This window comes from Rhodamnia argentea, chromosome 8 (assembly GCF_020921035.1).
Source record: "Rhodamnia argentea isolate NSW1041297 chromosome 8, ASM2092103v1, whole genome shotgun sequence".
Lineage (NCBI taxonomy): Eukaryota > Viridiplantae > Streptophyta > Magnoliopsida > Myrtales > Myrtaceae > Rhodamnia > Rhodamnia argentea.
The window spans coordinates 28,469,657-28,609,352 of record NC_063157.1 but is presented as its reverse complement, the minus strand read 5'-3'; the positions used below and the strand labels follow the sequence as shown (position 1 = coordinate 28,609,352).

The window sequence follows — 139,696 nt, the reverse complement described above, 5'->3', positions numbered from 1 at the left end:
AATAGGCCATCTTCAAATTTCGAAATAGCTTTGCACGAGCTTGGGCTTCGGTGATAATAGCGCTCGCTTCCCAACTAACTTGATTTGTACCTTTGCTGATCATCCACACCAGATTAGTTCGGTCACTTTCTAGCTCAAACTTCCGTTCCTTTTGTGTCTTGAAAAATCTTACGATTTCAAGCACTGCTAATGCCTCCGCTTGAATCGCCGAGGAAACTCTCACGGATCGAGCAAAACTGTCAATCAACCGCCCTTGGCTATCTCGACACACGCATGCTATGGCTCCCTGCCCTGTTTCTTCTACAAAAGATCCATCAACGTTAACTTGAAAACATATATTATCAAGCATACAAATTGCAACACTTTACAGTATAGTTATAATTCAAGTTATAGTTATACCGAATGGGCTCTTAGTCATTCCATGAGAAGGTAGGCAATCGAACTCCCCACCTTTGGCTTTTGGGAAGTGGGTGGCCGCTGGGGCATATATGAAAACACTTCAAATGTGTTGCGCACAACACATGGAACACATGGTGATTTGTACAACATAAATACAATAGAACCAGATAAAAAAACTAGTAATACCTCAAAATCGAGGCATTTCCCCATGGCTACTACTGAGGGAAAAAACTAGTGGCTCATTGTTGCCACATTAATAAGGGAATATTGTCCAAAAAGTCTTAAACTTATTGTATGACGATTAATTTAATTTCAAAACTTTCAGTTATGCCATTTTTTGTACATGTACGTCAATCGTCCTATATTACACAACCAACACTTTTTGAGTTTTTTTTTTATTTATTTTATATTGGTTTCTTCATTCTTTTCTTTTCTTACATTTCTTTTTTCTTATTTTGATATAGGGCCTATGGCCTCTACTGTGCCTCGTAGGATAGTTAGCATTCGCGTGGGTGATTTTCGATCAAAATTGACAAATCGTTAAAAGATTTATGACTAAATTGGCACAATTAAAAAATTTAAGATTGAATCGGCTGCCGTATAAAAAGTGTAGAATATTTTAGACTATTAGCCTTGTCCACAAATGAAGAAAACAAAACCTTGAGAAAATATTGGGTGGCCTAGCCACGCCACATCACTGTGAGCCTCGACCAATTAGGAGCGGACACGTGTCTCCACATCAGCCGATTGAAGCCCACCTGTTTTTTTGCAAAAAATACTTTTTTCTTTTTTTTTTCATTTAAAAAAAATCCTCTTATGTAGACCTGCCACATTAATTACCTAGATTGAGACATGCTTTTTCTCTTTCCCCTTTTTCTGCTTCGGAAGATAGAAGGTGTGACCTCTCGCTCCTTCTCAAGAAAGAAATGCGACTCTCTTCTCTCCCTCTCTCGCTTTTGAAATTTTGAGTCTTTGGCTTTGCTCTTTGCTCTAATACTCGTTTGGTCTTTTGCTCTGGCACTCCCTCCATCGCTCGCTCTTGCGTGATGCTCTTTACTCCTCTAATGCTTGTTTGGTCTCTACTCGAGTGCTCGCTCCGTCGCTTGCTCAATCTCTACATCGGCGCTTGCTCGTCGCTCGTTGGGTCTCGAGTGGGATGACGTCACTTCCACGAAGCGGATTCTCTTCGAAATTGATGGCCAACGACCGATCCATGGGGCGAGCGTGAAAGGAAGTGTTGCTCCTTTGGAGTCGATGGATGAAGTGAACGAATCAGCCAAGATTGCATTGTTCGCGGCAGCAAAGAAAGGGAAGACAAATCGTGAAGGAACTGCTCAAGCATTCGGCTAAAAAGAGGTGCTCCTTACTCCTCCGATGCTCGTTTGGTCTCTGCTCCGGTCTTCGCCGACTCTCTGCTCCACCCCTCGCTCGCTCCGTCACTCCCGGTATGGCGACCTCCCGGTCCCACTACCTACTTGCTATTCGTACTTTGTTTTAATCTTATATTATATATAATAGAGGGCGCATGTGGTAGACTATACAAAAACAAGCGAGGCCATTGTACAAGTGCATGAAACAAACGGCAGGCACGATTCCTAAAGGGTTTGGTCTCATTAGGTTCAATATAGCACCCGATATCAATTATACACAAAATCATACAACTAATTTGGGGAGTTTGTTACTTTCATTTATATAATAAACTGTTTCATACATTTTCCCTTTTTCAAAAAAGAACAATAAACAACTTGGGAGGTGATCCACCACCATCATCCATTGATTACCACTACGGCCCGCACGCCCATCTATAGGCGCTATTTCTTGCCGCTCCGTCGCTTACTCTTTGCTCCGACCCTCCCTCCTATGCTCTGGTTTGGCCCTCGCTCCCGCACTCTACTTAGGCCCTCGTTATCGCTCTCTACGCCGGCGTTCCTCGGCTCTCTACTTCGACCCTCGCTTGCTCGGTCGCTCGAGCACTGTAAGCACGGTTTGATTCATGCTCTAAGGAAAGAAAGGTATATGCTATAATTACTTTGTTTGTTGCCTGCTAGGTGTTGTCTTGCGTAAACTAAGAGATTTACTTGCTTAATAGATTCAAATGTCTTGGATGTAATAGTAGCCTATTGCACATCAGCTATACGCGGATTATACAAGATTCCGTTGATGCAAATGTATAGATATCTCCATATAACTCTCATTGTTGCCTTTTTTAAGAATGCTAGTTCTCAATTGGGTGTCATTGTGAACATAGTTAAGATTGCCACCTGAACTGCAAATGGATGCGTAATTAAGATTGTTCTCTTAGACTCTGTCTTCTAAGGAAAATGTCCATTATTTGGTGTTATCTTTGTTAGCAAGTACTTGATTTTTGGTTTCTGCTGCCCGTTTGTGTTGAATGAACTTCATTATTTACGGGAATTCTTTGCTCAATTGAGTATTACTCAAATGGGTTTCTTTCATGTTCATAAATGTTATTCTTTGTTGTACAGACTTTTCGATAACAAAGGCTTGTGTGGTGTACCTACTTCGCTCCGTCTCATGGAGTCTCTCCCCGATTCGTATGCAAAAATTTTAAATAACAAAGGTTTGCTCGCAATCAATCATTTAATTCGCATGCCTAAGGTTATCCGATGGCTAAAACAGAGGTAAACTTGAAATCATACTATGTGAAAGATATTTGTATTCTCAAGATGTGGATGAGATGTTATAGCTAAGCCCCGAGAGAAGGGATGTGTTTAGGTGCGAAGCCACTTCATTTGCTTGTAAAAGCACCACGTTAAATGTTTTTTGTTCTTTGCTTACAGTATGAAACCGGCCATATAGCACATGTAACCCGTGATTTGAAAAAAGATTTTGAGTTTACAATAGGAATGATTTTTGCAAGTGAGCTTGAAACATATCATAAATATGTGGCTTGTGCTATAGGCAAGGGATTTAGAGTGAGGAAGGCTAAGATTAGACAAAATAGGCAATGGAGAAATAACTTGACGAACTTTTGCGTGTAATTGTGAGGGGTATTCTAACAACTCATCCGGTCAAGAAAGAAAATATGAAGAACCTGAAGTTAGATGTGGTGGTTGTGCTTTTATCATATTTAAGGTTGACAATGGTATTTATGAAGTCATAGAATATGTCTTTAAGCATAATCATGACTTCATTCCAAAACGTCAACAGCATTTGATAAGATGCGAAAGAATAATTTCCGATAGTTGCAAGAATGTGTTATTTGGTATGGCTAAAGCAGGCAATGGGAGGAGGGGGGGACTACGTCATTTAAGTACTTGTCAAATACCGCAGAAGGAACCCAAAACTTTGGTTTCATTTTGCGGGATTCTCAAAATTATTTGCAAGGTGAAAGATTAAATCATATAATTGGGGGAGATTGTCAAAGTCTTCTAAATCATTTTTATCACATACGAAGGCAAAGTCTAATGTTCTCCTATGCACAACAAATAGATCAAGATGATAGATTGACAAATCTATTTTGGAAAGATAGTTTGTCTAAATTTAATTATGACTGTTTTGATGATGTAATGATTTTTGATACCATATATCGTATTAATAAGTATGACATGATTTGTATGCCTTTTGTTAGAGTTAATCATCATTGGAAGAATATATTGTCGCGCCACGATCCCCGGGTACGCAGCAACCCTACTAAAAGTCTCGGGTCATTAATGGAGACGTCACATGCACGTCGTCGACCCATTCATTTTATCTTTTGATTAAACGCATGCGGAACGTGCTACTTCCTCGGACAATAATAAAAGCAACAAGGACAATCATCATGTAACCAACAACAACAATAGCAAAAGGTCATTTTATTTACATATTATTAACCCTAGGAGGTATATATGCACAAGCCCTACCTCGGGGCCACATCCCACAACCATAAAAAAAAATACCGGATCGGGGTTAGGGTTAACACTACTCCATACTACTCAAAAAGGAACTAATGTCCACGTCCACCTCAGAACGAGCTCTATATCGCTAGGGTCTTAAAAATGGTTAACAACAATATGTGAGATATAAAATCTCTGTGAGTCAATACCCTAAGTCCGAGTAGGGTGTTGATTAGCTTAGGGTAGCATAAACATGCAGAACAAAGTCGATAATAGATCAATGGCGTGCGATTCTCACAATGCTCTAGCTATCACATGAACATGCACAACTCAACAGTTAACCATCAATCACATGCAAGCTTATTCCACATTGATTCACACATTATACAGCACTCAACATGGCATTGAACCACGCAAAAATCAAGACACAATTAAAACACTCATCACAAACTTTCATGCATAATGCATCACACTTATTCCGGTTATTAACGGCCACTTATCCCCAGCACACTAGACGGTTGGTACTCTTCCAGCAGGATTGGGCATCATTCCATTTCTTCAAGAACGGCAACTAATAAGCCATGTGGTTTCAAGTACTCTCGGCATGCACTAACAACAGGCATTTTTGTAGGGAGCGTCGGCTCGCACCTTGCCGCGATCGGCATATGATAAGCTGTGAGGTTCCACGTACCCTCGGCACGAACATACCAGGCCGATACCACGGTTAAATTTAATTAATCCACAATTAATACTAATTAATCTATTCATAAACGTAATTAACATCCTAATCAGAAATTATGGGTTAACTCACAAACTAACTACGGTTGGCGACGATGACGGCAACAATGGTGGTTGCAGCGATGAGGTTCGAGGGACGGCGGCGGGCGAAGCTCGCGGCTTGAGGGACGTGCGCGGTTACAAGTCCGGTTGAGGGTTCTCGATGGCTCATGGAACTCGGGTCAACGGCGGCGGGTGGCGGTACATCGTGGCTGCTTGGCGGGGGTTGCGGGGTGGCTGTGGTTGCGGGTCGGAGGGGTTGGTAACGGGGCTCGTGGGTTTCGACTAGCTGGGCTCTCGAGCTAGAGGACTGGTAGAGTTTGGCCGAGCGGCCACGGATAAACGGCAACAGGGGGTTGCGTGGTGACGGCTACAACGATGACGAAGGATGGCGGTGCGACGCAGTTGAGAGGGAGAGGGAAAGAGGAGGCCGCGGGGTTTACAGGCTAAGCTCGGCGGAACAACGAGATGTAGCGTAGTGGTGATGGCGGGGCGGGCGTACGGCGGCCGGTAGAGGCTCGGGCGATCGGCGGCAAAAAAGGCTGTAAAGGGACGGCGTGGTGGCGAAGGTAGTGGCGGGTGCGGATGGCGTCGCTGGGTGAGGGGGAAGGAGATGGGAGAGTCGACCAAATAGGGGGTAGAGAGAGAAGAGAGGAGAGAGAGGGTAGATAGAGAGTGGGATGAGTGATAGAGATGGTGAGTTGATTAGGAGGCCCATAAGGGTCAAGTCGCCATCAAAACTTTTATCTTTTATGGATAATATTTGTTGGTAGTTTGGTAATTTGATAAATGGGGACAGGTTAATCTTTTGGCGCAACGGATCGAGAGTGTTTTAGTATTTACACAACTAGGGTTCGGTTAGAACTAAGCTCGGGCGTGAAGGGTTCTCGGTACGACGACGTGATGGCTTGATTATTGGGCTTGATTTTCTCCGATTGACGTCTTAGAATAACCCAATTATTGTCCCTTAAATCCTCAAAAATCCCATATTATTTGCCAGGCTAGAATTTGTGATTAAAAATTCATAGAATCCAGTTATCTTATAGACGTCGAAATTTCGAGACATCACATAAATTGTTTGGCTATGCATTTTTGTTGGATGAGATTGCAAGTTCATTTACTTGGTTATTTGAGGTGTTATTGAAGCGTATGGGAAATAAGGGTCCAAAAACCATTTTCACCGATAAAGACCAAGCTATGACAAAGGCCATTCAAATGTTGTTCCTAGATACTCAACATCGTTTATGCACTTGGCATATTTAGGAAAAATGCCAATGAAAACATTCCAGATCTTTACCACATATTTGAGTTTAAGGATAAATATTTCTCAGCACTTATGCATAAATGCAGGTCGGAGGATGAATTTGAATCTACTTGAAGGAAAATGGGAGAGGAGTGGGGCTTGGAGAATAACGGTTCGCCTCAGAGGCTTTACGGTTTGAGACATAAATAGAGTTCGGCTTTTGGTCGTGATATTTTTTCTTGTGGTATAAAATCAAGTCAAAGAAGTGAGAGTACTACCAATGTCTTCCCGCGAATGTTGACTAAGACGTTGACCTTGTAGAATTTGTCCACAACTATGAAGAACAATTGAAGCATATTAGAGAAATTGAAAGTCAAGATGATTATAGTTCTCGTGGGAAGCCGAAATTGCATGTTTCGCATAATGGGATTTGATGCATGCTGCCTCGGTGTATGCTCGAGCCATTTTTAAAAAGTTTAATGAAGAATTTTTGCAAAGTGCCTCCAAATGGATATCTAGTACTACTTTCCATGGGTTGATGTATGAATATCGTAACGCTCCGCTTCCCTTACAAGCACGTACATCCATAACACGCCGTAAGTACTATCCCAGGATACTCTTCATGTACGGCAAATGAAATGAAACTTGCGGGCGAAAAGCGAAAGAAAATAAACCCAACTCTAGTCCATCGTTTCAATACATCCACTTAATGAGATGCGGGGAAACTAAAAGACTTTATCCATAAAAAAATACAAATAAATAAATAAATACAGGTCCGTACAAACGATACAAAAAAAAAACTAACAATATACACAACCGAGGTCAAGGAGACAAGACGGCAAACCAAAAATGAAACCACCAAGCCCTAACCTAACACCGTCTCCAACAAAAAGTAGCATCAAAGTCAACTAACAACGGAGACTCTAAAAAGTACTAGTGTCCTCGGCTTGACTTGCGTCCTCGTCAAGATCATACTCAGAGAAAGACTCAAACCGCACTTTGATTGAATCCTCGTCTATCTCGAAATCCTCCGAATCTGAAATCTCTATTACTTCTATATTCTCATCTCCCACTGGTTCTTTTTCGGGTATATTCCTTGAACCTACAGTGGACGCTTCAACTTCTATCTCATCCCCGGTAGGGTGGCATCAAGAAGGTACAACCCCTTTCGGCATATCTTGGGGCTTTAACTATTCAGATACGACCCCGTTTACTCTACGGAACCATGCCTCGAACCTATGAGGCTTATAAGATGATTCAGGCTCATTTACCCACACTACGGTCGTCCTTCTAACATATACTACATCTCTTCCTTCAGGAAACTTCTCAATATACCTAGTCATTTCTTGGGGTTCACCCGATCGAACGGGCAACATCTTCAATTTCTAGGATCTAAAAAAGAAAGGTCCCACGACGGGGTGAGATTTACATCTCGGTAAGGCAAGTCCTATCCCTAGGTTAGATCGACAGTTCATTCAGGTAAAAGCAACATAAGCTCAATGTGCACGATAACGTGATGCATACAACAACCATACAAAGTACATGTGTAACGATAGGTATCAATTACTCAATCATAGCAATATATCTCATCACTTTACTTAAGACAGGTGCACATAACGAAATCAAGCCACGCCTTCCTTTCTTTCCACCTTCATTCGATTCAAGCCGGCGTGTGAAACGCCTCGGGTTAGGTCCGCGTACTTACGCATCGGACCGTTTCATCGATAAAACCCACGTAAAACACCTCGGGTTTTCAAAATCATCTCGGACATGTGTCGATACATCATAATTTCCGTCCCGCGTCACTTACGCATCAAGACATTGGCCATTTCCACCCCGCGTCTTTACGCATCGGGGTACCACAATTTCTTAAGCATGCCAGCAATTCATCATAATCATGACTTCAAGTTCAAATATAGCTCATACATAGAGCTAACAATAAAAGGCATGCGAAAACATAAATTTTCAACAAATAAGAGGCAATCAATACATATCAAGGCTATTCAATGAGTCTTTAAGCAATTGGCACAACACGAGATCATATATCAAACAACATCACCGTAACTCACCAAAATTTGTATAATCCTCATCATATTCACCCAATTGAGCCCAAAAAAAGGAGCGGAAGCAAGAACTTGATCCGAAACAAGTATGCTATCCCACACAGGCTCTCTGGCCACTCAAGGGACTGCCTGTTAGTTTCCGGATCTCGCTCTTGGAACTAATCCTTTAAGACATCTAGATTTCTGATCCACATGATCCACTATCCATTACTACCATAGGTTTATCCCGATCATAATATTGGATAGATCTAGTGCTCACTTGCGAAGTTAATCAACAAGTGAAGAGAGGCCCCGCCGGATTCTACGCACACTTTAACCCAATATCGGATCTAATAAACTTTCTGATAGCATAGAATCGTGGCAAGTGGAGAGCATACTTAACCAACCATTGTGATAGAGAAATAGAGACATTTTAGCGTAGAAGAATCCGCTCGAAGAGAAGAGAGGAAATGTTTAGAAACTCATGAAGCAAACTCTTACTTGGATTTCACAAAGGAAGCCAAGTCTGGCCCTTACAAGAAACAAACATGCCTTTTATAGGCGAGCAAACAAAGGAACCTCTATAACCGAGGTCCAACAAGCTGGTACAATAATTTACAACAAACTTTGACTTCTGGGGGAGTCATTATTGCCGACAACGCACAACCTCTGCTGCCTTTCTTGACTTTTATAAAGAGGAGCAGGTGGAGCTAGAAAACACACGCCTTCTTGGACTTATTACAACGATGTCGACGGATTGGAGCGAGGTGGACTTATCGACTTACTTTTGGGTCGGGATGATAATTGGTGTCATCCGAATCGGAGCTGTCAGGTGCGTCATATCTGTCGGAGGGGCCGTCCTTTTGACTTTTGTAAGCTTGCAATAATTGTTCTTGTTCATAGTCCGAGATTATCTGGTCTAGGTGTGGATCATGAGGAATGCCTGACGTGTCTCTGGATGATGAAGGGACATCAGGCATGACAGATTGTGGGTATGTGTATGAATCTTGTGACAGTTGTCTACCCCATGGATCAAAGGATTGGGTATCTGTATCCATGGAGGAGCTTGGTTGATTGTTGTTGTACTCCTGAAGGGCTTCGAATACATGAGGGTGAGTCCGGAGAGTATCCTAAGAGTAGCTTGCTTTGTTGTAAGGCCATATCTCGGGTGGTATAACCTTATTTTCTTGACGGAGGATTCGCTGAAGTTCTCTGTATTCATGAGGAATATCGAATACGGTTATGGAGTACGTCTTGTGAATCTTCAAGACTTGATCTTGGAGCTCGGGCTTAAAGGTGGTAGTGCTTGTTTCTACAGCATTGGATCTTTTATCTCCTGCGGGTCCAGTGAATGACCAAGGATGGCGAAAGAGGATAACCGTGTGTCTACATAGTTTTGGTCGACCAACTTGTCTTTGGAGTATAAATAAGTGTTTCCATGCTTGAAGGGGTTGAAACTAGGTGAGAATATGAGGGAAGAATTTCTGAGGATAGTTTCGATAATTTCCAAAAAGGGAGTCAGACAAAACCTTAATGATTTCGTCTAAGGGGAATTCTATAGCAACTTGGTAAAGATGAAACATAAACCAAAACATCCATTTTAGATCAAAAGGGAATGGGATGGAGGAAGACCATCCGAGTAGATGAATGAACGGATAATCACAATTGAGACCTAGTTTGAGGAACAATCCACCATAGTCTTTGAAGATGACATAATGATAATTCCAAAATAATCAGTGGAAATGATCAGAGAGGGAATTTTGCTTGAAATATGGAGAAATGTCAGGTGGATACTGGTGTGATGGCCACTGATGTTCACGCATATTCCGGGTTTTGAAGGATCCCGAAAACTCTTTTCGAATGAACATGTTTACGGATTCGAAAGGTTCTTTTGGCCGTGAAAGGAAATCAGCCAAAATATTTTTCTTTTCAGAAATGTGTTTTGAATCGAAATAGTATTTGGAGAACCATTACGCCCAACGCAAAAGGCGAGGGTGAGGAACTTGTTTTTGCTTGAATTTGAGCATTTGAGGGAAAGATGACATATCCATTTCGACTAAAAAATGATGGCCAATGAGATGAAATTCAAATTTTTTGATGCCATTTTTTACCGCAAGAATTTCTTTGAATGTGGAATGATAATGCATTTACGTAGTTGAAAACTTTCCACTTTTGTATGCACAAATTCTTCGCTTACCTTTATCTTCTTCAAGGAGGATGGCTACTCAATATTTGTCACCGGCATCTGTTTGGAGGATTCCGGTTCTAGTGGAAGGAATTTGAAGAGGAGGCGGATTCTACAGTGTATCTTTCAAAATCTTGATGGAGGTGGTTTGTTTTTGTGACCAAGAAGGAGGGTTCTTTTTCAACATTTTTTGCAGAGGAGAGAGGATGCGGGAAATTTTTGGGATGAAATCTACGAGGTAATTCACAATTCCAAAAAAGGATTGGATCTTGTGGATTGAGAGGTTTTCATCCGGAAATTTCTGGAAATCTTCTGCAACATGTGGTCCTGGGCAATAGGTGCCATTTTTCAAACGCATGCCGAGAAATTCAATTTCTCGCTGAGCTATGACCATTTTCTTTTGGGAAAGCATGATGCCATGAGTGTGCACAATTTCAGAAAATTGTTGAAGAAGCTTTGTATGGGAGATTTCATCATGGGAAAATAGGAGGATATCGTCAATGTAGATCCGGGCATTGGCAAGGATAGATTGGAAAATTTTGCAAATAGCCTTTTGAAATAAGGATGGAGCAGTTTTGAATCCAAAAGGAAGGACTTTCCATTGGAAATGCTGGTTAGGAATGCAAAAACCAGTTTTGAATCTAAATGAAGTATGAATTCCTATTTGCCAGAAACACGCCTTAAGATCGAATTTGGAATAGATCTTGGCACAGGCAAGACCGGAGAACAAAGAGTTCTTGTGGGGCAATGGGAATTTGTCATCTTGGATAAACAGATTAAGAGGCTGGTAATTTATGACTAAACGCAGCTTTTCACGATTTTGTTATGCTCTTTTATTGACATAGAAGGCTTCACATGCCCAAGGGGAGTCTGAGGGTTCAATGAGTCCTTGAGAAAGGAGCTGAGCACATTCTGCTTGTGCTAAAGCAAGGTAGTCCGGATTCATGCCTGAATGACTTGCTTTGGTAAGATTGATTTCTCCATTTTTCCGAAAAGGAATGTTGACAAAAAAGTCGGGATTTTGCTAAAGAGGGTTGGAGCAAGTCCGAACAAATTGCTTGGTGAGATTCGAACAATGAGAGAGAAGGGATTGATAAATGGGATCAAGGATCTCTGGTTGGATAACAAAGAGTCTTTGTATTTCGACAAACTCTTGGAACTTCTTTTGGAATTTTAACCCCTTAGGGTTAATCCTGAGCTCTGGAAATTTGGAAAGAATATCCCAACCGATAATGAGATCCTTGTCATGAGATGAACATCCGAGAATTTGGATGGTGATTTCACAGCCCGGAAGGATGTAGATGGTGAGGGGTTTACTACGCACCGTGGTAGTAAAAGTTTCTCCTGAGGCCGACCGGAAGTACCTGGTGTATAGTGTCCAAGATTCTTCGGGGAGGATCTTGGTATCTAAAAGGGATCTTCTTGAACCAATGTCAATGAGGGCTATGACCTGGATGGATTTAGTGTTTCTAGGAAGTTGGATTCGAACTGGGAAGTAAGGGGGATGGAATGTAGGTGAATGGATTACGAAAGAGTCGGCCGGAGGAAAGAAGGAGAGTATATCTCTTGGGAAAGAGTCCGAATCAGAGGAGTAAGTTTCAATGGCACACAGAGTGTCTGGAGACGGTTCTTCTTCGGTGGAGAAGATGTATTCAACGTCTTCATCACCGAGAGAAATCCCCGTGTTACGAGAGATCTTCCGGATCATGTAACCGCCTTGCTTCTTTACTTGAGGACATTTCTTTGCAAAATGACCCTTTTTGTTACATATGTAACATCCGTCTGACTTAGGTCTTTTGCGATGTTTTACAGAATGACTACGAGATTTCTTTACGAGAAATTTCCATTTGCTTCTACGAGGCTTCGCAAATAAGAACTTCTTGAAATAGACTTTCTTCTTATGACCCGAGCAAGGCGGATCATTGCAATCTCCGGTGCACTTGATCTTCCATTCTGGCCTTTCACGGTTCTTGTCAAACTTGCGGTTTTTTTCATGAATTGTTCAAACTGTCTTTTTCTTACGTATTTTTCTTCAATGGCAATATGAACAGCCTGTTGGATTTCTCCGAGTGTAGATTCAAGGAGAGGCCTTTGAAGATGTTTATCAACTTCATCTGCAATCTCTTTAGGAATGGAGGCTAAAAAGATTGGTTTGAGATTGATATTGCTCCAAGATGATAAAAAAGTCGGATCATCTCTTTGAAATGCTTATCAAGATCTTTTCGGGAAGTGGAGCAGCATTTTCTTTCGAAGAACTCTTTTCTCTTGAGCTCTTTTTCATCGGTGGGTTGACCAACAAAGTACGGGTGGATGACTCGCATGGCACGGTGGAAGTTCATTAGGAGGAAAGCAATTTGATCTTGCTCTGAAATGGATGTCCACCAATCTTTCAGGGTTTCGATGAACTTGCTGGTGAATTCTAGGAGAACTTCATAAGTGCTCTGTTCAGCTAGATTTACGGCAACAAGCCATGTATGGAACTCTTGAATTTTCGTAGGCCAACGATGATAAGGAACATCATCAAAAGTGAAGTATATGCTTGATGAGGAATGGGTTGGATGAGATGATGATCTAGGATTTGGAGGGGGCTTGAGATCTGCAAATTCCATTTCTTCTTCTTCTTTTGGGCTAGCTGCGGCCATCATAATGGCTGGAATATGTTCTGAATCGCTCTTGGATTACGAAGAAAGAGGTGTCTCCGATGGAGGTGCGGATGATGTTGAGGAAGAATCATCTTGTTCAATGGTTTGAACTGTTGAGATGGATGGGATTTGTTTCCTCAGAAAACTCTCAATGGGATTGGAGACCATTGATGAAGGTAATTTCTGCGAAGTAGAGTGTGGGGGAGAGTCGGGGGGTTACGGTGGTGCGGAAGGAGGGACAGGAAAAATGGGAACTGCTGATGTTGGTGCTGTCTACGAGGATTTGGTTCTTTCAGCATCGGCTTCAGCCTTCTTTATTGCTTTGAGACGAGCTCGAAGGGCGAGTACATTTATACCCGAATCCGAGGGTACTGTCTCAAGAACTTCTTGGAAAGGGGATGAAAAAGTTTGGCTAAAGGCTTGTGACGAACGGGTGGTAGGATGTATGTAGGAAGGAAATGAAGGAGCGGGGGGAGTGAATGAGGAGAAAGGTGGTCGATACTCAATTTGAGCTTTACGATTTTCAAGAATAAGGATCTGTCTTTTCAGCTTCTCTATTTGAAGAGTCCGGTCTTCCGGATAATGGTGATGGATTTGTTGGTTTTCCATCATATAGAATCTCTTATGAAAATCTGCAAGCATCTTGCGGATGTGTGTGGAAGCTTGATCAACTTGGTCAACTTGGGTTGAAACTTTCTCGAGAGCCACATTACGGGCCAAGGCATTTTACGTCTGCCGATTAAGGACAATTTCGGACAGAGCCGGGCCTTTCTTTCTTCCATGTGGGTCAATTTCACTTGGTGCGGGTATTTTAGGAGCATGGTAATACCTTTGTTGAGGATCAGAGAATTTTTTGAGTGGAGGAAAATTTAAAGTGGACGAATGGGATTCATCTCCGGGTTGGAGTGGAGGAAAATCTTCGAGCTGAAACATACGGATGATTGGAAGTGGTTCGGGAACAGGAACATATGTGTATGGTTTTGGGAGGTCAATGGAGCAAGTTGGATTTTTCTTGATCCATTTACGGATGGGTTTATAGAAAGGATTGGTAATGGGTTTTTGAGGCGGTGTTGGTGGAGAGTTTGGTGGATCTGGCTTACAAAAGGATGGATAAGGAAATTGAGGTACTGGAGGAGTACCATACCGAACAAGGTATTGCCGGTTTCCGCCATCTTCTCCAAGAGGACCTATGGTGGGATCACCGTCAAGGTATCGCTGATACAAGGGATCTCTTTTCTTCTTCTTGGAAGAGGGTCAGTCGTCTTCTTCAGCAAGTATAAGAACTTTATTACCTTAAGCTTAATTAGCAAAACACTTCTTTCCTAGCCCTTAAACACCTCGGCTCCCACAATTTCAGAACAGGGCAGCAAGCGGCCTAGAGAAAATCAATCAATTCATCAATATTCCTTCGCCTAAACACTAAATCATCGATCATACACTTCCTCAACATATCACTCCACACCCTAACATGCCTTAAGGATCAAATTAAATCTCAATTCCATCACAAACAGCCCCCTCTAACTCGGTAAGAACATAACCGAAACAGGGTACCCCCCTTACTGTTTCAATCCAGCTCAAACAATCCACAACTCAACCTAATCCTTCAATTTATTCATCAATATCCTTGTTAACACCAATTTCTATGTATTAAGGGGTCTCACCGAAAATTTTGGCTCAAGGCGACACCGGTTGGTCTTCGTTTGGCGCTAATTTCTTCTGATCCGCCATTAGACAGTTTTTGCTCCTTTGAACACAACAGTGGTTCAAGGTCAAGATATTATTCATTTTCGCCCAAAAATTTACAGCAACATCATATACATGTTTACTAAACATCACCAAAATTTGAACTCAAAATTCGTCCGTTTGGTGGTCCAATAAAATACCAATAGTAGCCTACTTCCGATTGAGTTAGTTTCCGGCGACTCGCGGAAGATTGGCCGCCCTGAATTCCACAGTGGCTCAAACAGTGCATTTCCACTTGGAAAAGTTCGACAACAGGCTTATCTTCGCAGTGGTAGGTGGCTCACTGGTTGTTTGTCGGCGGTTGAAAAGTTGGACGGCCGGGAAGTTGGCGATCGAACCGGGTCGGGGTAGAGTGTTTTCGTGCATGAGGGAGTGAAGGAAGGAGAAAATGGAGGTGATGGTGGTGCTGTTCTGTTCTTGAACGTAAGTATCCAGAAGGAAGAAAGAGAAGATGGCTCATTCTCATCCCAAATTCTCTTAGGTGTCAAGTTCATTAATTGAGCACATTGGATTAATGACATTTGGCATTGTACACATAATATCACACTTTCTTTTCAATTTTGCCCCTCTAATTTCAGCTGATATAAAGGGAATAATCAAATGACAAGAATGCCCTTGTCCGATTAATAAAAATAGGGTCGAAGCTCCAGGGGCAAAATCGTCTTTTCACATCCTCCGTCCGAAAATCCAAAAAAAAAATTTCGCTGATTTTCATTCCCGACTAGGCGTCGTCCATTCCAAACTCATTTTTTTTACAAATCTTCATTTCCATTTTTTTTTTTCCATTTATGAGATCCCATTTCGTGATCGATTTCTCGTCGTCCGTAATTTCAATTTATCTCGAACTAACAGGCGGCTTTTGCGGACATTACGCGTATTGACTCTGTGATTCTCATCATACTTAGGAAAATTCAAATCATGGCTATCTTTGTTGTCATGAAATCGCAAGGGTCTATTACTAGCCCCAACGGCTGCGATCGTCATAAATCGATTTAGGAAAATTTGCAAATCAAACGTTGGTTATGCGGCATCACCCGCGTCCCAATCGTATAACACTAGCAATGAATCCCTTAATCATTCTCAGATCAGCCTCGGCTTTAAATATTCACTCAACGACCCTTATGGTCAAAATGCCATTTTCGAATTGAATTTCCTAGGTCCACGTATCTCGTCACGAGTTAGCCTTTCCCCTTCGATTAGTTAACTCGCGATTGATCAGATCCGAGCGAGATATAACTGAAATACTTCAATGGATATCTTACGATCAAAGATCTCGAAATGACAGGAAAATCGGATCATCACAAATACACTCTCAAGTGTAAAAGGATTAAAGATTAACATGTAGTTTCATTTAACACTTTTGACTTTTCGGTTTCTTGTGAATGCAAATTATTTGAATCAAAAGGGTGATTGTGTCACCATGCTTTGCACGTATTGAATGTGAACGTATCGGTTTCGACCATTCCATCTCCCTATATTTTGAAGAGATGGACTAAGGGTGCGAAGCAAGGGTACGTGAATGATGGATCTCATGAAATGTCACAAGGTCCATCTACATCTAATTGATTTTCCACATTAATGCAAAATGCTTTTGAAGTGATGAGTTTGGGAGCCCAAGATATAAATATTATGAGAACAACGAATAAGAACTTGGATGCAACAATGGCTGAAATTTCATCATACAACTCAACTGTGGTTGTGATAGATGATTATAATCGTGAGGCTTCTCTGTGTGAGATGTTGGTATTGGACTCCCTTCGAAGGAAAGGAAATGGAGCAAGTTATGGAAGGCTTAAAAGGTCAAGTAAGAAAAAGAAGAAAAATTCTAAGAAAGGAATACCCCCAATGCTAATTGAAAGATGAGGTGAGTTGAATGAGATAGAGTTCTACTTAATATGTTTATGCCATTTTTATACTTATGCTAAATGATCCCAATTAAAGTATTTCTTGTTTTGTATTGTAAAGCTTGGTTGTCCAAGCAACGGTGATGAGACTCATTACCAGATTATTAAAGAAATTCAAATCAAAATCCAAATGCTTCTTGTTCTAGCAATATTGGTGATCCCATAGTAAATCTAAATTACCATAATCAGGTATGTCTCTCTAAGTTTAACATTTCAACTTACATTCTACTAATTTGGTCAAATTTTTTTTATGTAGATGCAGCAACCATCATACTTCATGCCACCATATACTATGAATGGATTTTTCCTATTCAATAGTCGGGTATTTTGAAGTCCGGGTTACTATTGTAATGTTTAGCTAAAATTTGTTGAAAATTCTAATGTTATTATTAATGGCTTCTCATTTATACATATTGGAGTAGAAAAATAGATGCCATGGAAGAATTTTGTAACATTCTACTAATGAGATCGTTTTTTATATAGATGCAATCTCTATACATCATGCCGCTAGGCGTTACGAATGGATTTTCCCTATTCAATAGTCACGTACCTACTATGAAAATCATTTTAAATTCCAGTGTTGTTTCATTTTTAGTAAACTATTCTAATGCTTATTGATAATGGTTTTTTGTCGATAAACGTTGGAGTACTAAAATAGATCCTATGGAAATGTTTTGACTCAAGTACAAGTTGCCTCACTTTTGTTAATGTGGGACTATATGATATATATCTATGTTGGTGGATTGTTTAGTAAACTGTGTTCTTTCTCAATATATTATTTATCCTTCATATAGGGGACATCAAGTTTTGTTGAACATCCTAGGATGGATGAATTGAGCGGTCTCGAAGGCATAAATAATCCAAGGTGAAAGCGGCATTGAGCATGGTGGATATCTTTCTACGGTTCACTTCCATAGTTAAGAGTTGCGGGACTTGTAGGACGCAGTTTTGAAAGCGGATGCCAGAGGAATTTGTAGATGAAATTTTTTACCAACATCTATAGCCAAGGTGAAATTTGTACTAGAATGCGAGGAATATGGCCACTATCCGTAGCTCTCATGGTTCAATGCGGGCGTGAAGGTGGTCACCGGGATTAGTTTAGCGTTTGTCTTAGGGTTGGATTAGGAGTCGGATTGCTTGTTTGATTACATAATTTTGTAGAAACAAGTTAACCAATGTTGTAGAGATCCTCTCAATGTATCGATCCTCAAATTGGCACTATGAAAATTTTATGTTATTCTCTCGTGTATCAACAATAATCGTTACGGAATAATTTATTTCTATGACCCTATCTTGTATACTGTTTTCACTAGGTTCACAAGTACTTTTCCTTTTTCGGCCGGACATTACCCTTCCGATCACAATTAGAATGTCTTTTGCATGCGGTTCTAGAGTCGAGCCTAATGATCAAAACTACATAATCACCTAGAGAAAATTTGAAACTCTAGTGGCCCAATATTGACCATGCGTAGTCCGAACACTGCCTCATCAAAGTAAACTTGCGTGTGGCATTCCACTCGGGTTCATCAACATAAAAATTGACCAAGTCTAATGCGTCCGAACTAAGCTCTAAAGATTTGACCTTCTTCATTATCATTCTACAATCAAGCTTCCCAAACGGCACAGAAGACGAAAGAGTTCTAACAAGCACAAAAAGCGAAGACCGTGCTGCTATCTTCCGCCTCCCGACGAATTATGGTACGACCATACGTTGTCTATGCCTTTGGAATCGTTCATGTCATTCATCCCAAGATGCTGAAAAGAATTTGATGACCATGTTGCTATCTTTCGCCTCCTAGCAGCATAATGTATGGTGGTCACATTTATGTAAGGAAAAAAAAAAACAATCTCATTAGTAGAATGAAACAAAATGCTTCCATGGGATCTATTTCGCTACTCAAACATGTATAAACAAGAAACCACTAACAACAACATTAGAATTTGTAACAAATTTCAGCAAAACGTTAGAATAGTAACCCGGACTTCATCGAATAACCATACACGTGCGAATTAATTGATTGATCGTGAGCAAACCTTTGTTAGTCGTAGTTTTTAAGGCGAATTAGGGAGACTCCATGAGATGGAGCGATGCAGCACCAGCGATCGAGCACGGCCCAATCAACAATTAGCCTTCTTAAAAGGAAAAGGTTAAGATGAGAGTTGAGTCAAGATATCTATACATATGCATTGACAGATTCTTGCATAATCCACTCGGAGCAGATCCAAAATGGGTGGCTGCCAATACATGAATTAAGCCAATACATTCGAATATATTGAGCCAAGTAAACCCCTCGGTTTACACAAGATAACACACCACACAGGCAACAAACAAAGTAACCATATTACAAGTACTTAAAATAAGCAACGAAAGTCAAACCACCGCTAACAACTACAATAGACTTGGATTACACTATTATGTAGAGCCAAAACTTCAGCATTCACTACAAAAGACTTGTAATTGATATAATGCTTTCTTTGAAACATTAAGCTTCTGCTCTATTTTTGCAACATAATGCTTTCTGTTAATCAATCAAGCAACACGAACCTACAGAAATTAGCGTAACCACACCGCAAGTGATAACTCATTGCTAAGTTCATGAATCAGGCCACACTGGGTTCACCAATCGAATTACTTCCACCGAAACACTTGAACAAAGCCAAAAACAAAAGAAAAACCAAACAAGTCCCTCGGTAAATTACCGGTGCTTTGTTCCCAAGCCGGTCACTCCGAACTTCTCCATGTACTACGAATGTATGCCGATCCGGTAGTCATTTTGACAATATTTGCGGGACTAGAATTTTTCCGGATCTATCTTATTCTCACCAACACCGGACACTCCCGAGAAAAATGGCCTACCCAACAGCGAAGTTTGTGCACTTACCCACCAAAAATAGCAAAAAGAAAGGAAAAAAGTACAAAAATAAGGAATCCATGCATAAAATCTAGCAAAACGACACCTAGAGTGTCGGTATTTGTGTACAATACTCACTTTAGTGCTAATATTTTTTTTGGATTACTTAAGTGCCAAGTCGAAGAAAAAATAATCACTTGAGTGCCAATTACGGTCAAAAAGTACACATGGCATTTTTTGTTAATTTTTTAATATTATATGAAATTTTTTTTAAAAAAGCCGGTCCACATGGCGTCCACGTGGTAGTTTTAAAAAAAAAATCAATTCACGTGGACACCACAAGTAATATCTTTCTACAAAATAAGCTAAAATATTTTTAAAAAATTAAATTAAAATTTAAAAAAATTAGCTAAATAAATAAATTGATTTTTTGCTTTGCCGAGGGCTTCCAAGCCCTCGCCGCCACCGAGCCCGGCCATCGCTAGTCGAAGTCGGTCTTATGCGGCCATGACGAGGCCGGACCTCGCAGAGTTGGATGAGGTTGAGCCTCGCCCGGATCTAAGATGGCGAGGCCCCGCGAGCCATCCCCCTCCCTTGCCGAGGATTGCCGGCGATGGTGGGCGATAGCGACAAGGGCCCTAGCTATTGCAACATAGATTTTTTAAAAAGTTTTTTAGCTTTATTTTTTAGTTTTTAAATTTTGATTTTTTTTATTGCTAACTTGGAAGCTCCAGCGAGCCACGTAGATGTCATGTCATATTTCGACGAATTTCACAGAAGTTGGCATTAAAATAACTATTTTTTTAAAAAAGTGGCACTTAAGTTATCCAAAAAAAAAAAAATATTGTCACTAAAGTGAGCGCCGTACATAAATATTGACACTCATAGTGTCCTTTTGCCAATAAAATCTCCATTCATTGTTTCATGGTCCATCATATCCATCTCCAAGTCAAGATATCATAACAAAACTATAAACATGAAAGAATCGACGCACCGTTTCACCGAGCAAGGGCGGGAGTCGAGCGCAGGAACGAGGGCACGTGCGGAATGCGAGCGAGCGCGAGAGCAGAGACCCCTCAAGCGACGGAACGGATAGCGAGCCGAGCGCCAGAAGCGGACGGGAACGAGGGATCTAAAATTTTGAACTCACACGAGACAAACAGGGAGGAGGAGCCAAAGGAAGAGAGAGAAAAAGCAGGTCTAAAACTCTAGCGTAATTTTTTTTTTTTTTTGGTCATAACTCTAGCGTAATTGAACGTCTATTAAAGTAGGAAACTCTTTTAAAAAAAGAAAAAAAAAAATTTATGTGCGGAAAGCCAGTGAGCTCCACTCTGCTGACCGGAGCGAGGTGTCCGTTTCTGATTGGCCAGGGCGCACGATAACGTGTTGGCCCTGGCCCACCCAATATTTTTTCCTAAACCTTCCACCATCTTTCACGGTTTTTTTTTTTTTTTACCTGTGGGCCTTAACGACCTAACCAGCTGCCCTACACGCTCTGCTACAACGACTAAGCTTGAAAAGAGGAGTAACAGATCGCGAGCTAGTCCACGCCCTTCCCAGTGAGACTGATCTGTGGACTTCAGCAAGTTAATCAAGAGCAGTCAAACTCCAAGACAAGCTATTCGTGTGCGTACGTGGAGAGAGAAACTTCGGTGTTTCCACCATAGCTTAGTCCGGTTCCTTTGATCGGGTCCTCTTTGTTACCTATTTAGCATCGACGATCGACATTGGCGACTTTTTTTCTTGTTTAGCACCGATAATCTTCAAAGGCCTTTGTGTCGTGTTTGATAATCTCCAATATAAGACCGACACGTGATTAATGTTATAGACACGTCGGCGACACTCGAGTCCAGCATCCTAACATGCCTTTTTGACACACACGTGGTCAATTATCATTTTCAATAAATTAAGGATCAAAATATAAATTTATTAAAAATATATATACTAAAGTCATATACGTAGTCACTTCAAAATTAATATACCCAATGAGTTCCAAAAAAATCTAATCATGAATCCCAAACATAAAAAAAAGAAGAAACTCACCGCTGATATTTTTATGTATAAATAATAATTTATCATCTATATATAAAATACATATTCAATACACGTCGGAATTCTCTATTTTTTGAAAAATCACATGTTAACGTGTTGTGTGGTGTCGGTGCTGCATAGCTTTCTCTTCTTCTTCTTCTTCTTCTTCTTCTTTTTCTGGGTGTGTTCTAAATCGGCTCAAGCCATAAACGGCCCTGGTCGAACCGGGATTCGCTCCGAGCCAATCACCTCTTGATTTGGGCCATTCCGACTTTTCGGGTCGAGGATAATCCTTGCGGTGGTCCACTATAATCGGGTCATGTGACCCGATTTGTTTGCAGCCCAAACCCGCGCCTGCCAATTGAACGTTCTCTTTTCAGGGCTTCGGCTAAAACCCAGAACCCTAGTCTCCTCCCGTTCAACTTCTTCTGCGATTCGCTTGCCACCGGCAAAAACGAAACCGCGCGGAAGATTGATTGGGAGTCTTTTGAAGTGCTTGCTCTATCTCGAACCTATGTGCTGAATTCGCCTCAGCTGCTTCTGACTATCGTATCAACTCGTTAAAGGTGCAATCAAGCGCTTTTTGGGTGGATCAGTTGCTAATTGGGTTGCTGTTTATCTGTACGCGCGAAGCAGAAGAAGTGCGAAGCAAGAACGATGGAGGTGAAGCAAGAAGCTGGCGCTCCGGAAAAGATTAAGCCTCCTACTAAACTGGTTGGTGTTGTGAAGTTTTGTGTTGCTTTTGGAGCTCCGTGATTCATTCACGTGTTCATAACATTACCCAGAATGTTCAATGATGTAATAAACCCAGGCAGTATAAACATTGTGATCATTGGCAATGCAATGGTGTTTAAATGTTTCGTCCCCTTTTCTTGGATACGTGTGGTGTTTATATCATGACCAGTGAGACTTAACTTACCCACCACTATTTCTTCAATGGCTATATCTTTGATGTATCTGACATTAACCTAATCTGGAGCTCATATCTCTGTTACGTTCCGGTGCAGGAGGACTCTGGTGAATTGGAAATCCGAATTAAGAAATATCTGAGAGGTGATGGTGCAAATTTGGAGGTATGCTAGGTTGTGATTAGAGTAAGTTTCATACCAAGCTGTCTGTTTTCTGTGTCTTGAAGAATTTCCTTTATCACAGGCTTTGCAAGACAAAAAATTGAGGGGCCAACTTACTGTTAGAGAAAAGTTATATGGAAAATCTGCAGAAGCAGCTGCCAAGGCAGAGAAGGTAAATGTTCTTGTATATGAAGACAATTCCGAGTTTTCTCAAAGAGAGAAAGAAGAAAAAGAAAATGAAAAATCCCAATAGGTTGTCTTCAACATTTAGTCAAATGGTTCAGCCCGAGCTTCAAGTATGGCTTGAAAACCAGCCTTAGTTTCATCTTTGTGCTATTCCTTCTATGTAGTGCACATATTTTCCAATTGAGTTATCGACACTTTGTTGCAGCTTTTGTAAGCTGTAGAGTGAGTACCTCACAGTGCGACATTTTCATAGCTGTATGACCTCAAAGATGCTTCTAGGAAACATATGAACTACAACACATCATTGCACAACAACAGTGGAGCATTTCCACAATACATAATGTTATACCTAACAGCCTCTGAGTCTCGGATGGAAGTATATCCTATGTAGTTGTTAACAAGGTCTATCTGCTGCTCCAAGTTGTTGACCTTTGCAGTAAAACTGAGAGTAGTCGACTTTTTTCCCCTTGATGAGAGATAATCGTAGTGCAATGTTTGTTTCTTGTGAGAAGGTACATGGTCATTTGGTGTAACAAAATTGCCATGCTGAAATTGTTTGTGATGTAGTTGTGTTGTGATGAACTAGTTGGCTGGAGCAAATTCCTGGAAATAGCTTTAAGCTGCTGCTTTTGCATGTCATTGGAGGTTTGAGATATTTCCCAAAGATGTTGTAAAAGCTAAAACACCTTATTTTGTATTTGTAGCTGCTATATTGAAGCTTTATAAAACACCATCTTGGTGTGGATCGATGTGATTGACTTACTGGCTTTATCTGATCTGCAAAGTTTTTACTGAAATGACTCTTTCACTGTACTTATTGGGTTTCAGTGGATTATTTTGATTTTCCATGTGTCCTTTGAGCATTTCAGTAAATGGTTCTTTTTTTTAGTGGCTTATGCCTAGTGAGGGAGGCTTTCTGGAGGCTGAAGGTATAGAAAAAACTTGGAGAATCAGGCAAGAATCAATTGCTCGTGAAGTTGATATATCTAGCTCAAGAAATCAGTATGACATCGTCTTACCAGGTTGGTTTTAGTTGGCTGATGCTGGACATAAATACTGGGAGAGATTGTTGCCTAGAAAGCACATTCTAAAGGGAACCCTCTGTAACCCTTAGAAGAATGCACACAGCATTCCTTGATTGCCTGTGAACATAATCTAATGGCACCTTCTTTCTGATCTTGAATGTTCAGTATTCATCCACATGGAATAGTTTAGTGTATTGAATTTAAGCTGGCACAATTATTTCCAAAGATGAAGATCTCCCTCTCCCTCTCTCTTTCTCTCACATACACATACAAATTTGACCTTTTACACTAACAACCGTCTCTTGTATTCACTCTTTTGATCATCTGATCTGTGAGGTATAGTTATCCGTTATTTTCCAATTATTTGATGGTGTTTCTATGCCTCAATCCTTGGTTGGGAATATTCCACTGCAAGGAGTTTTAACTGAGTCATTTCCTTTTCCCTTTTATGTTTTGAAGTCATGTTAAGGAATTATTCTTTAATTTTTCACTTCAAGTAATAAATTGATTCGCAGATCTTGGTCCTTACACTCTGGATTTCACCTCTAGCGGTCGGTATATGGCAGCAGCTGGACGCAAGGGCCACTTAGCTGTCGTTGACATGAAGAACTTGAGTCTGATTAAAGAAATTCAGGTATAAGGTGATTTATAAAGACAATAATTTGGGTGGCATAGAAGGATTTCATTCGAGGTTATGAGAGATGTCATCCCTCCATAACATGTCAGTAAGGATAATAATGAGATTAGTTGGCTGAAGTAAGCTTGAAAGGCATCTTGAATGTTTCTGGGTTTCATTTAGATTGTTTAAATAACAGCACTATCATCTCTACTCGGTTTCAGATTGAAAATATATAAATCACGACTACATTAGGGAATAATAAGCGAGAGTTGAGCTTGTAGCAGCAAATGTAGAAGCAAACGTTTATTGTTGAGAGGACATAATTTATATTATATTTTGCTGTAGGAAATATTCCCTATCCATTACATGTTTTGGGTGGATAATTGGAGTAGACAATAAAAATGAAAGCTAATACTGAAATTTCCAAAAGGATCTATAGTAGGGAAACTTTAGAAACCCTTGTGAATTGGAAATGCTTGATGATGCGGAGAAGGTAGTTAGCATTCCCACCTTGTATAATGGACGCTTGGACCCATTTGATTTTTGTGCTTTTTGGACTGAATGTCTTGAATATGAAGAGCACTTAAACGATACTGAGAAGTGTGGAGGGCGCCACTTGAGTTTTGAACACATCATCAATGCTAAAGTCTTGCAACCAAACTGAGTAGTAATGGACTCTATTTATTCAACATTTATGTATATTTAGCTTTTGAAATTGGGAGAATTGTTATATAAATTATCCTGGATCTTGAGGGTGAAGCACTGCTTAGAGGATTGCTAAATAAGTAGCTGAAGTCGGGCTACATTGAAATATCTTTGAAGTGTGAACAATACCGAGGGATTTGGATGTATCTTGTTTGTTGGCATTGATGTGTAATCCCCTGTAGATGGACAACTAAACTGATTTGGTGGTTCTTGCTACGCAAGAATTGATAGGGACACTTTTAAGTTTAGTTGTCACAACATGTAGTTTGGAGTGTTGTGGGACTGACTTGTATAACCATATCTTCTTTTTCAGGTTAGAGAAACAGTACGTGATGTCGTCTTCTTGCATAACGAGCTGTTCTTTGCTGCAGCGCAGAAGAAGTATTTCTCACTCTCTATCTATAATTTAGAGAAGCATATCTCTTTTGACTAAGCTTCAATCATCATCTAAACACTTTGTATACTAACTTGCTTGCTGGACTTGATGCCAATTGTCTTCGTGTGGATGGTTGTGGTGGTTTCTGCTTATTGTTTAAGTAATTTGATGCTTGTTCTGAAACTACTTTAGAAAAATGTCTAGGCACCTGTTACACTCTTACTCTTTTGAAATCTGACCTCATGAACTTCTTGCTTTTATGGAATTATTTCACATACTATTTAAGACCGGATCTTATCCCATCCATTCATTAACTGTTAGGTTCTCTTCAATCTGCTGATCGCCGTACTTTGGGTCCAAAACGCTACATGTTCCCTATGCTTAAGAGAAAGTTGGTAGTTGAGCCCTCATTTGGACTTCTGTGAAGTGACTCCTTTTATCTTAATGAAGGATATGTCTAACAGCTGATTGATGAAGTGGGATACGAATGCTCCCACCCAAAAAAAAAACAGTCAGGTGGTTGAATTACAAATTACCTAATTACAATAAATAAGGACATTTTTGAATCTTTTCTTTATTATTCAAGTGAACTTTAAATGTTTTGTTGTATATACGTCTTGAATTGATACTGCAATTTATACTAAATGTATGGACATCTGAACTGGTAAGTAGACAATAGTGGTGAATGCGGGGTTAATTCTTTTCTTGGAGTAAGATGATCTGCTTTCAAGACTCACAATCACATTGTAAAAGAGGCAGAGGATATGCTGATGATGATTCATGGATGATTTATAGTTGTCAATTCACCAGAATTACTGTGGTAAATTTCCAGAATGATCAAAGTAATGTGTTGTCTCTTGTCCATTAAAATAAAGAAATAATCTGTTTAGTTGGTTTCAGTCAGGAACTTTTTGCAAATTTTGCAGCTTTTGGAAGAGTGACACATCTTGATGGTTGATCCTCATATGTATCTTCCTTGAACTTGGCAGGTACCCTTATATCTACAACAGGGACGGTATCGAATTGCACTGTCTAAAGGTTTGTATTTTGATAGATGTATCCCTTGTCATGTTGTGGATGACTTTCCGCTATCCTTTTGTATTGTTATTTGGGAGGCTAGGAATTCATAGAATTGGTTCTTGCATGACACTACACGAAAAATATTTTGTGAGCATCCAGGTGGCACTTTCATTTTCTGGCTGCCAAGTATCTCTATCACAATAGCTTTCCTTTCAGTACATGAGATCATCGAGTATATCTCCAAGCTTCCACTTGTACATGATATTGCCTTTTTGTCCAGTTCTTTTTCCTGTAAATATTCACATTGTTGTCATATAAAACTGGTGAACTTAAAAGCAAGAATTTAGAGTTCAAACTTCGTGTAACTAACATTGCATGGCGTGATTACAACCAAATACGTAAAGCAACTGAAAGCAGATCAGACTGCTTACCACTTTTCTTTTTCTCTCTACTTCTCTTATGGCCCAGGAGTGGCTCTGGATATCATATTTCGGTGTAGGCGTAGCTCTGGCTCTAGTATTCTGGTATTGGCGGCATATCGCTATGATAGGGTCACATATATCACTTTTGCTTGTTAACAACAAGTGAGGCCCTGTCTACTTTTGGTAAACTTACACATATGCACACTTAGAAAAATATCACACAAAAATAAAATGATAATAGAAATCCTACTCATGAAATTCACTGCCATTTAAAGTCCTCTTTAGGGGCAACTAATAATTATGACGGAATCCCTGAGAGTACATCCATAAGGAAAATGTTAAGAAATGCTCTAAATCACTGGTTTGGAAGATGCTAATTGGTAAGTATGTCAATTTCACTTTGAAAATGAGAGGAGATTTTCTTCTGGTTTGTTCCATCTTCTTGTGATACATGGAAACAGTATATGCATTTCCAATGCACATTTCGGTTCTTCAATTATAATGTTCTGAGGACGCTCATAAGCAGGTTCATTTCTAGAAAATTTCACCTGAAAAGGTAGCTTAGATTTGTTATGTTGCCCAGTGGTTGACTCCTCTGTATTACTTAGTAGCTTGACTGTTGGCAAGTTTCCTCTTGTTTTTACAGGCAAGCGTCTGCAATTTTATATTCCAGTACATGTCTCCTTTTGTTGTGTGCCAACAAAGTTGAAATATCTACTTTCACATGAAAAATTTTCTTTCGTAACTTTGGACTTTTGACTTTCTCAGGATGATCTTAGTAGCGCAGACATTTTTGGATCTTGGAATAAAACTCTGGTTTTTCATTTTTCATGGTCTTAGATTATACAAATGATAACCTACTTTTATATGCTTAGATGCAAAGAGCAATGGATATATCTTCATGGAAAACTGTGAAGGTGCAAATAACCATGGGGTTTCTTGGAGGGCTTCACATCTTTGTTTTTGTTGCAAACTGATAGAAATTATCTGAAGACTACTGTGAATCAGTTACATTCTAACTTTTCCATCTTTCAGGAACATGGAGCAGTGCTTAAGCTTCAATTTCTTAAAAACCATTTCCTCTTGGCATCCATAAATAAATTTGGCCAGCTTCATTATCAGGATGTTACGACAGGCGGAATGGTTGGCAACTTCCGGACTGGTTTAGGTCGTACAGATGTAATGCAGGTGAATCCCTTCAATGGGGTTGTTGCTTTAGGCCATTCAGGTGGGACAGTAACCATGTGGAAGCCCACCTCTTCAGCTCCTCTTGTCAAGATGCTGTGCCATCGTGGCCCTGTAGCAGCATTGGCATTCCATCCTAACGGCCATATTATGGCAACTTCTGGCAAGGAAAGGAAAATCAAAATATGGGATTTGAGAAAGTTCGAGGTTCTTCAAACTTTGCCTGGCCATGCGAACACCCTGGATTTCAGTCACAAGGGTCTGCTTGCTGCTGCAACTGGATCATTTGTGCAGATCTCAGGAAATTTCTCGGAATCTCAGAGCTACAGCAGATACATGACTCATTCCATGGCGAAAGGTTACCAGATAAAGAAACTCTTGTTCCGTCCATATGAAGATGTCTTGGGCATAGCCCACTCTATGGGGTGGTCTTCTATTCTAATTCCAGGATCAGGAGAACCTAACTTCGATTCTTGGGTTGCAAATCCATTTGAAACATCTAAGCAGAGGAGAGAAAAGGAAGTGCGCTCTCTTCTTGACAAACTTCCTCCGGAGACCATCATGTTGGATCCATCAAAGATTGGCACCATGAAGCCGCCAAGTAGAAAACAGAAGCCTACGAAGCAGGAGAGAGAATCGGAGATGGAAGCTGCTGTTGCAGCCGTCAAGGATATGCCGATTAAGAAGAAAACAAAGGGTCGGAGCAAACCAAGTAAGAGTGCGAAGAAGAAGCAAGATATCATTGTGAGAACCAAGAGGCCTTTCTTGGAACAACAGATGAAAGAAGAGGAAGCATTGTCTAGAAAGAAGCAAAAAGCGAGCGAGGAAGCTGAACTACCAAAGTCCTTGCAGAGATTTGCTCGGAAAAAGGCGACATGATCAACTTTCCTCCAATTTTAAGGTATATGTCTGGTGATGGTGTAGCTCAAATTTTGTTTTCTTTACCATTACAGGGGTTTCTGGAGCAATAGTCCGGTCTTTCTTTGTTTTTCAGAGTCTGCCCTGTTAAGGCCTCACTCTGGTTGGTGCCACAAGGCTCATTGACTCGATCTAATTTGTTGTAGAGTATAATTATTTGCTGTGTCCAGCTGTGATAAGGGATGGTTCAGCAAAATCCCTTGCTGTGTACTCCTTCAAATGGGTGAAAATGTTCGTATATGCATCACCGGCAAGTGTCATTGCTCGTACTTGCATCGTATCTGTGCAGGTGATGACCTCTGGTACTTGTTATGAGTCCTGTAGTTCATTGTTGGGCGGTCGGCGATCCTCTAATATGGCAGATTAGCTTGGATAGCAATGGTTTCTCGATCCTTGAGACTACCCACTGTATGATGGTTCAGCCAAAGAGAACTCCATTATGTCATGAGATAATGACACAAATGGTTGTGCAATGTTGTCCGTACACTTTTATTTATTTCATGTGCTCTCTTAACTTTATCTCAATATGCAATGTAGTCCCTAAATTTTTAATTTGTTTAATGTGATCTTGAACTTCTAGTACATATTCAATTTAGTCTTTGAACTATATGAAAAATTCAATGTTATATTTTCTTTAATTTAAGTTAAGGGCAACATCAAATATGTACCAAAAGTTTATGGATCACATTAAACAATTTAAAAGTTTAAAGACGACGTTCAAGAATGATATTGCATATTGGGTTAAAGTTTAGGGAGTATTTTGAACATATTAAAAGTTCGAAAATCACATTTCATATTGAATCAAAGTTTAAGGACTATTTGTATTTTTTTTTTTTTTTTTTTGTCATTCAATGGTCATGCCCAGAGAGCCTCTGATTCATGGATCTGACTAATACTGCATCCAAAGGTCTAATCAATTTATGCTCACTCAGGTGGTCCCCTCTCCAATTTCTTGGAAGAAATATTATCGTTCCTAAATACTATGAATGTGTAATGCGATTGAATCATATTGTGGACCACTACCTTATTTTATGGACCGACCAACCAGTTTGAGCCCACGGCACGGGCTGACTGGTCAAAAGACGGGGCCTATTTCTACTTGGAACAGATCAACATTGCAAGCATTATTGCGTTATCCAGCTCAAACATACCAAATTAGACGGAACCGTACGAGTATGATTTCTTTACTCGTGTGATTGTGTATCTCACATTGGCGAGTCTCTACTACAAGAAGGTATGCAAAAGTGTCATCAGTTGACAAGGTGTGTGACGAGACCCTTTTTGAAGCTGCCTAAATAGCGGGCAAATTATTGTTTCGAACGGCGTTATGTTATTATTGTTTCGACGGATGTCCGGCTGATGATGTGAACGCTTTGTCCATGTAAATTGTTTTCTTCCTCTGCTCAGCTTTGCCCTTTTTTTGGCGATGTTTAGTAACTACTTGTTGATTTGTGCTTGTGATTTTCCTCCTTAAATATGATTATGAAAAAAAATATTTGAAAAATTACAAAATATTGTGAATGGATGTCAAAATCCATATGTATTAGAAGGCTACGCGCATTTAGAGTTAAGTTAAAAGCAAGTTGTGATCATTGGAAGATTTGCTGCAAATTGTAAGAAGTCATATACGTACAAGCTTCTACTCAGGTCAGGTTCCAATAGTCGGGTTTTATTTTAATTGTGTGAAAGGATTCCTAAGATTAATTAGAGAATTCTGTTACACAAGTCAACTGCAACACTCGTTTTTCTTTCTTTTTTTCCGTCAAATCCCAAATCGCTCGTCGAACACGGAAGTGAAAAATGTTAATTATCTTCAATGCACTGTCGCCTTCCTCCTTTGTGTTATGTGCAATCAGTGAATAGGACATCGATAATTTCCTTCTAAGGTAAAGTTGATGAGTATCCCGAAAATACTTGTTAATAAGATCTTATGCGTAAATATAACGAAATCAAGCTGTCTTTAAACTGACACGAGGAGCGTTTGAGGATTGGAAATGGCTTGCCTAACACCTTTCATATCCCAATCAACTTACTAAGTTGCAAGCTAGTCTGGATGATCAAGTGAAAACCGCTGATTTTTTTGCTTTCTTTCTAAGAAAAAAAGCAATGTTGGAAAAAGGTGGCAAGTTCAGGTCACATTTCAAAACCGACGAACTAAAAATTTGAAGTGTTATGGTAGAGTCGTACCATCAAGCTGAAAAGGTGCGTACTGCTGTGCCTTTTCAGCCTATGAATTAGAATTTTGCATCCCTTTTCTTCATCAGGAAGTAATGTTGACTAATTGATATGATTCTTCACCTTACAAGATTTAAATCGACATAAGATGCTGAGAACCTAGCCGAAGATTATGTCGTAAATGCCATTTGTTGAGCATCGGATATATCTTGGATCTCCTAATCGTCCATATCTCAATTATTGGGCTGATACTATCGCGAAATTCCAAATAGCACCATCCTTTCTAAAGTAGTGCTAGCACGGGGCAAGTCGCAATCGGAGCATGCAACGTCGTGTTGGATGAATTGGATTAGGCACACAGCAGTGAAGAGGGGCAAATTGATTCCTTTATTAAATTCGAAATTGTTTCATATGGGGTGTAGAGTGTGGACTGGTGCTATAGAAAGTTGTACATTTTGTGCATAATTACAATCTTCTAGAGATGCTTTTACATACATACTCGAGCACTTACCATGCTACTATATCACTCCTTTCCTAGATTACAAGTATTCACACCCTCTACGGAAATTTTGCAATGAAATATCATTCAAATTTTGCGCAAACGAATTCAAGAGATTCTAATGCATCATTGTGGGAGTTATTCGTGAGCTTTTTGTATATCGCCGACTGCTTTGATGTGTGTTTAACGAGTACAAGCTTCAATTAGTCGTTATTCTTTGGTTTGCCCTTCTTTGACCAACAGAACGTACTTCTATGGAGCATTGCTTTTGCAGTTTGCCCGACATCGTTTTTGTTCATCCAATCAGCAAAAATGGTTATAGGTTTTTTCTGTTGAGAGAAACTATATAGTAGTTTTGAAGTTGACAAAACTGCTATGATATGTTGAAAAGACTTTGTCAAGTTCTTTGAGGACATTAGAATGTATCTTCATTTTCTGCGAACCCTGTATCTATCGAGTCTCATTCACTCAAATGGGCTATTATGATAGAAGCAGATTAATTGGATAGATGCTGTCTCTCTCATCTAGCTTGTTAAGGGCAGGATATGTTTTGATCCTTCACGCGTTCCTCGAAGTTTTTGTAATCTTAATCTTGAATGTCTTATGTTAAGATATCTCTCTCTAACAGCTCATAATCTGGATAGTATTACTTTCCTAAGTTACATTAATTATCCAGCAATCTTAAAGATCATCGTGACTTTTCATACAAGAAATATTGATTGATTGGCATTCAACCTGAAGATAATTTCCTTTCTTAGAAACTCAATTTGTGTATTCAATGATTTGATTGTATGGACAAGCAAATCCTCTCAAATATCTGATCTTTCAACCTCAACGGTTACGTGATCTTTATCATCAATCTACCAACGACTAGTTTGGAGATTGATCCTCGAGGTGATTCTATACAATGGGAAGCTTGGATGACAGGAGTATATAAGGAGCACAAAGCACAGAGCGCAATGCAAAGAGAGACATGAAGAGTTCATACATCCATATTTTGACATACACGTATTCTGAAGTATCTTCTTTGAGCATATCATTGAGATGTTATGAGAGGTGTTATACAGAGTTCAAAAGTGTGTAGAGTGATAAAACTTTGGATAGAAGCAACACTCATTTCTGTTGAAGTGCTTGAGCATTAGCCATCACATTTTTCCGTAATCTCTCATTTGATTATTTAGTGAAATCCAGTCAGTATATTATTAGTGTGTGAGAGTGGACTTAGGCTTAGCAAAATCCAAGCCAGTAAGGGTCATCGGTGACCCTCGCTAGCAAAGAAAAATAAAATAAAAATAAAATAATAAAATAAAAAGCAACATCGAAATTGAAAATTTGATAAAAGTTCAAGTATGACGATTTGCTGGAAATGACACTCAAATTATCAATTTTACTCCGATGTTAAAAAAAATTATGGCATCAAGCGACGGTGTAGGAAAGCGAAGACATTCTTGCTATTCTTATCCCGTCTCTCATTCTACAGTCCTCATGTCTAGAGTCATTGCATCGGAGGAGATAAATCTTGCGGGACCTTAAACTAGCACAGCTCTATTTCAAAGCTGTTCGGGCATAGGCGAGTCGTGACCAAAGCAAACAATCTTACGCTAGCGACGTGCTCGATGGGGTTACCCTATGCTGGAATCAAAGCTATGGAGTAAGAATGTTGGTTACCAGACATTGTTGAATCGCTTTTATGATAGATATTATCGTTCAGGGATGGAGCAGCCTAAGCCCCTTTTCTAAAATAGTATATAGTCTTCTGAATGATCCAAGATGGCTCGTGCTTGATGTGAAAACAAACCCTGAGAGCTTCACAAGACAATCTTAGCTTATGCATCCGAAGAAGAAGAAGAGGTCATTAGAGCCGGCCGAAAAAAAGAGCCAACCCCAATTGACCCAAAAAAAGAAGGAAAAGGTTTCTGTCTTTTTTAGCTTTGTCCTCCCTATGCAAATTTGTCAGGGAGTGGTAACATAGCCTACCATTGGACGAGCTCTTCACTCCCCAGTTCAATCAACAGATGGGCGACTGATAGTGATAGTGGAAATTGACTGCCGTCATTATAAAAAGTGCATTCTTTCAACACAAGTGTATGCATAGGCAAGTTGGGCATCATTTGGGCCAATTTTGCTTGGCTGAAAAGGAAAAAATACTCGCTCTCAGGGCGTTAACTAAATCACGAGATAATTAGGATTTCGCATTTCGACGCCATCAAAAGTCGCGTGGATTCATTGGCCAAGTACTCTTGTCCAAATTTTCCCTTCTCAACTCAGATAGTATATTTGTGATTGGATAGAAAAGATGCATTCAATCCGATTAACAATTCGATTCATTAAAAAAAAAAAATTTGAAATTCACTATTGCTATTTCTCGAAAATTGTTTTGCCCTTGTTGTAATGTACTAAGAGACATGTCTTGCATAACTAAATTTGAGCATTATTGGAGGTGGTTGAAAGTATACAAAGTCCAGTCTAGTGACAAGAAAGGGATCAAATTTTCTAAATAACTGTATTTGGTAATAAATAGGGTAATTGTATGAAAGGAGGATGACATGAGGTTGGAATAAAGATTCGAGCACCTTTGTTTTTCGATTGGTGGAAAAGTAACAATGTCGGAGAACAAAAGAAAGCAATGACAAGATGTTACATATGTCCTTAAAATGGAGTATGAAGAAGACAACACGAAGAGCAAACAGGAAAAATTTCTGTGGGAAAGTCGTATAGAATCGCGCCTCTTTCACCTATCCAAATCATACTTTTGAATGTGGAATCCCATCATATTAATAGATACAAGGAATGATTATGAAAAAGCCATCCCTAACTTTGCTTTATGTAACAAATACCCTCTTCGAATTTTGACATTTGTATTTTTTTCCTGCGTCTCCTCAACTTAAAAGGGCCTATTTATCCTCATGCACACCAACAACCTACACTTAAGAGTGAAATCCAATATCATGATTCATGAATTTGGTAATTTGGAAAAGAAAATGGCAACTTGTTAAATTATGCGAGGGTGAGAGAGGCAATTCGAAATTGTGAGAATGCTAATTGTGAGATGAGGAGGGTATTTCATGTGAAAAGCAAAGTTGATGATAGCATTTGTAATTTCCCCTAAAAGTAACGTCCAACTAGATAGGAATGTCCGTTCCTTCGACCAAATACAATTTAAGTGTCCTTAAATAGTGACCACCAGGCATAATAACCTATGGTAAAGACTTTAACTATACCTTGCGTAAGGGCACAAGTTCGAGTCGCGTCATCAGTAAAAACTTTTAGGGGAAATTACAATAGCTATTAAAAGATACAAGCAAAGATGGAAAACAAACTTGTGTATAATTGTAACAGAGAAAAGGGAAAGTGTGATTTGATTTATACACGATGACAAAGGTTACTTAAGTTTAGAATTTATGTAGATATATTGGATAACGTGATATTTTTGTTCGTATTTTTAATTACTATCCGAACCCAAAAAGAAAAAAAATTCAAAAAATTGAAAAATTTATAAAAAATTATTTACGTCGGCGTGAACTATGCCATATAGGACGGCCAAGGTTCACGTTAGCGATTTCCAACCAAAAAATATTTATGATTGAATTGGTAAAATTAAAAGGTTTAGAACTGAATTAGACTTCTTTTGATAATTTTCCCCACATTCGAGCTCTCAACCATGGCTAGAAACGCTAGATCTCCAAGCTAGCGGCCACATTATTCTAGCTTGGAGCTCAGAGTCATGGCCCCTCTCTCTCTCCCTCTCTCTTCTCCTCTATTATAGGAAGCGAGTTCAACCATTGACGGTGAAACTAAAATGCAGGATGCAGTTTAGACATCCTCACATTTTCACATGCTTCTGGCCTCTAATCAATAAAATTAAACTTCCTATCATGTTAATTGAGTTCATAAGTCGCTACAAATTAAGTTCAAGCAAAAAAGAGTGACGCCATATTAACAAACCAAGCGAATTAAATCGATATCTCCTGCGTGGATGTATTGCACGAACACAAAACTTTCTTATACGAGTCCGGTGAACATTTCCCACCACGACTTCACTCGTAAACATCACCGATTACAGCGAAACGAAGAGAAGGCGACCATGGCCGCTCGAGCTCGAAGCAAGAGTGGCCATGGCCACCAGCTCTGGAGATCCGATGACTATAATCAAGAGCTCAGAGTTCAAGTGGCCATGGCCATGGCTAAGAGCTCGGAGATTTGCCAGTTGTGGCCGCGAGCGAGAAGGGATGGAACGGACATGAGGGTCGTCAAGGTAGAATTGGCTGCAGGAGCGATTTTAGGTGATTACAGTATATAGAGGCTCATCGGCGGCTTTACCACGTAAAACAAGATTGGCACCAGCAGTGGAAATAGGGAAAGAAGGAAGAAGAGGGAGAAGAAGGAAGGGGGAAAAAGAAAAGGAAGAGAAAAAGGAAAATAATTTTTTGGACGAAAATGTCCTTGACCATTGCTTGAAAAATGCCCTCGGGTTTTATTAAAGACTAAGTTGTACATTTTAGGGCAAGAGAAAGACCACTATGGGTTTTACCTTTTTTAACAATGGCTCTATTTTATACTCTTATTAGAAATTTTCTCATAATTTTCTCTTCGTTTTACACTTCATATTTAGTGTAAGAATCTCTTATTCTTTATCATAAATGAAACTATAACAATATATGGGCACAACTTGAAAAAAGGGTTAACACCGCGAAAAACCCTAAACTGGTACATTTATGATAAATTTACTCAAAATTAATTTTTTAACTATAAAAACCTTAAACTAATACACCTATAACAAATTTTTTTCTAAACTATTTTTTTGACAACAAAAAACCCAAAATTGATATATTTGTGACAAATTTACACTCTATTAGTTTTCGTTAAATTTTACCGTCAAATTGTTGAATTAGATAACATGTGACAGTTGACGGTTGTACCATTTTGGAGTCTTTACCCACCATTTGTCATATGCATAATAGTTTGAAACTTTTTGTGCTATTAACTCAAATTCACAGAAACTAACGGATAACAAATTTGTCATAGGTGTACCGGTTTAAATTTTTTATGTTAAAAAAATTACTCTAGGGTAAATTTATTGCGGATGTACCAGTTTGGATTTTCTATGGTAAAAAATTTAGTTTGGGATAACTTTATCTCATATGTGCCGGTTTTGATTTTTTTTTTTTTGGTAGATCAAAAAATTAGTTTGAACTTACCAAAAAAAAATTAGTTTGAAGTAATTTATCACAAGTGTACCAGTTTGAAATTTTTGGTGATCAAAAAATTAATATTAAGTAAATTTATCACAAGTGTACCAATTTGGGATTTTTCGTAACATTAACCCATTGACAAAAGTTATAAACATAACAAAAAAAATTTTCTAGTGAAATATACTTTTGTGCTCGTGCAATACATATTCTTGTGAAATTTCTAAATAAGGGTATGGAGTGCTCTCCTTTTCTCAAATAAGAAACTGAAGTGCTTTCGTTGTTTTAAAGAATGGCTTAACCAAGGTCATTTTAGTCATTTTATTTTTTGATTTTATTTTTCTTTTATTTTTCTTTTTTCAATTTTCCTTTCTTTTTTTCCTTTTTTTCCCCTAACTTTTGTTTGGTGGCCGGCCATTAGCGAGGGCGGCCCTCCCTTGATGGGAAAATTTGGCAAGGGCGACTTTAGCCTAGCCTGGGCGAGGCCGATGAGGGCGACCCTTACCTTGCTTAGCCCTCGACGGTGGCCGGCCATTGCTTGATGTAGGCCACTAGCGAGAAGCTAGGAAAAAAAAAAAAGGGAAAAAGGTAAAAAAAAATGAAATGACGAAAATATCATTGATCATGCCAATTTCTAAAATAATAAGTGCAATTTAGGTCCTTATTCGAAATAATGTTTACTTCATGCCTTTATTTGATAAAACGATGACATTTCAAGCCCTTATTTAGAATTTTCTTTTATTCTTTGAACAACGAACATCAATACTTCTTCTCTTCCCTTTTTTCAAGTGGAGATATCTGAAATTTTATTTCATTCATGTGAAATTGCATCAATTTTGTTTTGTGCGCTTTGCTTGAAGAATTATACTTTCTTCTCATTTTCCTCTTTCCAATTTCTCTGTTCTTAGAGAACAAAAATTGACATGGCACCTCCGATTAATCATGGACAGCATCAGCAGCACCATCACTGGCCACTTTTCTTTCCCTCCCCTCCCCTCCCCTTTTTTAGGTCTGCCTAATAATCTGGAGAGAGATTAAAAAAAATGATAATTAAAACGAAAAACTAATGACTCTTTTTGTCTGAAAAAAAAAATCTGTTTTGTCAGAAAAACTAATCTAGTGAGAGAGAGAAAGAGTGTGTTTTTGTGTGTTTTTTGTTAAATGGGAATGAATGAATGAATGATCCCCATCATTCAGCCCCATGTGCTGTTCCCCTTCTCTTCTTCAATCCCCATACCTCTCTCTCTTCCTCTTCCGCCCTCAAAATCCACGTTCCCTGTCCTCATCATCAACCCTTCCCCTCACTTTCTGTGTTCTTCGAAAGCAAAAGCTGATAATCTCTCAGACCAACCCATCCCCCCTCCAAAAGAAATATGCGAAAAACAAAACAACCTCATATCATAGACCACACATAGAACACAAAGGAATCAAAATCAGTTCTTCTACTTTTCTTCTTTATCAGAGAATCCCACCCAAGTACCAACATCCAAAAGAAGGGAAAAAAAAAAAGACCCCAACACAGAGAAATAATCTCTGATCCAATGTGGGTTTCCCTTTGAACGGTCAAATCTCTCCTCCCCAGATTTCTTGAGGGTGAAAGTTTGTGAAAGTTTAAATCTTTCTCTTTTTTTTTTCCCCTAGAGAGGGAGAGAGGGGGTTGTGTTAAAAAGTTGGTTCTTATGTAGGGTAAGCAGCTATTCTTGTTCTTTCTATTTGGTTGGTTTGAGGGAGAAATGTTGGCAATGGAGAAAGAATTTGATTCGAAGCTGAAGATTCAGGGGAATAATTCCAATAATTCGTCCAATGGAGGGAATGTTCAGAGATCTAAGAGCTTTGCGTTCCGGGCTCCTCAGGAGAGCTTCACGATTCAGGACTTTGAGTTGGGGAAGATCTATGGCGTTGGCTCTTATTCAAAGGTTCGTTTTTTTCTTTCTCCCTTATGTTTTTCCTTTGCTTGAGCTAGTAAGTTTGTCGTTGTTGATTCGTTTGGTGTGCTTTCCGTTGATGACGATTTGTTTTAGTTTTGATTGGTTAATTCAGCTGAGTGGTGATTTTGGGTTGCTTGTCTTTCGACCTGGAAAATATTGCTTATCCTCAGCCAACAAAAAATTATAAAAAAATTAATGAAAAGACAATAATTGCTCGAATTATTCATTGGAAGCTTTCTTGCGAGCTCAGCCGCTGGGGCAGTTGATTCTGTGTGAATCTCTCTTCCTTTTACTCCTGTATGGTTCGGTTAGTATATGCAAGTCGCATAGCGTAAAATTATAAATCAAATATGTTGTTTGTGAGCTTGTGGGCTTGTTTCTAGAGTCAGTAGAACATCATAAACTAGGATTCTAGGAAAGGGATTTTAGGCAGGAGCAGTCCAGAAGAGTACATGCATTGGTCTGTCATGCTATGAGGCGATGATATATTTACAGGCAAAGTTTGATGAACTAGTGGGAAATTTTCTGAGAGTCGCCTCTTCCGTGCAATTTGTGTAAAACCTGTTTCATTTCAATAGGCTAGTTACTGTTAAATTTTACTCATTGCTATCTTTGTCCGAATATGTCGCAATATAAAAGATTTTAACTTCTGATAAGCTTGTAGATTATTCTGGTGTTACTGTTATATGTCTTGTAATATCGCCAGGTTGTGAGGGCAAAAAAGAAGGACACAGGAATGGTGTATGCATTGAAGATTATGGACAAGAAATTCATCACCAAAGAGAATAAAACAGCTTACGTGAAGCTGGAGAGGATTGTTCTTGATCAGTTGGACCATCCGGGCATTGTGCGGCTATATTTCACATTCCAGGACACCTTTTCACTATGTAGGTCCTGTTGGTTCTGTCTGTTTAGAATTCTATTCCTTCTTCAAGTGCTTCAATTTTCATTTATATTTTGCTGCGTGTTGCTTTCTTTTCTCTTCTTTTCCTGGGCTCGACTTTTTTGTCGTCTAATGATGCTCCATTTAATTTTGTAGATATGGCACTTGAATCATGTGAAGGTGGAGAACTTTTTGATCAGATTACCAGGGTGAGTTCTTGTAAAATGATCCCTATGTTGCTCAATACTTATCTGGTATAGTTCTCCTGATATTACTACACTTGCCATTTACATGAAATTAGGGTTGCTGTCCATGCTACTCTTTGTAGAGTCGACCTAATTATTACATTAGTTGTGATTGCCCTAGAAATAGTTTATAATTATCTCACTTTAGATTTTCTATTTGTAATCTGCGATTTTCAATTTACCCTTTGATTGCAGAATCCATATCTATATGAATGCCTTTGACCTTGTTGACATAGGAATATCTTAAAAACCAACATGGACACCACCATAGTAATGTGAGAAACATTCGGAAATTTTAATCAAACATACTTTAGATGAACAATTAAAGCATGAATGGGAGCTTTCCTCCCCTTTGGCTTCTTTCAGAATTGATGTCTTTGGGATGACAAGATGGTATGGCACCCAGCTAATACCAAGACATTCAGTGTTAAATCATCTTATTTGACCGCAGAGAATTTCTCCCCTCGTTCCTCTCCCTTTAGAGCAATCCGGCTGGTTCTTATTCCTTATAGAATTGCCTTCTTTTGTCGGACAGTAGCTTGACCAAGATTCTTACTATTGAGAATCTTAGGAACAGTTCATTTTCACGGATGTTGTGCATGTGTGAGCATTCAGGGGAATCTCTTGATTATCTGTTTCTTCATTGTGAGTTTGCTCTTGAGCTTTTGAATCATATCCTTAGCTCGTCTAAGGTGGCATGGGTTATGCAAATTCAAACCATCAAACTTTGGCCATTGGAATGCTTTCAGTGGAGACTCAATGTCTTCGTGCTGCACCACTTTGTCTCATGTGGCACATTTGGAGAGAACTTAACGAAAGAATGTGTGAGGGTTTATAACTTTGGTTGATTCTAAGTGGTGCTCTTTTATTTGTCTTTGGACATCTTGTTCTGGCTAAGCATAGTCTTGTGACGTTTTCCTTTGTTTTTTTTTTCTTTCTTAATCTCTCTCTCTCTCTCTCTCTCTCTCTCTCTCTCTCTCTCTATATATATATATATATATATATATATATATATATATATATATACATGTGTGCGCGCGGGTGCGTGCATATTTACATATATACCTGGAATACAAACAAGAATTCTGGTTTAAACAACTTTAAACTAGGAATAGTACTAAGTTTCTACTTCATGATCATATACGAACAAAGAAAAAAATCCCAATATCATTTTTCCTGCATCTCAAATATCTACCATGTTTCGGCTGGATTTCGTTTTGCATTATTTGATATTAGTTAGTTTGTTTTTGCAGAAAGGTCGCTTATCAGAAGATGAAGCTCGCTTTTATGCAGCTGAAGTTGTTGATGCTCTAGAATACATACATAATCTCGGATTGATACATCGGGACATTAAGGTAATCTTGTAATATACTTTTCTCATGCTTCATAATTTGTAAAAGGCTAATGGTCACTTAAATGACAGCCAGAGAACTTGCTCCTTACCAACGAAGGTCATATTAAAATTGCTGATTTTGGGAGTGTGAAGCCTATGCAAGATAGCAGTATAACTGTCCTTCCAAATGCTGCATCAGGTAAGAATTGTTCTCATTTAGAGTCGTTTCCATGAATCTTTACCTTTTCATCTCATTTTAAGTTTATTCTGTTAAACTCCATTTCAGATGATAAGGCCTGTACCTTTGTGGGCACAGCAGCATATGTTCCTCCAGAGGTCCTCAACTCCTCTCCAGCCACTTTTGGGTATGGGACCCCCCACTGTTCAATGCGTCACCTCAATACTAGCAAATTTGGAATGGCTTTTTTACTAGAGCGGAATTTTTGTTGCTAACCTTGCATTCTTTTAAGGATGATAGTTTGATCTTCTGAACATATATTCAAACAGAAATGATCTCTGGGCGCTGGGCTGCACATTGTATCAAATGCTTTCAGGAACTTCTCCTTTTAAAGATGCAAGTGAATGGCTTACGTTCCAAAGAATTTTAGCAAGAGATATACGGTTTCCAGAGCATTTTTCCGATAAAGCTAAGGACCTCATTGACAGGTTGTTGGTAAGCTACTGACTTGATACTGAAGAAATTGTTTGGTAAAACATGCTTACACTCGACAAGGATTGAAAACAATTCCGTAGGTTTGTCTAGTTTATTGACTGGAAGTGCCTAATTTTCCTATGCTGTCATCAGAATACTAACAGCTAGCACAGTAACAATGAAAATGGCTCCTTCAATGGAACTACTGGTTGGGTTAATTTGTGGTAGTCTTCTTGAGTTGATACATTGATTTAAATATGAAGGACTCTATATTGTGATGCATTTGAGAAGCAATGTGAGAGAAAGAGTCCATACTCCCATTACTAGAAATCCTTAATGTAGTTTGGCAGCTGAAAGGTGGGGAGAGGGGTTGAAGGGGGCATAATTTTGCCAAGATAATGTTGCTTTGTTATTGACTCTTATGCAAAGAGCCTCCATTTCCCCAGCAAGTATGGAGAGGAACCTTTCTGGGTTGACCATTCTTTTGTTTCAGATGCTTTAGAGACTGGATTTCAATGTATAGCAGCTATGATAGAACTTATGCCTTGTTTAGATAATAAGGCTGAGTCTAGTGGGAGGTTTGATGGAAGTACCGTTTTGAGTTCTTTACATTTGCTCTCTATTGGTTTTGCGAGAACAGATGGACGGTGTAATGCATGGAGCTACATTGACATAAGACTGGGACTACTCTCTGAGCAATAGTGGTCTTTTTCTGGCTGTCTGATATCTTGCATATGCATATTAATCTCGCTGATTTATGGTATTGGTTAGTCTATAATTTTGTTTTTGTATCTCCGATTCTTCAACATGTATGTGTGAAGACATGACCTGCATGCAGATTAATCACATTATCTGGTGATGTTCAGGAATACTTTGGTCCTTATTCTCACCTATTTTTGTACGAACCCATTCTTAGACATTTTACTGTTGTTATTGAACGAGCCTTAGCAAAATCTCGTCAACTATTCACACTTGGTTTAGAAGATGATGGAAAGTAAATCAGATTCGTGAAATGTTTCAGTGATTTTTCCACATCATGTGCTGATAATTCTGTGAATAGCAGTTCTATGAGGTGCTCTCTTTGTTTTCTGGGAAAGGTTGAATGGACTGATATGTACATTTGAAGCAAGTGGCTTCCTTGTATATGAGTTCTGAATTCCCCACAAGTTGTCTGATAGAGACGCATGTATTCCGCAACTGGGCTTCATCATATACAAGAAGATGGTGCGCACACTGCTAAAAAAAAATCCACAAGCAAACAAATAGTGGATTTATCTGTGGAACAACATATGCTTAATGAACAAGTAAATTAAGGGGCAGAGAAAAAGAGAAGGCTAGTGGTGGTCGAGGCGGGACGATATCATGTAAACTGTCCTGCTGTTTGACTATCGGTATTTAGTAGTGCGTGGTTATAGACAGACAACTTAAAAAATGAAAGGATATCGCATGGAATAAAATGATGATATGGTTGGAGGTGGTGGTGTTGTATTTACGTGTTTAGTAGTAGTCCTGTACCTCATCCTAATCATTTGGTTAAGCTTCAATGAGATTTAACTTGGGGCATGAAACAATTGAAGTTCAAATTGTTTCTATTGACATAAGAAGCACTTAGTAATGGGCACCAAGAGGTGCTCCAGTAGAACTCTGAATATCGGAACTCCAAGTGCTGTATCATGAATATTTTGGCCAACAACGTGGAGCAAGTTTTTGAGTCCAATTTGTAGTTCTTACTCTGGAATTTCCTACTGATTTATTTGGAGGCAGCATGAGTGATTACGTGTGCATGGGTGCTATTACACATACAGTTAACTTGATTACCTATATTGGGAGCTGGAATATATGAAGCATTGTACTACAATCGTTGAAATATGTAAATTAGTATGTAGGACTGAATTTCAGAACCTTATTTTTGTTGCAATTTGTGCTTTTGAGACTGTCACATAAAACATCTCGGTTTGATTATGAATTTTGTAATTCAATGGGGTCAAAGATAAAAAACTATAGGTCAATCGATCTCTTTATGAAAAAACGAGAATATCTTTCTCAGTGAAGGCGATTGCCCCCATTAAGTATACCACAGACTATCCCTATATGCATCTCATCTTGCTTTACTGAGCATGGTGTAGTTTAATAATGTTCAAGTAATCATGTGCAGGACATTGAACCTACCCGAAGGCCAGGCGCTGGACCTGATGGTTACGACGCGCTAAAAATGCACCCGTTCTTTACAGGAACTGACTGGCAAAATTTAAGAAAGCAAATACCACCAAAACTAGCTTTGGAGCAAGTGGTACAATTTATGTTGTTTTGAAGCATATTGACATCCATACATTTGGGATATCATTTTAAAGGAGCACCTTTTTGTAGGTTCATTCAGGGGATGCTGATGATTCTCAGGAATCTTCATGGAACCCTTCTCATGTGGGGGATGGTGCATTGAGGCAAGTTGAAGGAAATAGCGGTCCTGCATCATCTTCCGAATCATCTGCTCATATAACTAGGCTCGCTTCCATCGACTCCTTTGATTCCAAATGGTATCACTTCATCTGCTTGAATTTTGTCTCTATTCGGCTTTATTTCTTTCTGTTACAAACGAAAAAGAAAATTAGCTAATTGTTTTGGTTCTTTAGTTTCTTTGGCGTGGGATATGGGAAAAGCTGTAAGATGCACGGTGTAAAAAGTTCAATATGCAAGTAAAAAAGGGTTGTATATGACTAATGGCATCCCATCCTTGTCTAAAGAGTGTCAGCACTTCCTGTTCACTTGAAATTGACATTAAGATGGTCTTGTTGCTCAATTTTGTGGTTATATGGTGCTTAATATCCTCTAATGTGTGAAAGATGAAATTACTTGATGCTTGCTTGAATGTTTGTATATTAATCTACTTATTCTATACACGCATTTCGACTTTAGAGGCGATGCCGTCTGAGGAAATGACACTTTTGGACTTAACGGCCAATGGCATTTTCTTATCAGTCTCACAGTATGACCATATTTTGGGTTTTGGCTTCCATTTAAGTTTTTAATTTGTTGTGTTGCTAGAATTTTTTCAAATAGAAAGTTGTTTAAGTTGTCATTTTTGTGTGGCTTTGGGCTACTTTTTAGGTAGCATGGTTTCAGTTTTTCTTGGGGAGTCTGACAACCTTACCATGACAGGCAACAATTCCTAGATCCCGGGGAATCTGTCCTGATGATCTCGACGGTGAAGAAAATAAGGAAGCTAACAAACAAGAAGGTTCAGCTTATCCTTACTAACAAGCCCAAATTAATATACGTGGACCCGTCAAAACTAGTTGTAAAAGGAAATATTATCTGGTCCAACAATCCTAACGACCTCAATATCCAAGTCGCAAGTCCTTCAAGCTTCAAAATCTGCACGGTGCGTCTCTTTTCTCTGTTATATGTTGAGCCGAGTTTTCCCATGCAAATTGTCTGTCCAAACCTTTTTGTTGATAAACTTACAATGTCCTGGGACATTTAGCTGCAGAATATGTTTGGGTTTCAAAAACCATAGCACATACAAGTATTAACTTTCATCAACATTAGACATCCAATCAATTTGACCTAAAAAAATGGCCAACTGATGTTCTTTTCATGTTAGTCATTTTGTGATACGGAAATTAGTGAGTCTGACAGCTCTGATTGGGATGCTTAGTGAAACTGTAACGCATTGTCCATGCATCGTAACGTAAGTTTAGGACTGTCGGTGACATTTCTTGCTTTATTCCCGGGACTAATTTCGGATGTAGCACATTTGTGCATTATTTTTCTCAACCTGGCATATGATGATTGGTCAATGCTCTCCCGTCTCTTTAAATGAGATTTTTGCGTGTATAAGCTAGCTGTTTGTTCGCCTGATTCGATTTGCTGATGGTACAGCCAAAGAAGGTAATGTCATTTGAGGATGCAAAACAGAGAGCATGGCAATGGAAAAAGGCGATCGAGGGTCTTCAAAGTCGGTGAGACTGCTTTGCTTTCGGACATTTCGATACTGTAGAGGCGCGAAGGGGGATACATAAAGCAATCCGCCCCCAAGCAATTTTTTACACGACGGACAAGCGAAATTCGAAGTTCGAGATTCGGAATTTAGGTGCTCAGTGTATCCCCCTTAAAGTCTCCATCCCAAATCTGCTGGTGACTGATGCAAATGGCAGCAAACAATTTTCTTTCTTTTTCTCTCTCTCTCTTTTTTCTTCTTTTTTTTCCCCTCTTTTTTCTTTTTCCCCTTCTTTTTTTAAATTATTTGATGTAATTCCAAGCTTGTTTGTAAAATGGAAAATGGTTGTAGGGATTCTAAGGGGGGTGTTCTCTTTATTATTTTTGTTGTAACTTGTAATAACACTCATCATCAATTTATTGGAAAAAAAAAAAAGAACACAAATTCTCTGTAGACACTTGCTTGTGCAACTTGGTCTCCCATTCTCTCATATGATAGAAGTCAACCTTGCACAGCTCAGAGCGCTCAAGCTTTGCAAATTATATATTTCTTTCTTTCTCATTTGTTAATAAAGTTTATTAATTTTGACATTTCTCGGCTCTTCTTACAGGACCATCCTTAATTTCTGCAAAAACTATCGTTTCATATTTACGGCATTATACTATTTGTGTAATTTTACCACGTGCCGCGAGATTTAGCCTATAGTCTATGCTTACTAGATCATCGAAAAGAAGTTAATATGGTTGTATAAAAATCGCTAATTACCAAAATTAAGTTAGTTCCCATTTGAAAAGAAGTTAATACAGTTGTATGAAAATTGCTAATTACCAAAATTAAGCTAGTTCGCATTATAAAAAAGTTACTATTGTTAGTTATCATAAATAAGCAAAGACCTACTTTTTATAAGAAATCTCACTAGTGGCATCAATAAATTGTTGCCCCCATCAAAACTCTTCCTTTTCGATGCGAAGAAATTGCTATACTTCTATAAAAAGTTACTAAATCGATTGGAAATTACTTTTTCTAGGGGAAATTTACTAAGAGAATAAAGATATCAGTAGTTAGTAGTAGGTTTTCAATGTATTAATATCTGTGAAAATGTCGCGCAAATGAATTACTACTTTTTTTTTTTTTTTGCGTGAATGAATTACTAGGTTTTTTTAAGTACTAATTAAAATGAAAAAATGTATTTCACGTGGAAAGTTGCCGATTACTCAAACTTACTCGTTTATCTGGATATGAATATGTTATAGCCACTGCAAAAAAAAAAAAAAAAGTTACTTCATCTTATTCTTAATTGGGTGAAATGATATTACTTACTTTTTTCATTTGGGTTAATACTATGAAAAACCCCAAACTGGTATACACTTGTAATAAATTTATCCCAAACTATTTTTTTGACCACGAAAAATCTCAAACTAATATAACTAGAATAAATTCACCCTAAACTATTTTTTTTAATTATAAAAAACACTAAACTGGTATATTTATGATAAATTTACCCCAAACTATTTTTTTATTATAAAAAATCCTAAATTGATACTCTTGTGACAAATTTACGCTTTGTTAGTTCCGGCTAAATTGGATTAATACCACAAAAAATTCAAAATAACACACTTGCGACTAACAGAGAATAAATATCCAAAATTGATACACCTGTCAATTGTCATGCGTCATTTGACTCGGCAATTTGATAATAAAATATAACGAAAACTAACGGAGGGTAAATTTGTCACAATTATACCGGTTTAGGGTAAATTTGTTACGTGTGTATCAATTTAGGACTTTTTCGTGATAAAAAAATAGTTTGAGGTAAATTTGTGATAGGTGTACCGGTTTGAAATTTTTTGTGGTATTAGCCCTTTTTATTTTGAAAGTTGCTAACCAAGTTGAAAATAATTACTAATTTCCAAGTTGCCGAAAGTTAATTGACCTCTTGAGAAATTACTAATGAGATGAAAATATTAACAGTTATCGATATGAATATCACACATTCTTTTCAAAAATATGTAAATTATAAACCGCTGTAAAAAGTTACTTCAACGGGAGAATCATACTTAGTCTGCCGTCGTTGACTTTCTCTAGTCTCCGGCAAATGCGCAACATCAACAAATTCGATGTAGATCAAGTTAAAACCTAAGAATTAATGATGACCATATTAATCGTTGTATGAGAAGCCATCAATGAAGTATAAGAGTGACTAAATAATTGGTCAGTCTATAATATCTGTAATAATCTTTTACATGATTTCAAACTTCTTATATTAGAAGAGTTCGACCAAAAAAGTATTAGAAGAGCAATGGTGCGATTATCAATATTGTTATGTCTTTAATGGATGCGTAAAAGATAAATGCAGTATACATTAATCAAATATGAAATCTCATGCCTTATAAAGATATATATATTTTTATTTATTCGTTCATATAATTTTCCTTCACTTTTTAATTTCTATTTAATTATTTAAGGAAAAATTTCAAATAAAGGCATGAAGTACCTTCATTTTCTCAAATAAGGGCCTAAAGTGAATCTTGTCTCAAATAAGGAAATAAATGCCTGGCCAAGGAAGTTTTCACATTTTTTTAAAATTTTTTTCCCCTTTTTATTGTTTTTTCTTTTCGTTTTTTCCTTCCTTTTTGTCTTTTTTCCTTTTTTTTCCCTAGCTTCTCGCCGGTGACCGACCAAGCCAGTAGGTGGCCGACCAAGCCATCCATCGGCAGGGGCTTTGCCTAGGAGTGGAGAGGGCTTCGCTTGGGTGAGGCTAGGGCTGCCCTCACTAGTGGCTGGGTTGGGCGGCCACCGGTGATAAGTTAGGGAAGAAAATAAAAAAACCAAAAGGGAAAAAAAAAAGAAGAAAGAGAAAAAGGAAAGAGAAATAAAAAAATAAAATTACGAAAATATCATTGGTCGAGACCTTTTTTGAAATAAAGAGGGCATTTAAGGCTTTTTTTTAAACAATGTTTATTTCAGGCCATTATTTGAGAAAATGACGGTAATTCAAACCCTTATTTGAAAATTTTCTATCATTTAATGATTTTCTAAAAAATACCACTATTTAATAGGTGAAATTAATACTCGTTATTTTTTTTTTTTTTGAGTCACTAGTACACTTGATTAAATTAATTCTTTTCCATCGACGGGGCGGAAGGTAGTTGGGACTAGTCCCCGAGCTCGCCACTCTCGATCTCGGAAAACACCTTCGGAGGGAGGAGGAAGCAGAGCAGCTTCTCGCACATGGCGCTTTCTCGGCTTCGGAGCCCGGTGATCTCGCGCGCGCCTCTTCTCCTCAGAGCTCGTTCGCTCTCCTCCGTCGCCGCCGCGTCCTCTCGATGCGTCTCCCGGTAATCTCCTCCTCTGTCGCCGCATGGATCTATCTGATCGGGAGGATCATGTGATGCAGTGCTGGTTTTATAGATGGGGAGCGTGTGGATTTGTTATTTTTCTTCTTCCCATTCATTGTCCGCCTGCAATGCTGCGTCGCTGAGAGAAAAACCGGGTAGCTTCGGAACCGGAACGAACGATCGTGACGTGCGGGTGGGAAAGGGGAAGGGGAAGAATCCTCTGTTGCGCATTGAGGATAGTTGCGAGAGAGCTGTTTCTCGTCATTTTGTCTGTGCTCTTTGAATTGGGTGACGATTCGGGGTGCATTTGACTGTAGATGAGACGAGAAAGGATAATTAAGTTATGTGGAAGGCTGATTAAAACTGCTGATCAAGTGGTTTTGGTTTAGTGCTGTTTTGGCCTGGTGGTGATCAAGCATTGTGGTGGTTAGATGATTTATCGCTTGTGTCTTGGATGATGGCAATACCTTCCATTTGAAATTTCTAATTGTATTCTTTTCCTTGTGTTGTTCTATCTAGCCAATGCTTTGTATCTAATTGTATTTTCTGGGTTTCTTCGGGTTTTCTTTGAGGGATCACGAAAGACATCTTGAGTGTTTTAAGAGTGAGACAGAAAGTAGAGATGCTGTGCTTCTTTGTCCACAAGAGCTTGCTGCATCTTGTTTCTAACTTACTTTACCGCCACACAAAAGTTGCTCCTCTACATATATTAATCTTTAGTCGATATAAAATTAGTGTACTCGAACACCAATTGTTGGAGAAATTGATCACTAGGGAAATGATTTTTGTTTATTAAAGTAAGGCCTTTGCTCCTTTATTGCCCGATTTGTTCAGGTTTGCTCTATAATTTTTGTACTATACTCTCTAGTAACTCAGAGCTGAAATAGTATCAGAAGAGTCTGAAGATGCCACTTCATCCATTTGATGTGAAAGGAAAATGCATCAGTCAATTGCATACCATTTTCTCTCAGGCTGTATTTCTTTGGTTCCTAGGTATTAGTAGGATTGGAGATATGTTACACATGGATAGTTTGTATGTGCCTGGGTAATGTTTTGGTTATGATGTCTCATCTGGTTTATGTACTTATGTACGTGAATATCTGGTTCAAGCTTTTTCAGGTGATAAATGGATAATTTATAAATTATGTCTTTCTTTTTGCATATTTTCATATTCTGATAAGGCAGTTCCCGGATGGTATATTTCTAATGAATTTGTTTAGCTTGTTCTGTGGTTTTCTTTTGCACCGATCATGTGCAAACTAACTTGGACTTTTTGATGCAGCTCTTGCCATAGGAGGAACTCTTCTGTCATAAATGAAGCGACATTAAGGTCTGTATTTATTGCATTTCTATTGGTGCCTGCTCTCATATGATTTTTATTATCCTTTCACTACGTTATGTAGCTCTATGACATGAGTCTGTGGGTGATGCATTCCTCCACTGTATGCTTAGTGTATGGTGCTTAAGGTATTTACTTTGGGAAGGTGGCGGAAGCTGCTTAACAACTGTTCTGTTTGGTTTTGTGGCGGTTCGTTCGTTGTTAGTGAGTTTTAACTTGTAATCAATTCAATCTGGGTATTGTCTGTTGAAACTAGGCCAAGTGAGACCGTCCAACTAATCCAATTGTGTCTCAATCTTTTTGCTCTTTCCATTTCTATCTATGTATATACATCCCATGCATGAATCTGTGGGCAATTTCGTGGACAGACATGCACACATGACATTCAAACCCAAACTCTTTGGGTCCATTTTTTTGTTGTGGTGTTTCAATTGATAGTGATGCCATACTTTCTGATTAGACCCCTTCTAGGTTATCTAATCATTTCTTTTATTTTTGAAGATTATATCCTTTATCTTGTATGCTTGACCATCTCAATCCCTGTTCTATATGTTGCTCACAATGAGAATAAAATTATCAGGCCTTCTTCTTTCTCCACCACTGGTGTTCATGATACTTATTTGAAGCATCAGGTAAGTATGCAATCATCAATATGCTGGAATTCATTCTAAGCTGGTTCTCATCTTTTCCTCAATGTGCAGCTGCAAGTTGGCGTGCGATGCTTCTCATCTGCAGGTACACCTCTACCAATAATGTATTGGTCCTAGTGTGTTTAGGATTGAGCTTATGTACTAGAAGGAAGTTCTTTTACTTCTTAACTGAGTTGATTGTTAGAGCTGCTGAACAAGCAAATAGATCCTCACTAAAGCTTCCATGACATTGAGTTAGGAGAGATTTTTTCATGGGAGGCTAAGGAGTTCATGTTAACTTCTTTCTTGGATAAGTATTTTGTTGCATTTCTTCAGATGTTGTGTGGCTTTAGAGCCCGTGTAACTAGGGTTGCAATTGTCTCTTGAGTGAGAGAAGAAAGCTCATTTTTTTAATTGTCAATAGAATTGACTCGTGAATGATAAGGTTTTTATTGGTCAAAAAATAATGAGGCTCAATAATGAGTTTTAGGATAGTTTAAAATGGAAGCGCAGCCGACCTTTCTAAAATAGGTATTACTTTATGGAATTTGGGTAATAATGTGACATTTCAACCCATGGCCTAAAAGTCCGTACTCTTGGTCGGACTAACCTAACTATTAATGTTGATGCTTCGTCTCTCTTATTAAAGAAGGGCGATGCCATCAACAATGTTATGAATTCTTAGAGGTACAGGCAATATTTGCTACACCAATTTTTGGCTAGGAATTTCTGGAAACTGCCTGATGATTGTAATAATCACTTTATTTACCTAATTATTGTGGTTAAAACATTTTTCGTGTCTTCCAGAGTCCACCAATTCCCAATTGGAATAATTGTAACCAAACTTGAATAATATGAGGAAAGTGGGTTTTCCTTCCGCCAGTTTCTTGAGTTTCTATAGGCTTCTTTCTTAGGTCTTTCTGCTTTTAGCAATTTTTTTAGTAGCGAAGAGTCTAATATTTTATGTACCATTAAACTTATCATCTTAAAGGAGCCTGCTTCTCTTTACCTGACACTGTTGGTATCTGCAGATGTTCCTCCACATACTGTTCTTGGGATGCCAGCCTTGTCCCCTACAATGGTGAGATATTCCTTTGGGATTTCTGGATTTTTATTTATTTATTTATATGTATTATCCCATTTCCTTTCTCTATGATTAATAATCATTGTGCTTGGACAGAACCAAGGCAACATTGCTAAATGGAGGAAGAAAGAAGGAGATAAGGTCAGTGTTGGAACAAAGGGGTGGCTTCTAGGATATTGTGGTTACCCTTAAAAAGCAACCACAACATGACATTTTTCTCTTTTGTACTCTGTTGGGAGAAGATTGTTACTATACTGATTTATCTGTTCCTTTAACAGATAGAAGTGGGAGATGTATTATGCGAAATAGAGACAGACAAAGCTACTTTGGAGTTTGAATGTCTTGAAGAAGGGTAATTCTAATGCTCTGATATTTCTGTTACCTGGAATGTGGTGTGCACGGAAACTCAGTCCAGTAGGGTGGAGATTTTGCTGTGCCTTAGTAGTCTTCCTTCCAGTAAATATGGAATCCCCTTTATTTTCCTTCCTTGTATAATTTCGGATCTCATGTAACATGCAAGTACTATTCTGCAGCTTTTTGGCTAAAGTTTTGGTACCTGATGGTTCAAAGGATGTTCCTGTTGGACAACCTATTGCAATAATGGTAGGATTCACTTCAATCCTTTACTCCATTTTAATCACCAGAGAATTGCTTGGCTTCTATATTTCTGAAATATTGCTGGTTTTATTTATCTTCTGATTTGGGTATCTTGCTTTGCAGTAGTTCAGTTTATTGTTATAAAGTTATACAATGCCTGTTTTGGCTGCAATTGTCCTTTTTTTTCTGGGACCTTTAGCTTCTAATTGAGGAAACTATACAGTTTCCGATACACTGACTGAGTTCATGGTATGTTTAATCATTGCTTTGAATTGAAGCATTCCAAATTAAGCAGGCTGTGTTCAAGGGGAACTCGTCATTGACTCTTTTTCCTTTTCCTTTTTCGATAATTTTCAAACAAAAAATGTTGAATTCTCTGAAAATGGCTTTCAAAGTACTTATATAAGTACTTTAAGCTCCTTTTTTAAAACTAATATTGGAGTTGTCATATAAAAACTCAAGTTTGTTCTTGTTTTGTCAGAACATTACTCAGAGAACAAATTGTTTGACTATAAATGTTAGTTCGAATGCAGCCTCAAGCTGTTGGAGAACAAATTTCAAGCCATCCTCCCCTCTTGAGATGTACTTCAGTTTGACACTGAATAGGTTTACCCAGAGCTCTTCACTGTACAATTGAGAGAAAAATGATTTTGTTGATACATCAATAGGACGTTATTTTCCTATGTGAGACTTGTTTAGAGGTGAGAGGTAGGAAGGTGAGGCATGGTAGGGGTTTCATTATTAGTTTACTTAGTATTTGAGTTAGTTGATTAATTTTAGACAAATTAAGCAATCCTCTGTTGAAGTCTTTGTTTGACTGTAGCCCCTGTATTATAGTTTGACCTCAGCTTTGTTAAAGTTCTAATTTTCCAGGCTCTCGGCTTGTTGCTTTGGAGTTGGTAGTTTATATTGCTTATCAGGTTTTCGGAAAATTTTTTGATCTGGGATTGATAGGTATTTCTAATCATGGTATCAGTTCCTTGTTGCAGTGTGTACTGTGATTCTTGATCTGTGAGCATTCTAATTTCTTAAAAAATAACGAGAACTTCTGCAGTTACATTTATTTGTGTAGCTTATTTCTGTCTGTTTGTTCTACAAGGTGGAGGAATTAGATGATGTTCAGAAGATACCAGCTTCTGTCACTGGAAGATCAGAAGTTAAAACTGAAAAAGTTTCTGATGAGAACATAAAAGCTGGAGGTGGCGTGCAGGAGACAAGTTCTGTTAATATTGACACATCTGAACTTCCTCCTCATGCTGTCCTTGGAATGCCAGCATTATCTCCCACAATGGTAAGGAGTGGTTGGTAGTTGGCTTTGATATGTAAATGAAATGCAGCTTATTCTGCTGATTTATTTGGGAGCTCATTTTTTGGTTTGCTTGTGCATGTGCAGAACCAGGGAAACATTGCTAAGTGGAGAAAAAAGGAAGGGGAAAAGGTTTGTTTTATGAATAACTTAATAAATAAACTTAGGATTTGTGATTTTATATTCCTGACTAGTTCATGTGAATCAGTCAAAGTAGCATGTTTTTATTGTATGGTTTTTTCTCAGATAGAAGTGGGTGATGTGATATGTGAGATAGAGACAGATAAAGCCACTCTTGAGTTTGAAAGTCTTGAAGAAGGGTAAAATTCCGTATCTTAATAAGTGTGCATATCATATATTCTGTTATACTCTTTGTGATGTTTCTGCGACGGTGGTGCCCAAATTTGGTCATTTATTGGCTGTTGTTGATTCTCCATTCCTTTCCTGTTCCATCTTTTATCTCAATGTCCTTTTGACTATTTGCACAATTGTATGGGGGCCAAAAAGGATGTCTAGGAGATTTTGGCAGAGCTTGGAGAGAGATTACTTAGTCAGGAAGTATGAAAAATAATTTCAAATGCATATCCAAGTCATACCAATTCCGTGATAGGTCTTTGACATAAATTACAGAACATTTTTATGCCATGGCTATAAAATGGATATGCAAACTTGCATGATATGGTTCCGGTTGAATAAAGTCCAATAGAATTAATGAATTGAAACAGCGAATAGAGATGGAGGTCTGGAATGAGAGACAAGACTGGAGAGAAGTGTAACTGCAACTTAGGGATTGAGCAAAATGGTTTTGTTAAAGTATATTTAGTATTTCAGGAATTGGCTTGTAGGTGGTTATTTAATGAGTTAATTGAGATTTGCAAGTCTCTCTGCATGCTCTATACACATAGTGGAGGAATGACAGGAAATTGATGATGTATGTTGGTCTAGTTGATCAGATTCTGTCAGTTTGACATTCAAATTGGGGAGGAGATAAGGAAATTACCATCCTTATTAGTTCTAGTATGAAAAGAATATGTAGTCTTAATTTGGATCCCTTTTTGTAGCCAGACAATGAAGCCATGTAGAGCATTTTTTGAGGATGTTAGCTGAGTTCATGTGAGCGGGATCTTCCTATATTAGACTTCAATTTCTCTCCATGAAGTATAGATGGTTCATATTAAAAACGTTGGATTCATTTGGCCTCATTGCAAAGCAAGCTGTTTACAAGTGTTGGTTTCAAGACTTGGATGACTGGCAGAAAGTGGTCAATGTCTCTCCAAATGTTTGTTAAATGGGACCATTTCTCAATATGGTTTTGGTTTCCAATAGATTGGTAACCTGCACCTTTTAAGGTCTATGCTGGATTGAATTGTCTTGAGACCTCATGAATTTGAAATGGATTGGCATAACTTACTAATAGAATAATTAAATATTAAATCACGCCTTCATCTAACAGCTTAAGCGTTTAAAACAGTTAGCGGTGGTTCCACAAAATCTTACATGGTACCGGAGTAGGAGGTCCCGAGTTTAAATCTTTCCATGCCCCATTTGACTCCCCAATTAAATATGTCCATGCTTAGTACTAGGGAAAAAGACCAGACTAAGCGTAAGGGGGAGTAATATAATAATTAAATACTATACCACGCCTTCATTTAACAGCTTAAGCTTTTAGAACAGTTGGCGGTGTTCTCACAAAGTCTCACAATTACAAAACCTTGCTCCTAGATTAAGGTAATTCTAGATAGTTATTCAATGTTTAACTCACAAGTGATGAAAGAATGAAAATGTTATGTATTGCTCAGTTGCTCCTTAGGAGATTAGGTCTTTGTCCATCTCCCTCAAGAGAGTGTGTGCATGCATGGAAAGTCTAATAAATAAATCTCGTTGAATTTAATAAGAGAAAGAACCTGGCAATAAACATACAGGACCTATGTCCTAGCCTTTTCAGCTGAAGAAAAACAAAAAATTCTTTTGTGCATGTGTTTTTAATTCTGATGAATGTAGAATCAGTTGATAACTTACCTTTGGCACATTCATTTATTGTGCCTTTAGATGTTTGACCCCGAGAGCGCAGGATAGATGGGGAAGTTACTCTTTGAGTGTGTTAGTTTGAATCTTTTGTTAAATTTTTTTGTTGCTATGAACCACAGCTTTTGAGAGGTTGTCATTCTCATATTCAAATCTAGAGATTAGCTGCATGTCCAGTTGTAATAATTTCTAAATGCTGTAGTCTTTAGCTTAATAGCAATGTGCAAGTTCTGCAGAATTTGTTGAGCCTTTTGGGTTCACTTGCTCATGCTTTTCCTGAAATTATGCTGGTCTTAGTTACTTGGCCAAGATACTAGCACCAGAAGGTTCAAAGGATGTGCCTGTCGGACAACCAATTGCAGTAACAGTAAGTCATAGTTGTAAGAATGATTATATGTTATTATTGTCTAGTAATATAGATACTTCTCATGTTGGTTCCTCGAACGTTTGTCTGCTTATCCCTACAACCTTTATCTCCCCGAGACACATGGATATGCTAATTCACAATCCTTTTCAAGGTTGAAGATCCAGAGGACATTGAGCATGTGAAAAATTCTCTTGGCAGTGGTTTGGTACAGGAAGAGAAGCCCATCCATGAAAAACCGAGCGCTGAAGTTCATCCGGGTAAATCTATTTTTTCAAGGATCAGCCCATCTGCAAAAGTGCTAATTACGGAGCATGGACTGGACTTATCTTCATTAAAGGCATCAGGTGCCCATGGCACTTTGCTAAAAGCAGACGTTCTAGCTGCGATTAGGTCTGGAAAAGTATCTCCAAGACTACCTAAAGATAAAAAACCTTCGACTGAGATTCTCCCCAAGTCGACAGCCAAAATAGCAGAGACTAGTCCTCACGTAAAGCAGTCGGATTCTTTTGAAGATCTGCCAAACAGTCAAATTCGTAAGGTTGATTTTTATAACTGTTATTGCGATTGAGTTATGTTCTACTTTTTCATGTTTGTTTTGTGTTTTTGTGATTCAATTTGGGTGAAGATCTGCAAAGCGTGTTTAGGTAGAGAATAAATTGGCCCCTCTATCTTTCTAATACTCTACACTACCAATCAAATATGTTGGCTAATTTGCTATATGTTACAATGTCAAAGAAAAGATTTTTTTTTTAAATGAATTAAAAATTTTAAATTTTTTTTTTTTCCTTTTTTTTTTTTTTTTTTTTTTTTTTTTATTTTTTTTTTTTTTTTTTTAAAAAAAAAAAAATAATTTTTTATTTTTTTTTTTTTTTTTTATTTTTTTAAAAAATTTTAAATTTTTTTTTTAAAAAAAAAAATTTTAAAAATATTTTAATAAATATTTTTTTGTTTTTGTATTTTTTTATATTAAAAAAAGAAAAAAAAAATTTTTTTTTTTTTTTATTTAATTGAGTAATTACAAGGTGAATATATACAGGAATAAAAGACCTAAATTAGAAAGGAACTTATTGTAAAGCTCTAAAAAGATCACAATATCTCTAGATATCCCAATTTACATAATATAGGAGATTTTCCAACACTCCTCAATAAGTTGTGAATATCTCCATGCCCCAACTCCTGATATCTGAATAACTAAAGCCTTTCTGTAAAATGCTTCTAGCTGACTTTGCTTTGAAATCTAAAGAACTAACAATTTATTCCTTGACTCAATGCTTCACTTACTAAAACTAGCAAAACATTTTGCTTTTTCTCCCCATGATACAAGATTTCCCCCTAAAAGTGCACTTTTTTTTCCCTCATAATAGATTGATCTTCAATGATTGTAACTTGTCACCCTTTTTAAACAAATACCTTTTCAGTAGCTTTGAGGTAGTGAAGGATCAGTCTTTTTAGTCATTTAGGCTGCAAACTTACAACTCAAACATAGGTTAGTCCTAGTATGAGACAAATAAATAAACTTCTACTAACCTTTGATCCCCTTTCTCAACTATGCCATTCTCCCTTGTCCATCCATTTTATGGTACATCATCGAATACTTATATGCCTTTGCATTGAAAATCCTTTTCTGTTAGATCTTTAAAAAGATATATCTTTGCTTATGAGTAAAACTGATACTTTCTTAGAGTAGGCCACCTCGATACCAAAAATCTCATAACTATATCATCTACATACACAAGTAGAGCTGTGACCATACCTTCATTTGAATGTTTGATGAATAGGTGTGATTTTTTATTTTTACCCCCCTACAATTGTAATCTATACCTACCCCAAAAGCTTCATTCACTTAAGGATAACTAAGTAGTAGATATGGATAACTAGGAAGAGAACATTGATGGACTTGATGAAGGACTAGGTGGCTAAGTTAAAAGAGAAAAGGGGAAAAAGAAGAGGTTTTTGTGAGGGAGTTATTTTTAAGAGGGGGGGGAGTGATTAAAACTCACTATCTTCATTAAGAGTCTCCCCGAAGATAGTGGTTGGTGGAAAAAATGGCTGTTTTTCATTAAAAGTGACATCCATAGAGATAAAAACTCGACTTGTTAAAGGATCATAGCATTTATAACCCTTTAGTACAGAAATATGATATAATGGAAAGAATAAAAGAAGACAGTAGGGACTTTTATTTCCTAAGCTTTTGGAAGTGAGGAATTTGAAAAGGAGAGCCCGTAACATTTATGAGGGGCCTATTTTTCCTTCGGCAACCCATTTTGTTGAGGGGTATCAACGGGAGGACTTATGAATAATACCTTGAGTTTGGAAAAATGATCAAGATCTGATTGAAATATTCCTTCCCATTATGACCTAAGTCTCCCAATTGACACCCCAAATTGATTGACTATCATTTTATGAAAGTTTTGGAATATAGATTGAACATTAGATTTGTCTTTCATAAGATAAAGCCATGTTATACAAATCATCGATAAAAGAAACAAACCATCTAGCTCTGTAAAATTAGCAATTCTAGTGAGCCACACATCGGTATGAATAAGAGAGAACGGTGTTGAAACTCTAGCATTATTATTCAAAGGAAATGAAACACGATGATGTTTTGCAATTTCACAAACTTCACAATGAAGATTTTCAACAGCAACATCTTTAAAAAAAAAGAAACATGAAGAAAATAGTCCTAAGAAGACTAAACGGTGGATGTCCTGACGAAAATGGTGAAGCCAAATCATGAGTGGATAGGATTACAAGGATTGTAAATTTTTTTAATCCCCAAAAGGAGACCAGGTTTCCGTTTGAATCCTCAAGGTAGTAGAGCCCATTCTCCTTAGCAAATCCAATCGTCCTCCCCGTTTTTAGGTCCTGCAAAATACAATGATCAATAGAGAAAAATACTTTACAATTCAGATCTTTGGTAAGTTGATTAATGGAAAGGAGATTGGTGGACAGCTTAGGAACATGAAGGACATTGTCAAGTTTAAGTGAGGGATTTAGAGTTATGGTTCCTTGGCCAGCTATGGTAACAAGAGATCCATCTGCTATTATTTTTTTTTTTTTTTTGGGGGGTGGTTTATAAGTTTTAAATTTAGGGGGATTATGTGTCATATGGTTGGTCGCTCCTGAATCAAGAATCCATGAATTAGGGTACCGAGAAGCTGTTGAGTTTTCATAAATTAGACACGCACCTAACTGGACCAATGAACACATATCAGAAGACTTAGATAGGGAGTCAAGGAGAGCCCTGATTTTACCAACTTCTTCTCTGTTAAATATCTCCTCACAGACAGGTTTGTATTGATCTATAGGGGCAGCTTCACCTTCACTGGTCATGTGCGCTTGTGGCTGTCTTTGAGTTCTGCTGAGCACCTGTGTTCTTCCATGAAGCTTGAAGCAGTTTTCTCTTGTATGGCAGGGTTTTCTGCAGAAACTGCACCAGAAACCTTCACTGCCTGTTGTCTTAATCAGATCCGGTCTCCTGTTTGTGTCAGGATTTGTTTCCTTCTTAATTGCTTTCATGGCGGATCCTTCGGTGTGTTGGTATTCAAGCATTACAGTCTGTCGGCTTTCTTCTCCTCTTACAGTAGAAAAAACTTCATTCAAGGATGACAGCCGCTTCTTTCTGAGAATCTGAACTCGAATCTGATCATAGTTTGCATTTAGACCTGCCAAAAACTCAAAAATCCTATCTCTCTCCATATGGTTTCGGAGAGTATTAGTGTCTTCAACACACCTCATCTGTATATTCAAATTGTGATCTATTTCAAGCCAGAGTCCTCTCTTGAGATTGTAGTATTCTGTAACAGAACGGTTACCTTGTTTTGTTGTTGAAGCCTTTGTCTTGAGTTCATATATTACTGCTACATCTTGAACTTTTGAATAAGACTGACGAACAGCCTCCCATATCTCCTTGGCAGTAGGGAGAAACATGTAATTTTTGCTGATTTCAGGTTGCATTGAGCTCCACAACCATGACATAATTGAGGAATCTTCTTCGTCCCATGTCTGAAACTTGGGATCACTTTGTCCTGGACCAATGCCTTCCAGATGACTGAGCTTCCCTTTTCCTTTAAGAAACGTCCTCACGATTTGTGCCCACTGAAGAAATTTTTTTCCATCCAACCGATATTCCTTCATGTTGGGAAAATCTCCAATCGATGAGTTGGATTGATCCTTAAGAGAGGACCTGGTTTCGTTGGAGATAGACTTCCCTGAATCTTCCATTTGGTAACTTGAATGGACAGATTATGGTAGGAGACTAAGAGGGGTTCGAGTAAAAAAGGGTGGTTACCACACAATTGAAGGCTAGCAATATGGCTGGTTAAGTCTGCAATAAGGCTGAAAAAAGGACTGCAATGAAGCAGCAGTAGTGAAAAAAGAGGCAGGAAATACAGATCAGAAGACTAGGCTCTGATACCATGAAGAAAAGAATCTGTATTTTTCTTCATCTAATTGAGTAATTACGAGGTGAATATATACAGGAATAAAAGACCTAAATTAGGTAAGAAACCTATTTTAGGTATAGATACTAATCAGCTCCTAATCTCTATCAGTAGCTAATTTACAGCTAACAAAATCAAATCACATAATATCACAGAATATTCCAAATAATTAGGGAGAGATTATAGGAGATTTTCCAACATATGAAAAGAAAGCTCCAACAAGCGACTTGCAAAAGATGTCTTCTTATGTCTACTTGATGTGCCTGTGTTTCATCTTTGGTAAAGTACTTTTTTTTGGTCGAATTGCCTGTGTTTGATCTTTGGTAAAATACTTTTTTTTTAATCGAATTGGTAAAATACTTTGACTGGTGAAAAAGTGCTGTCTAGTAAAGCACCCACAAGTTGCCCATCTGTATATTCAAGACAATTTGGAAGAAAAAGATTCCATCATCTCCAGAAAAAAATCGAGAGAAGTGTGAAGCCAAAACCATAATGCGGTGAACTTTTAGTAACTGAAAAGTTCTCCTCACTTGGGAAATAATCCATTATTTTTCTTATGCCGACCCTATCACATATTATGTTGTGCTAGTATGGTAGAATGAAGTCAGCTTTCAATAAAATGGCTGGTTAATACTTGTACGAACTTTTTTTTTTTTTTTTTTCCGCTGGTTTTCAGAATAGATGAAGGTAAGTTTTGACACAAAATGCCTTCGTCCATACCTGTTTGGAATATCTGAGAGTCCACTAAATGAACTTGCTGCGGCGTGAAGGAAAAAAGACCAAAATCTAGTACTTAGCTCTTCTTCTAGCGTTCTTGAGTGAGTTCCACATCCATTGAGAATAGTGATTTCTTATTAACTTATCCATACTGAATAGCAGGCTTTTATCCTCTACAGAGTGAACTGCAATCAGTAAATTTCTGATAACAGGTGACATTGCATCATTAGCAATAGAGTAATTGTTATGGAGAACATCATGATGAGAGTGACTTGCCTATGTTCTGTCCAGGGTGTCGCTACTGATTTTGGGTATGTGAAATTCTTCTGGATGTGATGTTGGGACTGGGAGCATGGGTGAATAGTAAGACTAGACTTAAAAAGGAGTCAAAGCAAGTTTACTTTTGACTTGAAAAGAAAATGCAAAGGGAAGGAGGTACTTGTTTGAGTGTAATATTAAGCATACCCTCCTTATGCTGTTGAATGTTGAATGCTTAATTGCCTAGATGAGACCTATCAAATAATGGGTATTATAGTTGACTGGGAACATAGGGGCAAACATTTCATTTGGTGTAATTTTTGTATGAATCCTGCATTTTGCAATTCTGCAGAATTGACAGCATGCAAGAAGAAGAGATATATTCATAGTAGTTTTTCTTTTTTTCTGGTGTCCTGGTTATTAATGTTTTAGCTGTGTATTGTAGTGGTGATTCAACTAATAGACACAATATGAGATGGTTGTTCTCATGAGGAGAAGATTATCATTTAGCTGATAATGGTAGATGTTGGCTATATAAGTTTTAATTCCTCATAAGAAGGTTTTATTCGTTTATTTCTCATTCTGTTTTCCCCCTCGGGGTGCTCCTGTAGTAATTTCTTGAGCCATGCTTTGATAATCTTGTATTTTTGAAGGTTATCGCAAAAAGATTATTGGAGTCGAAGCAAACTACACCACATTTATACTTGTCTATAGGTTAGATATTATCTGCTTCCTTTGCACATGTCCTTTTTTCATTTATGATTTGACTGAAATTCAATTTGTGTATTTCAGATGTTGCACTGGATCCTCTACTTTCATTTAGAAAAGAGCTGATAGGTTTGAGAAGCATACCTTTATTTTGTTCGTTCAGCTTTTACAGGTCTTTTCATTGTCGCTAATTTTTGTCATTTACACCTTTCCAGAGCGGCATAATGTGAAGGTCTCAGTGAATGACATTGTCATCAAGGCTGTGTCCATTGCCCTCAGAAATGTACCAGAAGCAAATGGTGAGACACGTACAGCACAGAAATGATATATTAATAAGTGGAAAATTGCTTTTTGATGCACTTATATAAGTAGTCACTAGTATTGTTCTCAGCCTTTTGGTCGATTGATTGACTGTTGAGTATTGGTCTTGTCTATTACAAAGTGAGGCTTTTTTGACAGCTGATTGAAATTAGTTTCTATAAGCTTGAAGGATATGACATATCACGGTTTTACAACACTATATTCCTCTTGTTCAAGCTTGAATATAGGCTAGATTTTCAATTCTGGGGTTTCAAGGGGAACAAATGTAGGTAGTTCGTTGATATTCATTATTTTGTCACACATAATGTACACTTCTAAAGGGAGAGAATTACTATAGACTTGAGACGTACTCTCCATTAGATTGAACTGGCTGTGAAACAACCATATTCGGCCATTTTCCTAGGTTTTTTATATGAGTGAAGTTTACAACGCTAGTGGCTGTGCTGTTAATTATCTTTGCACTTATTTAGTTACATAGTACCCATTGGATTGACTTCTAGATATATCCAATTTTTGTATGTCTTGTTCTGGTGGATTCATGGATTTCTGTAAGGTCCATTGCTGGTGTCAAATTCTCACTCTTCTCAACCATCTGACAATGATTGTGTAAGTACTGTTCACATCGTCAATGGGCCTTGCGAAATTCTGTGAATTCAAATTTTATATATTAACCAAATTAATATGGGCATAAGGACAAAGATTATAAAAGTAATGCGATTTGTGTTCATGTGTGGAAATGCTTTTCTATGGAGAAAAGAGGTGAAAACCTTTGGGTTTCTCAAAGTAGCCCTGTATGTTCGGATTATAGAGGAGACTATTTCCTTGCTGGGGTGTCGGCCAAAATTGAGATTCAAAACTTTGTTTCTGGGCATGTTGCTGCTTTGTATCAAGTTAATGTGTCTACATAAATGGAAGTTCTTTACTTAACAAGGGAAACTCTCATACATCAATTATTATTTCTTTGGTCTTTGTGGCAGCCTATTGGGACACTGAGAAGGGGGAGGTGATTCTTTGTGATTCTGTTGATATATCGATTGCAGTTGCGACTGATAAGGTAATTGAGTGAAATTTTTTCTCTATCTTCATTGTAAACCACTGCATAGAATTCATCCTGTATGGCTCATTTTACAGGGTTTAATGACTCCAATTGTCAGAAATGCAGACCAGAAGACCATATCTTCAATATCCTCTGAGGTACTTGGTCATTTTTTCGTTGATACCTGTGTACTAGATCATTAGCCAGTTAAATCATTATGAACTCATATATCTCGCTTTTAAGCATTGAATATTCAGTTTATTGTTGTTGATAATCAATAATGGAACTTCATCATTATCTTTGTGTATTGTTGTTCGCATTGTGATTACAAGTTTCCTTGTTGATCAAGATAGAGACATTGAATATGAACTTGTTAGGTTGGTATCAACTGTTGGAATGTTGAGGTTCCTCTTTCACATCCATTTTCTTTCATGTTGACCTGGATTCTTGTTCAGATCACATTATGTTTCTGGTCTCTTCATTTAGGTGAAGGAATTGGCTGAAAAGGCACGCGCAGGGAAACTAAAACCAAACGAATTCCAAGGAGGAACTTTCAGGTTAATAGATTAATATCATTTTGTGCGAAGTTGCATTTCCATTTTCAACTTATGCTTGACACACAGAGCAACTGTTTCTTCTTAATCTTGCAGCATTTCAAACTTGGGAATGTTCCCAGTGGACCACTTTTGTGCAATTATTAACCCCCCACAGGTATTCCTCTTGGCCTTGTACATTTGAGTGTATGCACTATACATTCTCAGAAGTTCAAAAGCACGGTGCTGCCATAATGTGCTAGTCTGTGCTGGTAGAAAATTTGGGCTTAAAATTTAAAACAAAAATCATGCATGTGCCACTCTCCTTTCCCCCCCTTCCTCGGAAGGCTTAAGTGTTTGTTTTCTAGAATTTTTTTTGAAAAAGTCCTTGAAGACAGAATATCTAGGTGATTAAATCTTTGATGATGATTACTGTTATCTTTTATGTGGTCAAGTTGAATTCTGTAATCATTATTAGCTTGTAAATTTTGTGGAGGCATCCAAGCTTACATGACTATTAAGAATCCAAATGAAACCTATATTAATTGGTAAACGAATCATATTCCAATTCCATTGAGAACAACTCGAGCATACATTGGGTGAGAAGACGTACTTGAAAAAACCACAATCGATGCCAATCGCAAATATGTGTGGGTCATTGGAGAGAGTCCCTGAAAAAATAGAAAACATTTGATTGAGAAATAATACCATGTGATAACATTTCCCTTACACACTATTGTTGAACATCTATTACTCAAGGTCATCCAACTTGCACTTTTACTTTATGTCATATCTCAAATATGTAAAAAAGAAGAAAGGAATGTATGCTTTGCCTTTTTCCATTTATTAGATTATTATCACTACATAAATGATGGGAAAAAATTCATGCACGAGAACAACTGCTATGAAAGTGTATATTTGGATATCTAGTGTTTAAAAAAGAAGTATTTATAGGCTTAGGGTTAATCCTTGTACAATTACATAGATAACCCCCACTTGCTAACACTAGAATAATAAGTAATAAACCAACACTTTCTCTCAAGTTGGAGCATACATATCAAAAAGGCCTAACTTGTGACAAATGGATGAAACTCGTCCACATTAAAGAGGCTTTATGAAAATATCTGCTAGCTGCTCTTGAGAACGTATGTGCACTAATCGTACATCACCACAATTCACCTTTTCCCCGAACGAAATGGCAATCCACCTCTATATGCTTGGTTCACTCATGAAACATTGATTGCTAGCAATGTAAATAGCATATTGATTATCATTTATCACAATGGAGAGTAGATGGTCCGGTCATAGGTAGTACGTACCCTTTGAAGTTCACCCGTAACATTAGCAATAGCATGATACTTGACATCTGCACTAGATCGAGAAACAACAGACTGTTTCTTACTTTTCCATGATACAAGATTACCACCAAGCAAGACACATATCCTCAAGTAAACTGGCAATCCACAAGGCAACCAGCCCAATCTGCATTAGAATATCTTGTCACCTCCAAAGTCTCGAGGTCGAATAACTAGGTATATGAAGATGACCCCGATTATGGAAAACAAGCCCTTGACTCAAAGCTCCCTTCAAATACCGAACAATTTGTAGGAGGGCAAACGAAATATCCGGACAAGTGATGGTGAGATAATTTAACTTACCTACTAATCGGCAATACTTCTTTGGATCATGAAGAAGTTCTCCATGTTCGTCATCAAGCCTCACTCTAGGGTCCATAGGCGTGTCACCAAGCTTAGCATCATGCAAACCCTCTTTTCCTTAAGAATGTCGAAGTATACTTCTGCTGAGAGATAGCGATATTGCCATTGGCATAGGCCACTTCTATGCTAAGAAAATATCGAAGACAACCCGAGTCATTGTTAAACTCCTTTTGTAGAAACTTCTTAAGCTATTGTATACAATCAACATCACTTCCGGTAATAATAATATCATCAACATAGACCACAAGAATAACACACCCCTTTGAAGAGGACATACTAAACATGGATGATCCACTCTACACCGATGCATGACAAAAGTAATAACCGCATCACTAAAGCGGCCAAACCAAGCATGAGGAGATTGCATAAGTCCGGAAAGAGTTGTTTGCAGCCGGCACACCTTCTCCCGCTGAGCAACAAACCGGGGTGGATGCTGCATATAGACCATCTCGTGAAGATCACCATGATGGAATGTATTTTTGACATCAAGTTGATGAAGAGCCCACCGAAATCGGGCAGCTGAAGAGATAACGACACGGACGGAAGGAATTTTGGCCATTGGAGAAAAAGTCTTGTTATAGTCGATATCATGAGTGTGAGTATAACCCTTCGCAACAAGACGCGCCTTTAAGCGCTCAACTGAACCATACGGACGGCTTTTAATGACGGACCCAGCAACAACCCACCATCCGAGGGGTTTAGTCATGATAAGACACAAGATGAGAAAGAGGATACCGAGATTGAGTATGGTGAGCAATAGGAGAATCGACAAAAGCTGGTGGATGAGGATTAGAAGCCGGGGTCGGAGGTGGTGGTGGGACGTTTGCTAGTGGAGAGGCACGACCCCAAATAGGACGAGGACCATGTGTAAAAACCTGAAGACAAGTTGATGCTGGTGATCCTGGATCGTGTGGAGGATCGATAGAGGGAACAAGTGGTACTTCCAATAGAGATACGATCAGAATGCCCGATCCTCAAAGAAAGTCTCATCAACAGAAATATACTCCAAATGACGAGTAGGACTATAATAGACAAATCTCTTTTGAGTTTGGGAATAACCGACGACACATTTTTTGGCACAAGGCGATAATTTGTCCAACCCAAGAGAGAAAGAATGGACAAAACAGACACAACAAAAACTATGAGGACGAAGAGATCACAAAGGACAATCGGGATAAAGAAGAGCATAAGGGACAACTCCCTTCAACACCGAGGACGGACGGCATTTAATAAGATGACATGTTGTAAGAATAGCATAGCTCTAGAATGACTTAGGCATATGGGTGTGGAGAAGTAGACAATGAGCAACATCCAACAAATGACGGTTCTTACATTCAGCAACTCCATTTTGTTGTGGCGTGAGTGCAAGAATTCTGGTGTAAAATACCATGAGATTCAAGAAATGGAATTAAAGTAGAAGTAAAATATTCATGAGCATTTTCTGTACCCAAGAACTTAATAGGATAGCCATATTGAGTATGAACTTCAATACAAAAACAGCGGAAAGAATGAAACACTTCAAGATGAGCTTTTATTAAATATAACCAAGTTGCATGAGTACAATAAGCAATAAAGGTGACAAAATAGCGGAAACCAATTATAGACTCTCAACTAGGGCCTTAAACATGGATGTGGACTAACTCGAATGGATGGTATGCGACTCAAAACACGAGGGGGAAAGGACACATGATGGTACTTACACAACTGACATGTTTCACAATCAAACTAAAGACCAGCACTAGACACGATGGCAAAATGTCGAAGTACGTCCGTTGAGGGGTGACCGAGGTGACAATGTAACCGACAAGAGTCATCCATAGCCTTCTTCTGAACGATAGCAGCAACAGCAATAATCTCAAGATCCAAGAGGTATAGTCCACCAGCCTCACGTCCACCACCTATTTGACGTCTAGTCTTTCGATCTTGAAAAACACACCAGGAGGAAGAAAAGATAATATCACAATCAAGGTCATAGGTTATAGAAGAGACGGATAATGGATTATAAGAGTAGTGTGGAATATGATAAACAAAAGGTAAGGACACGGAGGAACTCAATGATACATAACTTGTACCGGTCACTTTGGACTTAGAACCATTTACCAAGATGATTGAAGTGGATGGAACGGACAAGGTGGAGGTTAGAAGATGCGGATCACCAGTCATATGATGAGTGACACCCGAATCAATAACTCAAGGACGATGAGGAGCTGAAGTGGATAAGAGACAGCTAGAATCATTGTGTTGTGCCAAAGTTGCAACGGGACCGGAAGGAACATCAAGTTATTGTGCTCTAATCAACTCATCATATTTAGCACAAGTCAAATACACCGTACTCTGTCCCGAAGGAGGTCTATGTAAAGGAGACCAAGGCTCAATATCAACAAAAACATGGAAACCCCAAAGCTCAAGATGGAGGTCATAGTAATAATCAACATTATGTCCAGGAAGCTAGTAATGAGTACAAAAGCAACCCCCATGAGCTCCTCTAGAACAACTATTACCACCACCACAAGGGGGGTACCTTGGCCCTAAACATCATGGCCACAACCATGGTTAGAACTATCAAAGTTCCAATTCCCATGACCCTTACCATGATCATGAGCTCCTTGACCACCACAAGCCACCATAGAACTAGAGTTGAAGTTTAGGCATTAGGAGTGCAAAGAGCATCCTAAGAATTCATTTCTTCAGCGGAAGGTAGAGAGCTCGGAGAAGTAATTTGTTGTTGAAGAGCACTGCGATCTGGACCAAGATCTCGGATGAAGAGGACTACCACCATGTCTCTTTCACTTTGCTGCATCTGAGTAACTATGGTAGCTAGTGGAAAATAAGTTTTGAGATGCTAATACAAAGATGAAAAAAGAGTATAATACTCTGCCATCCCAGCATCACCAATTTTCACTTCAAATAAGGCCTAAACCACATATTGCAAACTTGACTCATATTATTCTGTCCGAAATAGAGTAAAGCACATTTTGTCCACACCTCGCGGGCTGTCACACAATCCATGACAAGATGACATACATATTCAGCCATACTTTCCCGTAAAAGAGTATGCAACGCCCGAATTAGTGATCTCCCTTCTTCTAGATTAGCTGGATCTGTAGGTGGTTCTTCTTCAAGCCATCTAGACCGATGATTAGAACTAAAAGTACAAAGAGCCATTGACCAAGTAGGATAGTTGGTACCATCCAACTTGACCAAAATTGTGTGTAAGCTTGTCATGCTATAAGTACCACTATGATAGGTACCAAAAAGTAGCATTAGGGGGAATTACCCCCAAAACAACAAACAAAGAGCTTGCCGGTTCAATAGACATATCCACAAACCGAGAATGAAACGTCGCAAGCTACCACGACACCACGAAGAGCACTAGAGGATGAGATCCAAAGGAACTTTTGTTTTGTAGACTTATTGTTAATTGACTATAAGTGTCTAGTCGATTACATGGAATATAGTCGACTAGTTAGGAACCACAAGACAAAAGACACCGTGAACATAAACGAATCTGACCCAAACCACCACAACTTTGTGATCCAATTTTCACATCACCAAAAAAACTCAACATCAATCAAAACACACTTTGAGAAACAAACTCAAGGGAACGGTGGCAGAGGCTAGAGAAATCGCTTTGAGGCTGTGGGCGCATTTGCGAGAGTAGCAGCGATGAGAGGCAGCATGGTTGGAGACATGAGACAAAATAATGACCGAGCCAAAATACTCTCTTCTTACTTGCCGGTGATCGCAGCAAGGGAAGGAACCCTAGCGGTGGTGGTATGGCCGTACATCTTCTCTCATGTAGGAAGGTTGTGCTCTAATACCAGGTTGTTGGTAAAAGAGAGTAACTATTATTGAGATCAAAAGAAGTATTTATAGGCTCGGGGTTAAGCCTTGTACAATTAGATAAATAACCCCAACTTGCTAACACTATAGAATAATAAGTAATAAACCCAATAGATGAAAAGCTTTATTTCTTCCAACAATTTATGAATTAACAGGTTAGAAGAAAAAGTAAGAACGACCAGATTAAGTGATGGAAAAAATCTCGTGCATGACCACACCCGCTATGAGAGCGTATACTATTGAAGGTAGTTGCTTAGATTGAAGTGTCAATGAGCGGTAACGCTCCCTCAGTTTTGCACAAATGAAACAGCAATTGGATGAGAAGCCTTATTCCTTCAAATCATCTAGGATGGAACTATTAAAGAGGAAGTAAGAGAAACTAGTACCATAGATCTCTTGATTTTGCAGAATCTTGTTCTCCTTCATTTTTCCCCTTTGGTATGAACTTAGAGTGCATCCATCTCTCATATGTGCATGCCGCGTGAATTTTACGAGATTAGCTCCTGTTGATAAAAATTAGATGTTATTAGCTCTTAAAAATTCTCGTGCTTCTTTCCATGCAGTCTGGTATACTTGCAGTTGGGAGAGGAAATAAATTTGTTGAACCAGTAATCGGAAGTGATGGTAAGATAGTATTGACTGCGCTGCACTTTTCTATGTACCGTGCATGGTTAAGGTGACTCACCTGAGCTTACCTACATGCTGCTCAGGGGTTGAGTGTCCTGCAGTTGTCACTAAAATGGCCTTGACATTATCTGCTGATCACCGAGTATTTGATGGCAAAGTCGGAGGTACTTTTTTCTGAATGATTCAGTGCAATATTTTCACTCATCATAGTGTAATTACTCTTGCATATATTATTTTCGAACCCTCCCTTGTATCAAGGATGAACCGCATGTTTCTACACTTCTTGTAGCTGGTTCCACTCTGCTGAATTCACATGTGTCTAGTTAGGAGTTATAGGTAGCAGGTTAATTAGTATGGCTCTTCCTTTTTTCTCTCACTCTATTTAGTATATGGAAAGCAGATTTTTACCTTTAAGTAGATGTCACTCGTTTCTCTTCTTACATCTTCTCCTCGTGCATTGGAATTTCTGGTGATCAATGGTGGAGCAACAAGAAGTAACATTATCCACATTTTAAAATTGTCAATCTATTGTTGGAAGTAGAAGTCTAGAAGATATGATTCTGGACTTAGAGTCACAAAAGTTTGCCTAATTTTTCAGTTTCTTGTTTCTTTTCTGAAAATTTGCAGCGTCTTTATTTGGTGTTATTGCGATTGCAGGTGCATTTCTTTCAGATCTCCGTTTGAACTTCAGTGACATGCGAAGACTTATGTTGTAATAACATGGAAAATGCCGTAATTAGCTGTCGGGCACCTCATCATCTCATGAAACAGTGGCTTCACTTCCTACATTGTTTAGAATGATTCGGGACGATCTTACTAGTTTCTGTGGGGATCGACGTTCCATTGAACCCCCTTGAGTCCCATCGAAGGGTCAAATTTTGTCGATTCGTTGCACTCAACTTGCTTGAGAGGGAATTAAGTTATCAAGGCGAGGAATGATTTGCAGCACCTGACTCTGGCTTTCAAATTTTAGCTCCAGCAATAAAATCTCATTCGACTGCCTATTTAGATCCTTCCTTATGTTTAAATTTTCTCCATCTCTTTCCCATGGTTTCTTTCTTTGTTTTTTCCTTTTTCCAGCAGACTCGGGTAGGTTTCTGAAGATATAGGGGTTACTTGGAAGATCGTACGAAATAATACGCTGGAATGCGAATGTGTCTAGGTTCTTCTCCATTTAAGGATTGTTATCTCATGAAAACATTCTCTTCCTTGTTGCACATGTCATTCTGTACGTTTCACATGTTCAATGTCTGAACATCAGCAGATAATAATATATGATCATTCGGCCGCTCTGCTTTCTCTACCTATGTTGGTGCCGTTGGTGGAAGCTGGATTGAACGGAACTACATGTGTGGATCAGTTGGTGCGGTGTTTTGAGGAAGACTCAAGTTCACAAAAGAGTGTTTCGTATCTTACAAGAACACACGGGGAAATAACGGTAAGTGTGAGGAATGCCTGGCTCCAAATTTAAGAGTGATTTGAGTTCAATTTCAGGATTCCTGGTCTTTGGTGATAAAGACCGAGTCTCGTATATTGATCGCACAGGAGGTGGGGGTCAGCCGTCCTTTAGCTCACGTGACCTGTCCTTCTCCCTTATCTTCTTACTAAAACCTAATGTGTGTATTTTTATTCATAGATTTTGTTGTAGTAACTCAGTGGCCTGTACCTTGGTATCTTGTTTGTAAGGTAATACGATCTTCATAAAACTAGGAAAATTTTTCTAAATCCATCGTAGTTTTGTGGTTAGAGGGAACTTTCCCTCCTCGTACCGCATTGGTGGTAGGTGTGAGGAAAAAAGACCGGGAGCCCAAAGTATAGGCCGGGGCCTCAATTTCGGGCTTGTCCTATTTTCTTTTCCTTTTCAAAAAAGCACTCTAACCACCACAACGCCACTGCGCTCGAACATCAGCACCACCACCTTGCTTGGCCACCACTGTTGTTAGACTCAATAGTCGGTACCGCCACTAGAGTTGGCAACCACCACCGGACTTGTCCAATACCACCTCCTCTAGAGTTGTCCACTTTCACCACTAGCAATAATAAGCTCGACTCTACCATCCCAAACAGAACGGCTCTGACCGACACCAACATCACATACAGTGACCTCTCTCTCTCTCTCTCTCTCTCTCTCTCTCTCTCTATATATATATTCTGAGATGTATACCTGAATATGAGAGCACGACCTTGGATATAAGGTTGTTGTGACTTTCCTCAAAGTTAGATGTGTACTCGAATTTGAGGGCAAGACCTTAAATATAAGGTTGTTGTGACTTTCCTCAAAGTGAGATGAGAGAGAGAGAGAGAGCCAACATGCAAAGCTAGTAGGAGATAGACAAGGTAGGAGGCATCGAGCAACAATGAGGCAGATGGTGACAATGGCCGGCCGGCACACGACTGAGGAAGAAAATAGCGGCAGAAGAATTTGTTATCCACTTTTTGCCCGGACAAATATACCGAATTGGAAATCTACATAAAAACAACACATGACACAAACCATTGTAGTTCAAAACCAGACTTGAAAAACAGATCAAGGAACCGTGTCACTGCTCTTACAAGTAGTAAACGATGAAATGAAAATATCAAGAAACATCAAATTGAAAACCATTACCGATCTCATCAAAAAAATGAAATTTCTCCTGTTCATCGAAAGATCGATTCTCATATTAATTATTTTTTTTGGTCGGATGCATGTAGAAAGTGTAATAACACATAAAATAATAACAAAAAAACTAATAAATTGACAAGCGAAATCTCATTCTTCTTCGATTCAATGGCTATCAACTTTTATCTGACCTCCCGAAAAAAAAAAAAAGAGTGGAAGATGGATTAATTGAACAAGTCGTTAATCTTAAAAGAGAGAGATAAATGAACGAAAGGGCGAAAAGAAAAGACAAGAACAGCTAACAACATTATTAATTTTATGGTTAGCGCGCTGTAAGTATTCCAGCTTTCTAGAGGAAAGCTAAAGTAGTAGGAAGAGCGCCTTCAAGAAGAACCCCCCAAACAAAATCCCTCTTCAAATCTCTTAACTCTCTCTCTCTCTCTTCTCTTCTCTCCGCCTCTGCAAAAAGTTTTAAACCCTAATCAACTAAATTTGTCCTCCCTCTCTCTCTCTCTCTCTCTCTATCCGGGGGACATACATGGCTGAGAAAAATGGGAACTTGGTGGGTAGTGAGACTCCCAAAGACCAGAAAAACCCCTTCTCTTTCTTCCCCAACCTCGGTTTCAAATTCCCATTTCAATTCCCCAAGAAGGAGCCGAAACCAGTGAAAAAACCCGAACTTGCCGCTGGCGAGAGCGAGGGCGAGAGCAGGAGCGAGAAGCCTGACGTTGTGAGCTTCCCTCCCAAGCCTTTGGAGTCTCCGCCTCCGTTGAAGCTCGAGGTTGAGGAAGAGTCCGGGAAGACTTCGAATCCGGTGATTTTATGGCAGGTATGTTTATGTGGCTGATGGGTTTTGTCTGGTGGCTTGGAACGTTTCGAAGTAATTATCATGTTCATACTTGTTTGGCAATGTTTTAGCGAGGGGGTTTCGGTCCGATGGTCTCTTTAAACGCATGATCAGAAATTTATCAGCACTCGTGTCAATTTTGAGGCAAATCGTGAGCTTTTTTCCCCCATTCGGGCAAATTAATTGTCGTGTCAGGAACAATTGTTGTCGCCTGTGTGGAATCGCTGATTTGCAGGGTCTTCGCGAATGCTTCAATGGGAATGGTGATAATGAAATGTGAAGACGGAAGAGATATCATACAAATTGCTAACTACTTGACTTTTCTGGGTTCGTTGGAAGATCTTTGAAAGATATACTGTGTCCCATCATAGGCTGTGAATGATGGCAGGCAGAGAAATGTCATTGGAAATTTCTTTTGCATTGGCCAGTGAGGACGTAGTTAACCAGATCATACGTCCGGGAGGGATAAGTGTGCCCCTCCTTGCCTTCATGTTAATCCCACAAACTCACAGATTCACTGGGGTATTTAGTCATGAGACGTTAGATAGTGGTTAGGTTCTTTTGATGGAGACACCAACTGAGAGCATGACGAACTAAGGAAGTGAGTTGACTAGGGCCCTGTTCAAATCCTGAAAATTTTCAAAATTCTCTCCTTTTGTTTTCATTGAGAAGGAAAGCACTTGGAGGCTATAAGTATATCTGCTGTCATTTTTGAAACAGTTTTTGTAGTTCACAAGACAAAACAGGTATTTTGTGTCGTCAATCTTTCGAATGCGAAATAAATACCATCTTTTTATTTAGCAGTTTAGAGTGACAAAAGTACATTCTTCTTCACGGACGAACTGCACACGTGAAGCATCAGGACAAACAATGGTTCCCAGACTGACTGGAGCTTGGTCCTGCTTCAATTGTGGCTGGTTGAGGCTTCCCAAGGTTCTATTGAAGCTTTGACTAGCCTCAGTCAAGGCTTGTTGAAGCTTCAGAGGAAGCTCCACACAGATTCTGTTGCTGACCATGACTATTATGTATGCGTTACTTGTCAGGAAAAAAAAATGAAGGAGTCAAACAAAACATGTGGAAGTATATACTCTTATTAGGAGATTTCCTTATTAGATATTTAGCTATTGATACAGTAACGTCTTTACTGTGCCTTTGTAAAACGTCTACTGTTTTATGTATTGTGAATATACTGTAACTAAACAACTTTGCCCAAATTTTATTTTTGTAGGAAGTTTTCTTTGTTATGTAGCCTGCATGTTTTGAAGCACGTATATAAGATGAAAACACAACCAAGCTGCTTTCGTTTTTTATTGCACTGAACCTGAAAATGTCTGTAGAAACCATACCAAATGCACCCGTCGGCTGTAGGTTCTTGCATGTTGTGATGTTTGTGGTAGTTTTTTTATCATGCTGATTCACTTAGATTGTAAGGTCACACTAGCTGCATAAAGTACTGTATCGTGATGAAGATGGTTGGAGGCCTACTATTTATAGCATCTTGATGACAAGTGTGTTGAGAAGGTAGAGGGGTTAATTAATGCTTCTCAAGCACGTGGACAATTCAAGAGGATGTGTTAAAGTTGGTGATAAATTTATGATCCAACAGAGTGGTATGTTAGAACACAAGCTCTTGATCTATCTTTGTTCCACTGTCGGGCTTGCCCTTGTGCAGTCACATTTCAATGTCGGATTCTTGCTAGCTACTTTTATTATAAATAAATAGAACGAAGGATTTCTATTTCTTTCTGGTCATCTGGTTTCATTTGTTTCAGCACATGCTTCTAATAGTAATGGCGAAAAGAGGTGCATCATGCGCGGTTATTATTCATCGCGGTTCGGAACTATTAGAAGATCTAAAACCCTACTCTTTTTTAAGCTCCTTGCTATGTCTCATCAATTTGCGGAGGAAAATTTAATTGATGAAAGTTGCAGGTTTATGCTATTGGGGGCTTCCTCATCTTGAGGTGGGTCTGGGGAAGATGGCAAGAGAGGAAGGCCAGAAAGGGCAGTGATGATCAAGCTACCGAAGATGCCCAAGACTCGGCACCTGATGATTCCACTCCCCATTAGCATAATGATCACTGACTCTTTCTTACTATGTCGTGTGGTATAGTGGTTTTGTATACTCTCCTCTCTCATAACTTGGTTCAGTGTATAAACCCTCCTGATGGTTTAGTGAACTGAAAGGCTTTTCTAAAAAACTTGGCTCGCATTGTATATCCAAGACGAACCCGGGTTTCGCCTGCTGCAGGTACTCAGCTGTCGCCAAGATTTGGTCTTTTGAATTGCTTTCACGAAGAATAGCGTTTGGAAACACAAAAGTTCAGTTTACAAAATCAGTTTCTTTAGGGCGTTTGAATGTGGCCACCGATGATTCAAACACTCACTTTGTTGTTTCTCACTGCCGTGCTTTGTACCATTGTTCGTAGACTAATAGTTAGGGGTGATCGGTTCTAGAGCGATACGGTTCGCATCCAGAAATCGGAAATCAGGTAAGTTCCTGAAACCAGTCTGGTACAGTTTTCAGTGGGCCAAATGGAATTGGTCCCCTGAGAACGACTGGGGCAACAGCCCCAAGAAAGAAGACGACTACTTCGAGCAGCAAGGCATCTGGGGCGCCACATCCTTCCTCACCTCCCCACGAGGCCTGACGACCGTCCTCACACGGTCATGGCAATCCTTGTTCTCCCCTCCCTGCGGTGTCGTCCTGATGGTCCACGGCTATGGCAATGATGTCACCTGGACCTTCCAGATGATCCCAATCGTCCTCGCTCAATGGCTGTGGCCTTCGACCTTGAAGGCCACAGCAGGTCCTAGGGCCTCCGGGCCTTCATGCCCCCCGTCGACAACTCCATCTCCTGCCGCAATTCCCTCAAGAATGAGCCTCTGGGATACCAAGGCACCGCCCTGGTCGTGCCCATGTACAAGATCTCAGACAAGGTGGGACCCGTTTGGCTGATCCCTTAGGCCCTCTTGTTGGTCACGAGGGTCATGCCCGCCCAGCCCATCGTGCCGACCGCCAACATCATGAGGAAGTCAGTCAAGGTCAAGGCCAAGAAGGTGATAGCGGAGATGAACCTGTTGAGGTAGAGGGAAGCTGATGCTGATGCTGATGCTGGGGACCGTGCTTGACCTCCTGAGGTTCAGTGATCATCTGAACCAAAGGCTGAGCGGTGTGAAGATCCCGTTCATCTTGCTTCGAATGAGGGCTAGACCCATAGATTATGTTTTTTTTTTTTTAAATTACAGATTTTAGGAAATAAGAAATTAAAAGTAATACATAGTAATAATCGATCTGGTTTGAATGGTCCGGGTGGGCTGTTCCACCCATGAAACCGGGAACCCAGTTCAATCCAGTTTGGGCGGTTCTTTTTCTCAACCCTACTAATAATTCTAGCATGCCTAACATTAATCACGAAAAATATAACAGCTTTTGAAAATCATTTTGTGCATTTGTTGAAACGACTAAGATCTATTTGACTGAAGCGGGGGAATGCGTCGATGTCACTAATGATCTTTAGCTTCTGCTCTACAAAAAAGTCTCTCTCTCTCTCTCTCTCTCTCTCTCTCTCTCTCTCTCTCGGCCAAGTAACTGAGCAGTCAAAACGGCATAAGTGAAGAGGACAATCCAATTCCCTCGCTTTTGACATGAAGAAAAGAGAGCGCGCGTCCCCTTTTCCAAAGTTGTGGATTTTCCATATTGGCTGATTAGAGAATTTTGCCGGTCATTAATATCACTTTCCGCTGGATTGGTAATATTACATCAAGATCAAGAGGAGTATGCGCTTTCGATCGGAAATCGAGAGAATAAGACGACTCTAGAAGTTACAACAGCATGCGGTGTAAATTTCGCTGGGTTAACTAGACGCCTTTCCATGCTTTGCTAAAAGGATAAAAGAGATCAACATGAAATTACAATAGTAAAGAAACTAAGCTAGAGGCAGTCAAAGTCATTTTTAACCTTTTTCCTCAATTACAAAGTAAACTGGGAAGGGTAAATTAACTAAACAAAAGAAGAAAGTCTATTTTTGATTTAGCAAATGGTAAAGATATATATTTATCATTGCCGCCCAGAGGAAAGAAAAAGAAAAAACTTATATGTAAGATAGACAAGTGAAACTCAAAACTGATATTTCTCGACTGGCACTTAAGATCAACTGATATTTATGCCAACCATTATGAACCACTTTATTGACCACTGATATTTAGGTTATTGATTACTCGTGCACTTCGACTAAAAAAAAAAAAGATTACTCGTGGACAAAACGACATTACTGCTAATTCTCGTATAAAAGACTAGTTTGATATACTGGAATTTTTTTTTTTTTTGGTCGAAATGTATTGGAAATTAAATGATAGAAATTTAAATATTGAATTTTCAAATATTGAATGTTTTAAGTGACAGAAAATGAAAATAAAATATTGTCTCATAATAATCGAATATCTGAGTACGAAATGATATCTTTTTCTCCCCATCTATGGAATTGAGAATATTATTGACAAGTTTTAGGCTTTTACTAGTCAATATTTTATTTCGGATGTGGATGCATTTTATATCACGAAAAACTTCAAACCGATATAGATATGACAGATTTACCTCAAATTAATTTTTTGATAACAAAAAAATCCAAACCGATATACTTGTGATAAATTTATCTAAAACTAATTTTTTGACCACGAAAAATCGTAAACCGGTACACTTGTGATAAATTTATATGCGCTAGTTTCCGTTAAATTTTACCATAAAATTACTGAGTTAGATGACACATAAAAGTTGACATGTGTACCGGTTTAGGCTTTTTACAATCACAAATGTACTAATTTGGAATTATTTGTGGTATTAACTCAATTTAACGGACACTAACGGAGAGTAAATTTGTTATAATTGTACCAATTTGGGATTTTGATGATCGAAAAATTAATTTGATATAAATTTATCACATGTGTATCGCTTTAGGATTTTTTGTAGTAAAAAAATTAATTTAGAATAATTTTATCACATATGTACCAATTTTGGGATTTCTGTGATTAAAATTTTAATTTCGAATAAATTTGTCATAGGTGTACCAATTTAGGATTTTCCGTGATATTAACCCTCTGTTAAATAAATTAAGTACCATACAAAAAAAATAAATTAAGTAACTTTATCCTTACTAAGGGAATCAAGCAAGTTTTTTTTACTTAATTGGGTCTTTTAAGTCAAAGCTAACTACAGTTATCATGCGTTTAATTTTAGTCAAGTATCGACTAAATTAATTTGAAGATATCAAACAGGCTCTTAGAGAGAGGGAAACTTTTGAGTCTCAAAAAGCTGATGAGGCAAGATCATGCAAGTTTAAATAATTATAAATGAAATTGTTGTAAAGTTAATTCACTTAACGTTAGTACACAAACCTCTTAGGCTCTTACCACGAGCTTTATTATATACATGGGATAAAGATGATCACTCATGGAAATTTCTATGGTATAACATTGTCCCGTACAATTTCAACACTCCAGACTTGATCATGACGGAGCATCTAACATAAAAAATCACTTTTATCAAGTTTTTTTTCCGTACGTAATTACGACTCCACATGTTTAGGAACGAAGAATGCAACATCGACAGAATTTCGACAAAAACACGCCTTCATGAAGCTTAATGCACCGCATGTAATAATACACAAGCAGATGAGTAAAATATAAAATTAAGCTCTTAACTATCAAAATTGTTTGCTGCAGGGCCTTACATCAATTGCCTAAGGAAGAAGATGACTTTAGGATCTGTACATAGTCTAATCTTTATTCTGCTTCTAGACATACACCAATCTTATTAGCAAAAGGGAAAAAAACTAAAAACATAAGCTAATGTTATTCTGATGGATGCGAATATAACTAAACTGTGATTAAATAGCTCACCTCAGTTGAATACATTATCCTCTAACTGATTCGACTGGGCATTGCGAGTACTGCAGAGGAGGCTGCAAAAGGTGTCCTCTTCAGCTGTAGAGAGTCCCACAACCCATCCACAACCCATGGCCCATCTTCTTAGAACTAGGGTTGGCTTCATAGAAGCTTAGAAGAAGTGAGTAGTCTCTCTTTTCCATCCAATGCCCAGCAATGGCTTCTCTAGTGGTTCCCCATTGATTAAATACACCCGCCAATCTTTACCCTCATTATCTATCGCTTGTCCGAGTCAAAGTGGCTGTCATAGATTGAGAGCCGGTCAAATGCATCAAAGTTCGCCCTCAATCCAACAAACTGGCTGCCAAACTGGGCACAACCGGCATCTGGCCACCGACAACCCCCATCCCGTGTGCGCATGGGGCATAAGCTTTCACAAACGCGGGTGATTGGGTTATTGGGAAGAACTTCATCACCCACCACAGTGATTGATACAGAGAGGTCGGATTTCTCATCGCATTGGATGGGATCATCAGACTCTCTTTGTGAATAAGAATACATAGACACTTGCGGGCTCACTGGGGGATTAGCTTCAATGTCAACTGTGCAATCGCCATTTCCAGAGAAGTGGACCTTAAATCCCAGGGACTGAATTGCACGCTTTATAGCGGCATTTTCTTTGCTTGCTTTTTTGGCCAAGTTCACAGCAGAAGTATTCAGTTGCCTCTCCCTCAGTAAATCTGCAGTTAAAGATTCCACTGTAGCCGCTACTTCTTTAGCTTTTCTTTCTGCCACTTCCTTTGCCTGTTAACGAAACAGCACAGAATAAATAAAGATGACATTGTGGTGGCAGGAAGAACTAGACAACTTCTTGATATGATAACCCACAAATAATAGGCATCAAAGGAAGAATCCCTAGTTAACAAGGCAAGACCTGATAGTCCTCTGAAATTGAACCTCAAAATTCTGAGGCATACTGGAAGCCGTGATTTCCATGAGTCTATAGAAGGACATGGAAGCACAACCCACATACGTATCCAGAATATGCAGTCAACTAAGTTCACTTAAATGTCACTGAAAACCCTAAAGACATTTATTGCGGGCCATGATGTATCCACACTCGTTACTCAATCTGATGCTCTTCTGTCCAGAGTCTGAGGTTTCATTATGCATGCATAATGTTACAGGTTGCCAATCACTAAAGTCCACACTAAGTTCTACATAGGTAGGAAAGGTGCATCAGTCACCCACGTGGTTTTGCCACATGGTGAGACCATAAGAGAGGATACCTAATTTTATGTCCATTGATGTACTTATGTAGCATTCTAACTCATACGTTCTGTGGTCTAATCTTTAATGCATTGCACTCTAAATACACTGATTATTTACTTATTTTTGTCCATAATTAAATTAAACTTGAGGGAAAAAAAAATCAGATTTTAGGACATCGTCACACCATATGGCACTATATCAATTCTCCAAGAAAAGCTGAGAACTGATGTTTTATTATTCAATCATCTGAGTAGTATAAAAATGAATACATAGGGGCATCAGGTTGTGTTACATAATTGCCTCCAATGCTTATTTTGTGTTACAAATAGCCTTTTGATTGCCCCTAAACAAATATTGTCAACAGTCTATCTACCATAGCAGCATAGCGAAAATCACTACTTTTAATGATTTGTGGTGACTAAAATGACAAAGATATCGTACTACTATTGATAATAAAAACTAGGGTTAATACCACAAAAATCCTAAACTCGGTAAACTTGTAACAAATTTAATCCCAAACTAATTTTTTTACCACCAAAAACTTCAATCTAATATACAAGTGACAAATATACCCCAAACTGATACACATGTGACAAGTTTACTATCCGTTGGTGTCTATTAAATTGAATTAATACTATGAAAAACCCCAAACTAGTACACTCGCGACAAACGAATGGTAAAAACTCCAAATTGATCCACTTATCAATTGCCATGTCATCTAACTCAGCAATTTTATAGTAAAATTTAACGGAAACCAACAAAAGATAAATTTATTACAAGTGTACTAGTTTGGCGTTTAGTTTTGGATAAATTTGTCGCAGGTGTACTAGTTTGTGATTTTTCGTAGTATTAACCCTAAAATTATTAGTGCCCACAAAATTTTCCACGTCGCGAATTTATGGGGTTTCAATTGGCCTTATATTCATATACTCTCCTTCCAACAACCAGCTACGCTTTGGATCGGATATTCTAATTTGGTGTCAAAGATAGGTTTCATCTCGGATTTATTCTCTGTGTTAGCCTCCCCGTTCGTCAATTGCACGTGCCATTCTCAATTTAGTTTGCACGTGAGAGGGTGCTACAATATCCACGCCACTTGTCTATGGGTTTAAATGGACCTTATACCCATGTAGTCTCCCTCGACCAATCAATTTAAACTTTTGGATTGGAGTTCCTAATGAATTATCAATTTCATTAATATATGTGCTAAAATTGTACAGATGAGCAAATTAAAGTTTTCCATCATCGAAGAAAACTTGTCACAGAGAATAAATCACCAAAAAGCATTTACAGAGATAAAAGCAGATGCTGACAGCAAAGGAGACAAACAAATTACCTTCTGCAACTCAGAGAATCTCATAGCCATGTTACGGCATTGAGCTTCAAGTTCCCCTACTTGGGCTTCAGAGGGGCAAGCCCATCGAAGGTGAAACTGGGGCCAAAGTGTTGGAGCTAAAGCAGCAGCTGGAGGCAACAGTGGACCGTTATGTTTTGATGGATCATAAAAGAGGTTATAGTGCACATGAGATTTCCCCTCTGAATTGCGTAAATCTGTCAAATAAGCCCACAAACATCCGCAAGCTTCAGAGACGCTGCACTGCTGCCTCTCCTTCTCACTGAATTAGTCATAATGAATTAGAAGATGGAAGACAGTAAGCACTCCTTAATCTACAGTGGACAATCTCACAGGCAATATTTACTACAACATATTGAAAAAATAAAAGTCAAGTAGGAAGTTTGTCTTCCATGAGAGGCCATTATTCACAAAAAATTCCAAAATTTAAAGCAACCTCACTGCAAAAAAATTGCTACTTCTATCTAATTGCTGATTCGTCATATCTTCAGCTACTTAGTTTAATTCATTTACTCATTACAAATTTTAAATTAAAAGCTAGACCAGAATTGAGTCTCAACATAGGCTGGCTGTGATTTAATTATACATTATGAAGCCAAACCCAGCAGTGTTTTGTGGAGTGTTTACCTGTTGCATAAGAAGTTCCCAAAGCGACAAGAAAGCACGCAGTCCAAGAAGTCAACCAGAAATGTCTGAAATACCAATACAAAATAAGCGAAGCGGAAGTTATAGAGGAAAAGGGCTATATGATCAGTAGAAAAAGACAAGCTGCAGGAAAAAAAAATGGCAAGAGCCTTGTATAAATGAAAAGTATGTACCGAGGAAAACTCAAAAGCCAATGGATACATCCTTGCTAGTTGCGCGATGCAGTCAACCCACTGCATAATAAAGAATATACAAAGTCATTGGCTACATAACAAGCCCAATCTCAACTAGTGTTAAAGATTTAAGGAAACAAGAAAGTAAATAGTCCATGCGACAAGAATCTAAATCAAGCTTCGAAAGAAAAAAGTCCCTCCATTTAGTGAAACAAATAAGTACGAGACTCGAGAGGTGTTTGGATTGGTTATAACTTTCTACTGTTTTGCTTGGTCTGAATCTTGAGACACACATACTTTTGACTTTTTTTTTAAAATCCGAAACACCTTAAACTTTCAAAACAAATATATGGGGGCAAGTGGATTTGCATGTTGTTTTTTCATTATTTCTTGAACTTTTGATAACATTATATATTTTGAAAGGAAATAACAAGGCACTTCCTGTTTATACTAAATCTTAAACAAGCTGGATTGGCATCCTTAATATTCAGATGGATACCTTAAAGAAACCACTTGAAAAATGAAAAACCTCGATAATTACATTAGCTCAACCTTGATATAGGTAGCTCAACATTCATGTCAATACCCTAGCATCATGAGCTTCTAAATCAAGAAAACCTAAAAGTACAACCCTGGGTAGCAGGATCGAAAGATGCATGACGAAACTGAAACATTATGGATCCCCAATAAATATCGATCCAACCGTCATCAAACTTAATATACTGGACATGTTAGAAGGACCCTAACACACATGAGGCACTGCATAGATACTTTTCCCAACATAACATGCTCAAGAAAGTATTGTCAACAACAAAAGCAGGCAGAAAAGCCAAAAGTTTTGACTAATTTTAAAAGCAGTGAAGAGTCTGCATATAGCCATTATATCATAATAACCACCTGCAAAAATATGGGAGAACTATTATTTGAGGCCTGACTATGAGAGGAGCTGGTAGCTTGAGTTGTGAATGATCCTGATGACTGGCGCATTGGTGATGATGAGTAACTCCCAGTCGAAGATTGCCTAGATAACTCAAAGAGCGTGTTGCCACCTCCAGATATAGTTGGCAGTCCAAAACGATCTGAAAATGGATGGCCAAATGCTAGCCAGTCTTTTTCCACAAGTGCCTAAATCAAATTACAACCAAATGATCTAAATTGGCAACAGAAGTCCCCAAATCCAAGGAACAATAGCACTGCAGAGAAGCTTAAAGGTGCAACAAGCAAAGTGCTTGATGATTCAAGCACGCGATAATCTTAAAAGAACGGGAAAATATAAAAAAGAAAATATTCTATCTCTCATCCAATAACCAGTTACATATCTCTACTTTTGGAAGTATCAAATACCCAATTAAGTTCTACCCTCTGCAGAACAATTTGCAACTTCATATCGTTTATGTGTGTCCCTACCTACAAAATGCCTTTTTCTTCCCAAAATTGCCCATCCCCAAATCCTAAATTGTCTTACCCCCCAAAACACTCAAACAACTAAAAACCAAACCATTTAAATCCTAAGCAAGATTCTAAAATGAGTTTGTAAGGAGGGATAAATTCTTCTTCTTTGTGTGTGTGTGTGTGTGTGTGTGTGTGTGTGTGTGTGTGTGTAGAGGCAAGGGAATGGTATTTGCAAAAATAAAGGTATGTAAGTGGTCATTAGATCAAAAGTGAGGTACATTCTCCGTTCTCTCCCTAAGAAAAGATCCAATCATATGATAGAAGTCAGCTCCACACTTAAGATATAGGGATGCAATATACTATTCGGCAAACATTTCTTTCCCTTGCCAAACAGAAGAAAATCTCATTCTCAAGCAGTATGCTTGAGATTAAGCAGTCTCAGTATTACCTGGAACCCGGCAAGAGTCCGATAGTATGGATCAAGTAACAAGCTTGCAAGTGAAACCAACTGTGTCGTTCTATCCCACCCGTCACTGCCAAAAAATGGATACAAATACATACGATTGCAATGGGACATTTAACTACTAAAAAAGGCAGTCAATGAACAAAGAGCTAGAAAGTAATATTGACAAATCCAATCCCACAGTTATTACTCAGGCGAAATTGAAAACGTGATAGACAACAAAGAGCACCTCTCGCCCTCCCTCCCTCCCTCTCCCATATATATGTATACATATACATAAATATATATATACATATATGTCTATGCGTATATGACAACATGCATATTAATTACAGCGAGAAAAATTATCATCAGAAGGCATATGAGATCCTGAAAGAAAAAACCTCCCTCCCTTTCTATCTCGCCCATGATAACATGCATATCAATTTACTGCAAGAAAAATGACCACGAAATATAAGGCCCTGAAAGAACCGTCATCTGTCCCTCCCTCCCTCTCTATCTCGCTCATGATAACATGCGTATCAGTTTTCCACAAGAAAGATGATTACAAGGCGTATAAGGTCCTGAAAGAACCTCCCTCCCTCCCGCTTTATATATGTGTGTGTATATAAGCTCATCAATTATGCATTTCATCATAATAAAGGAAACAAGGACGACATTCCTGTTCACCTCATTGAAATGTTAAGCAAACAACTAATACCTGCAGTGGACAAGTACCGAAGCTGACTCTAAAGCAACACGTGCTGCAATCCACGCTGAACCAGCCAAAACACTCTGGACATGTATTAGCCAACCACTGTCTCCAAGTGTAGATACTGAAGCTGACATACTACTAAGATTGCCCCCACCCCAAGTCCAGCCACCATGTCTCTGATCATTTGATTTTTGCATAAGTAAACGGTGAACGCCATACAAAAATAACTGAATGACGATGACTGACAGAGAGCCCTTCAAACAATCTGGAGAATGATTAGGAGAAGGAACCAACTCTCAATCACTAGTTCGTGCAGTGACTCTGCTAAACTCCTAAAGAAAGTACATCATGTTCCTTACTCTATAAATCAAGAAAAGATAATCTAGTTTCTTGAGACTGATAAATGCCATAGGAGCTGTATTTATGCATAAACATAATACCACAACCAAGAAACTCTCAATAGCCACACACAGGTACTGCATGTTGCATTTTCTATGCCTTTCTTGGATCGAGAAGCTTCAATTAGGACTGTGGATAGTGAAAGACCCTTTAGATTCCTCAGCATATTTTTTTCAAGAAAAAAACTGCATAGATATTATTCACCAAAACTACGCATGAACGTCAACAATGTAAACAATGACTACTAGAGACCAACTAATGAGGGGAACAGACCATCAAAGCAAGTAAAGCGTTCATAGAACCAGATAGAGAGATCTGAATCTATATAACTAGCAAATACTTATAAAGCGTTAGGGATCAAAATACCACCAAGAATGAGGACATTCCATCTGATGAGGTTGCCCCATGAGTATCCAGATACTCCCTGAGCCGAGCTAGACTTTCCCTCATTGCATGGATGTTGTCTATCCCAAAGAACACTATCTGATTTGCAGAGAGGAAGATTGGCTCATCAAACTAGAAACACAGATATCATATATCGAAAAGAACAAATTTAAGAGACCTCAGACTGGAAATAATTGGAAGATGACTCAGAACCTCCCCCCATGGCACCATTAGCCAAAGCATTTTTTCTTGGTCTTGCATCAGCAATGTAGAGCTTCCTAACCAAAAGTGAGGATAAAATCAGCAAATATTAACTTACATTCGTAATATTAATAACTCATGTTCTTAACATGATAACAGAATTCACGTTTCTAAAGAGATGAGACATCAATATATACACATCACCTCAAAAATATATATATATATATATATATACGCACCAACTAACTGACCAACGATTCTCAAATAACCGAAAAAAATAAATTAACTCCTTAATTAAATTCCGAAATGGACTACGTCATGTTCAGAAGAAGTTAATGGACTGTGTCAAGTTCGGGTGAAGTTGGTGAAACGGTTTGATTCCCATAGTGAATTGCTGCAACTGCTCGTGATAGTTAACTTTTATCCGACAATGCAGTCAATAGTCACATAAAGCGATGTCACGAGGTCACAAAAATGGTAGCACATACGTCAGAATGGTTACATGGAACACAATGTGTATTATCTAAAAACTTATGCATGCTGTATATAGAACTTACGCATGCTGTATATAGACAAATGTATTTTGCTTGTAGTTTTCGAATACAGCTTATATGCATAATCCAACTAAATTCATCCTTCCCACTATACACATGTGGATCTTGACTATCTCATAAAAATTCTGGTTTTTGATTTTTTTTCATAGGGCGCTTCTAGGGACCCATGTGAGAAAAAAAGGACCCCATCCCGTGTACAAAAATTGACCAGCTATAGTGAGTCATTTGTAATTAACGCCAGTCATTAAGTACTTTTACTGAGCCAAAAGAAAAGTTTACGACCTGCAAGATAGTATTTGTATGCACACATATCTACGAACTTAAAGGTAACTTATGATGCTGAAACTTTGTTTATGAAGACAAAATATAACTTACAAGAAGGTACGTTATTACGATTGGATTTTGGTAGCAATCAATTAAGAATAACTATAATTACAATCATCAAGAATTAGCACTCACTCAATTTACTAATTATAAGGGAAATTACAATTTTAAAGGGAATAATATCTTCTAAGTTAAATTACTATCCTATAAAGTAAATTATTTTGTCTTAACTAAAGTTACTAACATGAACGTAAATTACTCTTTTTGAGGATTATAGTTAGAAGTAATTCACCACTTAAGATAGATAGTACTTCATTACGTTCTCCCAGAATCAAAATTAACACAAAATTTGAAATCTCAAGTTCGTAAGTCAATGAAGCCTATCTGTGAGTAATAATCCTTCGTTGACGTCACTTTTCTGCATGAATTGTAACATCTATAATTTTTTAGTCATAAGTAACTTACCGCTTTAACAGGTAATAATTTAAACTTTTTTTAAAAGAGATCCAAGGACAAAAAATTTTGGCTTTAAATCCAATGGCCAATATTCTATATTTGACCGGTCACGAAAAACACCCCTACTGCACCATAGATTTGTCCATTTTTATAAGATTCTAGCTTTCGACGTAAAAGAAAAGTAAAAAGAATCTTGCTCCTCAGTCAACAAAGCATCATCTCCAATAACCTGATACTATGTTCCTCTATTATTTAAAGAAAGTCTGCCTACACAACTAGTGCTCGCCTAGTTCCCACCATTCTTTTACAAGAAAAGGAAGGTGGGAGTCGGTCATCATTGAGGCCAAGCCAAGCTCAACCAATCAAACGCCTATTGGAGATATGGTCCACATAGTAGTCTGATTAGCAACTAACAATTAGTTTCCACGAGATGTTCTTCATGTCCAACTGCGGAGGCTTCTTTACCTCTTTCTCTTAGTCTTCTTCTCAAACTCTAAATTGGTTATTCCCAACCAACAACTCAGCCCTTTTCTCCCCCAAAATTTCAGTGGCTATACAGGTCAGTAACTGGAGAACTTGCCTGCCACAGCCACTGCAGTAGCTGCAATGGTCGTTACATAAAGTCATAACAGCCATTACCAGAGAGATATTAACTATCAAAGCAACAGCAGTCCGGAGCGGAACTTGCAGCTGTTATTGTTAAGGGCTGCTACAGCCATTACAGACTCTAATTAAAACAATAGTTATGGCACAATTAACCAGTTGCTCGCAATGCTTACATCATCTGAGCAAAGGAAAATTAGACTGCCTACCTCCGTGTCCCCATCACACCAGAAAGGTTTGAGCAAAGTGCAGATACAAGCTTTTCATCCATGTTGCTGCAAAAATATCAGGTGGAAGATGTTCAGAATGGTTTGGAGAGCACGGGACACAGCCAATTTGAGGTTGCGCTCACAAGATTTAGGCCAAAAATCCAAAAAAAAAAAAATGAAAAGAAAAAAGGTTCAGCCCCAAGGTGCTGCTGCACATGTATCAATTCATGCGAATGGGGTGGGTCTTCAAATGCATATCCCTTTGGAAGCCACTAGCATGAGAAGTTAACATTACCTCCTCACATTCATCATGAGACCGACCAAGGGCTGGGAAGAACGTGCAAGCACTGCCCCCGTCCCTGTACATCAAAAGTATAGGGGGTCAATTCAGATAATCACCAAAAAGTGTCCACAGATAGGGTGCACAGTATATACCTGGATGACACCAGGTGATTACAGGGAATCGACCCCTCGCTCGGAAATTTGAAGCCTGAAGAATTTCTTCATCACTAAAAGAGCAACCATGGAAACTTAAGTCATTCGTCTTATAACATCGATCCATGATGTAGGGAATCTAAGAATTTCAAAAATAATTTTCAACCGCACCTAATGGATTTTGGAACAATCAAGGCAAATGGGTAAGTCTGGCACAGTGAATAGTTTGCATTCACACTACTTATTCTCCACAATTCATTACCCACTGTGAATGAACAATCTTCTACTATACTCATTGAAGCACGGTGAGATCTTCTTCCAATAAGCCGAAAATACTCATTCAACAAACGCAACTTGGGATTAGTGTTTCTGAACTTGGATGGTCCTGAGACAAAAGCATAAAGATCCCATAGTCCAGCTGGCTTGGTCCATCTCAGCAGTGCATCAAATATCGCACGTCTCTGGAAAATTTGGATATTTAGCCATATTAGAGTTTTCCACAAGCTAATTTACTCTGACTATGGTTGATGTATATGTGATTGATACATAAAAAAGCATCTATCTTCTCCAAAGAAGTTGCTTTCTAAATCTCCACCAACAGATCAAACAATAAATGACAGACTTGGCATTGCTAGTGAAACTACTCATCGACATACTCTTAAATCATGAGTCACTGAATTCCACGCCAAAATATTTTAAAACAGTTGCTTTATCATGAGTTCGATTCTACAAATACAAGAATTGTTGTTAAAAGAGAAATCGCACTTATTCAGGTTTACTTATTCCCAAGAACAGTTCAGAAGTGAGCACAAAAATTAGAATTAGACGTTGGTCTTTTCTTATGCACAATTCCAGCAAGCCCACTCTTCATACTCTTCAGTCTTTGTTAGTTTGCAGCATTTATGGGATTGTTATCTAGTCTCACTTAGCACTAGCTTTTGCTTGGTTTTGTTCATCTGCTCGTCATTTTTGTCCTTGTATTTTCCTGATGTACTAAAGCAGTTCCTCTTTCAATAGTGAAGATAATTACTCATTTAAGAAATCAAGCTACACATTTGCATTCGTAGATCCTAGTTATTTACTCTCATTAGCAGTTTGATGAACACCAAAGGGACAAGAAAGTCCATCTTGATTCTGAAAATAGAAACACAACGAAAAGCTATAACTGGCATTTAACAGGGAAAAGTATGAACAAAAAGAGGATGTGGAAAGGTAGAAACAATGAGAGATCCCGGCACAGAAGACAATGAAATGACCGTAAGAGCTCAATATGAATCTATCTGTCTTGACAAGGAAAGTATCCTCAATAAGCTCCGCTTGCTTTGAAGCTACTGTATTCAATTGAACAAGAAAAATATAGGAAGCGTACAACTCTTTCAAGCCACACGGTAAAGATCAAATCATGGTTTTACCGGAATCTCCCCATCTAGAAAGAAAGTCTGTGACTACTTAACACAACACCAGTGGTTAGTGTCACGATTCTAATGCAGTGGCACCAAGGAGATGGCAAACCCATTCAGAAAGAAAGTTTGTGACTCCTTCCATAACAGGATAAAGCCATCACAAGACTCTCAAACTTAAGACACGTAAAGAACCCACTAAGATCAATAAAGATTGGGATATAAGTCAGTGATTTATTTCAAGCTCTCTTCAGATACAAAATGAAAGTACACCGACAGTGCAGACAGAAGATTCTAACCTGCTTAGTCCGAGGGCGAAAGCCAAAGACAATTATTCTCATATCCTTACCTGAGAAAGCAGCAAAAGACCAGAAGAAATATTAAATGTTCAATTTTATTCAACAAAAAAGTACATCAGCCAATCATCACTTCTACAACAAGCCAATCCAATCATAATCATGTAACACAGCAGCAGTTTACACCAGCAAAAAACAGACCAACATAAAGCAAATTGAATACCAATCATCACTTCTAGAACAAGGTTTTTCATGGGGAAAACTCTGTCTTCCATCAGAAAAAGAGGGACCCAATGATAAAAAGAATCAATAAATCAATAAAATAGACAATGCTATCCATCTGAAGTGAATCCAATTTAAAAGAAAAAGAATAAGTAAAAAAGAATCAAACCTCCAAAGAACAAACTGGACTATTGACCAATCATCACACCAAGTAAGAAGGCGAGGGTTTATCAAGAAGCTAATCATACACTTCTCCAACAAAATGGCTGAGAGGAGTCTGGGCAATACCTCTCTTCCAAAAACTTAGTGGTTAAATTTATGAGAGGTGTCCTTTGTCAGAAGCTACTAGGGGCAGAGGAACTGGAATTAAAAAAAAATGTAAATACATCAAATTGGTGGGTTAAAGAACTGTCCTCAAGAGTGGCTTCAACTCAAGTTAAAGCTAGTCTTTCTTTTTCCCCTTTTTCCACTTCTTTGTGCGATTCCCCAGAACAAAAAAATGTTTTATTACTACTGGTTAATACTATACATTTCTCCACTTACTAATAGTTTTCATACTTCATTTGCACCAAATTATGGCCTTGCTTTTTCTCACAGTCAAAGGCTATTTTTATGTGCTTTCTCATAGGTCAATATTGATCGGTATCTTTTCATGTTTTGCCTGTCTGTATGTACGTCTAACACAATATGGTTTTCAGTTTGATTAGTTTTTCTTTCTTCAGAACTTTAATTAATTCATATATTTGGATCGGTTACAATGACAATCATTGATTTTAAACTCTGAAACAGGTACAAGGAATGGTAAATATGCTGGAAGATTCCACCATAATCAATTCACAGCTGAAAAAGTATGGGAGTGACTCCCCATGTCCTTGTTAGAGATCACTATGTCTTCTCAAGGCATCATAGTGATCCTGGATACAGGACTGGATATTGACAGAGTTAATGAACTTGGACCTTTTTTTTTTTGGTCGAATGAACTTGGTCTTATACGAAATCACAAACTAGCATTAATGATGACAACGTTCATCCAAACTGAGATATAGTTTTATGCACTTCATGTTCCCTTTCATCCTATGTGTACAAGCGATAAATTCCAAGAACACATAGTGGCATCACTTGATTGAGATTCAAATCAACAAACTTGGTCTGTCGTAATATATGTTATCATGTTGCTCGAGAAAATTGGATAGACAATTCATCTCTGAGTTCAACCTTTGTAACAAATTGATCGCATTTAGTTAAATGGACACCAGATGGTCATGACTCATATTCATTGGAAGATTTTTCTTTTTTTTTCTGCCAAGACATGTAATTTGTTTATTCATATTTGCACTCAATTTATACTAATTTGGTCATTTGAAAGTTGTCTGTTTTAAATACATTTCAAACTTTAGGTCTTTTGCATATCATTCAGGTTAATATACCAGTCCACCAATATTACTACAGGAGTACTTTAGCATGCCACATACTTTCCAAGGAATGAACACAGCAAAAGGTGAAAGCATTCTGTATAACAGAGCCCAACTAGCACTGTTTCATGAATTTCTGTTTCGGAAAAGAAAGAAAAAAAAATTGAAAAACATAAACGCCAAAAGCAACACAAGCTTAAACCATGCACTTTCATCCAATACTCAGCAAGACAATTATAAAGTTCACACAGAATTTTGAAGAAAAACTCTCGAAAGCTTTGATGATACAGAGCAAAGCAAGAAAGTTTGAGTCATATAATTATCTACACATTGCTTTTTTTCTTCCAATCAGAGAAGTAAACACCCCTGCCCAGCATCCTCTGAATCACTAGAAGAAATCTACCATTACTAAGGAAGTACCGCCTCTCAAATATAGAAGTCCACACCAGGTCCACCCTAGTAACACTCCAGGAAAAGACTAGTGCGACGCATGCTTAAAACGAAAATAAGCATCTAATTTCCAGCATTAATGAATGATACCAATGACTTGAAGCAGCCGTTGAGAAGGGTTCTTTTCGGGCTGACGTGGCACCAGTTGACCTTTTACAGCCTATGATTTCCCAAAGTAATCAGCATAAATGAGTTAGTAATTCACACTTGAAGACGATCGAAATAACATTAGCATCAGCGACAGGAAACAACTGAATACATGAAAATAACAACCATACACGAAGGGTGAGCATGGGAGAACTTTTGAAATGGTATATATTTGTTTCCCTTCCAAAATTGGCTTTCCCGCCAAAAAGAAAAACAGCTTATATTTACAGAATAGCAAACAAGATTCTGAGAACATCAATAGTCATATGTTCTAAAGTGTTCTAATCTAAATAAAATGCAATTTTCAAATGCTAAAAGAAAAGCCATGAGCAAAAAGTTGAAAAGGAGCCCTCCCAAACCACCCTAAGGGTGCGTTTGACAAAAAGAAAAACCGTTTCGTAAATATTTTTGGGCCAGCTTTTGGGCGATGCATTGCATTGCATTTCCAAAGTTCTCCAAAGGCTTTTTTCATGCAAGTCCTACCCAGCTTTCTCGGCTTTGAGCATTTGCAAAATCCAAATGCACTTTTTTTGTGCTAATACTGCAAAAAACCCTAAACCAGTACACCATTACCACATTTAGTACAAACTAATTTTTTTTTCACAAAAACTCCTAAACTCATGCGCCCATGCCACAGTTACCCAAAATATCAATGTGGTATGGGTGTATTAATTCAAGATTTTTTGTGACATACAAATTAGTTTGGGGAAAATATGGCGCGGATATAACAGTTAGCGAGTTTTTGTGACATGAAAATTAGTTTGAGGTAAATGTGACATGGGTGTACTAATTCGAAATTTTCTGTGACATACAAATAGGTTTGGAGAAAATATGGCACTGGTGTAACAGTTTGCAAGTTTTGGTGACACGAAAATTTGTTTGGGGTAATGTGACATAAGTGTATTGGCTTGAAGTTTTTGTGGTATTAACCCTTTGTTTTCTTCCAACTGTGCCTTCGCTAAACTCTGGAATTCCGGTTTTACCCTCACTATGTGAGATGGCAGTGAGGTCAGATTTGACCGCCAGCGGGCAACCTCAAGTGAGGGCCGCCTGAGGTCAGTTTGGGGTTGCGTTGGCTCGCCGGCATTTGGACATCGCGCTACCGATTGCTGGACTTCAATTTTTTTTATTTGAAAAATATAGCTGAAGTCCTTTACAAATACAGTTTTTTCCAAACTACATTTAAACCCAAGTTCCTTCCCAATGCACTTTTTAATTACACTTTACCAAATGCAACTTTTTAATTACTCTTTACCAAACACTATTTGCATTTTGCAAAAACCCTTTAACCTAAAGTCCGTTGCATTTCCCCAAAGGCTTTCTCCAAAAGCCAAAGCAAATGCAGCCTAAGCAATCAGAAAATTCCAGAATCACAAAAATAAGAGGGACTTACAATCTTGCCGATCTTCTCAATAGTTGCCAGTGGTACAGTACCCAGCGGAATGATATTCCTAGTTCCTTCACTCTTGGGAAAAAAAGAAATCTCAATAAATCACAAAACATGTAAAAGAGACGTATAAATATGTGATATGCAGATTAATTGCTTGAATTTTGTGAGAAGATGAGCTAGTGTCACTTCATGCTTCAAACATCTTAGATGTGACATTCTAGGGTTATAACATAGATATGTTTAATTACAGTCAGCAGCAACAGCTCCAAACTTTGCATGGAAATGTAGTAGGAAAATGGAACGCAGGAAAAGGTAACTCAAGGCATGTTCATCTATTATAAACATAAAAACATACACACACACACACACACACACACACACAACAAATGCCATTACTGCTTCTGCAAGGAGACATACAGGATTTTGTTCACCAAATACTAATTCAGCAATCTTTGAGAAGAAAATACGTAACTGTGTAAAAGCCCAATGCAATTGGTCAAAGAAGATTTCTACGGATGCATACTCACCAGAAAGAGAATACGATAATTTGTCACTAACACAGTGCCCGCTTCATCAGTGTTAACAAGGACTACACCATAACCCTGTAAGATAGTAACCAAACATGAACCGTATGTTCTGAAAACAAATAGTAAAATAATTAATCATGGTGCAAGAAATCAGGAACCAATATTCTGATAGTACAACTGACACCCTTATTAATGTAACTCTTTCAAGAATTCTAAGCTCCGTCTTTTGTAAGTGATTCCTTAATACATGGATTATCTGCCTTAATTCCTTCATCTCAATATAAAGGAGATCAATCTAAATGAAAGATATGAGAAGAACAGGAAAGGCGCTGCCAGTAATAGCTGGACACAGAAGAAAGGCGCATTCAATTTCCGAATTAACCCACAAACACTATCTAGGAATAGGTGAAGGAAGAACAAGAGTACAACAAACTGAACATCGATTGATTTTTGAAGCATTATATTTAATCCAGATGCTCTGATATCTACCCAGAAAAAGGGGCGATAGCAAAGAAGCCATCCAATCGTCATCATATCTCAGTTCCAGCACTATGCAGTTCTTTCTTCTTTTACTTCTAAAAATGCTCCTGAGATATTCCATAGATTGTCCCTGTGGAAGTATTATATCACCTGGCCAACCATCCCCCAAAGGACAACAACAAAAAAACAGAAGAGAAACAACAATATGAAATGCAAACGAAAGAAAAAAGAAATTAAAAGCAATCTAACTTTAGGCGGCCAGCATGGTCAATTGATAAAAACCTAATATCACCCACCACTCAGCATATGGTCAATTAACCTACAATGAGACTCCAAAATTCAATTCCATCACTCTATCAGCTAGCAAGCCCTTAGACTAACTCCCAGCATACAATAACCTGATAAGTGAGATTTCGGGTGAGTGGTTACATAATCTTCTTTTATTCAAAGAAATGCTTGCGATCCATCATTTTTTTTTTGAGAAATAGCAATATCCATAACTCTTTCTCCAATGAAGCACTGTAATGTTCATTCTCCTTTGCTACTACGCACCAGTGGAACTGAACATCTGGAACACCCACACCATTAAAGGTCCACAGTATAAATCTTAGACTATGTCAATGAGAAGTTCATCGACCATGTGGTGGCAAGAAGGTACTTAACATAGGCACTGAAAAACCTCCAAAATTTCTCAGAGATCAGCTTTTCAAAGCCAAGAAGATTCTCTTTTATTTCGGCACTGGATCGGGTCCCCAAACGAAAAGAAATAAAATTTGTTCAGGTAAAAATATTATGACTACAAACTCCTTTAGCAGCAAATGTCACCAGCTAGTCTTCTCTCCACTTCAAAGGAGGTGGCCCACATAAAGAAGAGATAACGGAACATGAAAATTTATTTCAAATGTGACAATGCAGAAGTGCTGATTCCCACATCCGATGTGCTATTCAAATGGGGATAGCCCGTCACAGCAGGATGATACTATTCTACATCTCATGAATCATGAACTAATGATAGTAAACCAAACAGAAAGTAACCTATGGTGCTTCTTAGTTCAGCAGAGAAACGGAACCATCTGACTCCCTCCAACCACATCATAACTGTTGTTTGGTTGAATGGGACTGAAGAATCAATAACATTACTAGCCCAAAATGTGGCGATCGACAGAAAAGACCCCTACCCAAATAATGTGCGATCACACAGGAGACTAAAAACTGACCTCAGCAACCACAAACGTAAGCGGAGCCTCATTTAGATCAACGAGGATCCGCAAGTGAAATCTAGTGAGAAAAGCTACCAAAATCCTTTCTTTATGAATTTAAGCAGCGTGCCAATCAGGTGAAGCATCTTTACGATTCTTATCGATCTAGGCAGGATGCACCCACAAGTTACACATCAAACTATAGCCTGGAGCCCAGAGCCAGAGTCCTATTCAATACAGAACGAGGCTAAAAGTCCCTAAGATCATCAAGTTCTTCATCACGGAAAACAAATTGACCTACCTCCGCAACGACTTCTTCAGCTTCGAGCAAGAAATCGCACTTGACGAGAGAGACGGACCTTGAAATTGGCTGCCAAAAACACGCCCACCAGTCCCCCAAAAAAAAAAAAAACCAATTCAATCCCAAGCACATGCCACCACATCAACTGGAAAATCACAGCAACAGAAAAAAAAAAAAAGAACCGACGTCGATCTTAGTCCATTCAAGGGCGTCCCAGCTGCCGGCACCCTCCATCTTCTCCGGCTCGGTAGCTCCTCCGAGCGACGTCGCCCTCGACGACCGCGGCACGCCGCGAAACGGTCACCCTCCGCCCTCTGCAAATTGTCGTTTTCGTGCTTCCAGAGCGGGAGAGAGAGGGGTAGAGAGAGAGAGAGAGAGAGAGAGAGAGAAAACACCTACCGTTCAAACAAATCTTCTTCTTTTTATCTGTTTTTGTGTGTTAATCAGACTTTGATTAGAGGAAGCGACGTCGTTGGAGTCGCTTTGACGTATCCTCTAATCCGCATGACTGCATTTAAGAAGGGCGCCTAATTATATTTAACTTAATTTAATCAAATTTATTGCAAAGACAGAATGCGGTTAAGCCACGTGGACAAGAATTTCCCGTCAACTATAGCTTTGTTTTGCGAGCTACTGTCAAGATTGAATAATTCTCTTATAATTATACGTCAGCGTTTTAGGACTTCCTACAAGGCAAAGAAAAAATAACGAACGATAATTTACAGTTTATTTGGAGATTTTTAGCAAACATCAGAAAAAATTTCCATTATTCTAAATTATGATTTTCCCAAAAAATAATTTCAACAAATATTAAATTTGTGAAATAAACGAACCTAATTCGCATTATGATTGTCATATTGGATGAAATAAATTGATTAGATCAATGCGAAATATGTTTCTTTTACATTTTAGATCAACTTCACCATCTATGATCGTACTTTCTAGATCCGGATCACCTAACATTGGGATTTTCGTGACACTACTTAAATCGGGCCATCCATTCTTATCGGGCCTTCCAAATGAAAATGGATGGCCTAATTTGAGCCATGTTTAGGATTCAAAATTTTTCAAATCTCAAAAAAAATTTCGCTCACACTTTTTCCCTTCCTTTCAACACATGACGTGGCTTAAATCAGGCCATCCATTTTTATTTGGACGGCCCGCGTTGAGTAATATCACGGAAATCCCAATATTAGGCAATCCAAATCCGTACTTTCTTAAATTAAACTCCCATTTTGTTTGCTCCATCTTTCTTAATTCTAATCTTGCTTTTTAATTGATTGCTTTTTGTAATTGATCATGGCTCGTGCAGGCATATTTGATTTGATAATAATTACCTATTACCCATACACCCTACCATCTAACCACTCAATTTCTTTTATTGACAAAAAAAATCACTCAATTTCCTTTTGAAAAATGATTTATTTATCTTCTTACTTAAGCCAAATCTCTAGTATGTTATAAATCAACAAAGAAGTAAAGTCGAGACGAGAATATGTTCGATGATTTTATAACACCATGTTGGCGGTTGATGCGACAAGCATTATTCACCTGAATCCAATTATAAATTCACACATGCTATTGATGTGAATCACATAAAAAAATAGAAACATGGCCAAATTTTTTCTCTCTCTTCCTCATCCTTCATCCACAGCCACCTCTAAGTCCAATCGTCGTGCCCCCCTCTACCGTGGCCACCGAAAGAGTCGTTGGCGTTGCGTCCAAGCCGATTACTATTACATCCAAGTGGAACCACCCCTCCCCATCTTTATGGTTGGCTCCATCTTCCTTGTTTTTCTTCGTCTTAGATATAAACTAGTGGCGTCATCGACACCACGTGCAACCTTTTGGTTGGCTATCTAGATCTAACCATCAATAGCCAAGGCGTTCAAGCATGATCAGCGTTGATTGTCCATGCATGCCGTTGCATTGCTTGTCCATGGCCGCGAGCAAGTGGTATTGGCCTTCCACACCCGCATTGTGATGACCCAAGATCATCCACATGCTTAATAACTCGTTCTAATTTATTTAACCGATACTTTGGTGATGGAACTTTCCCTACAATTTTTTAGCGCAAATAAGGAGCAACCTAAACGTTGGGAAAATAAACTTCATCGCTAGATGCTAACAACCCTCTTTACTAGATAGCGTCTATTTAAAACATTACATGTTTACTCTCACAGAGTCTCACCTAGTCGAGGATTATAGGGAACAAGACAAAAAGGTCGACTCACAACTTCTCCTAGTAAATAAACACACATAGTTAAACCTCTGACTACACTACTTGACCCACGAACTCCACGACACACTAACTAAAACATTACCCGAGCTAGAATTCCATGATAGCTCATTCCCATGTAGGTGACTGTCCTCCCCGAAAACCTAGGGTCCGTCGAAGTCTTAGATGGGTCCGACTAGCCTGTCATTGTCATTCAAAAACCAAGCTAAGAACTGCACCGGGACTTGTTCTATCATACCCATGTTAAGCCATATAGTAAACTTTATTCTAGTAAATACAACATTAGAACCTACACACTCTAGGTCTCTCTCTTGAATGTCCACTCCGGTAATCATGCTGATGCAAAAGACCAACTTAGCCATACTTAATTCCCTGAAAAAAAAAAAGGAATGAGCACACAACCCAAGAGGAAAAGTACTAGTTTCGAGATAGAGTAGTAGTTATAACACATGATATCATGAACCACAAAGCTATCTAGTGATCCATTACTCGCAATCATCAAGTACGGCATTAGTCATAGCATCGGGCATGCACTTAGTAAATTCCAAACACTTATTTTCACTTGCGAGACTTAATTTTCCCGAGCCTTTCACTTGTCATAACTATCTTGTTTGACATCACATAGCACATCAAGCATAAATCAATAAAAGCAATATGCACTTTTTTCTTTTCACTTTTTTTGCATCCTTTTCTCAAGGTTATATGGGGACTTTCGGTACAGGGCAACGTCGTCACCGCACGTGTACGACGGCACATGAAATTCAATCACTTGATAGTGATAAACGACGTCTATGCCATCTCCTCAAGTAAACTTTTGGCTGATGACGGCACTTGCTTTTCCGTTGTCGCGAGCAACGATCACTTGAAAAATATGTCATTTACCCCCGAGCCCCTACCCCGTAACTCCTCGAGCTAATGGAGGTGAGTAGATGTCTTTTAATGGCAAATACATACTTGCACATGCATGATCTCTTTATTGTCTTTGATTAAGATTATCATATCATCTACACATTCTAAGAAAAATTCTTATACCGCATGCAGTAAATACTTATACACACGAAAATGGTGTGATTTCTAATCCTATCTTTAGCATGTTTTATACACAAGTTCTGGCATGCATTTCATTTCATTCATAAAGAATGACCAAGCAATCCACTTTAACAAGCATTAAACTAACATCTCTATATCAAAACTAATAATCCCCCTACCTCTTTAATGTAGAAACCATCTAAGAACACACGAAGACGAGCGAGATAGTAGCCGAATAAGAGATAACACTTGATGAATTGAAAGATGAGTGTGAGCTAGAGGGCATGAGAGAAAGAGAGATGGAAGCGTGAGAGCTAGAGAGGGAGAGAAAAGAAAGAGAGGAATGGTTGGCTATGGGAAAATTGAAGAGAACTCACCCATATTTATTGTGTTTTTCTAACTTGATCCCCAAGTTTGCTAATGTGAAAAGCATTTAATTCATCTTGACTTTTTCTTAACTTATTTTCCAAGTTTCATTAATGGAGTTTCTTCTCATTGGTCCACTTGTTTAAGTCGGCTACCTTACGTCATAGAGTAGCCACTTATCCTTATTTGATTGGTCCACTTATTTAGGTTAATTATCTTAAGTTGTAGGGTCGCCATTTATCCTTATTCGATTGGTCCACTTGTATGGTTAATATTGATCATTATCTCTATATTTAATGCTTGAAAATGACATTGATCTTATCTTTTAGAACATTCAAGACATTTGACTTTTCCGACTTGAAGATGTAAATGAGAAAATATATTTTTCCTTATCTTTCCAAAAGGTTACAGACTCCTTCTTATAGGAGTTATGTACTAGGTCATAAAAGGAAGTATACAACGAACATGAAAATAGACAACTATTCCTCATAATTAGGCTAATCTAATATTCTCACAACCGCTGCGAATATAATAGCTAACTAATAGGACTAATTGGACAACTATCAAATACAAGAAATCAATTAATCACTAATTAAACAACTAGCTGATTTTTTTAAATAAAATCTAAGTTGTTTCAACACTCCCCTTCAAGCTAGCTTGAAAATGTCCTCCATCGTTAGCTTGCTCATTAATCAGTCAAACCGCTTCTTATGTAGCCCTTTCATAAGTATATTAGCAACCTGCTCATTTGTTGGAATATATGGCATGCAAACTTGTCCATTGTCAAGCTTCTCTTTAATAGAATGTTTATCCACCTCCACATGTTTTGTGTGATCATGGAGGACCGAATTATGTGCAATTGAAATTGCTGCTTTGTTATCACAGTAGACCTTCATTGGTATGGAATCCGAAACCTTCAGTTCTTCCATAATCTTTTTAATCCACATCACTTCTCACATATCAAGAGCTACGGATCGATATTCGGTGTCAGCACTACTACTGGCCACCACATTCTGCTTCTTGCTCCTCCAAGTAACAAGATTACCACTAACGAAAGTGCAATAACCTGAAGTAGACCTCCCGTATGAAATACTCCCGGCCCAATCTACATCGGTATATACTTTTACATGTAGATGTCCACGCTTCTTGAACATCAAACCATTTCCGGGACATCCCTTCAAGTATCATAAGATCATGGAAACAGCTTCAAAATGCTTTGGACCTGGTGAATGCATGAACCGGCTTATCATGCTCACTACAAAGGCTACATCCGGTCGTGTGTGGAACAAGTAAATCAGCCTCCCAACTAGTCTTTGATACCGTTCTTGATCCACTACTTCTTCGTTCTTTGCGGGTTCTAGCTTCCGGTTGGGTTCCACGGGTGTATCTATAGCTTTACACCCAAGTAAACCTGTCCCCTTTAGCAAATTGAGCACATATTTATGTTGATTAACAAATATACCCTCCTTAGATCTTGTAATGTCTATACCAAGAAAATATTTCAAAGTAACCAAGTCCTTAATTTCAAACTCAACGGCCAAACTCCCTTTTAGATTTTCTAGTTCACTAATATCATCTCCTATTAATATTATGTCATCGACATAAACAATCAAGATATCAATTTTACCATCTTTTGAGTGTTTATAGAACAGGGTGTGATCTCCTTGACTTTGACAATAGCAGAGTCTCTTTGTAACATGCCGAAAATGCTCAAACCATGCTCTGGGCGATTGCTTGAGTCCATACAATGTTTTTCTACAAATTCTTCTTTTGTCGTCCTCTTCCTTAAAACTAGGTGGCATATCCATCAAGATTTCTTCTTCCAAGTCACCATTCGGAAAGCATTCTTGATGTCCAATCGATGTAAAGGCTAATCAAAATTAGCAACCAAGGATAATAAAATTCGAATATAATTTACCTTGGCAATTGGAACAAATGTCTCTTGGTAATCAACTCCATAAGTCCGTACGAATCCCTTTGCCACAAGTCCGGCCTTGTACTTCTCAACACTTTCATCCGCTTTACACTTTATTGTAAACACCCACTTGCAGCCAACTATCTTCTTCCCTTTTGGTAAATCAACTATCTACCAAGTGCCATTTTTCTCAAGTGCCCTTATCTCTTCCTCTATTGCCACTTTCCACTTTGGATCATTCAAGGCTTCTTGGATGTTTCTAGGAACAGATATGTGAGACAGATTTGCGACAAATGCTCTATAATTGTGTGACAACTTTTGGTAGGACACATGATTTGCAATAAGGTGTTGAGTACAAGAACTTACCCTTTTTCGAAGCATTATAGGAATATCAAGGATGGAAGGATTCAAATCAGAAGAAAATATCGAAGGTCAAATGGGATCAAAATTACCGGAAGGATGAAAGGAGTCATCTTTCGGGGCTTCAAATTGATACGGTTCTAGAATGGGATGGCCTATTGCCGTTCGAAGTGTCTTTCTTCTAGAATAAACATGAAACTCAGAATCTAATACTTTTTCTCCCCATGTTTTTGAAATATCAATACTTTTTGGCGGATACGGTGTTTGGGCTAACATAGGAGATAGACTAGATTCGGTTTGAGTCAAAATTGGGACCGGATTAGAAAGAGATACACCCAAAAAATTATCTCACTATCTCCACTCCCCCTAAAGAAATTTTTCCAAAAAAAAAAAAAGATTGTAGTTCAAGAAACGAGATATCAAGGCTAATGTAGGTTTTTTTTGGTCCGAGGATCATAGCACTTGTAGCCCTTTTGAGTTGGAGAGTATCCAATGAAAACACATTTTACAACTCTAGGATCAAGCTTAGACCGAAAGGGAGTAGGTAAATGAACAATAATAGTATAGCTAAAGACCTTTAAAGGAAAATCTAAATGAATACGGGGCTGCCGAAAATTCCTTTTTGAAACACTCTAAAGGTGTGATATATCGAAGAACCCGGGTAGGCATCCGATTAATCAAATATGATGCAATCAACATAGCCTCGCCCCACAAGTACTTAGGAACATTCATAAAAAACCATTAGAGTACGAGCTACTTCAAGAAGATGCTTGTTTTTTCTTTCAGCAATACCATTTTGTTGGGGTGTGTCACAACAAGAGGATTGGTGTTGTACACCTTTTCCCCTAAAAAAAAATCCCCAAACACTAATTGAAAAACTTTGTGCCATTGTCTATACGCAAAATGCTGATTTGAGTTTGAAAGAGATTTGCAACCATGTGATAAAAATCGTTAAACAATTTTTCAACCTCAAACTTAGCACTCATCATATAAACCCAACTCAAGCATGTGTGATCATCAATGAAAGTCACAAACCGTCTTTTTTCGGTCATTGTAGTAATAGGCGAGGGACCCTAAATATCACTATGAATTAAGTAAAAAGGTTTGGATGCACGATAGGGTTTCGTAGTATAAGAGGCTCAAGTACTTTTAGAAAGAGACAACTTTCACAATGAAGTGATGACAAAACTACACCCTTAAACAATGACGGAAACAAATATGTTAAATATTCAAAACTAGAATGTTTTAGTCTATGATGCCATAGTAAAATCTGTTCCTGGACGGGAGATGAACAAGAAGTGATGTTCGCCTATGCTTTTTTTTTTTTTTTTTTATCAAAGATGGACTCATCAAAGTAGTAGAGACCATCGACCATTCTAGTACTGCTAATCGTCTTCCCCGAAATTTGCTCCCGAAATTCACAATGGGAGTCAAAGAAAATGACATGATAGTTAGAATCTTTAGACAATTTGCTAATAGACAAAATGTTACAACCAAGTTTAGGAACATGTAGGACATTCAGAAGTTCTATAGAATCTGAAATTTTTTACGAGCCTTTCCCCGCAATGGATGAGAAACTACCATCGCTTATTTGGATTTTTTGATTACCCAAACAAGGAGAATAGGATTTGAATAAATAGTGAAGACTTGTCATGTGGTCAAAGGCGCCCGAATCGATAATCCAAGTGGCGGTAGTAGAGAAACCGGAAAGAGCACTTGCGTTACTACCTTTCTAGGCAATAGATGTTGTTAGTTACCCTAGACCGAGTTAGACTTTAGTAGTTGCAAGAGATGATCAATCTACTCCTTACCGAATGGATTAGTTTCAGCTTCATTGGCCGAAGGATAGGTTCCGCTTCCCATCTTGCTGCCTCTCACAAATGATGTTGGCTTCCCATGAATTTTACAGCATGTTTCCCAAGATGTCGAGGCCTATTACGGTGATCACACCACACACGAGGCTTCTCATATATCTTGCGAGTAGTGAAACTCAACTTGCCAACATTTGCTGCAGAATCAACCAAAGCCGAGGCATCAGAATGCCGTCAACAAAGGCTTTTGCATCGGTATTGGGTTTACCAAGCATAACACTCCTCCGACTTTCTTCTCTTCTAACTTCAAAAAAGACTTTACCAATAGGTGGGAAGAGCTGTCTACCAAGTATCCTTCCTCTAACTTCATCAAATTCATTATGAAGGCACACAAGACACTTAAAAATACGATCAGCCTCAATTACCTTCTTACAATGCTAGAAATTTTCAACGGACGTCCACTCATAATTGTTGAAGAGATCAAGATCCCGCCATGGCCTTCTCAAGACATTGAAATACTTTGTGATCGTATCGTCTCCTTATCGAATCTCACCGAGCCGCAACTTCAGCTCATAGATTTGGGATTGGTTCCCCAAATCAAAATACATTTGATTTGCGCTATCCCACAATTCCTTGGCAGTAGGAAAGCACATATAATTGGCTCCAATTTCTTCCTCCATAGAATTCACCGGCCACGTCATCACTATTGAATTCTTAGCATCCCAAATAGCCCAAGTTTGGTCTGTTTTTGTTGGTTTAGTTTTATCCCCAGTCAAATATCCCATCTTCCCTCTCCCTCGGATATACATCCGAACAAACCGTGACCACCGAAGAAAATTATCATCATTCAGCTTGATCGTAATAATCCGAGTTGGGTGAGATCGATGTGTGTAGGAGCTTTTTCTGAAGGTTGCATTTTGTTGGGAGTAGGAATACTCTCAAGGGTTTTATCGTACATTGTGAATATAAGGTAGAAAAAAAAAGCGCAAGACTAACGAAGGTTTGCCGTAGTTTCAAGCTCTGATACCATAAAGACGTAAGTGAGGGAATATATTTTTCCTTATCTTTCCAAAAGGTTACAGACTCTTTCTTATAGGAGTTATGTACGAGGTCATAAAAGGAAGTATACAACGAAAATGGAAATACACAACTATTCCTCCTAATGAGCTTTCCTCTTATTGGTCCATGTGTTTAGGTCAATATCCTAGGTCCCTAAAATAGCCACTTATTGTTACTCAATTGGTCCATTTGTAGGCTTAATTAATCAACCTAATTTAATGCATGAAAGTAATACTAATTTTGTTCTAATCTAATTGACTTTGCATTGACTTATCAATTGACTTATGCGTTGACTTATGCGTTGACTTACTTTTTAACTAATGACTTTTGACTACTAACTATCGAGACGGAGACGGAACCTTTGCGACGCGACGGGCGATTGGCACCGGCCAACTAGGCAAACCACCTTGGGCGGTTCGGCTTGGCCGCCCCCCGACATTACGCCGGCCGGGCATGACCAGCCACGCCATGGCCGGGCGTGTGCCCATCCCCTCGGTGCTAGGTCGGACCGGTCCGGCCTTGGCCGAACGAGGTTGGCGTCTCTCGCCCCGACTTATTTCATCCTCGTTCGTTATTTAAGCCATACTGTCGTGCTTTCTAAGTTTTAATAGTTAATCAATAATCTATTCATGTGTGATTTATTAACCAATAAAATCGTGGATGTCACAAGCGTGGTCCAAATTTGTAGGTGGAAAAGGAGGAGTTGTTGGCCAAGTGGCGGAGGGAAAGAAAGAGTTGTTGGCTACGAAAAGTACAAAGAAAGTCTTAAACCTATTCAATTAGTATCAATTCGGTTATAAATTTTTCAATAAGACCAATTTAGTGCTAAATATTTTCACATTAGCATCAATTGAGTCCATTCGGCCAATTTAGGCCGGAAATTACTAATATGAACGCCAATCACCTTACATGGCACAATTGACGCCGACGTGAAATTTTTATTTAAAATTTAAAATTTTCCATTTTTTTATTAATTTTGCCTTTGCCTTTTCTTTTTATTTTTTTCTTCTCTTTTCTTTCCTTTATTTTTTTTTCCTTTTTTCCCTATTTCCCTCCGTTAGTTGCCGGCCTCCGCCGCGGACTAAATTGACCGGATAAACTCAATTGGTACCAATGTGAAAATATTCAGAACTAAATTAGTTTAATTAAAAGGTTTATGACTGAATTGATACATATACTATAGGTTTATGATTTTTATTTTTATTTTTGTACTTTTCCCGTTGTTGGCCAAAAGCCAGATATAGCCAAGAATTGTGCAACTCCGTGCATACGAAGAAGGCCAGGGAGATCTTCGTAATCTTAAAGTTGTGCAAATGGTTTCGTTGTGGATATAGCTCGACGGGATAGTGTGGTCCCCGTCGAAAGGTGGTTGATCTCGAGGGACGATCGCCATCGAGGAGGAGGAATAAAGAAAAAAATTGGGGCAAATTTTCAATCTTTTATTTAATTCAATATAAATGGAATGTGTACATTTGTAGTTGAAGAGTGCAAAATGCCCGTCACATCAGCCGCCGAAGCGGTGCAATGAAAACACTGAATGGTATTTTTTACAAAGGGGAAACAGTTTGCGTCTATGTCTATTTTTATGGGCGTAGTTACCAAAATTTTTGTAACAGTTCTTCAAGAAATTTTCCATCCTCTGCAATATGCATACCCCTTTCTCCTTCATAACATCTCCTGCGTGCTCTACTTCATGCCAATGTAGCTAAATGTATCAACGGTTCGGTTCTGATCGGGTCTCAATAATACTCAAGCTGAATCGAACAAAGAGAATAAACGTCCCTTGCGACTCGAGCCGAGAATTGAACCGCATAATGACCTAACTGAAAAAATGGTTTGGTTCAGTTTGGGATTTTGATTTTATTCTTTTTCCAAATTATTTTTTGGGGTCTTCTTCTTCTTCTTCTTCCCTTTTCGCATACCTCTGTTATAGCAAGTCAGCAAACTCCAAGATTCTCTCTGTTACAGCAAGTCAGCAATAAGCTCCAGAGTCCAACACAACGCCATGGACAGATCTTGATTTCAAGACGCGAGCTCCGTAACTCCATGAACGAGATAATCTTCACCGGCTACATGTCTCCTCCAGATCTAGAGATGTTTTGATTGAATAGGATTCCACGACGAAATACCTTTCCACTTATTGTTCGTTTTCTTATGAGAGGAGACATATTCTATGGTGATTTTGGATAAGAAATATAAAAAAAAAGTACAAGGAAACCAATATATATACTTCAATGGAATTTAATTGATGTCGAAGTATACATAACCTCACCGCTCGACGAAAAAGTATAGTGAGATAAAGATACAATTTTGGAATTAATCGACGACCAAGATCTAAGATACACGCCACGGTCGATTATCTAAAAACTACAGTTATGATACGGAAATTGAAAGATAACAGCTTTTGTTTGTTTTGTGAGCTGGGGTGAGAGGGCTACGAAGATTACAATGTGGCAATTTAAAACCTATAACGGATGGTTATACACAGAGGTTACAAATAGTAACATCGATTCCACTATTCGACAGTTAGTAACACTACACTATGTTACTAGACCGCTATATTGACATTAACCTCGGTGGTTTCATCGACCCATCACCTTGACGGTTACTTGATTCCACTACGTTTAATGTTACTTCTTAAACGGATGTATCCGAGATTGTTGACTCTACTATTTGGCCGTTCCTTCAAGTTGTCGATTGTTCTAGTCATAAATGATCAAACTCTGCTTTCATCAACTAAGTCTAACCAAAAGTTAAGTCATTTTTTGTGTAAATCAATGCCCCTTTGAAGATGTGAAAACGACAGCTAAGATATATGCCGAAATATAATCCATGATGAAATATCTAGAAACTACAACTATGAATTGAAAGATAAAAGGTTTTGTTTGTTTTGTGTGTGGGTAGCCTACGAAGAGTATGACGTGGCTATTTAAAGTTTACAATCAAAGGTTACAAATAAAGATTAGAAATGGAAGTCACAAACAGAGTTTACAAATGATTACCACGGCTCCCCAGTATTCGACCATTACTAGACAAGTATGTCGACGGTTTTATGGACTCCACGATCTTGATGGTTACTTTATTCCACCACGTTGACGGATACTTTTTTGACAGGTGCATCACGACTCCATCATTTGTCGATTCTTTCTAGTTGTCGATTGTTCAATTCATAAATAACCAAACTCTACTCTCTTCAATTGAGTCCATCACATGTCGATAATAACCAAAATTTGATCAGTTTTGGTGTAAACAAGAAAGGCCGAGGGCCCATGAGCGATCTCATCGAGATCCGGACGGCCATGGAGGCGGCTCCGGAGGTATGGACGTCCATGGATGCATAGATATCTAGACCGCCATTAGAGCTTAACCACTGTGGACGACGGCTCCGGTAAAGTCGAAGTTGAGTCGTTAGCGGGGATTTCTTGGATTTGGAGGAGACACGGCCTACCATGGAGGTCGGATGGAGTCGGGCGAACACAACTGAGAGAAACCACCCTCAAATGGGATTCGATGGAGATCGGGCTCTAATTGCCATACTCACTTTGATCGTCGGAGGACCGTAAGTGCTCTAATTCCATTTACGTCGAGCTCTTGTAGACATGACATGTAACGAACAAAGAAGAAGAGGACTACAGGTGAAGAGGGGTTCAAAAATGGCTATTTCGGGTCGGTTCGATTATATGACCTGAATCGATAAAATTCCCAAATTCTTCTGTTCATTACCCGAACCAAATAAAACCCGACCCGAAAAGACTTGAAATCTTCTATCCGAATCGGTTCGGCTATTTTTGACACCCCATAGACGTCGGAGCATTTATACACCGGTCCTCATCTAGCTCTAGATCCATGACTTTTGAGACACAACGAAAGGGTGATCACATATCTATGAACTATTATCATAACCCGAGTCAGAAGCGAGAGTCTCAGCCGACTATAATTTCAGCTTCACCTTACACATTTGGTATCGTTTTTTCCCCTTGGACAGATAGAATTTTTTTTTTCGTAGTAGCAGACATCCAAATACAGAATACAAAGAAACAGATACAAGGATAGATAATGATCGAATTGGTATCGGGTTCAGAAATGAAGGTAAGAACATGTCAAAATGCCGGTAGAAAAGAGGGTCTCATTTTGTATAGGTGCTTTGGCAAAAAGAAAAAGTTGGAAAACGTGTTTCAGATAAAGATCAAAATGTCCGCACCAAAGGACAGACAGATAATCATAGAGTTTGATAGCTAGCTACAAAGCCTGACTTGGCCGCTACTTCTTTAGCTTTTCTTTCTACCACTTCCTTTGCCTGTTAACGAAACAGCACAGAATAACGAACAAAGATGACATTGTGGTGGCAGGAACAACTAGACAACTTCTTGATGTGATAACCCACAAACAATAGGCATCAAAGGAAGAATCCCTAGTTAACAAGGCAAGACCTGATGGTCCTCTGAAATTGAACCTCAAAATTCTGAGGCATACTGGAAGCCGTGACTTCCATGAGTCTATAGAAGGACATGGAAGCACAACCCACATACGTATCCAGAATATGCAGTCAACTAAGTTCACCTAAATGTCACCGAAAACCCTAAAGACATTTATTGCAGGCCATGATGTATCCACACTCGTTACTCAATCTGATGCTCTTCTGTCCAGTGTCTGAGGTTTCATTATGCATGCATAATGTTACAGGTTACCAATCACTAAAGTCCACACTAAGTTCTACATAGGTAGGAAAGGTGCATCATTCACCCACGTGGTTTTGCCACATGGTGAGACCATAAGAGAGGATACCTAATTTTATCTCCATTGATGTACTTATGTAGCATTCCAACTCATACGTTCTGTGGTCTAATCTTTAATGTATTGCACTCTAAATACACTGATTATTTACTTAATTTTGTCCATAATTAAATTAAACTTGAGGAAAAAAAAATCAGATTTTAGGCCATCGTCACACCATATGGCACTATATCAATTCTCCAAGAAAAGCTGAACTGATGTTTTATTATTCAATCATCTGGGTAGTATAAAAATGAATACATAGGGGAATCAGATTGTGTTACATAATTGCCTCCAATGCTCATTTTGTGTTACAAATAGCCTTTTGATTGCCCCTAAACAAATATTGTCAACAGTCTATCTACCATAGCAGCATAGCGAAAATCACTACTTTTAATGATTTGTGGTGACTAAAGTGACAAAGATATCGTACTACTATTGATAATAAAAACTAGGGTCAATACCACGAAAAATCTCAAACTGGTAAACTTGGGAAAAATTTAATCCCAAACTAATTTTTTTACCACCAAAAACTTCAAACTAATATACAAGTGACAAATATACCCCAAACCGATACACATGTGACAAGTTTACTATCCGTTAGTGTCTATTAAATTGAATTAATACTATGAAAAACCCCAAACCAAGACACCTGCAACAAATGAGTGGTAAAAACACCAAATTGATCCACTCATCAATTGCCACGTGTCATCCAACTCAACAATTTTATGGTAAAATTTAATGGAAACTAACAAACGGTAAATTTGTTACAAGTGTACTAGTTTGGCGTTTAGTTTGGGATAAATTTACTGCAGGTGTACCGGTTTGTGATTTTTCGTAGTATTAACCCTAAAATTATAAGTGCCTACAAAATTTTCCACGTCGCAAATTTATGGGGTTTCAATTGGCCTTATATTCATATACTCTCTTTCCAACAACCAGCTATGCTTCGGATCGGATATTCTAGTATGGTGTCAAAGATAGGTTTCATCTCGGATTTATTCTCCGTGTTAGCCTCCCCGTTTGTCAATTGCACGTGCCATTCTCAATTTAGTTTGCACGTGAGAGGGTGCTACAATATCCACACCACTTGTCTATGGGTTTAAATGGACCTTATACCCATGTAGTCTCCCTCGATCAATCAATTTAAACTTTTGGATTGGAGTTCCTAACGAATTATCAATTTCATTAATATATGTACTAAAATTGTACAGATGAGCAAATTAAAGTTTTCCATCATCGAAGAAAACTTGTCACACAGAATGAATCGCCAAAAAGCATTTATAGAGATAAAAGCAGATGCTGACAGCAGAGGAGACAAACAAATTACCTTCTACAACTCAGAGAATCTCATAGCCATGTTACGGCATTGAGCTTCAAGTTCCCCCTACTTGGGCTTCAGAGGGGCAAGCCCATCGAAGGTGAAACTGGGGCCAAAGTGTTGGAGTTAAAGCAGCAGCTGGAGGCAACAGTGGACCATTATGTTTTGATGGATCATAACAGAGGTTATAGTGCACATGACATTTCCCCTCTGAACTGCGTAAATCTGTCAAATAAGCCCACAAACATCCGCAAGCTTCAGAGATGCTGCACTGCTGCCTCTCCTTCTCACTGAATTAGTCATAATGAATTAGAAGATGGAAGACAGTAAGCACTCCTTAATCTACAGTGGACAATCTCACAGGCAATATTTACTACAACATATTGAAAAAATAAAAGTCAAGTGGGAAGTTTGTCTTCCATGAGAGGCCATTATTCACGAAAAATTCCAAAATTTAAAGCAACCTCACTGAAAAAAATTGCTACTTAGTTTAATTCATTTACTCATTACAAATTTTAAATTAAAAGCTAGACCAGAATTGAGTCTCAACATAGGCTGGCTGTGATTTAATTATACATTATGAAGCCAAACCCAGCAGTGTTTTGTGGAGTGTTTACCTGTTGCATAAGAAGTTCCCAAAACGACAAGAAAGCACGCAGTCCAAGAAGTCAACCAGAAATGTCTGAAATACCAATACAAAATAAGCGAAGCGGAAGTTATAGAGGAAAGGGGCTTTATGATCAGAAGAAAAAGACAAGCTGCAGGAAAAAACAAATGGCAAGAGCCTTGTATAAATGAGAAGTATGTACCGAGGAAAACTCAAAAGCCAATGGATACATCCTTGCTAGTTGCGCGATGCAGTCAACCCACTGCATAATAAAGAATATACAAAGTCATTGGCTACATAACAAGCCCAATCTCAACTAGTGTTAAAGATTTAAGGAAACAAGAAAGTCAATAGTCCATGCGACAAGAATCTAAATCAAGCTTCGAAAGAAAAAAGTCCCTCCATTTAGTGAAACAAATAAGTACGAGACTTGAGAGGTGTTTGGATTGGTAATAACTTTTTACTTTTTTGCTTGGTCTGAATCTTGAGATGCACATACTTTTGACTTTTTTTTTAAATCCAAAACACCTTAAACTTTCAAAACAAATATATGTGGGCAAGCGGATTTGCATGTTGTTTTTTCATTATTTCTTAAACCTTTGATAAAAATAAATATATTTTGAAAGGAAATAACAATGCACTTCCTGTTTATACTAATCTTAAACAAGCTGGATTGGCATCCTTAATATTCAGATGGATAGCTTAAAGAAACCACTCGAAAAATTATAAACCTCGATAATTACATTAGCTCAACCTTGATATAGGTAGCTCAACATTCATGTCAATACCCTAGCGTCATGAGCTTCTAAATCAAGAAAACCAAAAAGCACAACCCTGGGTAGCAGGATCGAAGGATGCATGACGAAACTGAAACATTATGGATCCCCAATAAATATCAATCCAACCGTCATCAAACTTAATATACTGGACATGTTAGAAGGACCATAACACACATGAGGCACTGCATAGATACTTTTCCCAACATAACATGCCCAAGAAAGTATTGTCAACAACAAAAGCAGGCAGAAAAGCCAAACGTTTTGACTAATTTTAAAAGCAGTGAAGAGTCTGCGTATAGCCCTTATATCATAATAACCACCTGCAAAAATATGGGAGAACTATTATTTGAGGCCTGACTATGAGAGGAGCTGGTAGCTTGAGTTGTGAATGATCCTGATGACTGGCGCATTGGTGATGATGAGTAACTCCCAGTCGAAGATTGCCTAGATAACTCAAAGAGCGTGTTGCCACCTCCAGATATAGTTGGCAGTCCAAAACGATCTGAAAATCGATGGCCAAATGCTAGCCAGTCTTTTTCCACAAGTGCCTAAATCAAATTACAACCAAATGATCTAAATTGGCAACAGAAGTCCCCAAATCCAAGGAACAATAGCACTGCAGAGAAGCTTAAAGGTGCAACAAGCAAAGTGCTTGATGTTTCAAGCACATGATAATCTTAAAAGAAAGGGAAAATACAAAAAGGAAAATAGCCTATCTCTCATCCAATAACCAGTTACATATCTCTACTTTTGGAAGTATCAAATACCCAATTGAGTTCTACCCTCTGCAGACCAATTTGCAACTTCGTATCGTTTATGTGTGTCCCTACCTACAAAATGCCATTTTCTTCCCAAAATTGCCCATCCCCAAATCCTAAATTGTCTTAACACACCCCCCCCCCACCCCCCAAAAAAAAAAAAAAAACACTCAAAAAAACTAAAAACCAAACCATTTAAATCCTAAGCAAGATTCTAAAATGAGTTTGTAAGGAGGGACAATTTTTTCTTTTTCTTTTTTGTGTGTGTGTAGAGGCAAGGGGATGGTATTTGCAAAAATAAAGGTATTTAAGTGGTCATTAGATCAGAAGTGAGGTACATTCTCCGTTCTCTCCCTAAGAAAAGATCCAATCATATGATAGAAGTTAGTTCCACATTTAAGATATAGGGATGCAATACACTATTCGGCAAACATTTCTTTCCCTCGCCAAACAGAAGAAAATCTCATTCTCAAGCAGTATGCTTGAGATTAAGCAGTCTCAGTATTACCTGGAACCCGGCAAAAGTCCGATAGTATGGATCAAGTAACAAGCTTGCAAGTGAAACCAACTGTGTCGTTCTATCCCAACCGTCACTGCCAAAAAAAGGATACAAATACATACGATTGCAATGGGACATTTAACTACTAAAAAAGGCAGTCAATGAACAAAGAGCTAGAAAGTAATATTGACAAATCCAATCCCACAGTTATTACTCAGGCGAAATTGAAAACGTGATAAACAACAAAGAGCACCTCTTGCCCCCCCTCCCTCCCTCTCCCATGTATATGTATACATATACATAAATATATATACATATATGTATATGTGTATATGACAACATGCATATTAATTACAGCGAGAAAAATTATCATCAGAAGGCATATGAGATCCTGAAAGAAAAAACCTCCCTCCCTTTCTATCTCGCCCATGATAACATGCATATCAATTTACTGCAAGAAAAATGACCACGACATATAAGGCCCTGAAAGAACCATCATCCGTCCCTCCCTCCCGCCCTCTCTATCTCGCTCATGATAACATGCGTATCAGTTTTCCACAAGAAAAATGATCACAAGGCGTATAAGGTCCTGAAAGAACCTCCCTCCCTCCCGCTTTATATATGCGTGTGTATATAAGCTCATCAATTATACATTTCATCATAATCAAGGAAACAAGGACGACATTCCTGTTCACCTCATTGAAATGTTAAGCAAACAACTAATACCTGCCGTGGACAAGTACCGAAGCTGACTCTAAAGCAACACGTGCTGCAATCCATGCTGAACCAGCCAAAACACTCTGGACATGTATTAGCCAACCACTGTCTCCAAGTGTAGATACTGAAGCTGACATACTACTAAGATTGCCCCCACCCCAAGGCCAGCCACCATGTCTCTGTTCATTTGATTTTTGCATAAGTAAATGGTGAACGCCATACAAAAATAACTTAACGACGATGACTGACAGAGAACCCTTCAAACAATCTGGAGAATGATTAGGGGAAGGAACCAACTCTCAATCACTAGTTCGTGCAGTGACTCTGCTAAACTCCTAAAGAAAGTACATCATGTTCCTTACTCTATAAAGCAAGAAAAGATAATCTAGTTTCTTGAGACTGATAAATGCCATAGGAGCGGTATTTATGCATAAACATAATACCACAACCAAGAAACTCTCAATAGCCACAAACAGGTACTGCATGTTGCATTTTCTATGCCTTTCTTGGATCGAGAAGCTTCAATTAGGACTGTGGATAGTGAAAGACCCTTTAGATTCCTCAGCATATTTTTTTCAAGAAAAAAACTGCACAGATACGATTCACCAAAACTACACATGAACGTCAACAATATAAACAATGACTACTAGAGACCAACTAATGAGGGGAACAGACCATCAAAGCAAGTAAAGCGTTCATAGAACCAGATAGAGAGATCTGAATCTATATAACTAGCAAATACTTATAAAGCGTTAGGGATCAAAGTACCAACCAAGAATGAGGACATTCCATCTGATGAGATTGCCCCATGACTATCCAGATACTCCCTGAGCCGAGCTAGACTTTCCCTCATTGCATGGATGTTGTCTATCCCAAAGAACACTATCTGATTTGCAGAGAGGAAGATTGGCTCATCAAACTAGAAACACAGATATCATATATCGAAAAGAACAAATTTAAGAGACCTCAGACTGGAAATAATTGGAAGATGACTCGGAACCTCCCCCCATGGCACCATTAGCCAAGGCATTTTTTCTTGGTCTTGCATCAGCAATGTAGAGCTTCCTAACCAAAAGTGAGGATAAAATCAGCAAATATTAACTTACATTCGTAATATTAATAACTCATGTTCTTAACATGATAACAGAATTCACGTTTCTAAAGAGATGAGACATCAATATTTATGCATCAACTAACTGACCAACGATTCTCAAATAACTGAAAAAAATAAATTAACTCCTTAATTAAATTCCGAAATGGACTACATCATGTTCAGAAGAAGTTAATGGACTGTGTCAAGTTCAGGTGAAGTTGGTGAAACGGTTAGATTCCCACAGTGAATTGCTGCAACTGCTCGTAATAGTTAACTTTTATCTGACAATGTAGTCAATAGTCACATAAAGTGATGTCACGAGGTCACAAAAATGGTATCACATGCGTTAGAATGGTTACATGGAACACAAATGTGTATTATCTAAAAACTTACGCATGCTGTATACAGACAAATGTATTTTGCTTGTAGTTTTCGAATACAGCTTATATGCATAATCCAACTAAATTCATCAAAATTCTGACTTATCTCATCAAAATTCTGGTTTTTGATTTTTTTTCATAGGGCGCTTCCAGGGACCCATGTGAGAAAAAAAGGACCCCATCCCGTGTACAAAAATTGACCAACTACAGTGAGTCATTTGTAATTAATGCTAGTCATTAAGTACTTTACTGAGCCAAAAGAAAAGTTTACAACCTGTAAGATAGTATTTATACGCACACATATCTACGAACTTAAAGGTAACTTACGATGCTGAAACTTTGTTTACGAATACAAAATATAACTTACAAGAAGGTACGTTATTGCGATTGGATTTTGGTAGCAATCAACTAAGAATAACTATAATTACAATCATCAAGAATTAGCACTCACTCAATTTACTAATTATAAGGGAAATTACAATTTTAAAGGGAATAATATCTTCTAAGTTAAATTACTATCCTATTAAGTAAATTATTTTGTCTTAACAAATGTTACTACCTTGAAGGTAAATTACTCTTTTTGAGGATTATAGTTAGAAGTAATTTACCACTTAAGATAGATATTACTTCATTATGTTCTCCCAGAATCAAAATTAACGCAAAATTTGAAATCTCAAGTTTGTAAGTCAATGGAGCCTATCGTTGAGTAATAATCCTTAGTTGACGTCAGTTTTCTGCACGAATTGTAACATCTACAATTTTTTGGTCAAAAGTAACTTACCAATTTAACAGGTAATAAGTTAAATTTTTTTAAAAGTGATCCAAGGACAAAAAATTTTGGCTTTAAATCCAATGGCCAATATTCTATATTTGACCGGTCCCAAAAAACACCCCTACTACACCATAGATTTTTCCATTTTTATAAGATTCTAGCTTTCGACATAAAGGAAAGTAAAAAGAATCTGCTCCTCAATCAACAAAGCATCATATCCAATAACCTGATACTATGTTCCTCTATTATTGAAAGAAAGTCTGCCTACACAACTAGTGCTTGCCTAGTTGCCACCATTCTTTTACGAGAAAAGGAAGGTGAGAGTTGGTCATCATTGAGGCCAAGCCAAGCTCAACCAATCAAATGACTTTTGGAGATATGGTCTAGCTACTAACAATTAGTTTCCAGGAGATCTTCTTCATGTCCAACTGCGGAGGCTTCTTTACCTCTTTCTCTCAGCCTTCTTCTCAAACTCTAAATTGGTTATTCCCAACCAACAACCCAGCCCTTTTCTCCCCCAAAATTTCAGTGGCTATACAGGTCAGTAACTGGAGAACTTGCCTGCCACAGCCACTGTAGTAGCTGCAATGGTCGTTACATAATGCCATAACAGCCATTACCAGAGATATTAACTATCAAAGCAACAGCAGTCCGGAGCGGAACTTGCAGCCGTTATTGTTAACGGCTGCTACAGCCATTACAGACTCTGATTTAAAACAATAATTATGGCACAATTAACCAGTTGCTGGCAATGCTTACATCATCTGAGCAAAGGAAAATTAGACTGCCTACCTCCGCGTCCCCTTCACACCAGAAAGGTTTGAGCAAAGTGCAGCTACAAGCTTTTCATCTGTGTTGCTGCAAAAATATCAGGTGGAAGATGTTCAGAATGGTTTGAAGAGCACGGGGCACAGCCAATTTGAGGTTGCGCTCACAAGATTTAGACCAAAAATCCCAAAAAAAAAAAAATGGAAAGAAAAAAGGTTCAGCCCCAAGGTGCTGTTGCACGTGTATCAATTCATGCGAATGGGGTCTTCAAATGTATATCCCTGTGGAAGCCACTAGCGTGAGAAGTTAACATTACCTCCTCATATTCATCATGAGACCGACCAAGGGCTGGGAAGAACGTGCAAGCACTGCCCCCGTCCCTGTACATCAAAAGTATAGCGGGTCACTTCAGATAATCACCAAAAAGTGTCCACAGATAGGATGCACAGTATATACCTGGATGACACCAGGCGATTACAGGCAATCGACCCCTCGCTCGGAAATTTGAAGCCTGAAGAATTTCTTCATCACTAAAACAGCAAGCATGGAAACTTAAGCCATTTGCCTTATAACATCGATCCATGATGTAGGGAATCTAAGAATTTCAAATTTCAAATATAATTTTCAACCGCACCTAATGGATTTTGGAACAATCAAGGCAAATGGGTAAGTCTGGCACAGTGAATAGTTTGCATTCACACTGCTTATTCTCCACAATTCATTACCCACTGTGAATGAACAATCTTCTACTATACTCATTGAAGCACGGTGAGATCTTCTTCCAATAAGCCGAAAATACTCATTCAACAAACGCAACTTGGGATTAGTGTTTCTGAACTCGGATGGTCCTGAGACAAAAGCATAAAGATCCCATAGTCCAGCTGGCTTGGTCCATCTCAGCAATGCATCAAATATCGCACGTCTCTGGAAAATTTGGATATTTTGCCATATTAGAGTTTTCCACAAGCTAATTTACTCTGACTATGGTTGATGTATATGTGATTGATACATAAAAAAGCATCTATCTTCTCTAAAGAAGTTGCTTTCTAAATCTCCACCAACAGATCAAACAATAAATGACAGACTTAGCATTGCTAGCGAAACTACTCATCGACATACTCTTAAATCATGAGTCACCGAATTCCACACTAAAATATTTTAAAACAGTTGCTTTATCATGAGTTCGATTCTACAAGTACAAGAATTGTTACCTGTTAAAAGAGAAATCGCTCTTATTCAGGTTTACTTACTCCCAAGAACAGTTCAGAAGTTAGCACAAACATTAGAATTAGACGTTGGTCTTTTCTTATGCACAATTCCAGCGAGCCCACTCTTCATACTCTTCAGTCTTTGTTAGTTTGCAGCATTTATGGGATTGTTATCTAGTCTCACTTAGCACTAGCTTTTGCTTGGTTTTGTTCGTCTGTTCTTGTTATTTTTGTCCTTGTATTTTCCTGATGTACTAAAACAGTCCCTCTTTCAATAGTGAAGGTAATTGCTCATTTAAGAAATCAAGCTACACATTCGCATTCATAGATCCTAATTATTTACTCTCATTAGCAGGTTGATGAACACCAAAGGGACAAGAAAGTTCATCTTAATTCTGAAAATCGAAACACAACGAAAAGCTATAACTAGCATTTAACAGGGAAAAGTATGAACAAAAAGAGGATGTGGAAAGGTAGAAACAATGAGATATCCCGGCACAGAAGACAATGAAATGACCGTAAGAGCTCAATATGAATCTATCTGTCTTGACAAGGAAAGTATCCTCAATAAGCTCCGCTTGCTTTTGAAGCTACTGTATTCAACTGAACAAAAAAATATAGGAAGTGTACAACTCTTTCGAGCCACACGGTAAAGATCAAATCATGGTTTTACTGGAATCTCCCCATCTAGAAAGAAAGTCTGTGACTACTTAACACAACACCAGTGGTTAGTGTCACGATTCTAATGCAGTGGCACTAAGGAGATGGCAAACCCATTCAGAAAGAAAGTTTGTGACTCCTTCCATAACAGGATAAAACCATCGCAAGACTCTCGAACTTAAGACACGTAAAGAACCCCCTAAGATTAATAAAGATTGGGATATAAGTCAGCGATTTATTTTAAGCTCTCTTCAAATACACCATAACAACACACTGACAGTGCAGACAGAAGATTCTAACCTGCTTAGTCCAAGGGCGAAAGCCAAAGACAATTATTCTCATATCTTTACCTGAGAAAGCAGCAAAAGACCAGAAGAAATATTAAATGTTCAATTTTATGCAAGAAAAAAGTACATCAGCCAATCATCACTTCTACGACAAGCCATTCCAATCATAATCATGTAACAAGGCAGCAGTTTAAACCAGTAAAAAACAGGCCAACACAAAGCAAATTGAATACCAATCATCACTTCTAAAACAAGGTTTTTCATGGGGAAAACTCTGTCTTCCATCAGAAAAAGAGGGGCCCAATGATAAAAAGAATCAATAAATCAATAAAATAGACAATGCTATCCATCTGAAGTGAATCCCATTTAAAAGAAAAAGAATAAGTTAAAAAGAATCAAACCTCCAAAGAATAAAACTGGACTATTGACCAATCATCACAACAAGTAAGAAGGCGAGGGTTAATCAACAAGCTAATCATACACTTCTCCAACAAAATGGCTGAGAGGAGTCTGGGCAATACCTCTCTTCCAAAAACTTAGTGGTTAAATTTAAGAGAGGTGCCCTTTGTCAGAAGATATTAGGGGCAGAGGAACTGGAATAAAAAAAATGCAAGTACATCAAATTGGTGGGTTTAAGAACTGTCCTCAAGAGTGGCGTCAACTCAAGTTAAAGTTGGTCCTTCTTTTTTCCCCTTTTTCCACTTCTTTGTGCGATTCCCCAAAACAAAAAAATGTTTTATTACTACTGGTTAATACTCTCCTCTTACTAATAGTTTTCATGCTTCATTTGCACCAAATTATGGCCTTGCTTTTTGTCACAGTCAAGGGCTATTTTTCTGTGTTTTCTCATAGGTCAATATTGATCGGTATCTTTTCATGTTTTGCCTAACTGTCTGTACGTCTAACACAATATGGTTTTCAGTTTGATTAGTTTTTCTTTCTTCAGAACTTTAATTAATTCATATATTTGGATCGGTTACAATGACAATCATTGATTTTAAACTCTGGAAATAGGTTCAAGGAATGGTAAATATGCTGGAAGATCCCACCATAATTGATTCACAGCCGAAAAAGTATGGGAGTTGTTAGAGATCACTTTGTCTTGTCAAGGCATCATAGTGATCCTGGATACAGGACTGGATATTGACAGAGTTAATGAACTTGGACCTTTTTTTTCTTTGGTTCGAATGAACTTGGTCTTATACGAAAAAACAAACTAGCATTAATAATGACAACGTTCATCCAAACTGAGATATAGTTTTATGCACTTCATGTTCCCTTTCATCCTATGTGTACAAGCGATAAATTCCAAGAACACATAGTGGCATGACTTGATCGAGATTCAAATCAACAAACTTGGGTCTGTCGTAATATATTTTATCAGGTTGCTCAAGAAAATTGGATAGACAATTCGTCTCTGAGTTCAACCTTTGTAACAAATTGATTGCATTTAGTTAAATGGACACTGGATGGTCATGACTCATATTCACTGGAAGAATTTTTTTTTTTTTTCCCTGCCAACACATGTAATTTTTTTATTCATGTTTGCACTCAATTTATACTAATTTGGTCATTTGAAAGTTGTCTGTTTTAAATACATTTCAAACTTTAGGTCTTTTGCATATCATTCAGGTCAATATACCAGTCCACCAATATTATGAGAATACAGCTAGACTACAGAAGTACTTTGACATGCCACATACTTCCCATGGAATGAACACAGCAAAAGGTGAAAGCATTCTGTATAACAGAGCCCAACTAGCACTGTTTCATGAATTTCTGTCTTGGAAAAGAAAGAAAAAAAATAGAAAAACATAAACGCCAAACGCAACACGGGCTTAAACCATGCACCTTCATCCAATACTCAGCAAGACAATTATACAGGTCACATAGAATTTTGAAGCAAAACTCTCAAAAACTTTGATGATACGGAGCGAAGCAAGAAAGTTTGAGTTATATAATTATCTACACATTGCTTTTTTTCTTCCAATCAGAGAAATGAACACCCCTGCCCCGCATCCTCTGAATCACTAGAAGAAATCTACCATTACTAAGGAAGTACCGCTTCTCAAATATAGAAGTCCACACCAGATCCACCCTAGTAACACTCCGGGAAAAGACTAGTGCGAATCATGCTTAAAACGAAAATAAGCATCTAATTTCCAGCATTAACAAATGATACCAATGACTTGAAGCAGCCGTTGAGAAGGGTTCTTTTCAGGCTGACGTGGCACCGATTGACCTTTTACAGCCTATAATTTCCCAAAGTAATCAGCATAAATGAGTTAGTAACTCATACTTGGAGACAATCGAAACAACATTAGCATCAGCGACAGGGAACAACTGAATACATGTAAATAACAACCATACACGAAGGGTGAGCATGGGAGAACTTTTGAAATGGTATACATTTGTTTACCTTCCAAAATTGGCTTTCCCGCCAAAAAGAAAAACAGCTTATATTTACAAAATAGCAAACAAGATTCTGAGAACATCAATAGTCATATGTTCTAAACTTTTTAAGTGTTTTAATCCAAATAAAGTGTAATTTTCAAATGCTAAAAGCAAAAAGTTGAAAAGGAGCCCTCCCAAACCACCCTAAGGGTGCGTTTGACTAAAAGAAAAACTGTTTGGTAAATATTTTTGGGCCAGCTTTTGGGAGATGCATTGCATTGCATTTCCAAAGTCCTCCAAAGGCCTTTTTTCATGCAAGTCCTACCCAGCTTTCTCGGCTTTGAGCATTTGCGAAATCCAAATGCATTTTTTTTTGTGCTAATACTACGAAAAACCCTAAACTGGTACACCATTGCCACATTTAGTACGGACTAATTTTTGTGTCACAAAAACTCCCAAACTTGTACGCCTATGCCACATTTACCCAAAATATCAATGTGGCATGGGTGTATTAATTCGAGATTTTTTGTGACATACAGATTAGTTTGGGGAAAATATAGAGCGGGTATAACAATTAGCGAGTTTTTGTGACACGAAAATTAGTTTGGGGTAAATGTGACATGGGTGTACTAGTTTGAGATTTTTTGAGATAAACAAATAGGTTTGGAGAAAATATGGCATTGGTGTAACAGTTAGCAAGTTTTGGTGACACGAAAATTAGTTTGGGGTAATGTGACATAAGTGTATCCGCTTAAAGTTTTTGTAGTATTAACCCTCTTGTTTTCTTCCAACTTTGCCTTCCATAGACTCTGGAATTCCGGTTTTACTCTCACTATGTTAGATGGCAGTGAGGTGAGATCTGACCACCAGCACGCAACCTCAAGCAAGGGCCGCCTGAGGTCAGTTTGGGGTTGCGTTGGCTCGCCAGCATCTGGACATCGCGCTACCAATTGCTGGACTTCAATTTTTTTATTTGAAAAATATAGCTGAAGTCCTTTACAAATGCAGTTTTTTCCAAACTACATTTAAACCCAAGTTGCTTCCCAATGCACTTTTTAATTACACTTTACCAAATGCAACTTTTTAATTACTCTTTACCAAACACTATCTGCATTTTGAAAAAAACCCTTTAACCCAAAGTCCGTTGCATTTCCCCAAAGGCTTTCTCCAAAAGCCAAAGCAAACGCAGCCTAAGCAATCAGAAAATTCCTGAATCACAAAAATAAGAGGGACTTACAATCTTGCCGATCTTCTCAATAGTTGCCAGTGGTACAGTACCCAGCGGAATAATATTCCTAGTCCCTTCACTCTTGGGAAAAAAAAGAAATCTCAATAAATCACAAAACATGTAAAAGACACATATAAATATGTGATATGGAGATTAATTGCTTGAATTTTGTGAGAAGATGAGCTTGTGTCACTTCATGCCTCAAACATCTTAGATTTGACATTCTAGGGTTATAACATAGATATCTTTAATTACAGTCAGCAGCAACAGCTCCAAACTTGGCATGGAAATGTAGTAGGAAAATGGAATGCAGGAAAAGGTAACTCAAGGCACGTTCATCTAGTATAAACACTATATATATATATATAAAAAAAAAAAAATTCTTCCCACAAGCCATCACTGCTTCTGCAAGGAGACATACAGGATTTTGTTCACCAAATACTAATTCAGATATCTTTGACAAGAAAATACATAACTATGTAAAAGCCTAATGCAATTGGTCAAAGATGTTTAGGGATGCATACTCACCAGAAAGAGAATACGATAATTTGTCACTAACACAGTACCCGCTTCATCAGTGTTAACAAGGACTACACCATAACCCTGTAAGATAGTAACCACACATGAACTGTATGTTCTGAAAACAAATAGTAAAATAATTAATCATGGTGAAAGAAATCAGGAACCATTATTCTGATAGTACAACTGACACCCCTATTAATGTAACTCTTTCAAGAATTCTTAGCTCTGTCTCTTGTAAGTGATTCCTTAGTACATGGATTATCTGCGTTAATTCCTTCATCTCAATATAAAGGAGATCAATCTAAATGAAAGATATGAAAAGAACAGGAAAGGCGTTGCCAGTAATGGCTGGACACGGAAGAAAAGGGCATTCAATTTCCAAATTAACCCACAAACACTATCTAGGAATAGGTGAAGGAAGAACAAGAGTGCAACAAACTGAACATTGATTGATTTTTTAAGCATTATATTTAATCCAGATGCTCTTATATCTACCGAGTAAAAGGGGTGATAGCAAAGAAGCCATCCAATCATCATCATATCTCAGTTCCAGCACTATGCAGTTCTTTCTTATTTTACTTCTAAAAATGCTCCTGAGATATTCCATAGATGGTCCCTGTGGAAGTACGTATCACCCGGCCAACCACCCCCCAAAGGACAACAACAAAAAAACAGAAGAGAAACAACAATATGAAATGCAAACGAAAGAAAAAAGAAATTAAAAGCAATGTAACTTTAGGCGGCCAGCATGGTCAATTGATAAAAACCTAATATCACCCACCACTCAGCACATGGTCAATTAACCTACAAAGAGACTCCAAAATTCAACTCCATCACTCTATCAGCTAGCAAGCCCTTGGACTAACTCCCAGCATACAATAATCTAATAAGTGAGATTTCAGGTGAGTGGTTACATAATCTTCTTTTATTCAAAGAAATGCTTGTGATCCATCATTTTCAGAGTTATAGTAATATCCATAACTCTTTCTCCAATGTAGCAATGTAATGGTTCATCCTCCCTTGCTACTATGCACCAGTGGAACTGAACATCTGGAACACCCACACCATTACAGGTCTGCAGTATAAATCTTAGACTATGTCAATGAGGAGTTCATCAACCATTGGGTGGCAAGAAGATGGTGGCAAGAAGGCACTTAACATAGGCAGTGAAAAACCTCAAAAATTTTTCAGAGATCAGCTTTTCAAAGCCAAGAAGATTCTCTTTTATTTCAGCACTGGATCGGGTCCCAAACGAAAAGAAACAAAATTTGTCCATGTAAAAATATTATGACTACAAACTCCTTTAGCAGTAAATGTGACCAGCTAGTCTTCGCTCCCCTTCAGAGGAGGTGGCCCACATAAAGAAGAGATAACAGAACATGAAAATTTATTTCAAATGCGACAATGCAGAAGTGCTGATTCCCACATCCGATATGCTATTCAAATGGGGATAGCCCATCACAGCAGGATGATACTATTCTACATCTCATGAATCATGAACTAATGATAGTAAACCAAACAGAAAGTAACCTATGGTGCTTCTTAGTTCAGCAGATAAACAGAACCGTCTGACTCCCACCAACCACATCATAACTGTTGTTTGGTTGAATGGGGGTGAAGAATCAATAACATTACTAGCCCAAAATGTGGCGATCGACAGAAAAGACCCCTACCCAAACAATGTGTGATCACATAGGAGATTAAAAACTGACCTCAGCAACCACAAACGTAAGCAGAGCCTCATTTAGATCAACGAGGATCCGCAAGTGAAATCCAGTGAGAAATGCTACCAAAATCCTTTCTTTATGAATTTAAGCAGCGTGCCAATCAGGTGAAGCATCTTTACGATTCTTATCGATCTAGGCAGGATGCACCCACAAGTTACACATCAAACTATAGCCTGGAGCCCAGAGCCGGAGTCCTATTCGATACAGAACGACGCTAAAAGTCCCTAAGATCATCAACTTCTTCATCACGGAAAACAAATTGACCTACCTCCACAACGACTTCTTCGGCTTCGAGCAAGAAATCGCACTTGACGAGAGAGACGGACCTCGAAATTGGCTGCCAAAAACACGCCCACCAGTCCCAAAAAAAAAAAAAAAAACAACCAATTCAATCCCAAGCACATGCCACCACATCAACTGGAAAATCACAGCAACAGAAAAGAAAAAGAAAAAGAAGAACCGACGTCGATCTTAGTCCATTCAAGGACGTCCCAGCTGCCGGCACCCTCCATCTTCTCCGGCTCGGTAGCTTCTCCGAGCGACATCGCCCTCGACGACCGCGGCACGCGGCGAAACGGTCACCCTCCGCCCTCTGCAAATTGTCGTTTTCGTGCTTCCAGAGCGGGAGAGAGAGAGAGGGTAGAGAGAGAGAGAGAGAAAACACCTACCGTTCAAACAAATCTTCTTCTTTTTATCTGTTTTTGTGTGTTAATCAGACTTTGATTAGAGGAAGCGACGTCGTTGGAGTCGCTTTAACGTATCCTCTAATCCGCATGACTGCATTTAAGAAGGGCGCCTAATTATATTTAACTTAATTTAATCAAATTTATTGCAAAGACAGAATGCGGTTAAGCCACGTGGACAAGAATTTCCCGTCAACTATAGCTTTGTTTTGCGAGCTACTGTCAAGATTGAATAATTATCTTATATTATACGTCAGTGTTTTAGGACATCCTGCAAGGCAAAGAAAAAATAGGGTTTTTTCCAATTTAATCTTTTTAAAAAAATATTTACGAAATTATTTTTTAAAAAAAATATTTACGAGTTTGGGCCTCGCTCGGCGGGCCAACTACCGAGCAGCCCGCTTGCTCGGCCGCCCAGCTGCCCAGCAAGGTTGGGCCCTTTTTTTTTTATTTAAAATTTTCATTTTTTAAAGTGTTTTAATTATTTATATTTATAATATTTATTTTATTTCTTATTTTTTAACATGTTTATATGTATTTTATTTATAACTTTTTTCTTGTGAAGCTTATCTTTATAACATAATTAGTAATAATTAATATAAAAATTATTAAGATCTATAATTAATAAATAATATTGTAATTATGTAATTAATTTAAAATATTCATAAAATAAAATTGGTAAAATATATGAAATTAAAGGACCCCCTTCTTAATTCAATATTTTTATAACATAATCAATCGAAAACTCATCTAGACGATCCCGAATCACAAAAATTGCCATTAATAAATCCCAAAAATACTAAAAAAAAAATAGGAAAACCCATCTAGACAATCTCGAATCGCAAAAATCCATTGTTCGTCACCGCCAACGGCCGTGAATATTGATTAGGACGCCATTTCGCCTCAACAGACCAAATTTGAGCTCGATCCGATGTCGTCAACCCGATTCGCCGGTTCTTAACACATCACTATTTCGCCTTCCGATTGGATTTATGTCTGTCCAATCGATCTAGAAACGCACTACTAATACATTCCACATCACTCCGGCAAAACTACAAAAGCCGATAAAATTTGTCATTTATGAAATGTAGGGAAAAGGGCAAAAGAAGGGTTTTTTTCCAATTTAATTTTTAAAAAAATATTTACGAAATGACATCTAGATTCTCGTCCTCCTTAATTTTATATATCTTACCAATTTTATTTTATGAATATTTTCAATTAATTATATAATTACAACATTATTTATGAATTATAGATCTTAATAATTTTTTTATATTAATTATTCCTAATTATGTTAAAAAATACGAAATAAACTAAATATTATAAATATAAATAATTAAAGCACTTTAAAAAAAACGAAAAAAAAAGGCCCGACCTTGCTCGCGAGCTAGGCTATCGAGCAAGTGGGGTGCCGAGCACTGGGCCGGGCCCAACACACCGCTTCTCGGTTAGTTGTCGAGCGGGCCTCGCTCGAGAACCCAACCGCCGAGCAAGGCCCAAACTCGTAAATACTATTTTTAAAAAAATAATTTCTTAAATAATTTTTTTCAAAAAATTAAATTGGAAAAAAACCCGAAAAATTAACGAAAGATAATTTACAATTTATTTGGAGATTTTAAGCAAACATAAGAAAAAATTGCCATTATTCTAAATTATGATTTTCCCAAAAAATAATTTCAACAAATATTAAATTCGTGAAATAAACGAACCTAATTCGCATTATGATTGTCATATTGAATGAAATAAATTGATTAGATCAATGCGAAATATGTTTATTTTACATTTTAGATCAACTTCACCGTCTATGATTGTACTTTTTGGATCCGAATCATCTAATATAGGATTTTCGTGACACTATTTAAATCGGGCCTTCCAAATGAAAATGGACGGCCCGGTTTGAGCCATGTTTGGGATTCAAAATTTTTCAAGTTCCAAAAAAAATTTCGCCCTCATTTTTTCCCTCCCTTTCAACACATGACGTGGTTTAAATCAGGCCGTCCATTTTTATTTGGATAGCCTGATTTGAGTAATGTCATGGAAATCCCGATGTTAGGCGGTCCAAATCCATACTTTCTTAATTTAAACTCCCATTTTGTTTGCTCCATCTTTCTTAATTGTAATCTTGCTTTTTAATTAATTGTTTTTTGTAATTGGTTTTGGCTCGTGCATGCATATTTGATTTGATAATAATTACCTATTACCCATACACCCTACCATGTAACCACTCAATTTCTTTTATTGACAAAAAAAAATCACTCAATTTCCTTTTGAAAAATGATTTATTTATCTTCTTACTTAAGCCAGATCTCTAGTATGTTATAAATCAACAAAGAAGTAAAGCCGAGGTGAGAATATATTCGATGATTTTATAACACCATGTTGGCGGTTGATGCGACAAGCATTATTCACCTGCATCCAATTATAAACTCACGCATGCTATTGATGTGAATCAAATAAAAAAAAATAGAAACATGGCCAATTTTTTCTCTCTCTCTTCCTCATCCTTCATCCACGGCCACCTCTAAGTCCAATCTTCGTGCCCCCTCTACCGTGGCCATCGAAAGAGTCGCCGGCGTTGCGTCCAAACCGATTACTATTACATCCAAGTGGAGCCACCCCTCCCCATCTTTATGGTTGGCTCCGTCTTCCTTTGTTTTTCTTCATCTCAGATATAAAACCGAGGCGTCGCCAACACCACGTCCAACCTTTTGGTTGGCTGTCCGGATCTAACCATCAATAGCCAATGCGTTCGGGCATGATCGGTGTTGATTGTCCATGCATGCCCCATGCATGCAGTTGCATTGCTTGTCCATGGCCACGAGCAAATGGTATTGGCCTTCCACATCCGCATTGTGACAATCCAAGATCATCCACATGCTTAATAACTCGTTCTAATTTATTTAACCGATACTTTGGTGATGGAACTTTCCCTACAACTTTTGAGTGCAAATAAGGAGCAACCTAAACGTTGGGAAAATAAACTTCATCGCTAGATGCTAACAACCCTCTTTACTAGATAGCATCTATTTAAAACATTACATGTTTACTCCCACGTAGTCTCACCTAGTCGAGGATTATAGGGAACAAGACAAAAAGGTCGACTCACAACTTCTCCCAGCAAATAAACACACATAGTTAAACTTCTGACTACACTACTTGATCCACGAACTCCATGACACACTAACTAACACATTACCCGAGCTGGAATTCCATGATAGCTCATTCCCATGTAGGTGACTATCCTCCCCGAAAACCTGGGGTCCGTCGAAGTCCTAGATGTGTCCAACTAACCCGTCATTGTCATTCAGAAACCAAGCTAAGAACCGCACTGGGACTTGTTCTATCATACCCACGTTAAGCCATACAATAAACTTTATTCTAGTAAATACATCATTAGAACCTACACACTCTAGGTCTCTCTCTTGAATGCCCACTCCGGTAATCATGCCGATGCAAGAGACCAACCGAGCCATACTTAATTCCCCGAAAAACGAAGGAATGAGCACACAACCCAAGAGGAAAAGTACTAGTTCCGAGATAGAGTAGTAATTATAACACCCGATGTCATGAACCACAAAACTATCCAGTGATCCATTACTCGCAATCATCAAGTACGACATTAGTCAAAGCATTAAGCATGCACTTAGTAAATTCCAAACACTTCTTTTCACTTGCGAACTTAGTTTTCCCGAGCCTTTCACTTGTCATAACTATCTTGTTTGACATCACATAGCACATCAAGCATAAATCAATAAAAGCAATATGCACTTTTTTCTTTTCACTTTTTTTGCATCCTTTTCTCAAAGTTATATCGGGACTTCCAGTGCCTGGCAACGTCGTCACTACACGTGCACGATGGCACATGAAATTCAATCACTTGATAATGATAAACGACGTCTACGCCATCTCCTCAAGTAAACTTTTGGCTGATGATGGCACTTGCTTTTCCGTTGTCGCAAGCAACGGTCACTTGAAAAATATGTCATTTACCGCCGAGCCCCTACCCCGCAACTTCTCGAGCTAATGGAGGCGCGTAGATGTCTTTTAATGGCAAATACATACTTGCACATGCACGATCTCTTTATTGTCTTTGATTAAGATTATCATACCATCTACACATTCTAAGAAAAATTCCTATACCGCATGCAGTAAATACTTATACACACAAGAATGGTGTGATTTCTAATTTTATCTTTAGCATGTTTTATATACGGGTTCTGGCATGCATTTCATTTTATTCATAAAGAATGACCAAGCAATTCACTTTAACAAGCATTAAACTAACATCTATATATCAAAACTAATAATCCCCCTACCTCTTTAATGTAGAAACCATCTAAGAACACACGAAGACGAGCGAGATAGTAGCCAAATAAGAGAGAACACTTGATGAATTGAAAGATGAGTGTGAGCTTGAGGGCGTGAGAGAAAGAGAGATGGAAGCATGAGAGCTGGAGAGGGAGAGAAAAGAAAGAGAGGAATGATTGGCTATGAGTAAATTGAAGAGAACTCACCCCTATTTATTGTGTTTTTCTAATTTGCTCCCCGAGTTTGCTAATGTGAAAAGCATTGAATTCATCATGACATTTTCTAACTTCTTTTCCAAGTTTCATTAATGGAGTTTCTTCTCATTGGTCCACTTGTTTAAGTTGGCTACCTTACATCCTAGAATAGCCACTTATCCTTATTTGATTGGTCCACTTATTTAGGTTAATTATCTTAAGTTTTAGGGTAGCCATTTATCCTTATTTGATTGGTCCACTTGTATGGTTAATATTGATTCTTATTTCTACATTTAATGCTTGAAAATAACATTGATCTTATCTTTTAGAACATTCAAGACATTTGACTTTTTTGACTTGAAGATGTAAATGAAGAAATATATTTTTCCTTATCTTTCCAAAAGGTTACAAACACTTCCTTATAGGAGTTATGTACAATGTCATAAAAGGAAGCATACAATGAACATGAAAATAGACAACTATTCCTCCTAATTAGGCTAATCTAATATTCTCACAATCGTTTCGAATATAACAGCTAACTAATATGACTAATTGGATAACTATCAAATATAAGAAATCAATTAAGGACTAATTAAACAGCTAGTTGATTTTATAAATAAAATCTAAGCTGTTTCAACACTCCCCCTCAAGTCGGCTTGAAAATATCCTCCAATGTTAGCTTGCTCATTAATCAGTCAAACCGCTTCTTATGTAGCCCTTTCGTAAGTATATCAACAATCTGCTCATTTGTTGGAATATATGGCATGCAAACTTGTCCATTGTCAAGCTTCTCTTTAATAAAATGCTTATCCACCTCCACAAGTTTTGTATGATCATGGAGGATCGGATTATGTGCAATTGAAATTGCTGTTTTGTTGTCACAAGAGACCTTCATTGGTATGGAATCTAAAACCTTCAATTCTTCCAGAATCTTTTTAATCCACATCACTTCTCACATATCAAGAGCTACGGATCGATATTCAACGTCATCACTACTTCTTGCCACCACATTCCGCTTCTTGCTACTCCAAGTAACAAGATTACCACTAACGAAAGTGCAACAACCAGAAGTAGACCTCATATATGAAATACTCCCAGCCCAATCTGCATCAATATATACTTTTACATATAGATGTCCACGCTTCCTGAACATCAAACCTTTTCTGGGACATCCCTTCAAGTATCGTAATATCATGTAAAATGCTTCAAAATGCTTTGGACCTAGTGAATGCATGAACCGGCTTATTATGCTCACCGCAAAGGCTATATCCGATCGTGTGTGGGACAAGTAAATCAGCCTCCCAACCAGTCTTTGATAGCGTTCTTGATCCACTACTTCTTCGTTCTTTGCGGGTTCCAGCTTCAGGTTGGGTTCCACGGGTGTATTTATAGCTTTACACCCAAGTAAACCTGTCCCTTTTAGCAAATCGAGCACATATTTATGTTGATTAACAAATATACCCTCTTTAGACCTTGCTATGTCTATACCAAGAAAATACTTCAAAGTAACCAAGTCCTTAATTTCAAACTCAACGGCCAAACTCCCTTTTAGATTTTCTAGTTCACTAATACCATCTCCTATTAATATTATGTCATCGACATAAACAATCAAATATCAATTTTACCATCTTTTGAGTATTTATAGAACGGGGTGTGATCTCCTTGACTTTGATAGTAGCAGAGTCTCTTTGTAACATGCCGAAACCGCTCAAACCATGCTCCGGGTGATTGCTTCAGTCCATACAATGCTTTTGTACAAACTCGTTTTTTGTCGTCCTCTTCCTTAAAACTAGGTGGCATATCCATCAAGATTTCTTCTTCCAAGTCACCGTTCAGAAAAGCATTCTTAACGTCCAATTGATATAAAGGCCAATCAAAATTAGCAACTAAGGATAATAAAATTCGAATAGAATTTACCTTGGCAATTGGAGCAAATGTCTCCCGGTAATCAACTCCATAAGTTTGTGCGAATCCCTTTACCACAAGTCTGACCTTGTACTTCTCAACACTTCCATCTGCTTTACACTTTATTGTAAACACCCACTTGCAACTAACCATCTTCTTCCCTTTTGGTAAATCAACTAACTACCAAGTGCCATATTTCTCAAGTGCCCTTATCTCTTCCTCTACTGCCACTTTCCACTTTGGATCATTCAAGGCTTTTTAGATGTTTCTAGGAATAGAAATGTGTGATAGATTTGCAACAAATGCTCTATAATTGTCTAATGACTTTTGGTAGGACACATGATTTGCAATAGAGTGTTGAGTATAAGACCTTACCTTTTTTCGAAACACTATAGGAATATCAAGGATGGAAGGATTCAAATCGGAAGAAGATACTGAAGGTAAAATGAGATCAAAATTACCGGAAGGATGAAAGGAGTCATCTTTCGAGGCTTCGGACTTATGCGGTTCCAGAATGGGATGGTCTCCTGCCGTTCGAAGTGTCTTTCTTCTAGAATAAACCCGAATCTCAGAATCTAATACTTTTTCTCCCCTTGTCTTTAAAATATCAATACTTTTTGACAAATAAGGTGTTTGGGCTGACATAGGAGATAAAATAGATTCGGTTGGAGTCAAAATTGGGACCGGATTAGAAAGAGATATACCCAAAAAATTATCTCACTATCCCGCTCCCCACGAAGAAATTTTTCCAAAAAAAAAAAAAAAGGGATTGTAGTTCAAGAAACGAGATATCAAGGCTAATGTAGGTTTTTTTTGTTTAAGGATCATAGAACTTGTAGCCCTTTTGAGTTGGAGAGTATCCAATGAAAACACATTTTACAACTCTGGGATCAAGCTTAGACGGGGAAAGGAGTAGGTAAATGAACAAAAATAGTACAGCCAAAGACCTTTAAAGGAAAATCTAAATGAATACGGGCTATTGAAAATTTCGTTTTGAAACACTCTAAAGGTGTGATATATCGAAGAACCCGAGTAGGCATCCGATTAATTAAATATGATGCAATCAACACAACCTTGCCCCACAAGTTCTTAGGAACATTCATAAAAAAAAAAAAGACATTAGAGTACGAGCTACTTCAAGAAGATGCATGTTTTTTCTTTCAACAATACCATTTTGTTGGGGTGTGTCACGACAAGAGGATTGGTGTTATACACCTTTTTCCCCCAAAAAAAATCCCCAAACACTAATTGAAAAACTTTGTGCCATTGTCGATACGCAAAATGCTTATTTGAGTTTGAAAGAAATTTGCGACCATGTGATAAAAATCGTTGAACAATTTTTCAACCTCAAACTTAGCACTCATCATATAGACTCAACTCAAGCATGTGTGATCATCAATGAAAGTCACAAACCATCTTTTTTCGGTCATTGTAGTAATAGGCGAGGGACCCCAAACATCACTATGAATTAAGTAAAAAGGTTTGGATGCACGATAGGGTTTCGTAGTATAAGAGGCTCGAGTACTTTTAGAAAGAAGACAACTTTCGCAATGAAGTGATGACAAAACTACACCCTTAAGCAAAGACGAAAACAAATGTCTTAAATATTCAAAACTAGGATGTCCTAGTCTGTGATGACATAGTAAAATCTATTCCTAGATAGGAGATGAACAGGAAGTGCTGTACGCCCTGAGCTTTTTTTTTATCAAGGACGGACTCATCAAAGTAGTAGAGACCATCAACCATTCTAGCACTGCCAATCGTCTTCCCCAAACTCTACTCCCGAAATTCACAATGAGAGTCAAAGAAAATGACACGACAGTTAGAATCTTTAGATAATTTGTTAACGGACAAAATATTACAAGCAAGTTTAGAAACATGTAAGACATTCAGAAGCTCTATAAAATCTGAAATTTTTATAGAGCATTTCCCTACAATGGGTGAGAAACTACCATCGGTTATTCAAATTTTTTTATTACCCAAACAAGGAGAATAGGATTTGAATAAATAGTGAAGACTTGTCATGTGGTCAGAAGCACCCGAATCAATAATCTAAGTGGTAGTAGTAGAGAAACCGGAAAGAGCACTTGCGTTACTACCTTTCTAGGCAATAGATGTTGTTAGTTTATCCTAGATTGAGTTAGACTTCAGTAGTTGCAAGAGATGATCAATCTGCTCCTTGCTGAATGGATTAGTTTCAGCTTCATTGGCCAAAAGATAGGTTCCGCTTCCCATCTTGCTGCCTCTCATAGATGATGTTGGCTTCCCATGAATTTTTCAGCATGTTTCCCGAGTATGTCGAGGCCTATCACAGTGATCACACCGCACACGAGGCTTCTCATATATCTTGCGAGTAGTGAAACTCAACTTGCCAACATTTGCTTTAAAATCAACCAAAGCCGAGGCATCAGAATGCTGTCAACAAAGGCTTTTGCATCGGTATTGGGTTTACCAAGCATAATACTCCTCCGATTTTCTTCTCTTCCAACTTCATAAAAGACTTTACCAATAGTTGGGAAGAACTGTTTACCAAGTAGCCTTCCTCTAGCTTCATCAAATTCATTACAAAGGCACGCAAGAAACTTAAAAATACGATCGGCCTCAATTACCTTCTTACAATGCTAGAAATTTTCAATGGACCTCCACTCATAATTGTTGAAGAGATCAAGATCCCGCCATAGCCTTCTTAAGACATTGAAATACTTTGTGACCGTATTGTCTCCTTACCGAATCTCATTGAGCTGCAACTTACACTCATAGATTTGGGATTGGTTCCCCAAATCAAAATACATTGGATTTATGCTATCCCACAATTCCTTGGTAGTAGGAAAGCACATATAATTGGCTCTAATTTCTTCCTCCATAGAATTCACTAGCCACATCGTCACCGTTGAATTATTAGCATCCCAAATAGCCCAAGTTGGGTCTGTTTTTGCTGGTTTGGTTTTATCCCCGGTCAAATATCCCATCTTCCCTCTCCCTCGGATATACATCTGAACAAACCGTGACCACCGAAGAAAATTATCACCATTCAGCTTGATCGTAGTAATCCGAGTTGGGTGAGATTCGGTGTGTGTAGGAGCTTTTTCTGAAGGTTGCATTTTGCTAGGAGTAGGAATACTCTCGAGGGTTTTATCGGACATTGTGAATATAAGGTAGAAACAAAAAGAGCAAGACTAATGAAGGTTTGCCAAAGTTTCAAGCTCTGATACTATGAAGATGTAAGTGAGGGAATATATTTTTCCTTATCTTTCCAAAAGGTTACAGACTCCTTCTTATAGGAATTATGTACAAGGTCATAAAAGGAAGTATACAATAAAAATGGAAATAGACAACTATTCCTCCTAATGAGCTTTCCTCTTATTGGTCCATGTGTTTAGGTCAATATCCTAGGTCCCTAAAATAGCCACTTATTGTTACTCAATTGGTCCATTTGTAGGTTTAATTAATCAACCTAATTTCATGCATGAAAGTGATACTAATTTTGTTCTAATGTAATTGATTTTGCATTGACTTATCAATTGACTTATGCGTTGACTTACTTTTCAACTAATAACTTTTGACTACTAACTATCGGGATGGAGACAGAACCTTTGCGATGCGATCGGGTGATTGGCGCCGGCCAACTAGGCAAACCACCGTGGGCGGTCCATCTTGGCCGCCCCACGGTTTTACGCCGGCCGGGCATGACCAGCCACGCCATGGCTACGTGTGTGCCCATCCCCTCGGTGCTGGGTCGAACCGGTCCGGCCTTGGACGGACGAGGTTGGCGACGCTCACCCCGACTTGTTTCATCCTTGTTCGTTATTTAAACCATATTGTCGTGCTTTCTAAGTTTTAATGGTTAATCAATAATCTATTCATGTGTGATTTATTAACCAATAAAATCGTGGATGTCGCAAGTGTGGTCCAGATTTGTAGGTGGAAAAGGAGGAGTTATTGGCCGAGTGGAGGAGGAAAAGAAATAGTTATTGGCTAGGAAAAGTACAAAGAAAGTCTTAAACCTATTCAATTAGTATCAATTCAGTTATAAATCTTTCAATAAGACCAATCTAGTCCTAAATCTTTTCATGTTAGTATCAATTGAGTCCATTCGGCCAATTTAGGCTAGAAATTACTAACATGGACACTAATCGCCTTACATGGCACAATTGACGCCGACGTGGAAATTTTTATTTAAAATTTTTCATTTTTCATTTTTTTTAATTAATTTTGCCTTTGCCTTTTCTTTTTATTTTTTTCTTCTCTTTTCTTTCCTTTATTTTTTCCCTTTTTTTCCCTATTTCCCTTCGTCGATCGCCGACCTTCGCCATGGACTAAATTGACCGAATAAACTTAATTGGTACCAATGTGAAAATATTTAGAACTAAATTAGTTTAATTGAAAGGTTTATATGACTGAATTGATACATATACTATAGGTTTATGATTTTTTTTTGTACTTTTCCTGTTGTTGGCCAAAAGCCAAATATAGCCAACAATTATGCAACTCTGTACGGACGAAGAAGGCCCGGGAGATCTTCGCATTCTTAAAGTTGTGCAAATGGTTTCATTGTGGATATAGCTCGACGGGATAGTGCGGTTCGCGTCGAAAGGTGGTTGATCTCGAGGGACGATCGCCGTCGAGGAGGAGGAATAAGGGTTTTTTTCTAATTTAATTTTTTTTAAAAAAATATTTACAATTTTGGGTTTCGTTCGGCAATTGTATTACCGAGCGAGGGCTGGGGTAGGCCTCCACGGTCCCGTTCACCAGCAGTTGGAGAGTGAGCCGGGGGCCCCCCACCCCTCGCTCGGCGGCCCCCTTCACTCGCAGTTTAACCGCCGAGCGAGGGGGCCCCCCTTTCCGTGTTATGCCGCGGGGGGAGAGGGGGGTCTCTCCGTGTGTCTTTGCGCCGCTTGCCCGTTGCCCTAACTTGGTTTGCGGAGCTGCTGACCGAGAGTGGGAGCTGCCCCCTCCCCCCATTTTGCGCACCGCAGCATCAAGCACCGTAGGCGTGCAAATACTGCAGATTTTGCACCTGCTCCTCTCTTCACTTCTTTAAAATTTCATCTTCCTCTTGTTCTCTCATTTCTTCTCTCTTTCCAAACGCTTTCTCGCTCTCCCTCTCTTTCAAACGTTCTTCCTCCATCTCAGAACATTTTATCATTTGTTCTGTTTTTTCGACGCCCTCTCTCTCTCTCTTAGACGCTCTTCTTGTCCTTCAAACGCTCTCCCTTAGACACTTTTCTTTGTAGTTAAGTATGAATTTTTATTTATATGTTATTAGTACTACGTTTTCATGTTAATATTTAAATTAATTCGATACTTTTTCTTCACAGTTTGAGTTCCTCATTCGGTGCGTGCGCTCTCTTGATAATTTGAGGTAAATTTTTTTTGATTATTTTTTTGCATTTTTGTAAGTATAGATTTATTTATGTGATTTTTATTTATATCTAAATCATATATGTTACATATAGGTTATTAATAATTTGTTTTAAATTTTTGTGAATGTAAATATTGTTTTAGGAGTTTAAAAAGGTTATCGGATAGACAATACGAGAAGTGTGGGCCGCATTTGACCTGATTAAAAAAAAAATCAACTAGATTAGGGCGAATTTTTTTATTTACCCTATCTCCAAGTATTCTCTCATGTTCTCCTTCATGGCTTTCTCTAGCGGCTCTATTTAAAAAAAAAAAATTAACAACTAGAGTCGTTATAGAAAGCCATG

The 139,696-nt window shown here is 38.3% G+C and overlaps 6 protein-coding genes and 1 pseudogene across 10 annotated transcripts; 5 read left to right on the top strand and 2 right to left on the bottom strand.

Moving 5' to 3' along the window:
- Positions 1-22,012: 22,012 nt before the first annotated feature.
- On the top strand, positions 22,013-29,427 carry LOC115755324 (probable U3 small nucleolar RNA-associated protein 7). The gene is made up of 8 exons (XM_030694675.2): positions 22,013-22,371; positions 22,665-22,730; positions 22,810-22,899; positions 23,803-23,935; positions 24,454-24,572; positions 25,576-25,643; positions 26,628-26,676; positions 28,116-29,427. The coding sequence occupies exons 1-8, from the start codon at positions 22,315-22,317 to the stop codon at positions 29,142-29,144; spliced, it is 1,611 nt and encodes a 536-aa protein (XP_030550535.1). The 5' UTR covers positions 22,013-22,314; the 3' UTR covers positions 29,145-29,427.
- An 8,808-nt stretch (positions 29,428-38,235) lies between these two features.
- LOC115755325 (3-phosphoinositide-dependent protein kinase 1-like) lies at positions 38,236-46,463 on the top strand. The gene is made up of 11 exons (XM_048284259.1): positions 38,236-38,962; positions 39,681-39,861; positions 40,014-40,066; positions 41,356-41,457; positions 41,526-41,634; positions 41,722-41,800; positions 41,943-42,108; positions 44,243-44,377; positions 44,455-44,621; positions 45,244-45,466; positions 45,967-46,463. The coding sequence occupies exons 1-11, from the start codon at positions 38,780-38,782 to the stop codon at positions 46,048-46,050; spliced, it is 1,482 nt and encodes a 493-aa protein (XP_048140216.1). The 5' UTR covers positions 38,236-38,779; the 3' UTR covers positions 46,051-46,463.
- Positions 46,464-49,164: 2,701 nt separating this feature from the next.
- On the top strand, positions 49,165-72,121 carry LOC115755326 (dihydrolipoyllysine-residue acetyltransferase component 1 of pyruvate dehydrogenase complex, mitochondrial). The gene is made up of 23 exons (XM_048284258.1): positions 49,165-49,362; positions 50,645-50,692; positions 51,282-51,333; positions 51,403-51,436; positions 52,362-52,411; positions 52,511-52,555; positions 52,693-52,766; positions 52,948-53,017; positions 54,111-54,302; positions 54,405-54,449; positions 54,564-54,637; positions 56,640-56,709; positions 56,861-57,247; positions 62,780-62,840; positions 62,919-62,963; positions 63,050-63,133; positions 64,133-64,209; positions 64,287-64,349; positions 64,678-64,748; positions 64,842-64,902; positions 70,849-70,909; positions 70,996-71,076; positions 71,570-72,121. Exons 1-23 carry the CDS (start codon positions 49,256-49,258, stop codon positions 71,626-71,628), a joined length of 1,911 nt encoding a protein of 636 aa, XP_048140215.1. The 5' UTR covers positions 49,165-49,255; the 3' UTR covers positions 71,629-72,121.
- LOC115731700 lies at positions 59,524-60,977 on the bottom strand. Its single transcript, XM_030662375.2, has 2 exons — positions 59,898-60,977; positions 59,524-59,574 (listed from the first exon to the last, which is right to left on the bottom strand). Exons 1-2 carry the CDS (start codon positions 60,931-60,933, stop codon positions 59,540-59,542), a joined length of 1,071 nt encoding a protein of 356 aa, XP_030518235.1. The 5' UTR covers positions 60,934-60,977; the 3' UTR covers positions 59,524-59,539.
- Positions 72,122-73,955: 1,834 nt separating the features above from the next.
- On the top strand, positions 73,956-76,762 carry LOC115755327. Its single transcript, XM_030694682.2, has 2 exons — positions 73,956-74,343; positions 76,294-76,762. Exons 1-2 carry the CDS (start codon positions 74,053-74,055, stop codon positions 76,429-76,431), a joined length of 429 nt encoding a protein of 142 aa, XP_030550542.1. The 5' UTR covers positions 73,956-74,052; the 3' UTR covers positions 76,432-76,762.
- Positions 76,732-80,420, top strand: LOC125316333 (annotated as a pseudogene).
- LOC115738257 (phosphatidylinositol-3-phosphatase myotubularin-1) lies at positions 80,037-127,548 on the bottom strand. 5 transcript variants are annotated; one of them, XM_048283302.1, is made up of 19 exons: positions 127,363-127,548; positions 127,167-127,235; positions 125,178-125,252; positions 124,659-124,730; positions 123,210-123,279; positions 121,041-121,090; positions 119,507-119,796; positions 119,329-119,402; positions 119,189-119,252; positions 118,897-118,962; positions 87,199-87,298; positions 87,006-87,119; positions 86,244-86,413; positions 85,529-85,613; positions 84,586-84,813; positions 83,689-83,748; positions 83,498-83,562; positions 82,853-83,132; positions 80,037-81,048 (listed from the first exon to the last, which is right to left on the bottom strand). In XM_048283302.1, exons 1-19 carry the CDS (start codon positions 127,441-127,443, stop codon positions 80,521-80,523), a joined length of 2,541 nt encoding a protein of 846 aa, XP_048139259.1. In that variant the 5' UTR covers positions 127,444-127,548; the 3' UTR covers positions 80,037-80,520. The 5 variants fall into 5 exon arrangements, with proteins under 5 accessions (XP_048139259.1, XP_048139260.1, XP_048139261.1 ...); XM_048283303.1 differs by lacking the exons at positions 118,897-118,962; positions 119,189-119,252; positions 119,329-119,402; positions 119,507-119,796 and adding exons at positions 89,368-89,433; positions 89,663-89,726; positions 89,803-89,876; positions 89,974-90,263; XM_048283304.1 differs by lacking the exons at positions 118,897-118,962; positions 119,189-119,252; positions 119,329-119,402; ... (2 more) ...; positions 123,210-123,279; positions 124,659-124,730 and adding exons at positions 89,368-89,433; positions 89,663-89,726; positions 89,803-89,876; ... (2 more) ...; positions 93,673-93,742; positions 95,123-95,194.
- Between the last annotated feature and the right edge of the window lie 12,148 nt (positions 127,549-139,696).

Excerpts from the sequence above, each read along its gene's own strand:
- LOC115755324 (XM_030694675.2), top strand. The coding sequence starts at position 22,315 with ATGGAGGTGAAGCAAGAAGCTGGCGCTCCGGAAAAGATTAAGCCTCCT. Across the intron at positions 22,900-23,802 it reads CAGCTGCCAAGGCAGAGAAG|TGGCTTATGCCTAGTGAGGG; the intron begins GTAAATGTTCTT and ends TCTTTTTTTTAG. Across the intron at positions 25,644-26,627 it reads TTTGCTGCAGCGCAGAAGAA|GTACCCTTATATCTACAACA; the intron begins GTATTTCTCACT and ends TGAACTTGGCAG.
- LOC115755325 (XM_048284259.1), top strand. The coding sequence starts at position 38,780 with ATGTTGGCAATGGAGAAAGAATTTGATTCGAAGCTGAAGATTCAGGGG. Across the intron at positions 39,862-40,013 it reads CCAGGACACCTTTTCACTAT|ATATGGCACTTGAATCATGT; the intron begins GTAGGTCCTGTT and ends TTAATTTTGTAG. Across the intron at positions 41,635-41,721 it reads CCTTCCAAATGCTGCATCAG|ATGATAAGGCCTGTACCTTT; the intron begins GTAAGAATTGTT and ends ACTCCATTTCAG.
- LOC115755326 (XM_048284258.1), top strand. The coding sequence starts at position 49,256 with ATGGCGCTTTCTCGGCTTCGGAGCCCGGTGATCTCGCGCGCGCCTCTT. Across the intron at positions 54,450-54,563 it reads GAAAAAAGGAAGGGGAAAAG|ATAGAAGTGGGTGATGTGAT; the intron begins GTTTGTTTTATG and ends GTTTTTTCTCAG. Across the intron at positions 64,210-64,286 it reads TTGCAGTTGCGACTGATAAG|GGTTTAATGACTCCAATTGT; the intron begins GTAATTGAGTGA and ends CTCATTTTACAG.
- LOC115731700 (XM_030662375.2), bottom strand. The coding sequence starts at position 60,933 with ATGGAAGATTCAGGGAAGTCTATCTCCAACGAAACCAGGTCCTCTCTT. Across the intron at positions 59,575-59,897 it reads GTGTTCATTGGTCCAGTTAG|GACCTAAAAACGGGGAGGAC; the intron begins GTGCGTGTCTAA and ends TGTATTTTGCAG.
- LOC115755327 (XM_030694682.2), top strand. The coding sequence starts at position 74,053 with ATGGCTGAGAAAAATGGGAACTTGGTGGGTAGTGAGACTCCCAAAGAC. Across the intron at positions 74,344-76,293 it reads ATCCGGTGATTTTATGGCAG|GTTTATGCTATTGGGGGCTT; the intron begins GTATGTTTATGT and ends TGAAAGTTGCAG.
- LOC115738257 (XM_048283302.1), bottom strand. The coding sequence starts at position 127,443 with ATGTCGCTCGGAGAAGCTACCGAGCCGGAGAAGATGGAGGGTGCCGGC. Across the intron at positions 125,253-127,166 it reads CCGAAGAAGTCGTTGTGGAG|GGTTATGGTGTAGTCCTTGT; the intron begins GTAGGTCAATTT and ends ACTATCTTACAG. Across the intron at positions 87,120-87,198 it reads CCAATTATTTCCAGTCTGAG|ATAGTGTTCTTTGGGATAGA; the intron begins GTCTCTTAAATT and ends TCTGCAAATCAG.